Genomic DNA, 127,500 nt, shown 5'->3' on the forward strand with positions numbered 1-127,500 from the left:
CAGGTTCTGCACTGATAGTGCAGAGCCTGCTCGAGATTCTCTCTCTCTCCCTCTCTCTGCCCCCCCCCATTCACACCCTCTCCTTCTCAAAAATAAATAAACTTAAAAATATAATTACACACAATAACTAAGTAAGATTTATCCCATAAATTCAAGTGTGTTCAATATACAAAAATCAGTCAATGTAACATACCATATGAATAGAACAAAAAAAAATTCATGATCATCTCATTTGCAGAAAAGCTTTTGACAAAATTCAACATCCTTTTATTATAAAAACAATCAGAAAACTAAAAATAAAAGATATCATCCTCAATATGATAAAGAACATTTACCAAAATCATATTAATCATACAGCTAACATAATGAATGACTGAAAGCTCTCCAACTCAGTTCAGGAATTAACACAAGGGTGCTCATTTCTGCTACATTTATTCAACATTGTACTAGAATTTCTGGACAGAGCAATTAGGCAAGAAAATTTATAAAAGGTTTGCATAAATTGAGCATAGTTTCAGGGTACAAGATCAGCATACAAAACTGGTTGTATTTCTATAACAGTAGTCATAAACAATCTGAGAGGGAAATTAAGAAAAAATTCCATTTACAGTAGTATCTAAAAAAACAAAATACCTAGTAAGGAATATAATCAAGGAAATAAAAATCTTTTACTGGGAAATCAACAAACTTTGCTGAAATAAATTAAAGACCTGGAAATGTAAAGACATCCTGTGTTCATGCATTAAAACATTTGATATTATTAGATGGAAAGATATCTTCTGTTCATTTATTAGAACACTGAATACTTTTAAGATGGCAATAGTACACAAAGCAATGTACAGATTCAATGAAATCTCTAGCAAATTCCTGTAGCCAGTTTTTTTCAGAAATGTAAAAGCCTATTCTCAAATTCATACAGAATTACAAGAGACCCTGAATAGCTAAAACAACTTTGAAAAAAATAGAAGTGACAGGACTCACACTTCCTAGTGTCAAAATTTACTACAAAGTCACAGAAGTAAAAACAGTGTGGTACTGGCATAAGTCAGGCATTTAGACCCATGTAATAGAAGTGCAAGGAGAGGCCAGAAATAAGCCATACATCTGTGACCAATTGGTCTTGGATAAAGGTGCCAAGACCAGGCATTGGAATAGCCTTTTCAATAAATGGTGCTGTTAACAAAGTTGGACCAGTACATCACACCATATTTAAAAGTTAAATAAAAGTGAATCAAAAATATATTTGTAAAAGAAAAAAAATTTAAACATTTAGAAGAAATATAAGGGTAAATCTTCATGACCTTGTATTTGGATTCTTAGATATAATACCTAATCCATGAGCAACAGAAGAAAAAAAATAGATTATTTGGACTTCATCAAAATTACAAAGTTTTTGCATCAAAGAACATTATCAAGAAAGTAAAAGACAACCAATAGAATCTGAAAGAAATATTTGCAAATCCTGTATCTAAGGGTCTAACATGCAGAATATATAAGGAAGTTTTATAGCTCAGTAAGACAAATCACTTAAAACTTGGGCAAAGTACTTGATTAGACATTCCCCCAAAGAAGACATTCAAATGACCAAGAAGCACATGAAAAGATGCTCAACATCATTAGTCATTAGGAAAATGCAAATCAAAACCAGTATCAGGTACCTCTTCACATGCATTTAGGATGGCTATAATCTTAGAAATGGAAAATACAAAGTGTTGGAATGAATATGGAGAAATCAGAATCCTCATACATTGCTGGTGGGAATGTGAAATGGTTCAGCCACCATGGAATAGTTTGGAGGTTTTTAAAACCTAAATGGATAAAAATCAATTTTCAATGTTTATATATTTATGTGTATAAAAGTCTTACATGATAAATTCAGTCTAACATTCCAATCTTTACCAAGGCAGTTCTACCATTTCTACTTCATTTCTTGTAGGCCACCTTTTGGTACATGGTTCAGCCACCCAACCAATTTGTCAGAGCCCCTTCTAATCCCTCAAGTTAAAACAATGAATCCAGAATATCTGATGAGTGTGTCCATACAAACAGTTTAAGCCTGATAAAACTTTATGTTCATTACACCATTATTCAGCATCCTAAATATCCATCTCCAAACATATTACTCGGACTTTTGTCTGTAAAAATCAGAAAACCACACAGTTCTCTTGGTGTCTAGTATGCCTCTTCCTGGATCATACTTTATACTTTATTCTTTGGGGACTGGTGAGACCTGACTCTAGTTATAGGTTTAAAAGTTAAGAGAGGTGGTAGAGATAGGTCCTGAGAAGAATCAGAAGTGTCTTACCACACAGTTACCTAAGAGGAGGCCTGAGGATCTTCAGGAAACGCAGGATTACTGACTTAGATAAGGTTGGAAAGAATACATTTACTGGCAAGAAGATGCCACAGAATTTAGGGGTTTGATGTTCCCAGTATCATTGGGATTTTTCCCATATGTCTCCATCCCAAATTTCCTGTTTCAATTTCTTCCCAATTAATGTCTTCCCAATTTAAGATACCCTGCAAGACTGCATTGTTATTACAGGATGAAACTTTGGGATTAGTTTTCAGAAATCTCAGCCCTGTGTCTACAGTAGATGAAGATTGCTTTCAGTTATACACAGGTTTTCAGGTTATTTATGAAAAGTTTGACATGGGAATTTGAAGCCCTGAGCTCATCATGCTTTTTCCACTTACTCCAGTGCCATTAGAAGCAACAAGCCAAACTCACCACGCATATTACTTTGAAAGAAAATGTTTTTAACTATCAATGACACAGTGACTTAGAACCTCACTTTTTACTAGCATTTGATTAAGAGTTTCCCATGGTGATATTTTGCTTATCTCTATTGCCACATCATACCATGGATTTTAGTACCCTCTTTACCACTGAAATAGAGTCGTTTCCAGTAAACAAAAAACCAGTTTAGGAAATTCATCTTCAGTTCCTGATCATTTTCAGTACCAAAATATGTGTCAGGGTTTTGCCAGACAACTATAAGGGAAATAGGTAAATGATAGATGATAGATAGATAGATAGATAGATAGATAGATAGACTATATATATATATATATATCATATATATATATATATGATATATATATGATATATATATATATGATATATATATATGATATATCTATCTGTATATATAGTCTATATATATATCATATATATCTCATATATATGATATATCTATCATATATATATATATATGATATATCTATCTGTATATATAGTCTATATATATCATATATATATGATATATATGATATATATATGATATATATAGACTATATATACAGATAGATAGACTATATATATATATCATATATATATATGATAAAGAGATAGATATATATAGACAGAGACAAAGAAAGAGTCTGAGAAACACAATGAGAGAGATTATTGCAAAGAATTGGCTTATATGATTTTGGTGATAGGCAAGGCAAATCTGAAATCCATAAGACAGGTTGGCAGGCTGGAAATTCTCAAGCAAAAACTGGTACTGCAGTCCACAGAAGAGATTTTCTCACTAAGGAAACCTCACTTTTTATTCTTAAGACCTAATCTCAAAAGCCTAAAGACATACAAGACTTGTTCACTGAAATTTAAAAAAAAATAATGTTGAAATAAATTTTAAAAGACATAAATCAATGGAAAGAAATCCTGTATTCATGAATTAAAAGCTTTAATGTTGTTAAGATGTCAATATGACCCAAGGCAATCTACAGATTCAATGCAATTTCTAACAAAATTTCAACAGTATTTTTTAAACAAAAATGGAAATGCTAATTCTCAAGTTCATATGAAATGGCAAGGGGGAACAGCCATAACAATCTTGATAAAGAAGAAAGTTGAACTCTTATTTCCTTATTCCAAACTTACTGCAAGGCTACAAGCAATCAAAATAGTGTGGTACTGGCTTAAGCGTAGAAAAAATGTTCTGCCATTAGATAGTGGTGATGGTTGCACAACACTATGAATTCACTGAAGGCCACTGAATTGTACACTTTAAAATACTCAATTTTATGTTATGTGAACCTTATTTTGTGATGGTTAAATTTGTATTAATTTGGCCAGGCCATGGGTGCCCAGATATTTGGTCAAACATTATTCTGGGTGTGTCTGTGAGGGTGTTTTTAGATAAGATTAACATTTGAATAGTTAGACTGAGTAAAGATTGCCCTCCATAATGTGTAGCCCTCATCCAATCAGGATGAGGAATCCAATCCAATCCAAGAGGAAACTCCTGCCTGCCTACTGTTTTGAGCTGGGACATAGGTTTGTTTCTAACCTTTAGATTTGAACTCAAACATTGACTTTTCTTGGGTCTCAACCCTTTTGGCCTTTGGACTGAAACCTATATCATCAGTGCTCTTGGTTCTCCAGCTTGCTGACTATAGATATTGGGACTTCTCAGCCTCCATTATCTCATGAACCAATTCGTTATTAGAAACCCGACTAATATATATTTTGATACTGAGAGTGATTACAGAGGAACAGAATTTTAAGGATGAGTTTTCTGAATTCGTTCTGGGGTTTCTGGAATTGGGTCTCTGAGTCAATTATATTCTTAAGTGCTAATGACTCTATTCCAGTACTAAAGAGAACACTGGTAATCTTATGTTTTAGCAATATAGAGAGGAAAAACATACAATTTGGCATTAATAGACCATCTATCAGAAGGAGCTGGTTGACTGTGTATAAATTTTGAAAATTGTTGGCAAACTAATGAATATGGTGAGACTATCTAATTGCTGTTAATGTCACTGGACAAATTGGGGAAAGAAAATAATGAGCTCAGAAATCAGAATTCCCAACTTAAGTGCTACATAATGACATGAAAGTTTCTATATGTACCCTGAAATAGACCTTGAATTTCTATAACCACAGGGCTCAGATTACTGAAAATCAAACCTGGAATTTCATCTGGCTAAATTACAACACAAGTTGAACTCCCAACTTCATAGGATGTCTAATGTTAATATGAGGGCATTATTAGGAAGGAATGAGATCCTGAAAGTTGGAATGGAGATGTGTAGGCAGACCCTGATGAAACCAGGAACATTGAGCCCATAAATTCTGATAAGTATTCTTGGCAAGTGGAAGAGGCCACTTACCCCCAGTGGAAGCAGTTTCTTTACCTCTGGCTGAGGGGATAAACCTACACTGCCTGAGGAAACATTAATGACCTCCCCTGGGGATGTTTCTGTGCAAAACACTGCTGATTATTCTTAGGACCTACCCCCACCACTTCTCTTTGTTTCTAGACCTATAACTAGATCATGTCCCAGCAGGTTGCAAAGGGTGAAGTACAAAGTGTGACCCATAGGGAGGTTCACTACACTCCAAAAGAACTACTTGAGTTTCTAATCCACACAGACAGCAATCCAAGGAATATGTGTGGGAATGGATATTAAGTGTGTGGGATAATAGTGGAAGAAACATAAAGCTGGATGAGGCCAAACTTATTGATGTATGCTCCCTAAGTGGAGATACTACTTTTAATGTTGCAGGTCAGGAAGTTATAAAGGGCTCTTATAGGTTTTTTTTGTTGGTTGTCTGAAACACGGACCAAAAAGTGGACCAAAGTGTGAGTTTGTAATAGCAAACCTGCCTTGGTTTTAATGTAGAGGAAAGGATAAAAAGGTTTAGGGAGATTGAAATGTTAGAGTAGATTTGTCATTTGAAATCTACTCACCCACCCCTGTTTTTGTTTTGTTTTGTTTTTCTGAATTTCTTTATTTTAGTCTCTAGCATTCATTTCTTTCTATTTTAATTCCAGTATAGTTAACATACAGTATTATACTAGTTTTGGTATACAATACAGTGATTCAAAATTCTAGACATTACTCAGTGATGAGCAAGATAAGTGTAGTCTTAATCCCCTCATCTTTTTCACTGCCCCCCATCTCTCCTCTGATAACCATCTGTTTGTTCTCTATAGTTAAATGTGTGGAATTTTTTTGGTTTGCCTCTTTTTTTTTCTTTTTTAATTTGTTTCTTACATTCCACATATTAGTAAAATCATATGATATTTGTCTTTTTTGACTAGCTTATTTTGCTTAGCATTATACTCTCTAGCTCCATCCATGTCATTGCAAATGGCAAGATTTTATTCTTTTATATGACTGAATAATATTCCACTATACATACATACACACACAACACACACATACACACATGCATACATCTCACATCTTCTTCACTCATCTATCAATGGACACTTTGGCTGCTTCCATAACTTGGCTATTGTAAATAATGCTGTTATAAATATAGAGGTTATAAAAGGGGGAATGGGCAAAACAGATGAAGGAGATTAATGGATGGTATGATTAACTGTGACAACCAAGGAGAAATTGGACTACTACTCCACAATGGAGGTAAGGAAGAGGATATATAAAAGCAAAAGATCCCTTAGGGCATCTCTTAGTATTACCATGCCCTGTGATTAAAGGGGTGCAAGGTGGCAGAGTAGGAGGACCCTAAGCTCACCTCTCCTATGTTTACAACTAGACATCTTTCACATTCAAGTAAATAAACTGGAGAGCTATCTGACGACTAGCAGATCAAACTCCATAACTAAATGTAGAGAGGAAGCTGCATCAGAGAGTTTAGGAAGGGCAAAAATGGACGTCAGGAGCTGTGCACAGGAGGGAAGGAGCTGTGGTCATGGAGAGGGAAAACCACCAGGGAGTCCCAAAAGGGAAAATGAATCCTCGTAATATCTGGCTTCGAAAACCAGAGGGGCTGAATTCTCTGAGTATGTATAACCAGTGGACTTAGACCCTGGAGCATCAAAAGTCAGTTGACTCAGCAGTGGGCAAACCAGGAAGGCAAGGGAAAGTTGGGTCTCTGCCCTTAAAGAGACATCAGCCCACAGAAAGGTAATATAGAATTCATAGCTTGCACAACAGGAGGGAGATCTGTTTATACTTATTTCAGAGCATGTTAGGGGATTCTCTGGGAACAAAGGAGCTATCAGTTGCCATTTTCCTCCCCTGCGCCTCAGCATAAACACAGAGCCACCTATGGAAGGTGGCACTGCACAGATACTTAACCAGTTAGCAGTGTACCCTGACCATGAGTTCTCCTGAGGACTTGCCTACTCCAAGCCTGCTGGTCTCTGCCCTGGGCTCAACACAAATTTTGTTAATGCCATGAGCACCCAGCACAGCTGCTGCCTCTACACACCATGCCCCCATGGCCAATGTGCTTTGGGGGATCCCGCCTAGGGCTAGTGGCTCAGTGCAAGCTTTACTAGCTCCTCACATTCCACACCCAGACACCACACACACAGATGCCATGGTATGCCTAGCCCCCTTGCACACAGATGCCCTATGTTGTGCCCAGCCACCACATGCACACAAGCTGTAACCCAGGCTGCAGCTGCTGCTGTGTGCCAACTGCCACTGCACTTCAGGGAATCCAGCCTAAGACTAGCAGCTCAGTACAAATTTGATAATGCCCCTTGCATGCCCTGCCCTGCTGCCACCCACACAGATGTATCATTCTCTAGACCACCACCAACCCCACGACTGCCACCACACTCCATGAACTTGGCAGGCACCATGCTGTGGGGAATCCAGCCTAGGACTCACAGCTCAGTACAAATTTTCCTAACACTGACACCCTGCCTCAAGCCCTTCTGCTGTCGTGTCCCCTCAGACCCTGCCTGACTGGTCTCACTAACATCACAGAGAGCAAGCAAGGGGATAGAGTATGGAAAGCAGTCAGGGTGAACAGGGACAAAAAAAAAACCACTGCATAATAGAAAACTCAGTGATATCATCAAGCATAAAAACATTTGCATTATAGGGATCCCAGAAGAAGAGAGAAAGGGGGTAAAAAATGTATTTGAAGAAATAATAGCTGAAAACTTTTTGAATTGGGGAAGGAAATAGAGATCCAAACTCAGGAGGTACCAAGAATCCCACACAAATTCAACCCAAGGAGGTCCAACAAGACTCATAGTAATTAAAATGGTAAAAAAATAGTAATAAAGAATTTTAAAGGTTACAAAGGAAGACAGTTACATACAAAGAAATCCCATAAGTATATCAGCTGATTTTTCAGTGGAAATTTTGCAGACCAGAAGGGAGTGGCATGATGTATTCAAAGTGCTGAAAAAGGAATATCTTCAACCAAGAATACAGTATATCCACCAAGGCAATCATTCAGAATAGGAGAGATAAAGAGTTTCCCAGGGGCATCTGGGTGCCTCTGTTGGTTAAGTGGTTTAGCATCTGACTCTTAGTTTTGGCTCAGGTCATGATCTCATGGTTTGTGGGTGTGAGCCCCATGTCAGGCTCTGTGCTGGCAGTGCAGAGCCTGCTTGAGATTTTCTCTCTCCCTCTCTCTCTCTGCCCCTCCTCTGCTTGCTCTCTCTCTCTCTCTCTCAACATAAATAAAACTTTTTAAAAAAAGATTCCCAAACAAAAATGTTAAAAGATTTTATGACTACTAAAAGGGAGACATTGGGAATAGAAAATAAAAACAATAAATAAGTGTAAGAAAAATAGGGAGCACAAAAGCAAAAGAAAATAAAGTATATCTGTCAAAACTAGTCAAGAGAAGTACAAAGTAAAAGGATGTAAACCATGATATCAAATATCTGAAATGTGGAGAGAAGAGTAAAGAATGAGTTCAAAATTAAGTGAACTACAGCTTAACATAGACTGCTATATGCAGAAGATGCTATATATAAACTGAATTGTTGCCACAAATCAAACAATGTTAGTAGATATGCAAAAAATAAAGAAACTTCAAAAACAACTACCAGACAGTAACAAAATGGCAATAAATACATATCTATCAATAATTACTTTGAATGTACATGGACTAAATGCTCCAATCAAAAGACATAGAGTGAAACAGTGGATAAAAAGACAAGACCCACCTATCTGCTGCCTACAAGGAACTCATTTAAGAACTGAAGAAACCTGTAGAGTGAAAGTGAAGAAATGGAAAAACATTTATCATGCAAATGAATGTCAAAAGAAAGCCAGGAGAGCAATATTTATATTGGATAAAATAGACTTTAAAACAAAGTCCATGAAAGAGACAAAGAAGGACACTATATAATCATAAAGGGAATAATCACTCAAGAAAATATAACAATTGTACATATTTATGCACTCTGTATGGGAGAACCCAAGTACATAAAACAGTTAATAACAAACATAAGGGCACTAATTAATAATAATACAATAATAGTAGGGGACTTTAACACCCCACTTACATCAATGGACACATCATCTAAGCACAAGATCAACAAGAAAAGAATGGCTTTGAATAATACATTGGAACAGATGGATTTAACAGATGTATTTGGAACATTCCATCCTAAAATAAAAGAATACACATTCTTATCAAGAGTACATGGAACATTCTCCAGAATAGATCAAAATTAGGCCAAAATCAAGCCTCAATGAATTAAAATAGATGGAAGACTTAGATGCATCTTTTCTGACCATAGCACAATGAAATTAGACATCAACCACAAGAAAAAAACTGGAAAGACCAAAAACACATGAAGGTTAAATAACATGCTACTAAACAAAGATTGGGTCGATGAATAAATCACAGAAGAAATACAAAAATTCGTGGAAACAAATGAAAATGAAAACACAACAGTCCAAAACCTTTGGGATGCAGCAAAAGGGATTCTAAGAGGGAAGTTTACTACAATACAGGCTTACCTCAAGAAGCAAGAAAAATCTCAAACAACCTAACCTTACACATAAAGGAGTTAGAAAAAGAACAACAAACAAAACGCAAAAACAGGAAAAGAAAGGAAATAACAAAGATTAGAGCAGAAGTAAATAACATAGAAACTAAAAAGATAATAGAACAGATCAATGAAAGCAGGAGCTGGTTCCTTGAAAAGACAAAGAAAATTGATGATCCTTTAGTCAGACACATCAAAGGAGATAGAGAGAGAGAGAGTGAAAACAGAGAAAGGACTGAAACAAAATCACAAATGAAAGGAGAAATAACAACCAACATCACAGAAATACAAACAATTGTAAGAGAGTATTTTGAAAAATTATATGCTAAAAAATTGGACAAACTAGAAATGTATAAATTCCTAGAAAAAGATAACGTATCAAAACTGAGGTAGAAGAAATAGAAAATTTGAACAGACTGGTTACCAGTAAGATCATTGAATCAGTAATCAAAATACATCAAAAAAAAAAAAAAACGAAGGAAGATGGCGGCATAGGAGGACACTGGGCTCACCGCGCGTCCTGCTGATCACTTAGATTCCACCTGCACCTGCCTAAATAACCCAGAAAACCACCAGAAGACTAGCAGAACGGAGTCTCCAGAGCCAAGCACAGACAAGAGGCCCACGGAAGAGGGTAGAAGGGTGGCGAGGCAGTGCGTAATCCACGGACTGGCGGGAGGGAGCCGGGGTGGAGGGGCAGCCTACCGGCCAAGCAGAGCCCCTGAGTCTGGCTTGCAAAAGTGGAGGGGCCAGACGGAGTGTGTTCCGAGAGCAAGCAGGACTTACCATCTGGGAGGTCATAAGTTAACAACTCTGCTAGGAAAGCAGGAAGGCTGGAGGACAAAGGGAAGGAGAGTTGCTGAGCCCCGGGACCACAGAGCTCAGTTTGGCGGGGAATAAAGGCGTTCACCAGCTTCATCTCCCTCGCCCATCCCCCAGCCAAAATCCCAAAGGGAACCAGTTCCTGCCAGGGAACTTGCTTGCTCTGCGCGAACACCCAACGCTGTGCTTCTGCAGAGCCACCCCTCCGGGAGCAGGTCTGACTCCCTCCCACTGCCACAGGGCCCCTCCTGAAGTGGATCACCAAAGGAGAAGTGAGCTAAGCCTGCCCCTCCTGCCCCCATGTACCTTGCCTACCCACCCCAGCCAATATGCCAGATCCCCAGCACCAAGAGCCAGACAGTGTGCAAGTAGCCCAGATGGCCCACGCCACCCCACAGTGAATCCCACCCCTAGGAGAGGGGAAGAGAAGGCACACACCAGTCTGACTGTGTCCCCAGCGGTGGGCTGGGGGAAGACATCAGGTCTGACTGTGGCCCCGCCCACCAACTCCAGTTATACACCACAGCAGAGGGGAAGTGCCCTGCGGGTCCGCACCACTCCAGGGACTATCCAAAATGACCAAACGGAAGAATTCCCCTCAGAAGAATCTCCAGGAAATAACAACAGCTAATGAACTGACCAAAAAGGATTTAAATAATATAACAGAAAGTGAATTCAGAATAATAGCCATAAAATTAATCACTGGGCTTGAAAACATTATAGAGGACAGCAGAGAATCTCTTGCTACAGAGATTAAGGGACTAAGGAACAGCCAGGAGGAGCTGAAAAATGCTTTAACAAGATGCAAAATAAAATGGAAACGACCATGGCTCGGATTGAAGAGGCAGAGGAGAGAATAGGTGAACTAGAAGATAAAATTATGGAAAAAGAGGAAGCTGAGAAAAAGAGAGATAAAAAAAATCCAGGAGTATGAGGGGAAAATTAGAGAACTAAGTGATACACTAAAAAGAAATAATATACGCATAATTGGTATCCCAGAGGAGGAAGAGAGAGGGAAAGGTGCTGACGGTGTACTTGAAGAAATAATAGCTGAGAACTTCCCTGAACTGGGGAAGGAAAAAGGCATTGAATCCAAGAGGCACAGAGAACTCCCTTCAGACGTAACTTGAATCGATCTTCTGCACGACATATCATAGTGAAACTGGCAAAATACAAGGATAAAGAGAAAATTCTGAAAGCAGCAAGGGATAAACGTGCCCTAACATATAAAGGGAGACTTATAAGACTCGTGACGGATCTCTCTTGAAACTTGCCAGGCCAGAAAGGATTGGCAGGAGATCTTCAATGTGATGAACAGAAAAAATATGCAGCCGAGAATCCTTTATCCAGCAAGTCTGTCATTTAGAATAGAAGGAGAGATAAAGGTCTTCCCAAACAAACAAAAACTGAAGGAATTCATCACCACTAAACCAGCCCTACAATAGATCCTAGGGGGGATCCTGTGAGACAAAGTACCAGAGACATCACTACAAGCATAAAACATACAGACATCACAATGACTCTAAACCCATATCTTTCTATAATAACACTGAATGTAAATGGATTAAATGCGCCAACTAAAAGACATAGGGTATCAGAATGGATAAAAAAAAAACAATACCCATCTATTTACTGTCTACAAGAGATTCATTTTAGACCTAAGGACACCTTTAGTTTGAGAGTGAGGGGATGGAGAACTATTTATCATGCTACTGGAAGCCAAAAGAAAGCTGGAGTAGCCATACTTATATCAGACAAACTAGACTTTAATTTAAAGGCTGTAACAAGAGATGAAGACGGGCATTATATAATAATTACAGGGTCTATCCATCAGGAAGAGCTAACAGTTATAAACGTCTATGCGCCAAATACCGGAGCCCCCAAATATATAAAACAATTACTCATAAACATAAGCAACCTTATTGATAAGAATGTGGTAATTGCAGGGGACTTTAACACTCCACTTACAGAAATGGATAGATCATCTAGACACACGGTCAATAAAGAAACAAGGGCCCTGAATGATACATTGGATCAGATGGACCTGACAGATATATTTAGAACTCTGCATCCCAAAGCAACAGAATATACTTTCTTCTCGAGTGCACATGGAACATTCTCCAAGATAGATCATATACTGGGTCACAAAACAGCCCTTCATAAGTTTACAAGAATTGAAATTATACCATGCATACTTTCAGACCACAATGCGATGAAGCTTGAAATCAACCACAGGAAAAAGTCTGGAAAACTTCCAAAAGCATGGAGGTTAAAGAATACCCTACTAACGAATGAGTGGTTCAACCAGGCAATTAGAGAAGAAATTAAAAAATATATGCAAACAAATGAAAATGAAAATACAACAATCCAAACGCTTTGGGACGCAGCGAAGGCAGTCCTGAGAGGAAAATACATTGCAATCCAGGCCTATCTCAAGAAACAAGAAAAATCCCAAATACAAAATCTAACAGCACACCTAAAGGAAATAGAAGCAGAACAGCAAAGGCAGCTGAAACCCAGTAGAAGAAGAGAAATAATAAAGATCAGAGCAGAAATAAACAATATAGAATCTAAAAAAACGGTAGAGCAGATCAACGAAACCAAGAGTTGGTTTTTTGAAAAAATAAACAAAATTGACAAACCTCTAGCCAGGCTTCTCAAAAAGAAAAGGGAGATGACCCAAATAGATAAAATCATGAATGAAAATGGAATTATTACAACCAATCCCTCAGAGATACAAACAATTATCAGGGAATACTATGAAAAATTATATGCCAACAAACTGGACAACCTGGAAGAAATGGACAAATTCCTAAACACCCACACTCTTCCAAAACTCAATCAGGAGGAATTAGAAAGCTTGAACAGACCCATTACCAGCAAAGAAACTGAATCGGTTATCAAAAATCTCCCAACAAATAAGAGTCCAGGACCAGATGGCTTCCCAGGGAAGTTCTACCAGACGTTTAAAGCAGAGATAATACCTATCCTTCTCAAGCTATTCAAAAAAATAGAAAGGGAAGGAAAACTTCCAGACTCATTCTATGAAGCCAGTATTCCTTTGATTCCTAAACCAGACAGAGACCCAGTAAAAAAAGAGAACTACAGGCCAATATCCCTGATGAATATGGATGCAAAAATTCTCAATAAGATACTAGCAAATCGAATTCAACAGCATATAAAAAGAATTATTCACCATGATCAAGTGGGATTCATTCCTGGGATGCAGGGCTGGTTCAACATTCGCAAATCAATCAACGTGATACATCACATTAATAAAAGAAAAGATAAGAACCACATGATCCTGTCAATCGATGCAGAAAAGGCCTTTGACAAAATCCAGCACGCTTTCTTAATAAAAACCCTTGAGAAAGTCAGAATAGAAGGAACATACTTAAAGATCATAAAAGCCATTTATGAAAAGCCCACAGCTAACATCATCCTCAATGGGGAAGAACTGAGAGCTTTTTCCCTGAGATCAGGAACACGACAGGGATGCCCACTCTCACCGCTGTTGTTTAACATAGTGCTGGAAGTTCTAGCATCAGCAATAAGACAACAAAAGGAAATCAAAGGCATCAAAATTGGCAGAGATGAAGTCAAGCTTTCGCTTTTTGCAGAGGACATGATACTCTACATGGAAAATCCGATAGACTCCACCAAAAGTCTGCTAGAACTGATACATGAATTCAGCAAAGTTGCAGGATACAAAATCAATGTACAGAAATCAGTTGCATTCTTATACACTAACAATGAAGCAACAGAAAGACAAATAAAGAAACTGATCCCATTCACAATTGCACCAAGAAGCATAAAATACTTAGGAATAAATCTGACCAAAGATGTAAAAGATCTGTATGCTGAAAACTATAGAAAGCTTATGAAGGAAATTGAAGAAGATATAAAGAAATGGAAAGACATTCCCTGCTCATGGATTGGAAGAATAAATATTGTCAAAATGTCAATACTACCCAAAGCTATCTACACATTCGTTGCAATCCCAATCAAAATCGCACGAGCATTCTTCTCGAAACTAGAACAAGCAATCCTGAAATTCATATGGAACCACAAAAGGCCCCGAATAGCCAAAGTAATTTTGAAGAAGAAGACCAAAGCAGGAGGCATCACAATCCCAGACTTTAGCCTCTACTACAAAGCTGTCATCATCAAGACAGCATGGTATTGGCACAAAAACAGACACATAGACCAATGGAATAGAATAGAAACCCCAGAACTAGACCCACAAGCGTATGGCCAACTAATCTTTGACAAAGCAGGAAAGAACATCCAATGGAAAAAAGATAGTCTCTTTGACAAATGGTGCTGGGAGAACTGGACAGCAACATGCAGAAGGATGAAACTAGACACCTTTCTTACACCATTCACAAAAATAAACTCAAAATGGATAAAGGACCTGAATGTGAGACGGGAAACCATCAAAACCCTAGAGGAGAAAGCAGGAAAAGACCTCTCTGACCTCAGCCATAGCAATCTCTTACTCGACACATCCCCAAAGGCAAGGGAATTAAAAGCAAAAATGAATTACTGGGACCTTATAAAGATAAAAAGCTTCTGCACAGCAAAGGAAACAACCAACAAAACTAAAAGGCAACCAACGGAATGGGAAAAGATATTTGCAAATGACATATCGGACAAAGGGCTAGTATCCAAAATCTATAAAGAGCTCACCAAACTCCACACCCGAAAAACAAATAACCCAGTGAAGAAATGGGCAGAAAACATGAATAGACACTTCTCTAAAGAAGACATCTGGATGGCAAACAGGCACATGAAAAGATGCTCAATGTCACTCCTCATCAGGGAAATACAAATCAAAACCACACTCAGATATCACCTCATGCCAGTCAGAGTGGCCAAAATGAACAAATCAGGAGACTATAGATGCTGGCGAGGATGTGGAGAAACGGGAACCCTCTTGCACTGTTGGTGGGAATGCAAATTGGTGCAGCTGCTCTGGAAAGCAGTGTGGAGGGAGTACTGATGCATAGGGGCACTTGTACCCCAATGTTTATAGCAGCACTCTCAACAATAGCCAAATTATGGAAAGAGCCTAAATGTCCATCAACTGATGAATGGATAAAGAAATTGTGGTTTATATACACAATGGAGTACTACGTGGCAATGAGAAAGAACGAAATATGGCCCTTTGTAGCAACGTGGATGGAACTGGATAGTGTGATGCTAAGTGAAATAAGCCATACAGAGAAAGACAGATACCATATGTTTTCACTCTTATGTGGATCCTGAGAAACTTAACAGAAACCCATGGGGGAGGGGAAGAAAAAAAAAAAGAGGTTAGAGTGGGAGAGAGCCAAAGCATAAGAGACTGTTAAAAACTGAGAACAAACTGAGGGTTGATGGGGGGTGGGAGGGAGGGGAGGGTGGGTGATGGGTATTGAAGAGGGCACCTTTTGGGATGAGCACTGGGTGTTGTATGGAAACCAATTTGACAATAAATTTCATATATTGAAAAAAAAATAAAGGAATAGTTGATAAAAAAAAAAAACAACCAAAAACAACAAATTTGAGGACCAGATGGCTTCGCAGGGGAATTCTACAAAACATTTAAAGAAGAATTAATACCTATTCTTCTCAAACTATTTTACAAAATAGAGGAGGAAGTAAAACTTCCAGTTTCATTCTTTGAGCCAGAATTACCCTGATACCAAAACCAATAAAGACACTACACACACATAAAAGACAACTACAGGCCTATATCTGTGCTTAACATAGATTCAAAAATCCTCAAAATAATTCTAGGAACCAGTATTACCCAGCAATACATTAAAAAAATCATTCACCAAGATTAGGTAGGATTTATTACCATTATGCAACAGTGGTACGGTATTTGTAAATCAGTGTGATACATCACATCAATAAGAGTAATGATAAAAACTGTATGATCATTACAATGTATTAAAGAAAGCATTTGACAAAGTACAACATACATTCATGACAAAAATCCTCAACAAATAATATTAGAGGAAAGATACTTCAACATAGTAATGTCTTATATGAAATACCCAGAGCAAACATCATACTCTATGGGGGAAAACAGAGCTTTACCCCTAAGGTCAGGAACAAGACAAGGATGTCCACTCTCACCAATTTTATTCAAGATAGTACTGGAAGTTCTAGCCCCAGCTATAGACAACAAAAAGAAATAAAAGTCATGTAAATTGATAAGGAAGAATTAAAACTTTCACTATTTGTAGATGACATGATACGATATATATATAAAAAAAACCAAAAGATTCCACCAAAAAATATTAGTACTGATAAATGAATTCACTAAAGTTTCAGGATACAAAATCAATGTGCAGAGATGATTGCCTTTCAGTATACTAACAATGAAGCAGCAGATAGAGAAATTAATTCAGAAAACAATCCCATTTACAATGACACCAAAAATAATAAATTGACTAGGAATAAACCTAATTAAAGAGGTGAAAGACCAGTATTCTGAAAACTATAAAACATTTATGAAAGAAACTAATGACACAAAGAAATGGAAAGACATCCCATGCTCATGAAAGGGAAGAACAAATATTGTTAAAATATCTATACTACCCAAAGCAATCTTCACATTTAATGCAATCTTTATCAAACTACCAATAGCATTTTTCACAGAACTAGAACAGAGAATTATAAAATTTGTATGCAACCACAAAAAACAAAACAAACAAACAAAAAAAAAAACAAATAGCCAAAGCAACCTTGAAAAGGAATGCAAACTTGGAGGCATCACAATTCCAGACTTCAAGTTATATTACAAAGCTGTGGTGATTTAAAAAGTATTATGCCAGCACAAAAATAGATATATAGGTCTATGGAACACAATTGAAAACATAGAAATAAACCCACAATTATATGGTCAATTAATCTTCAACAAAGCACGAAAGAATATTGAATGGAAAAATACAGTCTCTTCAATAAATGGTGTTGGGAAATCTGGAGAGCAACATGCAAAAGAATGAAACTGGACCACTTTCTTACACCATACACAAAAATTAAATTCAAAATGGATTAAAGACCTATGTGTGAGGCAGGAAACCATCAAAATCCTGGAGGAGAACACAGGCAGTAACCTTTTGACATCAGCTGTAGCAACTTCTTACTAGATACGTCTCTGAAGTAAGGGAAACAAAAGCAAAAATAAACCATTGGAACTTCATCAAGATAAAAAGCTTCTGCACAGCAAAGGAAACAATCAACAAAATTAAAAGGCAACCTATCTACAGAATGGGAGAAGATATTTGCAAATGATGTATCTTATACAGGGTGAGTATCCAAAACATAAAAAGAATTTACCAATCTCAACACCCAAAGAACAAATAATCCAGTTAAGAAATGGGCAGAAGACATGAATAGACATTTTTCCAAAGAAGACATACAGATGACTAACAGACACATAAAAAGATGCTCAACATCACTCATCATCAGGGAAATACAAATGAAAACCACAATGAGATATCACCTCACACCTGTCAGAATGGCTAAAATAAAAAATACAAGGAACAACAAGTGTTTGCAAGGATGTTGAGGAAAAGCAACCCTCATGCACTCTTGTTGGGAATGAAGTTAGTGCAGCCATAGTGGAAAACAGTATAGAGGTTCATCAAAAAAATTAAAAATAGAACTACCCTACAACCCAGTAATTGCACTACTGGGTATTTACCTCAAAAAAAAAAAAAAACTAATTCAAAGGTACACATCCACCCATATGTTTATTACAGCATTATTATTTACAATAGCCAAGCTATGGAAACAGCCCAAGTGTCCACCAATAAATGAATGGATAAAGAAGGTGTGTGTGTGTGTGTGTGCGTGCGTGTGTGTGTGTATGTGTGTGTATACATACAATGGAATGTTATTCAGCCATTACAAAGAATGAAATCTTGCCATTTGCAATGACATGAATAGAGCTACAGAGTATATTGCTAAACAGGGGCACCTGGGTGGCTCAGTTGTTTAAGCATCCGACTTCGGCTCAGGTCATGAGATTGCACTTTGTGAGTTCGAGCCCTGCGTCAGGCTCTGTGCTGTCAGCTTGGAGGCTGGAGCCCACTTCGGATTCTGTGTCTCTCTCTCTCTCTGCCCTTTCCCTGCTAGTTCTCTGTCTGTCTGTCTCTCTCTTTCTCTCTCTCGAAAATAAATAAATATTTTAAAAAATTAAACAAAATAACAATGTCAGAGGAAGATAAATACCATATGGTCTCGCTCACATTTGGAATTTTAAATTCTTTTTAAGTTTATTTATTTATTTTGAGAGAGAGAGGGAGGAAAAAAATACGAGTCAGGGAGGGGCAGAGAGAGAGAGAGAGAGAAAGAAAGATAAACCCAAGCAGGATTCACACTGTCAGCATGAAGCCCCATGTGGGGATTGAACTCATGAATCGTGAGATCATGACCTCAGCTGAAACCAAGAGTTGGACACTCAACTAATTGAGGCACCAAGGCATCCATGGATTTTTTTTAAAACAAAACAAATAAGCAAGGGTAAAAGAAGAGAGAGGGACAAACCAAGAAACAGTGCTATTGCCTTGCTACATTTGGATCACTGTTATATGAATGATTGGATGAGACAGCCATACTGTAATTCATGTAGAAACATGTTTAAGAACATTTGTAATAAGATGTTTCAAACCAGAAAAGACCCTGAATAGCCAAAGAAATTCTGAAAAAGAAAACCAAAGCTGGAGGCATCACAATCCCAGACTTCAAGATGTAGTACAGGGGCGCCTGGGTGGCTCAGTCGGTTGGGCGTCCGACTTCGGCTCAGGTCATGATCTCGCAGTCCGTGAGTTTGAGCCCCACGTCGGGCTCTGTGCTGACAGCTCAGAGCCTGGAGCCTGTTTCAGATTCTGTGTCTCCCTCTCTCTCTGACCCTCCCCCGTTCATGCTCTGTCTCTCTCTGTCTCAAAAATAAATAAACGTTAAAAAAAATTAAAAAAAAGATGTAGTACAAAACTGTAATCATCAAAACACTATGGTACTGTCACAAAAACAGACACTCAGATCAATGGAACAGAATAAAGAACCCGGAAATGGACCCACAAACGTATGGCCAACTAACCTTTGACAAAACAAGAAAGAATATACAATGGAATAAAGACAGTCTCTTCAGCAAATGGTGCTAGGAAAACTGGACAGCAACTCGCAGGAACATGAACCTGGACCACTTTCTTACATCATATACAAAAATAAACAAAATGGATGGAAAACCTAAACATAAGACAGGATGCCATCAAAATCCTCTAGGACAAAGCAGGCAAAGCCCTCTTTGACCTTGGCCACAGCAACTTCTTACTCAACATGTCTCCAGAGGCAAGGGGAACAAAAGCAAAAATGAACTATTGGGACCTCATCAAGATAAAAATCTTCTGCACAGCAAAGGAAACAATCAGCAAAACTAAAATACAACCGATGGAATGGGAGAAGATATATGCAAATGACATATCAGATAAAGGGTTAGTATCCAAAATCTATCATGAACTTATCAAACTCAAAACCCAAAGAACAAATAATCCAGTGAAGAAATGGGCAAAAGACATGAATAGACACTTTTCCAAAGAAGACATCCAGATGGTTAACAGACACATGAAAAAATTCTCACCTCACACCTGTCAGAATGGCTAAAAGTAGCAACTCAGGCAACAACAGATGTTGGTGAGGATACTGAGAAAGAGGAACACTTTTGCAGTGCTGGTGGGAATGCAAACTGGTGCAACCACTCTGGAAAACAGTATGGAAGGTCCTCAAAAACTTAAAAATAGAACTACCCTATGACACAGCAATTTCACCACTAGGATTTTATCCAAAGCATACAAAAATGCTGATTCAAAGGGGCACATGCACCCCAATGTTTACAGCAGCACTATTGACAATAGCCAAAGTATGGAAAGAGCCCAAATGTCCATTGACTAATGAATGGATAAAGAAATATTGTTTGGCGATCAAAAAGAATGAAATCTTGCCATTTGCAACAATGTGGATGGAACTAAAGTGTATTATGCTAAGCGAAATAAGTCAGTCAGAGAAAGACAAATATCATATGATTTCACTCATATGTAGAATTTAAGAAACAAAACAGATGAACATAAGGGAAGGGAAGCAAAAATAATATAAATGAAATATTGAAATATTACTTGGCGATCAAAAAGAATGAAATCTTGCCATTTGCAACAATGTGGATGGAACTAAAGTGTATTATGCTAAGCCAAATAAGTCAGTCAGAGAAAGACAAATATCATATGATTTCACTCATATGTAGAATTTAAGAAAGAAAACAGATAAATATAAGGGAAGGGAAGCAAAAATAATATAAAAACAGAGAGGGAGGCAAACTATAAGAGAATCTTAAATACAGAGAACCAACTGAGGTTTGCTGGAGGGGAGGTAGGTGGGGGATGAGCTAAATGGGTTATGGGTACTAGGAAGAACACTTGTTGTGATGAGTACTGGGTGCTACATGTAAGTGATGAATCACTAAATTCTATTCCTGAAATCATTATTACACTGTATGTTAACTAACTTGGATTAAATTAAAAATAAATGTAAAGAATGTGCAAAGGCCCTGATAGACATTTTTTAAAAAAAGACATACAGATGACCAACAGACATATTAAAAGATGCTCAACATCACTAATCACCAGGGAAATGCAAATCAAAACCAGAATGACTTCACACCTTTTAGAATGGCTATAATCAAAATGACAAATGATAAGTTGGCGAGGACGTGGAGAAAAGGGAACTTTCATGCACTGTTGGTGGGAATGTGAATGCAACCACTGTGGAAACCAGTAAAGAGATTCCCAGAAAATTAAAAATAGAAATATCATATGATTGAGAAATTCCAATTCTGGGTATTTTTCCAAAGAAAACAAAAACACCAATCTAAAGAGATATATTCATATGTTCACTGAAGCATTATTTATAATAAATGAGATATGGAAGCAACCCAAGTAACCATCAAAAGATGAATGGATAAAAAAGATTTGGAATATATATATATATACACACACACACACACACACACACACACACACATACATACACACCAAATAGGGATACATATATAACATATATTACATATATATTTATTACATGTAGCAATATATGGAGTATTACTAAGCCATAAACAATAATGAAATCTTGCCATTTGCAATAACATGGATGGACCTAGAATGCATTATGCCAGGTGAAATGAGTCAGATAGGGAAAGAAAATACTGCACCATATGGTTTCACTTATGTGGGAGGAATCTCAAAAACAAAACAAATCAACAAACAAACAAAGCCTTAAATACAGAGAATAAATTGGTGGTTGCCAGAGGGGAAGTGGTTGGGTGATGGGCAAAATAGATGAAGGGGATTAAGGGTTACAAACTTCCAGCTATAAAATAAATAAGTCATGGAACTGAAAAGGATAGCATAGGGAATATCATCAATAATATTGTAATAACGTTGTATGATGAGAGATGGTGACTACATTTATAATGATGAGTAATATATAGAATTGTCAAATCAATATGTTATAGAATGGAAACTCATATGACATTGTATGTTAATAATACTTCAATAATAGGTTTAAAAACTTGGGAAGGATGGGTAAAATAGATAAAGGGGATTAAGAGTACACTTATCTTGGAGAAGATGGCAGCGTAGGAGGACGCTGGGATCACCTTGTCCTGCTGATCACTTAGATTCCACCCACATCTGCCTAAATAACCCAGAAAAATGCCAGAAGACTAGCAGAATGGCCACTCCAGAGCCAAGTGCAGACAAGAGGCCCATAGAAGAGGGTAGGAAGGGCGAGAGGCGGTGCATGCTACACAGACTGGTGGGAGGGAGCTGGGGCGGTAGAGGGACAGCCCGCCAGGCAAGGAAGAGCCCCCAAAGTCTGGCTTGCAAAAGCAGAGGGGCTGGACTCTGTGAGTTCTGACAGCCAGCGGGACTTAACATCTGGAATGTTACTGTGCTCTTGGAGAGCGGGGGTGGGGGGGGCGGTGAGAGGACACCGGGATGGAGAGTTGTTGACCCCCAGAAGACAGAGCTCAGCTCAGCAGGGGAACAAAGATGCTGGCAAGCACCATTTCCCTCCCCCATCCCCCAGCCAAAATTCCAAAGGGAACCTGTTCCCGCCACTGAACTTTCTTGCACCCTGCAAATGCCCAACACTGTGCTTCTGTGGATTCATCCCTCTGAAGGTCCTGCCTCCTTCCTGGTGCTACAGGGCCCCTCCCCCAGGGGACCACCATCAGGAAAGCAAGCTAAGCCTGCCCCTCCTGCCCCTGTGCACCTTACAGATCCACCCCGGCTAATATGCCCTTGGACAGATCCCATCAAAGCAGCACCACAAACCTGGCAGTGTGCAAGCAGCCCAGACAGGGGCCACACCACTCCACAGTGAGTCCTACCCCTGGGAGAGGGGAAGATAAGGTACACACCACACTGACTGTGGCCCCAGCAGTGGGCTGGGGGAAGACATCGGGTCTGACTGTGGCCCTGTCCACCAACACAAGTTACTCCGGCCAGCACAGGGGAATTGCCCTACAGTTTGGATCTACTGCAGGGACTACCCAAAATGACAAAATGGAAGAATTCTCCCCAAAAGAAACTCCAGGACGTAGCAACAGCTAATGAATTGATCAAAACCAATTTAAGCAATATAATGGAACAAGAATTTAGAATAATAGTCATAAAATTAATCGCTGGCTTGAAAAAAGCATAGAGGACAGCAGAGAATCTATTGCTACAGAGATCACGGGACTAAGAAATACTCATGAGGAGCTAAAAAAAAAAAAAAAGCTATAAATGAGGTGCAAAATAAAAAGGAGGTGGCCATAGCACAGATTGAAGAGGCAGAGGAGAGAATAGGTGAACTAGAAGATAAAATTATGGAAAAAGAGGAAGCTGAGAAAAAGAGAGATAAAAAAAATCCAGGAGTATGAGGGGAGAATTAAAGAACTAAGTGATGCAATCAAACGGAACAGTATCCGTATCATAGGAATTCCAGAAGAAGAAGAGAGGGAGAGAAAGGGGCTGAAGGTGTACTTGAAAAATCATAGCTGAGAACTTCCCTGATTTGGAGAAGGAAAAAGGCATTGAAATCCAAGAGGCACAGAGAACTCCCTTCAGACATAACTTGAATCGATCTTCTGCACAACATATCATAGTGAAACTGGCAAAATACAAGGATAAGGAGAAAATTCTGAAAGCAGCTAGAGATAAACAGGCTCCAACTTACACAGGGAGACCCATAAGAATAGTAGCAGACCTACCTACTGAAACTTGGCAGGCCAGAAAGGAATGGCAGGAAATCCTCAAAGTGAGGAACAGAAAAAAATATGCAGACAAGAATCCTCTATACAGCAAGCCTGTCATTCAGAATAGAAGGAGAGATTAGTTTTCCCAAAGAAACAAAAACTGAAGGAATTCATCACCACTAAACCAGCCCTACAAGAGATCCTAAGGGGGATTCCTTGAGTGAAATGTTGCAAGGACCACAAAGTACCAGAGACATCACTACAAGCATGAAACCTACAGACATCACAAGGACCCTAAACCCATATCTTTCTATAATAACACTGAATGTAAATGGACTAAATGAGCCAACCAAAAGACACAGGGTTTCAGAATGGGTAAAAAAACAACACCCATCTATTTGCTGTCTACAAGAGACTCATTTTAGACTTGAGGACACCTTCAGATTGAAAGTGAGCGGATGGAGAAGTATTTATCATGCTACTGGAAGTCAAAAGAAAGCTGGAGTAGCCATACTTATATCAGACAAACTAGACTTTAAATTAAAGGCTGGAACAAGAGATAAAGAAGGGCATTATATAATAATTACAGGGTCTATCCATCAAGAAGAACTAACAAATATAAATGTCTATGTGCCAAATAAGGGAGCCCCCAAATATATAAAACAATTACTCACAAACATAAGCAACCTTATTGACAAGAATGTGGTAATTGCAGGGTACTTTAATACCCCACTTACAACAATGGATAGATCATCTAGACACATGGTCAATAAAGAAACAAGGGCCCTGAATGATACATTGGATCAGATGGACTTGACAGATATATTTAGAACTCTGCATCCCAAAGCAACAGAATATACTTTCTTCTCGAGTGCACATGGAACATTCTCCAAGATAGATCGCATACTGGGTCACAAAACAGCCCTTCATAAGTATACAAGAATTGAGATCATACCATGTGCACTTTCAGAGCACAATGCTGTGAAGCTTGAAATCAACCACAGGAAAAAGTCTGGAAAACCTCCAAAAACATGGAGGTTAAAGAACACCATACGAAAGAATGAATGGGTCAACCAGGCAATTAGAGAAGAAATTTAAAAAATATACGGAAACAAACGAAAATGAAAATACAACAATCCAAACGCTTTGGGATGCAGCGAAGGCAGTCCTGAGAGGAAAATACATTGCAATCCAGGCCTATCTCAAGAAACAAGAAAAATCCCAAATACAAAATCTAACAGCACACCTAAAAGGAATAGAAGCAGAACAGCAAAGACAGCCTAAACCCAGCAGAAGAAGAGAAATAATAAAGATCAGAGCAGAAATAAACAATATAGAATCTAAAACAAACTGTAGAGCAGATCAGTGAAACCAAGAGTTGCTTTCTTGAAAAAATAAACAAAATTGATAAACCTCTAGCCAGGCTTCTCAAAAAGAAAAGGGAGTTGACCCAAATAGGTAAAATCATGAATGAAAATGGAATGATTACAACCAATCCCTCAGAAATACAAGCAATTATCAGGGAATACTATGAAAAATTACATGCCAACAAACTGGACAACCTGGAAGAAATGGACAAATTCCTAAACACCCACACTCTTCCAAAACTCAATCAGGAGGAAATAGAAAGTTTGAACAGACCCATAACCAGAGAAGAAATTGAATCAGTGATCAAAAATCTCCTAACAAATAAGAGTCCAGGACCAGATGGCTTCCCTGGGGAATTCTACCAGACATTTAAAGCAGAGATAATACCAATCCTTCTCAAGCTATTCAAAAAAATAGAAAGGGAAGGAAAACTTCCAGACTCATTCTATGAAGCCAGCATTACTTTGATTCCTAAACCAGACAGAGACCCAGTAAAAAAAGAGAACTACAGGCCAATATCCCTGATGAATATGGATGCAAAAATTCTCAATAAGATACTAGCAAATCGAATTCAACAGCATATAAAAAGAATTATTCACCATGATCAAGTGGGAATCATTCCCATGCTGCAGGGCTGGTTCAACATTCACAAATCAATCAACGTGATACATCACATTAATAAAAGAAAAGAAAGAACCATATGAACCTGTCAATCGATGCAGAAAAAGCATTTGACATAATTCAGCATCCTTTCTTAATAAAAACCCTCGACAAAGTCGGGATAGAAGGAACATACTTAAACATCATAAAAGCCATTTATGAAAAGCCTGCAGCTAATGTCACCCTCAATGGGGAAAAGCTGAGAGCTTTCCGCCTGAGATCAGGAACACGACAGGGATGTCGACTCTCACCACTGTTGTTTCACATAGTGTTGGAAGTGCTAGCATCAGCAATCAGACAACAAAAGGAAATCAAAGGCATCAAAATTGGCAAAGATGAAGTCAAGCTTTCACTTTTTGCAGATGACATGATATTATACATGGAAAACCCGATGGACTCCACCAAAAGTCTGCTAAAACTGATACATGAATTCAGCAAAGTTGCAGGATACAAAATCAATGTACAGAAATCAGTTGCATTCTTATACACTAATAATGAAGCAATAGAAAGACAAATAAAGAAACTCATCCCATTCACAATTGCACCAAGAAGCCTAAAATACCTAGGAATAAACCTAACCAAAGATGTACAAGATCTGTATGCTGAAAACTATAGAAAGCTTATGAAGGAAATTGAAGAAGCTATAAAGAAATGGAAAAACATTCTGTGCTCATGGGTTCGAAGAATAAATATTGTCAAAATGTCAATACTACCCAAAGTTATCTACACATTCAGGGCAATCCCAATCAGAATTGCACCAGCATTCTTCTCAAAGCTAAAACAAGCAATCCTAAAATTCATATGGAACCACAAAAGGCCCGAATAGCCAAAGTAATTTTGAAGAAGACCAAAGCAGGAGGCATCACAAACCCAAACTTTAGCCTCTACTACAAAGCTGTCATCATCAAGACAGCATGGTATTGGCACAAAAACAGACACATAGACCAATGGAATAGAATAGAAACCCCAGAACTAGACCTACAAACATATAGCCAACTAATCTTTGACAAAGCAGGAAAGAATATCCAATGGAAAAAAGATAGTCTCTTCAACAAATGGTGCCGGGATAACTGGACAGCAACATGTAGAACAATGAAACTAGACCACTTTCTTACACCATTCACAAAAATAAACTCAAAATGGATAAAGGACCTGAATGTGAGACAGGAAACCATCAAAACACTAGAGGAGAAAGCAGGAAACGACCTCTCTGACCTCAGCCGCAGCAATTTCTTACTTGATACATCCCCAAAGGCAAGGGAATTAAAAGCAAAAATGAACTATTGGGACCTCATGAAGATAAAAAGCTTCTGCACAGCAAAGGAAACAATCACCAAAACTAAAAGGCAATCAACGGAATGGGAAACGATATTTGCAAATGACATATGGGACAAAGGGCTAGTATCCAAAATCTATAAAGAGCTCACCGAACTCCACACCCAAAAAACAAATAACCCAGTGAAGAAATGGGAAGAAAACATGAATAGACACTTCTCTAAAGAAGACATCTGGATGGCCAACAGGCACATGAAAATATGCTCAACATCACTCCTCTTCAGGGAAATACAAATGAAAACCACACTCAGATATCACCTCACGCCAGTCAGAGTGGCCAAAATGAAGAAATCAGGAGACTATAGATGCTGGAGAGGATGTGGAGAAACGGGAACCCTCTTGCACTTTTGTGGGAATGCAAACTGGTGCAGCCACTCTGGAAAACAGTGTGGAGGTTCCTCAAAAAATTAAAAATAGACCTACCCTATGACCCAGCAATAGCACTGCTAGGAATTTACCCAAGGGATACAGGAGTACTGATGCATGGGGGCACTTGTTCCCCAATGTTTATAGCAGCACTCTCAACAATAGCCAAATTATGGAAAGAGCCTAAATGTCCATCAACTGATGAATAGAGAAAGAAATTGTGGTTTATATACACAATGGAGTACTACGTGGCAATGAGAAAGAATGAAATATGGCACTTTGTAGCAACCTGGATGGAATTGGAGAGTGTGATGCTAAGTGAAATAAACCATGCAGAGAAAGATAGATACCATATGTTTTTACTGTTATGTGGATCCTGAGAAACTTGACAGAAGACCATGGGGGAGAAGAAGTGGAAAAAAAAAGTTAGAGAGGGAGGGAGGCAAACCATAAAAGACTCTTAAAGACTGAGAATAAACTGAGGGTTGATGGGGCATGGGAGGCAGGGGAAAGTGGGTGATGGGCATTGAGGAGGGCACCTGTTGGGATGAGCACTGGGTGTTGTATGGAAACTAATTTGACAATAAATTTCATATTACAAAAAAGAGTACACTAATCTTACTGAGCACTGAGAAATGTATAAATTGTTGAATCATTATATTGTATACCTAAAATTAATATAACACTCCTGTTAATTATACTTGACTAAAAATTTTAAAAACATATATAGCATGCAAACTCTAACCAAAAGAGGGTGAAGGTGGCTATACCAATAACAAACAAAAGAAGCTGTAAGTCAAACATGGTTGCAAAAGACAAAAAGGAAATTATATATTGCCAGTAGTCAATTCGCTTAGATGTTATAATAATTAAAAACATATATATAGCAACTATCGAGGCTCAAAATATATAATGCAAACATTGACATAATTGAAAGAAAAAATAGACAGCCCTAAGTATAATAGTTGGAGCCTTTAATACACCACATTCAGAATGCATAGAATAATCAGACATTGTGTAAGTAAGGAGATAGAAGGCTTGAAGTGCACAGTAAATCTACTAGACCTGGCATATATATAACACTCCATGAAACAACAGCAGAACACACATTCTTCTCATGTGCACTTGGGACATTTCCCGAATAGATGTCTTCTAAGTGCACAAAACAGTATTAACAAATTTAAAAGGACTGCAATCATGAAAAGTATTTTTCTGGTCACAAAGGAATGATAATAGAATCGATAGCAAAAAAAAAAAACGTGAAAAATTTTCTAATATATGGAAATTAAATAACACTGAAATAACGGGCACAAAAAGACAACACAAGAAAACCTTTTAAAATATTTTGAGAGAATCAAAATAAAAGACATGATACAAAAGCTTAGAGGATGTAGTGAAAGCAGTATTCATTCACAGATTATGTAAATTTATATGTAGAAAATCCTAAGAATTTTACAGACACAGGCACAGATACATACAGACACAAAAAAACACATACATTGGAACTAGTAAATGTGCTCAGCAAGTAAGAGGCTACACATCAATATACAAAAACAAATTGTGTTCCCATAAAGTAACAATGTGCAATCCAATAATGAAATTAATTAAATAATTCCATTAACAATAGTATTAAAAATAAGAAAGACAGAGATAAATTTAACAAAAGAATTGCAAGATTTGTGCACTGAAAAGTATAAAACATTATTGAAGGAAATTTTTAAAGCTTTAAATAAATGGCGAAATATCCCATGTTCAGGATCAGAAGACTTAACATTGTTAAGTTAGCAATATTGCCAAATTTATCTACAGATTCAATGTGATTCCTATCAAAATTCCAGCTGGTTTTTCTAAGAGAAATTGATGATATGATCCTAAAATTTATGTAATAATGTGAAAGATTCAGGGAGGTCAAAATAGTAGTCAAAAGGAGCAAATTTGGTGGATTTACATATTCCAATTTAAAAACTTACTACAAAGCTATAGTATTCCTGATGGTGTGGTACTGACATGAAGATAGACCTAGAGATCAATTAAATAGAATTAAGAGTCCAGGAACAAACCCATAATTCTGGTTAATTGATTTTCAACAGAGGTATCAAGGCAATTCAATTCAGAAAAAAGACAGTCTTCAACAAATGGTGCTGGGACAATTCAACAGCCACATGCAAAAATGTGAATTTAGGCCCTTATACATACCATAAACAAAAACGAACTCAAAATGGATCACAGACCTAAAAAATTTGTAGAAGTAAGCATAAGAGCAAATCTTTTTGATATTGTGTTAGGCAAAAATTTCTTAGATACATCATTAAGGGCACAAGAAGGGGTGCCTGGGTGCCTCAACCAGTTAAGTGTTCAACTTCAGCTCAGGTCTTGTGGTCCATGGGTTTGGCCCCATGTCAGGCTCTGTGCTGACAGCTCAGAGCCTGGAGCCTGCTTTGGATTCTGTGTCTCCCTCTCTCTCTCTGCCCCTCCCCTGCTTGCTCATGCTCTATCTCTCAAAAATACATAAACATTCAAACAAAAGGCACAAGCAATAAAATTTGATGAATTGGATTTCATCAAAATTGAAAACTTTTTCAGTTCAAAAGACACCATGAACAACATAAAAAGGCAAGCCACAGACTGGGAGAAAATGTGTGTACACCATATATCTGATAAAAGACTTCTATCTAGAACATGTAAAAAGCACCTTGTAACTCAATAATTAGACAATCCAGTTTTTTTTTTAAGTAAAAAAGCTGTACACAAATGTTCATGGCCATTTTATTTATAAAAGCCAAAAATTAGGAAAAAACCCAGATGCCTGTCAGTGGGTGAATTGCTAAATAAACTGTTGTACATCTGTACTATGAATACTATATGGCAATAAAAAGGAATGAACCATGGATACACCCAGTAATGTAGATGATTCTCAGAAGTATGCTGGGTGAAAAAGGCCAACTCTCAAAGGTTACATACCATATAACACAATTTACATACTATTCGTGAAAGTGCAAAAATTATAGACCATAAACAGTTTAATGGTTGTCAGGGATGGAGGGAGAAATTGTTATAAAAAGATAACAGGAGGGGCACCTGGGTGGCTCACCTGGTTAAGCCTCCAACTCTTGATTTTGGCTCACATCATGATTTCACAACTGAGCCCTGCTTCACTTGGGATTCTCTCTCTCCCTCTCTCTCTTTCTGCCCCTCCCCCAATGGTTCCCCCCCCCTCTCAGAATAAATAAATATTTTTTTAAAAAGACAACAGGAGCAATCCTTGTGGTGATGTAACCGTTCTTTATCTTGTCTATAGTGGTAGACATATAAACCTACACCTGTGCTAAATTTGCATAGCACTAAATTCACACACACACAAATGAATACATGTATGACTACAGAACTCTGAGTAAGTTGGGTAGATTCTATCATGTCAGTTTTGTGGTTGTCATAATGTACTAGAGTTATGCAAGATTTTACCATTGAGGAACACTGAATAAAGAGTAAATAGGACATCCCTGTGTTATTTTCTATAATTATATATGAATCTTGAATCTATGTATAATTATCTTGAAAAAAAGCTTAAGTTAATAAATAAGACAAAAGATTTGAATAGACATTTCATCAAAGAAGGTATATAAGTGAAACAAGCACATGAAAAGATGCTCCACATCATTGGTCATTAGGGAAATGCAAAATAAACCTACAATGTGAGATATTTCATACCCAGAAGAATAGCTATAATAAAAATGAAAATAACAAACGTTGGAAAGAATGTGGAGAAAATGGAACTCTCATACATTGCTGGTGGGAATGTAAACCGATTGATCCACCTTGAAAAAGTTTGGCAGTTATCTTAAAATCAACAGTCTTACCATATGACCCAGTAATTCCACTCATAGATATCTACCCTTGAGAAATTAAAACATATGTTCACACAAGGACATGTATGTGAATTTTCATAGAAGCATTTTCATAATATCCAAACTGTGGAAGCAGCCCAAATATCATCAATTGGTAAATGGGTAAACAAAATGTGATATATCCTTACAATGGCATACTATTTATCAATTAAAAGTAATGAAGTACTCATACAAGACACAACATGGATAAACCTCAAAAATATTATGCTAAGCAAAAGAAATTAAACAAAAGACCCCATATTGTATGATCCACTTTATTTGAAATGTCCAGAAAAGAAATCTATAGAGACAGAAAGTAGATTAATTATTGCCTGGGGCTAGGGGTCAGAATGGGGAATGACTATGACTGAAAATGGGACAGTGATTTCTTTTGGGTGTGACAGAAATGTTCTAAAATTAGTTTGTGGTGATAGTTGAACAACTGTAGATTTACGAAAATCACTGAATTGCACACTTAGAAAAGGAAGAAAGGTGTCTTTTAAGCTACAGTCCCTTTCAGCTGTTCTAGATTGTAACCCCCTCAGATGGCTAAACCTGTGACCTCTGGCTTCAGATCCCCATTCAGACAGGGTAATTACACCCATGCCCTGCTTACTTCATCAGATGGAAGGTTATATGGCCTGCTTTCTTCTCCACCCACTGCTAGCTTTAGTATTCTTGATGCTTGCTAAAGTATTATTTAAAAAGCATGTTGTTCCTTGTGTTTACTGATAAAACGTGTTTTTCTTGGCTTCCCCGATTCCAAATTCTCCGTTTAGAAAAAAAAAATACTTCTGGAATTATATATGCATTTTCAGCACACTGTATATGCAAGAAAGCAGACAAGCAGATTTGACTAAACTTGTGAGTTTCTTGAAGCATAGCACTCCTTTGTTCTTTTGACATCTGACTAAATGTCAGAGACCTGTTTCCATTTTGACAGTGTAATTTCCCCCTCCCTATCCTTCTCTCCATCCCCCACACCCATCATTTCTTCATTTTTACCATAGTTCCAATATCTCACTTGCACTTATCACAAAGTCCACCCCTTATATTCCTTTCCCTTTCTCCCTTTCAAATATCCCTTCCTAGCCTAATCCTGACTGGTGAAAAAGAGAAAATACCATTTAAGTAGTAATCAGCAAAATACTTCTTTCTAGAAAGTAATTTAGTGGAACTTTATGGATAATATAGTATGTTTGGAAAATTTTTAGTATTTCCTATGGCTTTTTTTGCTGTTGTTTCAATGTTTACTTATTAATTTTTGAGAAAGAGAGAAAAAGAGAGCACACACACAAGCAGGGGAGGGGCAGAGAGAGACACACACAGAGTCTGAAGCAGACTCCAGGCTCCAAGCTGTCAGTGCAGAGCCTGACACAAGGTTTGAACCCACTAACTATGAGATCATGACTTGAGCTAAAGTTGGACACTTAGCCAACTGAGCTACCCAGGCACCCTGGCTTTTTTTGCTTTTTGAAAGGGAAGAACTGGTGTGAAATACTGATTTGATCTCAAGTCTAAGGTATTTCATTTCCATAAATGACATATGACATGTTTTTATTAATATCCAAGAAAACAGATATATTTTATCTGTCTTATCAGAAGGCAAAATTATTATAAAAATTTTTAGGCTAGCAGATTAAGTTCTCTATACTATGAAAACTAGATTTTATTGCTTATTGATAGTGTTTCAGCTTATTTTTAAGGTTTCTAAATAAACAAGGTATGGAATACAAAACATTTTCTTCACTTTAGTAACATAAACTTGTTGATAATGATCATGGTTTGATCGGCGCCTCTTCCAAACTCATTTCTTTGTCCTTCATACATCCTAAATGCTTTGTTTATATTGCTATACTGCTAATGTAATGCTTACCTTAAAGTGCAGTTATGTCTGTTTCCTCGGTCTCACCATCTGATGGGGATGGAGCTGTGGCATAGCAGTCAGGATTTGTTTTATTAATTAGCAGCTATGTGACTTTGCTGTCTTAATGATCCCTGAATTATGACATGGATTTCTGTGCTGCTGCTAAGTATTAAGTAGTTTGGGACATGGATTGCAAACTCAAATATGTGATCTCTGCAACGTTTTAGCAGTTGTGGAGAAGATAGGAAAAATATTTGAATGGAAACTTTTGGACAAAATGTTACCACAGACCTTAACAAATTACTTAAACTTCCTGAGACTCAGTTTTGCCATCTATAAAATGGATATGATAATGCTTACCTCGTAGGAGTGTTTAAGGGTTAACTGAGATATCGTCACGTGAAAGAGTCTAGCTCAGTGTCTGGAAGATGGATTATATTAATTAATGTTTCTTTAGGTTGGAATTTTCCCTGCACCTCCTCCATGCCCCTCTCACCTGTAAAACAAACAAACACCCTCCGAACTTCAAACATCTTTCAAGAAACATCCCAAATGTACCACACTACAAAGCCTTTGCAAACGACTTCAGGCAGGGTAGCCCTTTGTTTAAGAGCACTGAGCTTTTAAAATCAGAAGAGATTCCCAAGTTTAAAACCAGGTCTGCCAAATATTTAGTAACTCCGTGACCTTGGGCACGTTACTTATCCTCCCTGCTGCTAAGTCTCCCACCTGTCAGGCGAGATCATCCTGGTATGTAACCTCATGCAGTTGTGAAGTATTAAATGAGATATGCCCAAAGAGTGCTTAGCACAGTCCCAGACACTTAGTAAATCCTCTATTTAAAGTATTACATAGTAGGCATAGAAGTAGTAATAGAAAAATTTCCACTTCAGCGAAGTGTTTATAAAAATGCCTCCCAGGGTTGCAAAATTCTGATGCAAAAGTCTTTTAAACTCTAATGCTGAACAAAAGTAAGGGATTGGTATATACCTTGCGATATTTGAGGCAAAGTTCTAACCTCACGTTATGGAATATGCATTCCCTGTACGGGGTGTGGGGAGGGAAATGATAGCTACTACTAATTAATGGGAAATAAAACCAGAAAATACGTCCCAGGGCACAAGCAACAGAAGCCCAAAGAGCAGTATTAACCACTGCACCCGCAAACCGGGCCTCAATAATTCCCTGGAGTTCACCTCTAACGCCCCCCTTCCTTTGGAGCCGCGCAAGCGTACACAGATTTTGTTCCTTTCCCCCTCATGCCCCCGCCTCCAACCCTCATCGTCTGCCTCAACACGCAGGCGCATCTCTTCAAATCCTGTCCCTTCCCCCGTCCGCTTTCTCTTCATTTCGTTCCCCCTCCTCTTCCACCACGTCGGTAGGTTCAAACTCTTCTCCGTGAGGGTGGCGGCGATCGAGAGGTCACGTGATGAGCATCCTGCTGCCCAACATGGCGGAGTTCGACACCATCTCGGAACTAGAGGAGGAGGAAGAAGAAGCGGCAACGTCGTCGTCGTCGCCGTCGTCGTCGTCGTCGGTATCGGGACCTGACGACGACGAGGAAGATGAGGAGGGGGAGGAAGAAGAGGAGGAGGAGGAAGAAGAGGGGGAGGAAGAGGAGGAGACGCCGCCCCCACCGCGGGTAGTGAGTGAGGAACATCTGCGGAGATATTCCCCCGATCCTGTATTGGTGCGGGGAGCCGGCCACATCACTGTGTAAGCAAGAGGGGACCATAGGGTTTGAAAACGCTGAGATTTGTCGACAGAGTAATGAGAAGGTGATCGAGGGGCCTGTGGAGTGGGGGAGGGCCGACTGAGGCATACAGTTAGAAAAGGACACTTCGTCTAAATGGAGAAACCGAGGGTGGTAGGTGCAAAGGGAGTGAGGAGCATGCAAATGTGATGCACTGACATCAGGTAAAGAGTATATATAGGACGGGGAAGTTAGAGGTTTGAGAGCCAGAGGGATAGGAGTAAAGGTGAGTCTACTTCTTTCTGTGTTTGCTGGCAAGTAAATAGTCTTTAAACTGCAGGATGTACCAGAGGATTCTTTACTGCTAAGATTGGTGTGTAGTGCAACACAGTGACTGCTGTGACAAGTGACAAGACCTAGGCTTTCTTCAAAACAGAAACGTGATATGTTTTGTGAATAATATTATAGAATATCCACCTACCCATACATTCATTCATCCATTCTTCCTATCTAATCCGTATATGAATGAATACCATTATCCTTTTGATGTCTTGATAATTCCTCATTCTGACGTTCTGTAAATATCACAGAGGTTCATATTAAGAGGCAGTTGTGAAAAGTAAAAGAGCAATGGATTGAGAGTAGGGACTCTTGGATGTTAGTCCCAGCTTTGCCTCTTACTGGCCCTGTGACCTTGCTCAGATTACTTCCTATTTCTGGGCCTTAATTTCTCCATCTGTAAAATGAAGGGTCGGGGTAGGTGGCTTCCGAAGCCTTTCAGCTATGAGATAATTTAAGATACCTACAGGAGATTTTGTATGCCCAAATATTAAATATGCAGACATTAAATACTTATGGAAATGAGTCCCCCAGGAGCTGAAGTTGATTTTTTGAAAACTTATGCAGAGTGACTTTTTTAAAAAATTGAAATCTTGGATCATATTTAAGAAAATAAAAGGAGGAGCAATCTCATAGCATTGTGGTTGCAAAGCAAAAGAAAATTTTAATGGCTCTCTGGGCTTTGGAGAGTGCTTTTTCTTTTTTATGTGCTTGGGCTGTAAATACTTGGAAGTTTGAGTGTGTGTCATGTTCATCCTCTTAATTATGCTGTCTTTTACTGCATTTTCCTATCATTGCCTCTAATTTTGATAATGGTTCACCTGGTCCCTTTGTCTTTCAATTGAGTTCGTATCATCAGAAATCATATAATATGCAACACCTCCCCCCATCATGTTAGCTTTTAATTTTAACATGTCACTTGTTTTGATTATAATATACTTTTGTGATATTTGCATAAAATATGTTAAGAAATATTTTGAAATTGTGGAAGGGGAGATTTTTAGACCTCCTTTTTGGTAGGGAATTATTTTAACACAGTTTTTCTTGGTCCAAGAATTTTGCAGATAGCCTACAATGATCAGATGCCAGCTTACTGCACTGTTTTACTTTTATTCCTTTCATTACTAGGGAGACAATTCATTACTCAAACTAATTATAATTCTGGCACCAAACATTATTTTCATGCAGATTATTTCACATGACTGAACAGAAAAAGGGTTTTTATTCCAGTCTATAGTTTTATATTTCAACATTCCACCCCCTCTTTATTTTCTAACATTCAGAAAACAGAGGAGGGGCAAGAAAACAGAATTTAAGTTACCAGAAACTTATTTGTGGTTCCATTCTATTCTTCACACAATCATGGTGAAGCACTTATCAACCAACTTTCAATTAAAAGCAAAGCACTGACACTTGCCATATCCAAGCCCTTGTGATGGTGTAATGTCCCTCCCAGCTTAAAAATTCTGGAATTGGGAGTGTGAAGTAGTGGTGCTGGTAGTAACTATTGGTATTAATGGAAGCCAAAACCTGAAAAGCAGCAAACCAGTACTTGAATCACTAACCCATGTATATAGTTTGAAAAAATTGTTCAGTTGTATTCTATAAATTCTCTCAACTAAAAAGCACACTTAATGTTAAATGTCTGGGATTCGAAAAAAATTAAATGTTTAGGAGAAAGTTTTGCTGAATCTGAAGAACTGGCCTTTGTATAGTAGTAAACCTTTCCTTATATCAGGTAAATTAAGATCCTTATGAAATAGTTAATCTAATTCTGAAATGTCTAAAATAATCAGCTTCTGTTAAATTTTTTCTGGCATGAGAGAGTTGTCCTGTCTGAATGACACTACCCCACCCCCTTTTTTCCCTATTTTCTGTGCAGTCGTCTAATCTCTAGAGGACTTTGTTTCTTTTTCAAGGTTCAAATTTGAGAACCATTGCTTCAAACTCAATATATCTTAAGCCATAATTTTCCCTCCCCACATTGGCTGTGCATTCCACTTGCCCCTTTACCACCACTCTAATCTTTTGGGGTAGGTTTTCAAATCCTGGAGTCATTTTAACTCTTCCTTGTCCTTGACTTTTCCAGTGCTACTCTGTCCCAGAATTATGTCATATCTTTTAAAATGTCTATTAGATTTTTCATTTTCTCCATTTCTACCGGTACCACTCTAGTTTAGGTTGCCATCATCTCCACAGTCTTCCACCTCTCTTCAATTCATCCTGCATGCTTGTGCCAAACTAATTTTCTTAAAACACAGTTTGATCATGTCACTTTCCTGCTGAAAAACCTGCACTAGGTCTTAATTAGGTCTGAATTCTTATTCTGTCTTCTTCCAGCCTCAGAGGTCAAGGAGTTCCTTCACTTGTCCAAAGCTCACCACTCCACTTGTACCTTCTATACCCTTCTCTTCCAGCCTCCTCCCAAATCTTGCTCCATCAGATAGCCCCATCTCTCTAATATTACCTCTCTCTGCATCAGCCTATAGACATATTCAGAGTCTCTCTCATTCTTTAAAAACAAAATAAAACAAAGCCTTCCTAGACCTATGTTCCCTTTTAGCTACTGTCTTGTCTTTCTTCCTTCCCTCTCCAAATTTCTTAGGAATAGCCACATTCACTATATCTATTTACTTTTCACCCCTCTCTAACCTGGATTTTGCCATCATGACCACAGATGGGGGTAACTATCCTTGTTAAGATCACCACCATGACCCTCTGTTGCTACATTAGTGGGCTTTTCTCATTCCCTGTCTTTCTGGTCCTCTCTGCTATATATATGACACTTAAAATGACTCCCTCTTTTTTGGAGGCTTCTATTCCAGGGGCCACAAACACACAAGCCTTCAGAGGTAAGACAGGCCACAGAAAATGGTGCAGCATGAGTAATAATGGGGCTTTAGTTGAACTGGAAGATGGTATGTGTTTTGCCTAAAGGTATTCAAATTCTGATTTTGTAAAAACATTTTGCCAAACAAACCTAGGAATTCCTTGGCCACTTGATTCTCCTGGGCTCCCTGTATTTTTCTTGCTATTCTTTAACTCTCTCATTCACGGGCTTCTCTTATTCTGTTGACCCTTGAATACCAGTGGTCTCTGAGGTTTTGTTTTCACCTTACTATTCTTCTCATTCCTTACTGTGCTTAGATGATCTCATCTTGATTCTCATGGTTTCAATTATCTGACATCTCCCAAATATGTATCTCTGTGCCAGACTTTGCTCAGACTTTCACCTGGGCTTTCTCACCTGACAGCCCATCATCATCCTAAGTTCAACATATTCATAACAGAACTCATCCCCCCCCCCAACGCCTCCTTATACCTCCATCCCAACCCTTTAAAAAAATCCCTTCTATATCTGTTTTTTCCATCTCAGTTAAATGTACCTCCACCTATCCCGTTATTTATCCTTGGTTCCTCTTCCTCACATACACTTATCAGCAAGTAAAATAATATTTGACCTAAATTTTTTTTTCTTTTCCTCCCTACTGACACTTCCCTGATTCGGGCCCCTTTCACCACCCTAACTAATCAACTTGCCTTCATTGTCATCACTTCACATCCATTCCGCAGCCTGCTGCTAGATTAAGATACCACTTTACTGCTTAAAACTGTCCTGTGGTTTTCCCCTTACCTGCTGGATAGAATCCAAGTTCCATAACATGGCATATAGAACTGGACCTTGCCTATCTGTCAGCCTAATCTTCTGATATTTTCTCTGTGGCTTGTATTTTCCTCTTTTTAACGTGCTGTTTTTTTATTTTGAGAGAGATAGAGAGAGAGCAAGGGAGGGGCAGAAAGAAAGGGAGAGAGAGAATCCTAAGCAGGCTCCACACTGTCCACACAGAGCTCACCGCATGGCTCAATCTCACCAACTGCGAGATCACAACCCGAGCTGAAATCAAGAATCGGACTCTTAACCGACTGACTGAGCCATCCAGGCGCCCCTGTAGCATGCTGTTTCTTATCTCGTTGCCTCTACTCAATCTAGGACCTCCATCTAGAATTCCAGTACCCACCACCCTTACCTCAGCTCTCCATATGTCACCACCTCCTGCAAGTCTTCCCTGCCCCCACTAAATTGTAAGCTGCAATAGCAGGAACAAGTTTTAGTTCTCTCTGAATCTTCATTGCCTAGCACAATGCTTGCCCTGAAGTAGGCAATCAATAAAAGTGAGTTGAAGGAATATTGGTTTGCTTTAGTAACACTCAATATGCCTATCATAATGCATACTGTATTATAGGTCCTCAACAAATACTGGTTACTTGACTCACACTGTAGAGAGTACTTGTGATTCTGAGCAAAGATACATATGGCTACAGTAATGTCACCAGTCCCAGTGATGGGTGTTATGGCATGGCCTTACCTCTGAAATCTTTGTTAAGATGTCAGAATACCCCTGTCTATTTGTATCATCTTAACGTATTGGCTTTCTTATTACTTTAACAAGATACTAATTTTTTAACATGGAATTAATTATAATTTCTTAAGAAATAGAATGAGCTAACCACACTAATTGTAATTCCAATTCTCAGAGGATGATGATGATGAATGGATATTTGGGGATTTTTTTCCCAACTAAAAAATTATATAACAAAATTAACTGCACAGATTTGAGTTTATAGAAACTGACATAATGAAATATCTCTTAGAAATATTAAGCGTTTTAGAAATAATATACATCTGAGGAATATAACTTAGTATCTACCAATTTACTTCTTGATATTCTAGGATAAGTGTTTGGATCCAGTATTTTGAAATAATAAGGAAAATTCTATCCCATGAGATATTTTATTTTTAGGCATTATCACACTGTTTATATTACTTAAAACATAGAGATATTTACCTTTGATAATATATCTGTATAGAATTTAGTAGAGAGTTACCAATTCTCAGGGACTTATAAAATTGTCTCATAAAAGTTAATTTATTAAAGCTAGAGTTGTTGCATATAGAATTGAAAAAAGATGGCCACATTTGCCAAACAGTGCATTTCTGAAAAAAGTTAAACAGCACTACAATTATTGATACTTCTCAAATCAGTTAATGGAATGCTTTTTCATAAACAGCTGTCTTTGAGGAATTACAGTGATGCATTGTTAATACGTATTTGTATAAGGTAAATATTTTATAAGATTTTAGGCTTTCAGAATACAGAAATATGGTAACTTGCCATTTTACAGTGTGGCAAGACATGATTCTTTTCATATAAAAGATTAAAGAGATTTAACTATAATGTTTTTGAAAATATCTTTGAATTTTATGGCATAGACTTTTCTTTTTCATGGTATAGTAAATAAAGTTCAATGCACACACTTCAGAATTGTTACTATACATGCAAAGTTTTCTAGTGAAATCATGTTTCTTGTTGGCAGAATTTTACTAGCTTGATCTGTTTCCTTAAATAATCTGAACACATAAACTTTAATTTGTATAGGGTTTTCAAAGGTTGGTATGTAGCCATTTCCAAAAGGATTAAAAACAGTGAGGGTTCTAGAGAGGGAGAGAAGAGGGAAGAGCAACTAAGAGGACCCATCCTTCTTTGCCTCAGTTTCCTTTACTCCAAAGAATCATCCAAGAAATTAAAATTTTGAAGCATTGAAGATGCTTGACAAATAAAATATGATCATTAGAAACCATCAACTAGGACAGCTTCAAACACATAATAGGTTCTGTATTTAATGAGGCTGATAAAATGGAAAGTGTGAGAAGTTCCCAAGTGCCTATTTGTCTAATGCTGAAAACCCCACATCTTGACTAATGCCTATCAGTAATCAGTAATGGGTAGATGATCTTGTGGATTCACAGTTCTTAATAGTTTGTTTATGAAATAGAGCTGAGGTGTTTATTCAGCAGCAGCCATTTCAACATTTCCTAGTAGCTATCAAGTGAAATGTTGTGCCTAAGATTATTTGAGTTAAGTATTCTTTTTAAGTGCTGAGTCTCTTAATGAAGAAAGATAAAAGAAATTCCTGGTAGACAGGAATAGGGTTGCTACTGCCTTTTACCCAAAATTATGAGAGTATACCAGGCCTGGTTTGCCTGTCTTTACACATTTATATATATATATGTGCCATAAAGGAGTATTTTAAAAAGTAAAATTATATTTCCTTACCATTTTTAATATACTTTTTATATTTTAGAAAAGACAATCCCTTTATATATTAAAGAAGAAAATTAGTAATGAGAATATAGCAAGTATATATTGAGAACTTGAGCACTGGCCTAAGTACCACAAAAAAAAACACAGAAAATAAAAAAATAAAGTACAAGCCATGCTTTACAAAACTAATAGGAAAATTGCTTTTAAGATACTGATATAGAGCAGCAAAGAATAATGGAAAATATTTTATTAGCTGTTGAATTGTATAGTATGGATTTGAAGTGGCTGAGAGTATTCAGAGAAAGGGGGAATCCATGACAGTTTAAACATTCAAGGCATTACAGCAGGGGTTGGGACTTGACTTGAGCCCTGAAGGTTGACTAGGATTTAAACTAGGGAGGGGAAGCAAGGGAAACCACCTGAGCAAAGACAAGAGCCAATATGGCAGTTGCAATGGAAAGGAAGGAATCATTATGAGAATGATTTCAAAGGAACAAATAACAGGACTTGGAGCCACCTCAGAGCAAGCAAGGTGCAAAAAATAGGAGAAGGAAGGTGCAAAACCAATACCAAGGTCTAGGTTAAAGGGAATCAATGTGCCACTGATAGAGACGAGAAATTTGAAAAGGGGTCTAGTTTCCAATGAAAAGATAACATTTAATTTTAGGCATGGTTTACTTGAGGTGGTATTATTTTAGTAAGATATCCAGGTGGAAACTTTCAGTATGAAATTAGAAATGAGGGACCAAAGAATGTTGGAAAATATAGAACTAGAGATATAGATTTGATGGTCATCAGCATAGAAGTGATGTCAAAGCTATTAAATATAGAAAAATTGTTAAAGCTCCCTTAGAAAGACAAGCAGTTGACTAAAAGGTAAATTTTAAGAAAAGGCAAGAATGTTAGAGAGTGAAAGGATGGGAGAGTATAAAGCTGCAAAGTCAAGGGAAAATTTTCTAAGAAGAGGACATAAAATTGGCAATAAATAATACTTGATGAACTTGTCTTTCTGAATAAATTTACTCAGAGATTATTTTCAGTAAAGTGACAGCATCATAAGGCAAATTCTGAACGGTTAAGAAAGGGAATATTAAATAAAAACAGGAAAGGAAAATCCACTTGCCTGGTGACAAATGCAACAAGAATAGCAAAACTCAGAAGTTTTAAAATAATAAAAATATTCCATATATTTCAAAGGATACATCTGTCTATATCCTCTACTTATTTGCCAAGAATGGCAGCTTGGAAAAGCTATAATGGCAGCAATCTCTAATGAGGTATGAATGTGGTTTTTTTTTAATTGACATATAATTACCATACATTGTTATATTAGTTTCAGGCATACAATACAATGATTCAGTTCTGTACATTCTCAGTACTCATCAAGGTAAGTGTACTCTTAATCCCCTTTATTCATTTTACCCATTCCCCGCCCACCTCCCCTCTGATATCCACCAGGTTTTTTTCTGTGTTTAACAGTCTGTTTTGGTTTGTCTCTTTTTTTCCATGTTCACTTGTTACATTTCTTAAATTCCACATATGAGTGAAATCATACGGTATTCTATGACTTATTTCACTTAACATTATATCCTCTAGGTCTTTCCATGTTGTTGCAAATGGCAAGATTTCATTCTTTTTATGGCTGAGTAATATTCCTGAGAGAGAGAGAGAGAGTGTGAGTGTGAATGAGAGAGAGAGTGCTTCCTTAGCCATTCATCTATTGCTGGAAATGGGTGCTTCCATATCTTGGCTCTTGTAAATAATGCTACTATAAACATAGGGTGCATATATCTTTTCAAATTAGTGGTGGTTTTATTTTCTTTGGTCAAATACCTGCTAGTGGAATTACTAGATCATATGGTAATTCTATTTTTAATCTTGTGAGGAACCTCCACACTGTATTCCACAATGGGTGCACCAGTGTACATTCCCACCAACAGTGCATAAGGGTTCCTTTTTCTCCATATCCTTGCCAACACTTGTTATTTCTTCTCACTTTGATTTTAGCCACTCTGACAAGTGTAAAGTAATATTTCATTGTGGTTTTAATTTGTATTTCCCTGAAGATTGGTGATGTTAACCATCTTTTCATGTGTCTGTTGACCATCTAATGTCTATCCAGGTCCTCTGCCTATTTTTAATCTGATGATTTGTTTTCCTGGTGTTGAGTTGTAGAAGTTCTTTACATATTTTGGATATTAACCCCTCATTGGATATATCATTTGCAAATATCTTCTCCCATTCAGTAGGTTGATTTTTAGTTTTGTTGACAATTTCCTTCACTGTGTAAAAACTTGTTATTTTGGTATAGTCCCAAAAGTTTAATTTTTCTTTTGTTTCCCTTACCAGAAGAGACATATCTAAAAAACTGTTTCTATGACCAATGTCAAAGAAATTACTGCCAATGTTTTCTTCTAGGAATTTTAAGCTCTCACATTTAGTTCTTTAATCCATTTCGAGTTTATTTTTATGTATGGTAGAAGTAAGTGGTCTAGTTTCATTCTTTTGCATATAGCTGTCTAGTTTTCCCAGCACCATTTCTCAAAGAGTCTTTTTCCCATTTTATATTCTTGCCTCCTTTGTTGGAGATTAATTGACCATGCAAGCATGGGTTTATTTCTGGACTCTGGTTCTTTTCCATTGATCTATGTGTCTGTTTTTGTGCCAGTACCATACTGTTTTGATTACTACAGCTTTGTAGCATATCTTGAAATCTGGGTTTGTGATGACTCCAGTTTTGTTCTTGTTCAAGATTGCTTTGGCTACTCAGGGTCTTTTGTGGTTCCATACAAATTTTAAAATTATTTGTTCTACTTCTGTGAAAAATGTTATTGGTATTTTCATAGAGATTGCATTAAATCTGTAGATTGCTTTGGATACTACGGACATTTTAGCCATATTGGTTCTTCAAAGCTGAGCATGAAATATCTTACCATTTGTTTATGTCATCTTCAGATTTCTTTCATCAGTGTATCAGTTTTCTGAGTATAGGTCATTCACCTCCTGGGTTACATTTATTCCTAGCTATTTTATCCTTTTTTGTGTAATTATAAATGGCATTATTTTCTTGATTTCTCCTTCTGTTACTTTCATTACTAGTATACACATGCAACAGATTTCTGCTTATGAATTTTGTACCCAGTGACATTATTGAATTCATTGAGCAGTTCTAGTAGTTTTTGGTGAAGACTTTAGGGTTTCAGTATATATAGTAACGTATCATCTGCAAATAGGGAAAGTTTTAAGTCTTCCTTACCAATTTGGATGCCTTTTATTTCATATCTGATAGCTGTGTGTAGAACTTCTAGTACTATGTTGAATAAAAGTGATGAGAATGGACCTTCTTGTCTTTCTTGTTCCTGATCTTAGAGGAAAAGCTCTTAGCTTTTCACCATTGAGGATGATATTAGCTGTAGACCTTTCATATATGGCCTTTATTATGTTGAGGTATATTTCCTCTAAACCTACTTTGTTGAGAATTTTTATCATGAGGCATGTTCTCCTTTATCAAATGCTTTTTCTGCATTTATTGAGATAATCATATAGTTTTTATCTTTTATCTTGCTGATGTGATGGATCACCTTGAGTGATTTGCAAATATTGAACCACACTTACATCCCTGGAATAAATCCCAATTGATTGTGGTGATGATTTTTTTAAGGTATTGTTAGATTCAGTTTGCTAATAATTTTTTGAGGATTTTTTGCATAAATTTTCATCAAAGATACTGGTTTCTTTTTGTTTTGATTTGTTTTGTTTTTTGTAGTGTCATTATCTGTTTTGGTATCAGGGTAATATTTGCCTTGTAGGATAAATTTGGAAACTTTCCTTCCTCTTCTATCTTTTGTAATACTTTGAGAAGAATAGTATTAGCTCTTCTTTAAATTTTTGGTAGAATTCACCTGTGAATCCATCTGGTCCTAGACTGTAGTGTATTAGAGGTTTTTTGTTTTGTTTTTTTTTTTTTTGATTACTGATTCAGTTTCATTGCCCATAATTGGTCTGCCAAATTTTCGATTCCTTCCTGCTTAAGTTTTGTAGAGCTATGTGTTTCTAGGAATTTTTCCATTTCTTCTAGGTTGTCCAATTTGTTGGCAAATAATTTTTCATAATATTCTCTTATAATTCTTTGTATTTCTGTGGTTTCAGTTGTTATTTCTTCTCTTCATTTCTGCCTTTATTTAATTATACTCTCTCTCTTCCTTTTTCAATGAATGTGGCTAAAGGTTTATCAATTTTCTCGATATTTTCAAAGAACCAACGCTTGATTTCAATGATCACTTCCATTATTTTTTTAGACTCTATTTTTTTTTCACTTCTCTACTCTTTATTATTTCCTTCCTTCTACTGACTTTGGACTTTGTTCTTGTTTTTCCAGAATGTTTAGGTGTAAGATTATGTTGTTTATTTGAGATTTTCCTTATTTCTTGAAGCAGGCCTATAAGAGCTATAAACTTCCCTCTTAGAACAGCCTTTGCTGCATCCCGAAGATTTTGGACTATTACATTTTCATTTTCATTTCCTCAGTGTATGTTTTTATTTCCTCTTTGATTTCTTGGTTGAACCATTCAGTGTTTAGTAGCATGTTATTTAGCCTCCATGTATTTGTATTATTTCCAGATTTTTTTCTTGTGATTGATTTCTAGTTTCATAACCTGTGATTAGAAAAGTTGCATGATATGATTTTAATCTTTTTTAATTTACTGAGACTACTTTGTAGCCTGCCATGTAATCTATTCTGGAGAACGTTCCATGTGCACTTGAAAAGAATGTGTTTTCTACTGTTTTGGGATAGAATGTTTTGAATATCTGATAGGTCCATCTGGTCTGATGTGTCATTCAAAGCTATTGTTTCCTTATTGATTTTCTGTCTGGATGATCTATCCATTAATGTAAGGAAGGGGGTGTTATAGTCCCCCACTATTGTATTACTGTCAGTGTCTTCCTTTGTGTCTGTTGATTTTTGCTTCATGAATTTAGGTTCCTCCACATTGGGTGCACAAATATTTACAATTGTTATATTATCTTGTGGCATTCCCTTAATCATTATGTAGTTTCCTTTTTTGTTTCTTGTTACAGTCTGTTTTAACATCTATTTTGTTCAATGTAAGTATTACTACTCCACCTTTCTTTTCATTTCCATTTGCATGGTAAATGTTTTTCCATTCCTCCACATCCAATATTCATGTGTCTCTACGTCTAAAGCGAGTTTCTTGTAGGCAGCATATAGATGGGTCTTGATTTTTTATCCATTCAGACACCCTGTGTCTTTTGATTGGAGCAGTTAGTCTATTTATATCCAAAGTAATTATTGATAACTATGTACTATTTATATCCAAAGTAATTATTGATAAATGTGTACTTACTGCCATTTTATTACTTGTTTTATTGTAGTTTTTGTAGTTCTCTGTTTCTTTTCTTGCTTTCTTCCTTTGTGGTTTGGTGGCTATCTTTAGTGATATGCTTGGATTCTTTTCTTTTTGTTTTGTGTGTATCTATTATAGATGTTTGATTTGTGGTTACTGTTAGGTTCATATATAACATACACATAGCAATCTGTATTAAGTTAATGTTTGCTTAAGTTTGAAGCCATTTTATTTATTTTTTTTCAATATATGAAGTTTATTGTCAAATTGGTTTCCATACAATGGAAACCCAGTGCTCATCCCAAAAGGTGCCCTCCTCAATACCCATCACCCACCCTCCCCTCCCTCCCACCCCCCATCAGCCCTCAGTTTGTTCTCAGTTTTTAAGAGTCTCTTATGCTTTGGCTCTCTTCCACTCTAACCTCTTTTTTTTTTTTCCTTCTTCTCCCCCATGGGTTTCTGTTAAGTTTCTCAGGATCCACATAAGAGTGGAACTATATGGTATCTGTCTTTCTCTGTATGGCTTATTTCACTTAGCATAACATTCTACAGTTCCATCCATGTTGCTACAAAGGGCCATATTTCATTCTTTCTCATTGCCCTGTAGTACTCCATTGTGTATATAAACCACAATTTCTTTATCCATTTATCAGTTGATGGACATTTAGGCTCTTTCCATAATTTGGCTATTGTTGAGAGTGCTGCTATAAACATTGGGGTACAAGTGCCCCTATGCATCAGTACTCCTGTATCCCTTGGGTAAATTCCTAGCAGTGCTATTGCTGGGTCATAGGGTAGGTCTATTTTTAATTTTTTGAGGAACCTCCACACTGCTTTCCAGAGCAGCTGCACCAATTTGCATTCCCACCAACAGTGCAAGAGGGTTCCCGTTTCTCCACATCCTCTCCAGCATCTATAGTCTCCTGATTTCTTCATTTTGGCCACTCTGACTGGCGTGAGGTGATATCTGAGTGTGGTTTTGATTTGTATTTCCCTGATGAGGAGCAATGTTGAGCATCTTTTGAAGCCATTTTAATAGCAGTAAATTTGTACTCCTCCCCCCATGTTTTATGTATATGATGTCATATTTTACATCTTTTGATTTTGTGAATCCTTTGACTGATTTTTATTGATAATATTGATTTTACTGTTTTTGTCCTTCAACCTCCATAGTGGTTAAAATACTTTTATTATGTTTGTATTTACCTGTGAAATTTTTTCCATTCACAATTTTCTTACTCCTGATAATGGCCTTTCTTTCCATTCAAAGAATTCCCTTTAATGTTTCTTGTCAGGCTGGTTTCTTTGTAATGAATGAACATCTTTGAGTTTTGTTTGTCTAGGAAACTGTCTCCTTCTATTCTACATGATATCCTTGCTGGGTAAAGTATTCTTGGTTGCAGATTTTTTCCTTTCAGCACTTTGAATATATCATGCCACTCCCTTCTGGCCTGCAAAGTTTCGGCTGAAAAATCAGCTGATAGCTTTATGGGGTTCCTCTTGTATATAGCTCTTTTCTCTTTCTTTTAAAATTCTCTCTTTGTCACTAGTTTTTATCATTTTAATTATTATGTGTCTTGGTGTGCACCTCCTTTGGTTGATTTTGTTCGGGACTCTCTATGCCTCCTGGATCTGGATATCTGTTTCCTTCCCTAGATTAAGGAAGATTTTAGCTATTATTTCTTCAAAGAAGTTTTCTGCCCCCTTGTCTCTCTTTTCGCCTTCTGGAGTCCCTATAATGTAAATGTTATTATACTTGATGATGTCACTGAGTTCTCTTAACCTATTCTCATTGTTAATTTTTTTTTCTTTTTGCTGGGCACCTTGGTTGCTTTCCATTATTCTGTCTTCCAGGTTGCTGATAAATTCTTCTGTCTCTAATCTGCTATTGATTCCCTCTAGTGTATTTTTATTTCAGTTATTGAGTTTTTCATTTCTGATTAGTTCTTCTTTTGGTTCTGATTGGTTCATTTCTGATTGGTTCTATCTCTTTGTTGAAGGTCTCACTGAAATCCTCCACTCTTTTCTCAAGTCCAGTAGATATTTTTATGACCATTACTTTGAACTGTTTGTCAGGCTTATTGCTTATCTCCTTTCATTTAGCTCTTTTGTCCTGTTCTTTCATTTGGGACATATTCCTCTGTCTCCTCATTTTGTCTCTCTGTATTTATTTCTGTGCATTAGGAAAATTAGTTATGTCTCCTGATCTTGAAAGTAGTGGCCTTATGAAGAAGAGGTCCTGTTGTGCTTTGTAGCAATGTCCCCTGTTTACCAGAACCAGGTACTTCAGGGATCTCTCCTATGTGGACTGCGTGCAACCTACTGTTGTTTGTGGCTGGATGAGCAGCATTTGCCTTCAGTCCACTTGGCCACAGTGGCCCGCTTTGCCTGTTGTGGGCACACAGAGGGCAAGGTTTGGTCCCTATGCTGTTAAAGGACCAGTCTGGAGCTACCCTGGGCTTATAGTTGGTTGGTGTCACCAGTAAAACCAGAAATCTGCCCTCAGCTTGTTTGCTGGTATTGTGATCGCACCAAACTTCAGGATACTCTCCCTGTGTTATCCCTGGAGAGGCTTTTGTTGGTAGGAGGAGCCTGCATTCAAACCAAATGCCTGCTCCAGTCCATGTGTTGGGGCTGCAGTGACCACAAACTACAGGATTCTCTCTCTGTGCTGCCCCCTGACAGGTTTCTGTTGGTGAGCAGGGCCAGCAGTCAGATCAGATGCCTATTCCTGGTTCATCTGCTGGGGCTGCAGAGGCACTGATCAACAGAGCACTCTTTCTTTCCTGCCAGTTACAAGGTTTGGCTGCTGGGGCTACATTTGAACTGGTGTGTGGTTATCTTTCCCTCTCCTCAAGCAGGAGTCATTTTGGAGTGCAGGTGGTCCCTTCCAGGGCTGCTTACAGGATAAAATGTGGCAGGAGCTGCTTTGGAGAGTAGCCCACCTAGTGGGGCAGGTTGGATGGGGGTAGATCCACAGGAGAACACAGGGGCAGGGTGCGTGGTGTTAGTAAGGTAGGTGGAGGACGTTCTCACTGGTTCCCACAGGTGTCCTGCTATCTAGGCTGGGGATAGGGTGGGGGTGGGGATGGCACCCACCAGCTTTTTTGTTCTTGGAGAAGTCTCCTAAAGATCCCTGCCCCAGATTAGTAAATAAATCTCCTTCCTGTATATCGCAGGTGCTTTTCAAACTTCTGTTTCAATGCTTTATCTCAACAGGGTTTTTTGTTATGCTATGCTTGTCTCTTTAAGGGCAGGAAGTCAGTTTCCTATTGCCTTCTGGTTCCCTCAGAGCTAAGCCTGCTGATTTTTAAAGTACCCAGAATTAAGCCCCACTGTGTTTCAAAGCCAAATATTATGGGGGCTTGTTGTCTTACCAGTGTAGTTCCCTGTGTCTGAGGTGTTTAGTATGCGTTCTGCTCCTCTCCCTTCTCTGTGCTTGTGGTGTCCCTTCCATTTGTGGTTAGTTTCACTGGGAGTTTGGTTCCTGACCATGTGTCTGCCCTTCCTACCCTTTCCAAGTGTGACCTCTTCTCTACAGTTAACTGTGGAAAGTTTGTTGTGCCAATCTTCTGGTTGTTTTCTGTGTTCGTTGCACTGATATGGCTGTTATCTAGGTGTATCTGTGCGATGAGGAGGGCTTAGGATCCTCCTACTCCGCCATCCTCCCAGACTCTAAATCAGGAACATATTATTGACATTGCATTACATCTAAAAGTGTTCAGAGAAGATATGGAAATAGAGCTCTAGTTTAAAATGTATAATATCTCCTTTTAAAATGAAATGTGTCTATTTTTGTGTTAAACAGTAAGAATTTACTCTGTGGAATAATGAATTAAATTACATCTTTTTGACTAGTGATGAGGTTACTATTTAGCTAAATGTAACTTAAATGAAGTATGTTCCTTGGTCTATTATATATTTGTCATGTTATTGATTGGTGAGTTAGTAGATAGTTGCAAATATATATTTAATACTAGACTCAGTTTCTCAAACAGCACATGAAATTTGCCATAAAAATTCATGTACAGGGGTATAGCATCTTATTTTCAAGTTTGGCTATATTCTATGTCTATGTATAGATTTAAAGAAAATGTTATTATGAGAATATTATGTTCTCATTACATTATGTACTGATACCTGGAAAAGTAAGTATTTTTAATAAAATTAAGGCCTTTTTACAGTTGCTAATTAATTTTCTCAACTATTTTAACAATAGAATTTGTTTTAAAATACATTTTAAATACACAAAGTATATGTGCAGATGTATACCTTGCTACTAGCTGCCAAGCATAGAGAATCTTTGTGTTTAAGATGGGCTTGTGTCCCAGAAAAGGAGCTATTAGCATAAATGATACAAGGATTACATGGTATTCCCACATAGAGTTTTAATAGGACATTGGATTCCTGACATGTCTTTAATGTGACCATAAGACCAAAGTGCCATAAACCAGTTGAAACAGTGTAACAGCTTATTATTCACCAAACTTTCATTAAATACCTACTAGATTACATTATGCTACTAATAAGCAAAATGGAAGATAACAAAATAAATAAGCCATAGTTTCTGTTTTCAAAGAGCTTAATACAATACAGAAAGAACTTAGGGATCAGAATTTGAATTTTGGTCTTCCCCATCTTATTAGATACATGACTTGGGGCAAAGTCATTTAATTAGTTTTTGGAAAAAAAAGTTCTGAGTGTCAGCTTCTTTGTTTATAAGAGGGGGATGACAATACCATTCTTGCAGGGTTGTAAACTTTAGAAGTAATGTATTTATGTAGCACAGTGTCTATCTAGCCCATGGTAAGTGGATAGTTAATGGTAACTGTTACCATTATTAGCTACCTCACCAGGAGTTCCCAATAAATATTCCTGTTTTTTTCATTTTTGCTTACAACCCATCATCCACTAATATTCTGTTTCATTCCATTCCATACACTATACTCTACTATACTCTACTATACTATACTATACTATACTAAAAATTGTAGTCACCATGATATATCATCTAAGATGCAGAAAGTGACCTTTGTTATCCCTACTGAAATCAATCAGTAGGTGAATGATGGCTCATGAAATTCATCTTGACTTCTTAAAACAGACTTCAGTGGGCTTACTTGAAGAGAGAGCTTTCAAGACTGAGACCTGTTTTTTTGAAAATTAATTGAGCATTTGTTTACATGAAAACCATTCATAAAGATCAAACTTTGAGTATCTGAATACTAACTGATCATAAGTTTTCAAACTATAGTTCCAAAGGTTATTCACTTTTGTTAGGAAAATTCTCATATATACATAAAAGTAGAAAGAATAGTACAATCCATTCCTACATACTACCAATCAGCCAGTTCTAATAGTTATCGACTGAAATGGGGTTTAACAGAAACATTTTAATCAAAAATTTTGGTTCCATGGGGTGCCTGGGTGGCTCAGTTGGTTGAGCTTCCGACTTCGGCTCAGGTCATGATCTCACAGCTCATGAGTTCAAGCCCCGCATTGGGCTCTGTGCTGACAGCTTAGAGCCTAGAGCCTGCTTCAGATTCTGTGTCTCCCTCTCTCTCTGCCCCTAACCCACTTTTATTCTGTCTCTGTCTCTGTCTCTCTCAAAAACAAATAAACATTAAAAAAATTTTGGTTCCAGTTTGTGTTATTATTTAATCCCATAATGTGCATGGATCTAGTTAGAATCCTACTTTAAGATTTGCACCTTAAGTTTCTTTTACTATTAATTCAGATTAATAGTTAAACATTTATATTCTGTAAGTATCACAAAGTTATTTTTAGGACACATTTTTAAATCACAGCATCAAAATAGAAGTGCATGGCTTTGTAACTTAAAAAGGGAGGGGGTAAAAAGTTAAATATGCTGGGTAGAATATATTTTTTTCTTTGTTTTTAAGGTTTGGCTTGAGCAACAAGTTTGATACTGAATTTCCCTCCATTCTAACAGGGAAGGTAAGTGGGAGTTTGCTTTGAACTTTTCGATTCTAAAAGCATTGTTTTATAGCTTATTCAGTGTTATGATAAATGCTTTGGCTCACAGGTAATGAAGTCTAATAACGAGGCCAGAGTACCTGGAGACTGTGTCATTAGTGACTGAAAGCTGTCACCATGACTACTAGTCTATCTTGTTCATTGTCCATTAATGCCAGCCATTATTTATTTATTAATTTTTCCCAGTTTTGCCTTTATTCTCAGCACTAGTAGCTATAATTCTTCTCATTTATGTCAGTAATCCCAATGTTTTTAGAGTTAACTAAGTTATCATTGTTTAACTTTGTATCAATCTATTATTTTTAAAGTGTCCTGCAGTATGATTTGTTACTATCAAAAGAATCAGATGTTTCGTTAGACATTTTTCTGCCTTTTAGATAGTTTGAGTTTCTAAAATTGGACTCACTGCAATAAATTACTACCTTTCGGTTCCCTGGCTTTTCTACATTCAGTAGTATGTTCAAGCTTGAGGCTCAGTATTCAAAGACTTCCTAGGATTTAAAACTATGTTTAGAAAATCCTCTTACAATAGTAATGCTAACTTGCAGGTCCAAAGGAAAAGGCTCTAAGGCAAAAAGTTATTTTCACATTTGTTACTGGAGGGAATGTAGATGAAAGAGAAAGGCAATTATATTACAAAATACTCAATAATTTCCAAATGGTTAATAGCTGAATGCTTGATAGCTAAAATGATGATTTGGGGTTAAAAATAAACTAACTTTTTTGTATTTTGAAGCCTGTGATTTAATACTGTTCTGTTCAGTTTTAGTACTAGAACAATGCTGTTTGTCAGTGTAGATTTGGGTCAGATTTAAAATCATTCAATTCCCTAAAGGGCTTTTATTGTTAATTTGTATTTTTATTGTTAATTTTTCTCATATTGTTAACGAGAAGAGCAAGGTGCAAATCAGTGTCTACAGTGTGTGTAATAAAGGAGAGAAATAAGCACATTGATAATTGTATAAAGAAATTCTAGAAGGGTACACAAGGAACTAAATAAAAGTGGTTACTTTGAAAAAAAAAAGTGGTTACTTTGATGAGAGAAAGGGAATGAGATGGATGGAGGCAAGGGTAAGGATCAGACTATTTTTCGAGTATCTTTTAGTGTTGTTTTGATTTTTGAACTATGTTACTATATTACCTAGTCAAACCCTAACTTACTTTAATCTGTCCTCTCATTCTAAACTCTCTGAGAACAGGATACAATACATCTAATATTGGCTGCTTTTAATCATGATACGTTTTCCAGCTGCTTACTTTTCACTTTTGGCTGAATCCCAGTCTTCTCCCCAGCCTTATTAGAAGGTGGACGGGGAGAGAAAGACAGCAGACCTACTTCTTTCTTCAAGGGTTATCACTAAAATTATAAGAAATTCTATTTGATTTAACCCTGAAAGGTATTTTATACTTTATTTTCTTCCTTTACCTGCTGAAAAATGGGAGCTAGTGAGAGATGGTATAGACTGGTTATACTTTGACATCAGATCTGGGTTGGAATACAAGTCTGTCACTTTGTTGCCTTGGGCAAGCCACTTCTCTGAGCTTTAGTTCTTAATGTGAAAAATAGAGATGATGATAATAGTACCTCAGTTCTTGCCGTAAGGAGTAATTGAAAGAGCATATATAAAACTTCTAGTATGTCAGGTACTTATTAGCTTCCCAGTGTAAGTTTGTGGTTGTTGTTGACCAGTTTTTAGCAGTGTATCCCAATTTCAAACCTGATTATTTATTTCTCCATTTTTTTTCTTACCAACTGTCAATTTTTAACTGCTTTTGCTACTTTTACATTCTTTATTTGAATAATAGTTTATTCACTGGTCCCACTAATAATCTGACCTTTTAACTGTTGACTCTTTCTATTTCTCCTGAGGTATCAAAATTAAGCAGGTGGAAATAGTCCCTAGCCAAGTTAACAGAAATTATGTGTCCTTTTACCTTTTTAGGATAAAAGAGCCCTTTGGTTTGAGGTTTTGGCCTCACTCTATAGAATGTTCTACCTTCCTATCCTGATCATTTAGAATAATTTGCCAATTGAAGCAGCAGTTCAAACTTAGATTTGTTTTATATGAATTAATCATAAATGTTTTCTCTAAAAAATAGCTGTGGAAAAATCTCTTGAATAATAATATATTTGTGGAAAGATGACAAATTTAATATTAAAAAACTGTGAATTAAAACATCTCCAATGGAAAACTTGTTCTTTATATTTCTCTGGTGTTGCTGCATGTGTTGTCTGGGCAGTTACATCCAGTTTTATTACTGGTTTGGTTTTTAAAAGCTTGAATTACAAGTCAAAGGAATTATAGAAGATGAATAATCAAAAATATGTCAGAGAATGGAGTTCCCAGGCACAAAATTAATCCATCTTTGAAACTGGCCAGTTTTATGTGCTCAAGCAATCTTCTGAATATTTCTTCACACTTCATTTTTTTCCAAGCCTTCTAAAACTACAAACTCCGCCATCGCAAAAGATAGTCTAGTTTTTCTTCTTTACAACTAGAGTAAGAATGTTAAGCTGCTTTTAGTATTCATTTACAAAACCTAAATGATCTGGACATGAGCTGTTCTTAAAGATATCCTCTCTTTTCAGGTGACCGTTTTTGTAGCACATATCAATGATTGGATATTTATTCTAGTGTGCATTATTTAAAACATCCAAGATTTCTCATATATTAGATGAGGTATAAGTGATACTGTGATGTTTTTTTCTTGGTTTAGTTTTTGGTGATGAAAACAGTAAAAGAAATTCTGAAAGTCTGATTTTTAAAAGTCACAGGGTGATAACATTAGCTGTATTCATTTTCCCTTTAATGAGACCATTTTTGTCCCATAGGCACTATTGTATTTGTATAGGTTATTATGAATTATCAAAATGCTTTTCTGATAACTGGAGGAAGAGGCAAGAAGAATTATATGAACCAGAAAAAAAAAACTAAAAGGATTATCTGAATTTGAAACTTAGTAGTCTTTGTGTAAAATATTTAAAAATGAATAAATTGCGGTATCTAAAATAGAAAAATAAATCTACCTTTTACAAAATCAGTCTTTTGGGGTGAGTGGGATTCTAAGTAGCTTTTATGCCTAAACTAAGCAAAATTGCAGTTAATTCTGAAAACCTAAAGAGTCATTTTGACAAGCTTTGTGATTCAGTATTAATTTTGTACTTATGTGTTAATGCTTCTAATACAAATAAAAAGGTAACCTTATATTTTAAGTTCAGAAAAGATTGTTTCCCCTGTTTCATTTAAGATAAGTCTTCCTGTCATGATAGGACATACCAAACAGGTACATACACACAAGATTATGGTGACCAGAAAATGAAAGAACCACAGAACTTTAGAAAAGAAATAAAGCTTCCAGCCCTCAGCTTGAAACAATTAAATGGTATTATGGGGAGATTAGTGTGTGTGTTGGGGGAAACCTAAGCCATAAAATTGACCATTGCCATTGTGATCCAATATGACAAGTGAATGATAGAGTTGTGTTCCCCATGGTTGAAGGAGGCAAAACAGTCTTGCTGGGTTTTGCTTATATTGTCTTCTGTTTGCAGAGTCTCTTGCATCCTGTTATAAAATATTATGACCCTTTCCCCCAACTTTATGATGTGGTTTTCTTTTTTCTTTCCAAGAAAGTCAAAAGGAATCAAATATTTCTTTACAACCTGCCGTTCAGCTAGAAAGTAAATGGCTCCCATCTAACCTTCATTACTAAAGGTTCTCAATTATGTAGAAGTAAATGAGTAAAACTCTGATTCCACACAGTTAACTAAACCTTTTTTTCACAATGTTTAAAATTGAGTTAACCAATTCTCATTTCCTATGCCTTTATCATTTGTTTTATGACTTTTACTGTTATTCAAATACAGATTTTTTTTTTCAGAGAGAATCCTAGCATTCTTTTAAAGTCAAAATGCAGATTTTATTTTATTGTTTGAAATTCTGGTAAAAGTTTTCTTTTGAATATATTTATCTTTTGACCTCAAAAACTCTGAATTCTCATTTGTAGTAACTTCAATATTGTAGTTTTTAGTTTGCCCATGGTAACAGAGCACTAATGGATACTATTATGTGTTAAAGGTGGAAACTATTGGCAGGAAAGAAAGAAAATTACTGCATTTTTTAAAAAGTTTTGGTTAATTCGTTTACAGAAGCATGTAGTAAAAGAAAACTTATATAACAAATGTTATATACCTTGGCATATAATTTATTCACAATATTTTAAACAAAAAGCAAGTTTTACATTTTGGACTGATTCATTTCTGGCTTAGGCTTCATGCTTTACTTTTATTTTTTTATCTGTGCTTATACACTTCTAAATAAATATCTTAAGTAAAAATTTTACTTCATTTTTTAAATTTATTTTTTAATGTTTATTTATTTATTTTGAGAGAGAGAGAGCATGAGCAGAGGAGGGCAGAGAGAAAGAGACAGAGGACCCGAAGTGGGTTCCACATGCTCTTTCTCTCTCTATCTCTAAAATAAAACATTAAAAAAATAAAAATTTTTTAAATAAGGATTTAAAAAATTTGTGACTAGACAGATTTAATAATTTTGTGATTTACATGAGCTTATATCAAAATTTACCATATTTCAAAAATGTGTTTCTGGATATACAATTTAAAGAAAATTGATAGTAATGTTATATTAGACTAGAGCTAAGTATATAAATATATTTTCCTTATTTTAATTTCTGTTTGGTTGCTCAGTAATTCACTAGGAAAAAAGTTGAGTCTCACTGTTTGAGAGCTAAATCTTTTTTTTTTTTAATTTTTAATGTTTATTTATTTTTGAGAGAGAGGGAGACAGAGAGCACACATGTGAGTAGGGGAGGGGCAGAGAGAGTGAGACACAGAATCCAAAGCAGGCTCCAGGCTCTGAGCTGTCAGCACAGAACCCGACGCGGGGCTTGAACCCAGAAACAGTGAGATCGTGACCTGAGCCGAAGTTGGATGCTTAACCGACTGAGCCACCCAGGTGCCCCTGAGAGTTAAATATTAAGATAGCAACTTGGCACCTTGTACTTTAAAAGGACATCTCTTTTTCTTCCTCTAAAGAATTGAAGAACTAAAGAGCATTGAATTTGCATTCAAAATATAGCTAATTGACCATCGAGTGCCATACCTACCCATGGACCTCTCTGGATACCTTCCATTGCCCCTAAGTGCCCACAGGTGTCTTTGTGCACCACACTTAGTCATGTTCCCCTGGCAGCCCTTGCATGCTGTGCCCAACCATGCACCCTCAGCCACTGTTGCACACCATGCCCAGCGTTGTGCCCTTGGCCACCCCTGCAAACAGCCCCCAGCTGTTGCAGTGCTTCAGGGGATCCAGCACAGGACTAGTGGCCCAGACCAAATTTTGGTAACACCGCCCTTCTGCTCCTATCACTGCTTCCCCAGTGATGCCCTCCAACCAGAGCTGGCCTGCTAAGTCCCACTAGCACCACAGAAAGCAAGCACAGCCCACAACATGCCAAGACTCAGTGCAAATATCTGCACTGAAAGGAAAATTGAATCAGACAAAACAGCAGGGCATAACAACACCATAGGATACTCTCCTAAAGTACCAGGTTCTGGTGAACAGGGGACACCACTACATGGACTCCAGGACTTCTTCATAAAATCACTACTTTCAAGAACAGAAGAAAAAACTGACTTTCTTAACAAACAGAAAGAGACACAAGGAGGCAGGCAAAATGAGGAGACAAATGGAAGAACAGGACAAGGCCATAGCCAGAGATCTAAGCAAAACAGATGTAAGTAACATGCCTGATGGAGAATATAAGCCGTGATCATAAGGATACTCACTGGACTTGAGAAAAAAAGTGGAAAACGTGAGTGAGACCCTTAACACAGAGATGAGGAATAACATAGCAGAGATAAAGAGCACAATATAAATGAAATGAGAAACATGCTTGATGTAATGAACAGAGGATGGAAGAAGCAAAGAAATGAATTAGTAACCTAGTAGACAGAGTAATGGAAAGTAATCAAGCTGAACAAAAGAGGGAGAAAAGAATTATGCAAAAACAAGAATAGACTTAGGGAATTCAGCCACTACATAAAATAAATAGCATTCATATTATAGGAGTCCCAGAAAAAGAAGAAAGAGAAAGAGGGAAGAAAATTTGTTTGACGAAATAATAGCTGGAAACTTCCCTAATCCGGGGAAGGAAAGAGATTTCCAGATCCAGAAGGCACAGAGAGCCCCCAGTGGACTCAGCAAAAGCAGATGACACATAGACATATTGTAATTAAATTTGCAAAATATAGTGATAAAGAAAAAAATACTTTAAAAAGCAAGACAAAAGTAGTCATTAAATTACAAGGGAAAACCCATAAGGCTAACAGGAGATTTTTCAACAGAAACTTGTAAACCAGAAGGGATTAGCATGATATATTCAAAATGCTGAATAAGAAAGGTCTGCAGCCAAGAATATTCTACCCAGGGCAGCTCTTTCTGCCCACAGGTCCTGTTCCCATGCTTTAATAAAATCACCTTTTTTTCACCAAAAAAATATAATAATAATAATAATAATAATAATAATAATAATATCCAGCAAGGCTCATTCAAAATACAAGGAGAAATAAAGAGTTTCCCAGACAAGCAAAACTAGAGGCGTTCATGACCACTAAACCATCTCTACAAGAAATATTAAAAAGGACTCTTTGAGTGGAGAGACCAAAAGTGACAGTGTAGAGTAGAGGTAGGAAACACAAAAACAGTAAACAAAATTTTTTCTGTGAAAAGTAAAGGAACTCTCAAAAAAAAGGATATAAAATACAATAACATATACCTAAAATGTGGGGAGGAGAGGAGAAAAGAATGTGCCCAAACTTAAATAACCATCAACTTAATATAGATGGCTATATCCAGAAGAGGTTATATCCAAACCTAATGGTAACCATATGTCAAAAACCACTAATAAATATGCAAATAATAAAGAGAAAGATATCCAAATATATCATTAAGGAAGTCCAGCAAACCATGAAATAGAGAAAGACAAGGATCAGAGAAAATCTTCAGTAACAACCACAAAACAAGTAATAAAGTGGCAATAAATATCTATCAATAATTATGTTGAATGTAAATGACTAAATGCTGCAATCAAAAAACATAAGGTGACAGAATGGATTAAAAAAAAAAAAAAAGACGTGTTTATTTGCTTGCTATGTGCAAGAGACTCATTTTAGACCTGGGGATACCTGCAGGTTGAAAGTGAGATGAGGGAGAAACATTTATCATGCAAATGGATGTCAAAAGAAAGCCAGAGAGCAACATTTTTATCAGATAAAATAGACTTTAGAACAAAGACTGGAGGCACCTAGGTGGCTCAGTCAGTTAAGTGTCCAACTCTTGGTTTGGGTGTGAGCCCCACATCGGGCTCTGCACTGGCAATGTGGAGCCTGCTTGGGATTCTCTCTCACCCTCTCTCTCTGCCCCTTCCCCACTTACACTGTCTTTGTCTCTCTTAAAATAGACTTTTTTTAAAGTAAAATAAATTTTTAAAAAAAGACTGTAACAAGAGACAAAGCAGGATACTATATAATAATAAAGGGGATAATCCAACAAGAAGATATAACAATTGTAAATATTTATGCACCCAACATAGAAGCACCCAAATACATTAAACAATTATGGCCAAACATAAAGGAACTAATTGGTAATATAATAATGTAGTAGGGGACTTGAACACATCACCTACATCAATGGACAGATCATCTAAACAGAACATCAACAAGGAAGCAATGGCTTTGAATGACACTAGAACAGAGGGATTTAACACTTATATTCAGACATTTTATCCTGAAACAGAGTACATTCTTTTCAAATGCACATTCATGATAAAAACCCTCAACAAAATAGGTTTAGAGGGAACATACCTCATCATAATAAAGGCCATCTATGAAAAACCCACAGTTAACATCATCCTTAATGGGAAAGAAGTGAGAACAAGACAAGGATGTCTGCCCTCACCACTGGTATTCAACATAGTACTGGAAGTTGTAGCTGTAGCAATCAGACAACAGCAAAAACAACAAGAATAAAAGGCATCCAGATTGACAAGGAAAAAGTCAAAGTTTCACTATTTGCACATGACATGATAATATATATAGAAAATCCTAAAGGCTCCACTTTGCTAGAACTGATAAACATAAAGTCACAGGATACAAAATTAATATACAGAAATCTGTTGCATTTCTATATACAGATAATGAGGCAGCAGAAAGAGAAATTAAGAAAACAACCTCTTTTACAATTGCACCCAAAACTATAAGATCCCTAAGAATAAACCTAACTAAAGAGGTAAAAGACCTAGACTCTGAAAACCATAAAACACTGGTGAAAGAAATTCAAGACGGCACAAAGAAATGGAAAAACATTCCATGCTCATGGATTGGAAGAACAAATATTGTTAAAATGTCTTTACTATCTAAAGCAATCTACACATTTAATGCAATCCCTATCAAAATACCAACAGCATTTTTCACATAGCTAAAACTAACAATCCTAAAATTTGTCTGCAACCACAAAAGACCCTGAATAGCCAAAGCAATCTTGAGAAAGAAAAGCAAAGCTGGAGGCATCACACTTCCAGACTTCAAGTTATATTTCAAAGCTATAGTAAGCAAAACAGTATGGTAGTGGCATAAAAAGGATGTGGAGAAAAAGATAACACCCATGTACTATTGTTAGGAATGCAAACTGGTGCAGCCACTGTGGAACACAGTATGGAGGTTCCTCAAGTTAAAAATAGAACTACTATATGATCCAACAATCGCACTACTGGGTATTTACCCAAACTCTACAAAAACACTAATTCAAAGGGATACATGAACCCCGATGTTTGTTTATAGCAGCATTATTTATAATAGCCAAGGTTTGGAAACAGCCCAAGTGTCCATCAACTGATGAATGAATAAAGAAGATGTGATATATATCTGTATCTATAGGAATATCATTCAGGATATTGCCCTTTGTGATGACATGGATGGAGCTAGAGAGTATATATAATGCTAAGTGAAATAAGTCAGTTGGAGAAAGACAAATACCATAGGATTTCACTCATATGTGGAATTTTAGAAACAAAACAAGCAAAGGGGAAAAATGAGAGAGAAAAAGCAAGAAACAGACTCTATTATAGAGAACAATCTGGCGATTACCAGAGGGGGTGTGGGGGATGGGTTAAATAGGCGAAGGGGATTAAGGTGATGATCACTTGCCATGATGAGCACAGGGTGATGTATGGAACTGTTGAATTAACTCTATTGTACACATGAAACTAATACAACACTGTATGTTAATTTACTGGAATTAAAATTAAGAATTAAAAAAAAGTGTAGCTAATTATCCTTTTGTTTATAATAAAATGTGTAGCAAGTCTGTGGATTATTAATGGTTGCCAGATCAAACCCCTTGCCTTAAGGTGAGACTCCACGCAAACAAGAGCTTTGCTTTTCTTTCTCCAAATCTAGTCAAGAGATAGGATTCACTGGCTTCCCTTTTCAAAGGATTCTGGTCATGAGGTTCTTTTTAAGTTATGATTTCCATTTCCTGTGAGATATGTAAGACAAAGGGTTTTATTGTCATTTTACTAGGTGGGAAACTAAAACTCAGAAATTAAAATGAATTTTCCTAGGATTTTTCATAACTAATAAGTAATTAGAATCCAAATCTTGATTTATTGTCTAATATGCTTAGCCTGTTATCATGTTCTGTTTTTCAGTCATAAGGCATGGTTCTCTGAATTTATTTTCATATTTATCCCAAGAAGTTAGTCATTTAATTGGAATTCTTTTTACTCAGTGATTGTCTTTAGGTCATATTGCTGACAATTTAGGTGGAGAATAGATTAACTTATTTACCCTTTGTAAATACAGTTTTGAGCCTTGCAGTTTTACAGCTGTTGTTGGTTAACATATTAGGAGGAAAATCAAATTTATGGGTTAAGCAATTAATTTTATTGAGTGGCATGAACAATTCTAATAAAGCTAGTATAATTAATGTCTTAATCATAATGGTGCTGAATTCTTTGATCATGTATCTTTATAACATCTGCTAAGGGGTATATGTTTTGTAGTGTTGATTCTAAGACATGTTTATTAAAAGATAAAGTGTAATAAATTGATTCCTCTAGTACAATTTTTACTTGAAAGAGTTGTAAAACTATTTTTTATACCAAACATTCTAAAGGGGTTTTTATTTAATGGCAACTTATTTTTTCTAGTATTTTCATAATTTTTGCTTTTACAGCCAGATGCTGGAATTTTTCCCTATAGATTTTACAGTCTAACAGTTTTTTAAATGAAAGGGAATAATTTTTGTGATCCAGAAATGTGATTTCACTGAAAGCAAAATATTTTTAGTATGGCTTTGAATTGTATAACCTTCAAGCAGAATTTTTGGTATTAATCTTATGTCTGTCATGCTCTTTCCTTTGAACTGACTTTATCATTGTTTACAGAGAGGCACAAGCAGCCACTTCCAGGAATGGAGGTAGTGATTTAAAATATTAAATTTGTATATTTAAAGACCTTTCAAATCTGAAAATTTACAGCAGTTTTGAGTCCATTTTATGCTGAATATTAAGGCCTTTTTTTTTTAATATAATCACTCCTCACTGTCTTGTTACTGTAGCTTTTCCCTACAAACAATGGCAAGTGTTAAAATTGTTACATTGCAAATTTGCCAGGGAGAAAAAGTTTCAAGAGTTGCCTTTTTAAAAGTAATCCAGGAATATTGCCAAAGTCTCATTTTAATTCCATTTCCTCTTGTAGTATTTAGAATTTTATTGTTATATTATGCTTCTAGTCTTACTAGTCAGAATGATTAGAGACCGTAATATTGCCTGAATAATGAGAATATTTGGTAGGAAAACTGCTTGACAGGTATTCTTACCATCAATTTTGTTGTCATTTTATTGTTGGTAATTTCAGAAGATTATTTTTGAATATCAGAATAAATTCTATAAACACGAAATTATATTGTTTTGCTTTCTAATGTCATCCAGAGTATGTAATATGTATACAGAGGAAATATTTTTAGACATGTAATTCCTTAAAGCCTTTGTCATAATACAGACATTTCCTTTAAGTTTAAAGATAAATAGTGGAAAGCTTCCCACAAACTGTTAAATAAAGACTGTGCCCTTGTTGTAGGTGGCCCCAGAAGAATTTAAGACCAGCATTGGCCGAGTGAATGCATGTTTGAAAAAGGCTCTCCCAGTCAATGTGAAATGGCTGCTCTGTGGTTGTCTCTGCTGCTGTTGCACACTGGGTTGCAGCCTGTGGCCTGTTATTTGTCTCAACAAAAGAGTAAGTAACCATTTTATTGTGTAACCATTGGAGCTAACATTTATTGAACACTTGTATATGCTAAGTACTTTATATGATTTTTTAAATTCTCATAACAGTGCTATCCTGATTCAAGAGGCAGACTTGGGGACAGAGCTAAAGTCATTTGCCCAGCCTTTATTAACACTTTGTTAGTTAATATGAGTTCCCACTATTTTAAGTAAGTGAAATATAAATGGAGTACAGGAGTAAATACAAATGTAACTAGGCTACTTTCTCCTTTTACAAAACCCAAAGCTGTGATTTGAAGTATTTCTAAGCTACAAATAGGAGATCGTGTCTTCAGGTCTAAGAAAAAGCAAAAGTGAGAGTCACTGTACAGAGCTGGGAGGAGATCCTGCTTAGTTTTGAACATGTTGAAATAACATTATAACAAGACATTACTAGTTACATCATGGATTTAAGACTAATATCTTATTTCATCTTCTTTAGAACTTTATTTTTGTCTTCAGAATGTTTTTATTTTCAGTGGAAAGAAGGAAGCCACCCTGTACCACATTGATGACTTCATTTAAACTTTTAAATAATAATTAACCTACTGAACCATCTTCAAAATCACAGCACCTTGTACAGCTATAATTAATGAATGATACAGTTGTTTCATAAAGGCCAAAAATGTTACCAGTTATTTTTTTTTCTCCATTCTTTCTCCTGCCCTTCTTAATGTGTATTTCAAAAAGGAAAATAATGAAACACTGCCATCCCTATGACTTTTTGAATGGAAAAGTTAAACATTTTATTGATTCTTAAGTACCAGTAGGTCAGAGCTTAACTTTAAGTAAGGCTTAGTTTATTGTTTGTCAAAGCATGTACTGTATTTTCAAATGGCTTTCTAGAAGTTAAAAAAATTGACAACATAAATTTCTTTCCCTGTCATATCTTTTGACAATTACAAAATAGTGATTCCTGTCCATTCCCATTATTTTAAAGCCTCAGTGTGAATTAATTATGATTTAGATTTTCTATCACACAAATACAGCTAATTTTAATTACTTAAGAACAGATTTTTTTGGTTTTAATATTATCCAGGATCTGTCTTTTTTACTGATGACCTTACTCTTGGCCTGTTTATGGATACTTTCACCACAGGTCCTGAAATAGAAGCATTTTTTTCAGTCATGTGGCTTTACTTTGAGAACTTTTGATAGTTCAATGGAAAGTGAGATATTCAATGGAAAGTGAGATTAATACTGATGCTGTGATTTCACCCTAGCCCCCATTACTTTGGTTAATTAATTATTCATATTGAAGTTGAGGTGTCAGTGCACAGATCTTCTTCAACTTACAGTGGGGTTACATCCAGATAAATTCATCAGAAGAAAATATCATAAGTGGAAAATGCATTTAATACGCATAATACACATTTAATACACATAACCTACCAACCAACAATCTAGGCTAGATTAACCTAGCCTACTTAAATGTGTTCACAGCACTTACATTAGCCTGTAGTTGGGCAAAATCATCTAATACAAAACATATTTTATAATGAAGTGTTAAATAGCTTATATAATTTATTGAATACTGTACTGAAAGTGAAAACAGAATAGTTGCATGGGTACAGAATGGTGGTAAGGGTATCAGTTGTTTATCATTGTGATGACATGGCTGACTGGGAGCTGTGGTTTGTTTCCACTGTCCAGCATTACAAGAGAGTATAACATTGCGTATTACTAGCCCAGGAAAAGATCAAAATTCAAAATTTGAAGTATGGTTTCTACTGAATGTTTACAGTTTTCACACCTTCAGGAAGTTGAAACATAGTACGTATAACCATTGTTGGTCAGGGACCATCTGTATTCTTAGACCACTAATCTGTCAGTTTAAAAACATTTATTTAGTACAGATTTTCAAACTGTCATCCTGTGGGCCAAATCTGGACCATTCTGTTTTTTAAACATTTGAATCAGTTGCCAACATTTAAAAATTGGAATATTTAGGGTCACCTGGGTGGCTCAGTCAGTTGAGCATCCAACTTCAGCTCAGGTCATGACCTCACAGCTCATGGTTTCAAGCCCTGCATCGGGCTCTGTGCAGACAGTTAGAGCCTGAAGCCTGCTTTGGATTCTGTGTCTCCCCCTCTCTCTGCCCCTAACACACTTGCATTCTGTCTCTGTCTCTCTCAAAAATAAATAAACATTAAAAAAATGTTTTTAATTGGAATATTTAGGGGAACCTGGGTGGCTCAGTTGGTTAAGCATCTGACTTTGGCTCAGGTCATGATCTCACGGCTCATGAGTTTAAGCCCCCCGTCAGGCTCTCTGCTGTCAGCTCAGAGCCTGGAGCCTGCTTCGGATGTGTCTCTGTCTCTCTCTGCCCCTCCCCCGGTGGTGCACTGTCTCTCTCTCTCTCTTTCTCTCTCTCTCTCTTACCCTCTCTCTCTCTTTCAAAAATAAAAAAATAAACATTAAAAAAATTAAAATAAAATTTGAGATAGCCAGCCTCTTTTTTTAAGATCTAAAGATCTGACCAATTGGACCCACATGCCTATATTTCAGCAGTTGGCCCTAGCTGAGTGTTGGTTTCTGCCTTTAAATAGGGCATGAGGTCTCCAATTCACCACAGAACCACCTAGCATTTATATTATCTGCCTTGCTCTCTACAGTTTATAGTTACAGCCTTTGATTTTGTACATGCTGTGTTGTTAACACACTAGAAAAAACACTGCACATGTGTTGGTAACCTTGTGCAAGATACTGCCCTTTCTAGAGCCTCAGTTTCCTTACCTGCAAAATTGGGATAATATTACTTAATTTTAAGATAGTGTGATGATAAAGAAATTTAAGGTGCCCACTGCTTTTGTGTCCACAGGGAGAAATTTTTAAAAATAAAATACAATAATTTAAGAACTTTTATGCTTTCACTACTGATTCCTGATCTGTAAACTAAGTTGTATAGACTCTAATAGTTTAATTGTAAAGATGATTAGCATTCATTTGCCAAATCCCTTATTTTACAGGTGTGGAAGCAGATCCAGAGAGATGTAGTGACTTTCTCAGTGTCACATAGTAAATGGCACACCCAGAAAAATATTTTTTTCTGTTTGGTTTCTGTCTCTTGTAACACTGTATTTTCTTGACTACATCATGTTTCCTAGGTCATATTTCCTATTGCTGGGACAAGAAACATTAGGATAAGTGGTATAATAAATAGCCCACTGAGTTTTAATTCTTTAGCAGGGGTTGGCAAACATTTTCTTAAAGGACCAAATAGTAAATATTTTAGGCTTTGTGGGCCAGAAGTCTCTGTTGCAATTACCCAGCTCTCCAGTTTTCATATGAAAGCAGCTATAAGCAATATGTAAATGAGTGAGCATTGCTGTATTCCAGTAAAACTTTATTTACAAAAACTTGCAGCAGGCCAGATTTTGTGGGCTAGTTTGCCATCCTGCTCTAGCCAACTCTAATGGGGTATCTAGCTTTATGAAAGTCATGTCTGTGTTTATCCACAAAATAAAATGGAAATAATGTAGTTACATTGCCCTATGTCACAAGGTTGCTTTGTAAACTGATTGTAAAATGTTCCCAAGAAAAAGGCCACCTGGATGGCCCAGTCAGTTAAGCATCCAACTCTTGATTTCAACTCAGGTCATGATCTTACAGTTTTGTGAGTTTGAGCCCCACATCGGGCCCTGTGCTAATTGTGCAGAGTCTATTTGGGATTCTTCCTCTCTTTCTGTCCCTCCCCTGTTCGCACTCTTTGTCTCTCTCAAAATAAATAAATAAACTTAAAAAATGTTTCCAAGAAAAGAACTTTGTAAACTGTCTACCTTAATGAACATATTTTTTTCAGCCAGTATACTTCGTGGATATATTTTCTAGTAAATTAGATGAAAGAAAAGAAATACACATTAGGGTGTCCTGAGTTCTTCCTAGTCACTTTTGGCTCTGATAGGATACTATGACTGAATGGTATATGAACTGAAGGTTTTCATTTACCCATTCTTACATTTAGCACTGAAACAACTGTGATATTATAATCAATAGGCCTATTCATGCCACCATGTTTAAATTTGAAATTACTTTTTAAATGTTACCTTTTTTTGCTATAATATTTGCTAAGTTTAAAGGGTTGTTCAGATGAAAGGGACTGTTCTCTCAGTCTTGCAACATGAATATGATGTTGTTTTCCTTCTCTTACAATTTCATACTTTGTATGACTTTACTCTTTTTAAATTTATTGTGACTTGTTTAGTGGCATAATATATGGCCCATTCTGGAGAATACTCCATGTACACCTGAGAAGAATTTATATTATATTGTTGTGGAACAGAGTGTTCCATATATATCTGTTAGGTATAGTTGGTTGATAGTGTTGTACAAGCCTTGTATTTCTTTTGAAATTTATATGTTGAAGCTCTCCCGCCTAACCTGATGATATTTGGAGGTGGATGGTATATTGGTCTTTGAGAGGTAATTAGGTTTAGATGGAGTCGTGAGGGTGTGATTCTCATGGTGGAATTAGTGCCCTTATAAGAAAAAACCAGAGCTTGCAGCGCCTGGGTGGCTCAGTCGGTTAAGTGTCTGACTTCGGCTCAGGTCGTGATCTCACGGTTATTGAGTTCAAGCCCCATGTCGGGCTTTGTGCTGACAGCTCAGAGCCTTGAGCCCGTTTCAGATTCTGTGTCTCCCTCTCTCTGCCTGTCCCCCACTCATGCTCTCTCTCTCTCTCTCTCCCCTGCAAAAATAAATATTAAAAAAAAGAAAGAAAAAACCAGTGCTTGCACTTTCTCCACAGTGAAAGGTCACAGCAGTAAGGCAGCTGTCTGCAAGCCAGTGGCCAAGGAAACCAAGGAAGAAGGCTCTCCCCTGAACTCAACTGTGCTAGCCCTCTGATCTAAGATTTCCCATCCATTAGAATTGTGAGAAATAGATTTCTGCTGTTTAAGCCATTGAGTCTATGGTATTTTGTTATAGCAGCCTGAGCATAGTTAAACATATACGGTCCATCTTTTTTCTCTTGTAACACTTTTTTTTACTTAAAATCTATTTTGTCTGATATTATAGCCACCTCAGCTCTTTTTATTGTTGTTGTTTTTGTTACTGTTTACATGGAGTAGCTTTTTCTATCCTCTCACTTTCAAACTATTTTGGTCTTTGAATATAAATGGATTCTTATGTAGACAGGATATAGATGGATTATGTTTTTAAATTCATTCTGCAAATCTCTACCTTTTAATTGAGAGTTCAGTCTATTTACATTTAAAGTGATTAATGGTAATATTAGTTTGCTAGGACTACCTTAAAGTACCACAGACTAGGTGCCTTAGACAACAAATTTATTTTCTCACAGTTCTAGAGGCCGTAAATCTGAGATCAGCGTGTTGGGAGAGGTTGTTTTTGTTTTTTGTTTGTTTTTTTTTTCTAAAGTATCTCTCCTTCGTTTGTAGATGGCCATTTTCTGAGTCTTCATCTGGTCTTCCCTCTTAACATGTCTGTGTCCTTATCAGAAGTGATCAGTCATAGTGGATTACAGCTCACCTTGATTATCTCATTTCAACTTAATTACCTCTTCAAAAACCCTGTATCCAAATATACTCCCATTCTGAGGTACTGGCAGTTGTGACTTCAATGTATGAATTGGGGAAAATAGTTCAGTCCATAACAGATAAGGAAGGACTTCTGCCATTTTGCTATTTGTTTTCCATATATCATACATATTTTTACTCAGTTACTCCATTATTTCCTTATTTTATATTTAATTAATGTTTGTAATGTACCATGTACCTTCTCATTTTCTTTATATATATATATATATATATATATATATATATATATATATATATATATTAGTTATTTTCTTAGTTGTTACCTTGCAGATTATAATTAACATCATAAACTTATACTGGTTTGAATTACTGTTACCTTAGCTTTGGTAATACACAAATTCTGCTTCTATGCATATCCATACCTCCACATATGTTTTTTTTTTAAGTTTATTTATTTATTCTGAGAGAGAGAGAGAGAGAGAGCGTGCGCACAAGCAGGGGAGGGGCAGAAGGAGAGGGAGAGAGAAAGAATGCCAACCAGGCTCTGCATGGAGCCAGATACCGGGCTCAAACTCACAAACCATGAGATCATGACCTGAGCCAAAACAGTCGGGCACTTAACCAGCTGAGCCACCCAGGCCCTCCTCCCCATATGTTATTATCACAAATTATATCTTATATATTTGTGTGTCCATTAACATAGATTTATAATTATTATTTTATGCATTTTTTAAATCACATAGGAATAAAAGAGGAGTTCCAAAACAAAAACACAAAAATATTGTCTTTTACATTTATTTATGCAGTTACTTTTACTGGTGTTATGTCCTCATATGACTTGAGTTATTGTCTAAAGTTCTTTTATTTCAACCTGAAGGACTCTCCTTAGCATTTCTTACAGACAATTCTAGTAGGAATGAACTCCCTTAGGGCTTATTTATCTGGGAATGTCTTAATTTCTCCCTTTTTTTTTTTTTTGAAGGATAGTTTTGCCAAATCTAGAATTCTTGGATTACAGATTTTCTTCTAGCACTTTAAATACACCATCCCACTGCTTTGCGACCTCATGGTTTCTGATGTGAAAACAGCAGTTAATCTTAGTGGGGATCCCTTGAATATAGCAAGTCACTTCTCTCTTGCTGCTTTTAAGATTTCCCTCCTTGTTTTTGGCCTTCGAGTTTGATTATAATTTCTTTCAGAATGGATCTCTTTGAGTTTATTCTGCTCGGAATTCTTTGAGCTTCTTGGAATTTTCCTTTTTTATGTGTGTTATAGACTCAAATTAATATCTGGTGTCCCTTGATTTCAGCCTGAATAATTTCCCATAATATTTCTTGTACACTGGGTCTGCAGGGAACAAATGTTGTCTGTATTTATCTACAAATATCTATTTCATCTTCACTTTTTAATATATAATATTTTAATTAACTTACTATTTTTGAGCAATTTTAGGTTTACAGAAAAAATTTAAGACAAAGGTACAGAGTTCCCATATACCCTCCTCACCCAACCCCCAACTTACCCTATTAGTAACATCTTGCACTATTGAGGTACAATTGTTAAAACTGATGAGGCCAATATTGACACATTGTTATTAACTAAAATTCATGGTTTATATTAGAGTTCACTCTGTGTTGTACATTCTATGAATTTTGACAAATTTATAATGACCTGTATCCATTGTTACAGTATCACAGAATAATAATTTCACTGCTTGAAAAAGGTACCTATTCATTTCTCTCTCCCACCCCAAAATCCCAAGGAATCCCTGAACTTTAACCTGTTTCCATAATTTTGCCTTTTCCAGAATGTCATATAGTTTAAATCCTACAAGATGTAGTCTTTTCAGATTGGCTTCATTCACTTAGCATATGCATTTAAGGTTTCTCCATGTCTTTTTGTGGCTTGATAGGCCCTTTTTGTGCTAAATAATATTCTGTTGTTTTGTTGCACTACAGTTTACCCCTTCACCTATTGAAGGATGTCTTCATTGTATTCAAGGTTTGGCAATTATAAATTAGGCTGCTACAAACATTCCATGTACAGGTTTTGTGTCAGGAAACTTCAAGTAATTTAGGTAAAAAAAAAACAACAAGGAGTATAATTTCTGGATCATATAGTAAGATTATGTTTAATTTTATAAGAAACTGCCAAATTCTCTTCTAAAGTGGCTATACTATTTTATATTCCCCACCATCAGTGAATAAGACTTTGTGTTGCTCCATATTCCTGTCAACAGCTGGTGTTGTCAATATTTTGAATTTTGACCATTCTAAGAAGTGTGTAGTGGTATCACTGTTTTTTTTTAATTTGCAATTCTCTAAGGTTATATGATACTGAGCATCTTTCTATGTATTGATTTGTCATCTATACATCTTCTCTGGAGATTTTTCTGTTCATACATAGTCCCATTTCTTAATTGGGTTTTTGTATTATTGTGGAGTTTTAAGCACTATTTATATATTTTGGGTACCAGTCCTTTATCGGATATTTGTTTTGAAAATATTTTCTTCTAGGGGCGCCTGGGTGGCTCAGTTGGCTGAGCGACCAACATCAGCTCAGGTCATGATCTCATGGTTTGTGAGTTCGAGCCCCGTGTCGGGCTCTGTGCTGACAGCTCAGAGCCTGGAGCCTGCTTTTGATTCTATGTCTCCCTCTCTCTCTCTGCCCCTCCCCCACTCATGCTCTGTCTCTCTCTGCCTCAGAAATAAATAAACATTAAAACAATTTTTTTAAATAAAAAAATATTTTCTTCCAGTGTGTGTCTTAGCTTTTCATTTTCTTAATAACATCTTTTGCAGAGTAGAAGTTTTTAATTTTAATGGAATCCAGCTTATCAGGTTTTTTCTTTTATTCCTTGTGCTTTGGGTTGTATCTAAGAATCCATTACCAAAGCCAAGGTCACTTAGATTTTTCTCATATTATCTTCTAGGAGTTTTATAATTTTGGATTTTACATTTAGGTCTGTGATCCACATTGAGTAATTTTTGTGAAAAGCCTAAGTCTGTCTCTAGATTCATATTTTTGCATATAGGTGTCTAGTTCTAGCATAATTTATTTTTTCCTTTTTTATGAATATAATTTATTGTCGAATTGGCTTACATACAACACCCAGCGCTCATCCCAACAAATGTCCTCCTCAATGCCCATCACTCATTTTCCTTCTCCCCCACCCCCCATCCACCCTCTGTTTGTTCTCTGTATTTAAGAGTCTCTTGTGGTTTGCCTCCCTCCCTCTCTGTAAATATTTTTCCCCCTTCCCTTCCCCCATGGTCTTCCATTAAGTTTCTCAAGATCCATATATGAGTGAAAGCATATGATATCTGTCCTTCTCTGACTGATTTATTTCACTCAGCATACCTTCCAGTTCCATCCACATTGCTGCAAATGGCATGATTTCATTCTTCTCATTGCCAAGTAGTATTCCATTTTATATATAAACCACATCTTCTTTGTCAATTCATCAGTTGATGGACATTTAGGCTCTTTCCATAATTTGGCTATTGTTGAAAGCGCTGCTATAAACATTGGGGTACACGTAGCATGATTTGTTAAAAAGACTACTCTTTTCACATTAAATTGCTTTGATCATATGTCAAAGATCAGATGACTTTATTTGTGTGGGTCTATTTCTGTGCTCCCTATTCTGTTTTATATTCTTTGGCCAATTCAAAACTGTCTAGAATATTGCATCTTTACAGTAAGTCTTAAGATTGGGTGGTGTCAGTCCTCTGACTTTGTTCACCTTCAGTATTGTTTTGGCTATTCTGGGTCTTATGCATATCCATAAATATTTTAGAATTTGTCAGTATCCACAAAATAACTTGCTGGAACTTTGAATGGAATTGTTTTGTATCTGTAGATCAAGTTTGTAAACAATGACACCTTGACAACATTGAGTCTTTGTACCCAAATTCATGGATTATCTCAATCATTTAGGTATTCTTTGATTTCTTTTATCAGAGTTTTGTAGTTTTCTTCATATAGATTTTGACAATCTTATTAGATTTATGCCTGGGTATTTCAGCTTTCTGGACACTAAATGGTGTTATATTTTTCATCTCAAATTCCATTTGTTCTTTGCTCATATAAGAAAGCAAATTACTTTGGCATATTAACATCGTATCCTGCAACCTTGCCATAATCTCTTATTAGTTTCAGGGGTTTTGTTGTTTATTCTTTGGGATTTTCTACTTATGCAATCATGTCATCTATGAAGTAAGACAGTTTTATTTCTTCTTTCTCAGTGGATATACCTTTTATTTCCTTTTCTTGTCTTAGTACATTAGGTAGGACCTCATGATGTCAAAAAGCAATGGTGAGAAGAAAGAAATATCCTTGCCTTGCTCTTCTGATCTTAACAGGAAAGCTTTGAGTTTCTTACCATTAAGGATGATATTAGCTGTAGTTTTTTAGTAAGATGTTCTTCAGGAAGTTCCTCTGTTCCTAGTTTACAGGAAATGAATGGGTGTTGGATTTTGTCAAATGCTTTTTCTGCATCTATTGATATGACCATGTGATTTTTCTTTTTTTAGCCTGTTGATGTGATGAATTACGTTAATTGATTCTCAAATGTTGGACTAGTTTTGTATAAATCCCACTTATTGTGGTATATACATTGTTGTATTTGTTATGTCCTATTCAGGATTTTTGCATCTATGTTCATGAGGATATCCATATTAGTTTTATTTGATTAATAGTCCCAGTCTGATAATTTCAACATCTCTGCCATTTCTGAGTCTGGTTCTGATGTTTGCTATTTCTTGTAGTATGATTTCTACTTTTTGTTTGAAAGCTACACATAGATGAAAGAAACTGAGGTAAATAGGCCTTTAAATAAGATTTTATGTTGTCAGGCTAGGCATTTGGCTTTACTTACTATTTGCTATAGCTGTCAGTGTTGGAGGCTAAACTTTCCCCAGTGTCCTTGTTTTTGTCTGGCCTGTTTTTAGATTTCCCTAGAGATTTCTTTTTTGTTTTTTTAATCTAACATAATTTATTTAACAAATTGCCTGGTGTAGGGGACCATAAGTAAATTATCTTCATTTTTTTGCTTGTTTTTATTCTTTATTTTTTGAAGTATAGTTGGTGTACAGTATTATATTAATTTCAAGTGTACAGCATAGTGATTCAACAGTTCTCTACATTGCACAGTGCTTACCACAGTAAGTATAAAAGTATAATTACCATCTGTCATCATACACAATTATTACAATATTATTAACTATATTCCCTATGGTGTACTTTTATCCACATGATTTATTTATTTTGGATATTGTCTGACATGCAATTCTTTCAGTTGTATTCCCATATTGTAAGAAGCCTTATTGATGTAGTGGTAAGGTGTTGGAGGATGGGAAGTGTTCTGTAGTACTATGATTTGGCCTGAGTTCTTTAGCAACCCTGTGCCCTGAGCTGTGTCCTTCACAAGTGCTTCTCAATTTGTTTTGTTTTGTTTTGTTTTTCCTTTTAGGTGGGACAGGAAGGCTAGAGGGTGCTGGTGTTGTATATTTCCCTTCCCCGAGATTGGTTAGGCTCTAGCACAATAGTTTCTCTTAAGAGCAGGCTTTAAGAACAGAATGTTCTGGGCATATTTAAAAGTATCTGTTTTTTCCCTTTCCTTCCTAGAAGGATGAGAGGAGTTTTCTCCAATCACTGTGAGAACCTGATAGGGCTCCTTGTAATAAAACTCAAAAGTGTGAGTTTTCCCTGGGACTGGAGCCCTTTGGAATTTTTAACTCTCAAACTTGTCCCCACTGAGCTTCCAGAAATTCGTCAAGTTCAGGTCCTGCTACCCTAGTCCTGGTTCCCAGAGTTTTCCCCTCCTGGGTTTCTACTCCGGTAAATTGTGCTTATATGTATTCATTTGTATCTCTGCCCAGTCTTGGAGGCACTAATATGTCTTATGACCTCACTTCTATGATGAATCTGTAAGGAGTTGGTTTTCAGGTTGTTCTGGGTCTTTTTTTCTTCTTCATATGTGGGCAGGAGAGACAACTTCCAAGCTCTTTACATGCCTAAATGGATTACCTTCATTTTTTTAAGTTAATTTTGATGCATATGAGATTCTTGGTTAACAGTCTTTTTTTTCTTTCATCACTTTTGATTTGTTATCCTACTGACTTCTACCCTACATTGTTTCTAATCAGAAGTCAGCTATTTATCTTATTGTAGTTTCCTTGAAGTAATCAGTCAATAAGTACTCTCAGTGAGAGCAATCAATCAGTCTCACTGCTTTCATGATTGTCTATTTTTCTGTGGCTTTCAACATTATACTGTTATGTATCTGCTATGGATCTCCTTGTGGTTTTTTTCCTGGTTGGACTTCTTGAGCTTCCTAGGTGTGTAGATAAACATTTTTCATTGAATTTAGAGGTTTTCACCATTATTTCATTTATTTCTTCTGTTTTGCTCTTGTCTTTTTCTGGTACTCCCAGTGTATGTATGTTGGTGCCCTTAATGATGTCTAACATTTCTCTGAGGCTGTTTTCATTTTCCTTTATTCTGGTTTTTTTTTTTGTTTTTTGTTTTGTTTTTTTTTTGCTTTTGAGATTGCATATTACCTTTTGATCTTTCTTCGGGTTCACTGATTATTCTAGCTCACATCTACTTTGTGTTCTTTTACTGAATTGTTCATTTCAGTTTTGTACTCCCCAACTCCAGCATTCCATTTGATTCTTTTTAATAATTTATATCTCCTTGTAGTCTTCACTTAATGAGCCATTGACATAATTTCAGTTTTTTAATTTATGGTCATAGCATGGCATATTTTATTCCTTTATGTGAGAATCTTTATTCCATTTTTGGTCCATATATCCTCCTTGCTGCACACATATAAAGTTACTTCAGGGTCACCTGGGTGGCTCAGTTCATTAAGAATCCAACTCTTAATGTTGGCTCAAGTCATGATCTTACCATTTGTGAGATCGAGCCCTACATCAGGCTCTGCACTGACAGCATGGAGACTGTTTGGGATTCTGTCTCTCCCTCTCTCTATGCCCCTCTCCTATATGTGCACGCTCTCTCTCTCTCTTTCTCTCTCTCAAAATAAATAAATGAAAACATTTAAAAAATAAAGTTACTTTGGGTCATCTGAGTAACTCAGTCAGTTAAGCCTCCAACTTCAGCTCGGGTCATGATCTCACAGCTTGTGAGTTCGAGCCCCACATCGGGCTTTGCTGACAGCTCAGAGCCTGGCACCTGCTTTGGATTCTGTGTCTCCCTCTCTCTCTACCCCTCTCCTGTTTGCACTCTGTCTCACTCTCAAAAATAACTAATAAACATTTAAAAATAAATAAATAAATAAATAAATAAATAAATAAATAAAGTAAGTTACTTCAAATTCATCTCTGCTTCTTTTTCAGGCTCCTACACCTTCTTAACAAGATGTCTGCAGTCTATAATTTTTTAAAGTTCTGTTTTTTCATTTGAGGGTAGGGTCATCTATCATAAAGAAATTCCTTATATTTTGGTCAGCTAATGACATCCTTTCTTGGTTTCTAATGTGTTCGCTGGATTTTTCTGAAAAATTTTTATAGTAGTAAAATACATATAACATAAAATTTACCATTTTAAGCATTTGGGGAGGGAGTAGGGGGGAGGGGGAGATGGAGATAGAGAATCTTAAGTAGGCTTCACACCCAACACAGATCCCAATGCAAGGCTCAATCTCACGACTGTGAGTTCATAACCTGAACCAAAATCAAGAGTCAGATGCTTAACTGACTGAGCCACCCAGGTGCCTCCATTTTAAGTGTTTTTAACCATTCAGTAACATTAATTACATTCAGAGTGTTATATAACCATTACCATTACCTATATTCAAATCTTTTTCATTACTCTTTCAGAAACTCTGTAACCATTAGATAATAATTCCTCATTCGCCTTCCCTGTAGACCCTGGTAACCTCTAATCTATTTTCTGTGTCTACACATTTGCCTAGCCTAGATACCCCATATAAATAAAATGATTCCATATTTGTTCTGGTATTATTTCACTTAGTTTATTTCACTTAGCATAATGTCTTCAAGGTTCACCCATGTCATAGAATGTTTAAGAACTTCATTCCTTTGGGGCACCTGGGTGGCTGAGTCGGTTGAGTGTCTGACTCTTGATCCCATGCAGGTTATGATCTCATGGTTCATGAGATGGAGCCCTGTGTCAGACAACATGGAGCCTGCTTGGGACTGACTCTCTCCCTCACTCTCTGCCCTTCTGCCACTTGCATGTGAGCTCTTTCAAAATAAACTTTTTTTAAAAAAGAACTTCATTCCTTTTTATGGATGAATAACAGTATATTATTATATATATTCCACATTGTTACTCCACTCATCATTTGATGGATGCCTGAATTCTTTTCACCTTTGTCTATTGTAAATAGTACTGCATTTTCGACATTGCCATACAAATATCTGTTCAAGTCCATGCTTTCAATTCTTTTGGAAGTATACCTAGGAGTAGAATTGCTGATAATTGTTTAGCTTTTTGAGAAACTGCCAAAATTTTCCATTGGAGCTACACCATTTTACATTCCCATCAGTAATGCACAAGGATTCCAATTTCTGCAGGTCCTCACCAACATTTGCTACTTTCTATTTTATTGCTAATAGCCACTCTAATATGCATGAAGTAGTGTCTTACTGTGGTTTTGATTTGTATTTCTATAATGGCTAGTTTTGAGCATTTTTACATTTGCTATTGGCCATTTCTAATATTAAGTACTTTGCTCATTTTGCAACTTAAGTTGTTTATTGTTGAGTTGTGGGAGTTTTTATATATTCTGCTTATTAATCCCTTATCAGATGTGTGATTTGGAAATATGTTCTCCCATTCTGTACATTATCTTTTCACTCTCTTGATAGTGTCATTTGATGCATAAAAGATGAAAATTTTGATGAAGTCCAGTTAAACTATTTCCTTTTTGCCTGTCCTTTCAGTGTCATATCCAAGAAAATATTGCAAAATCCAATGTCATGAAAATGGTCTCCTATGTTTTCTTCACAGACTTTTATAGTTTTTACTCTTATGTTTGGTTCTTTGATTCATTTTGAGTTAATTTTTATATATTGTGTAAGTTTAGAGTCAAACTTAATACTTTTGCATGTGGATATATAGTTTTCCTTGTAGCATTTATTGAAGACTATTCTTTTTCCCCATTGAATAGTTAGCACTCTTGTAAAAAAATAGTTGACCATATATGTTCGGAGATTTATTTCTGGGCTCCATTGGTCTCTATATCTGTCTTTATTCCAGTACCATATTTTTTTTTTGGTTGCCATTACTTTGTAATAAATTATGAAATCAGGAAATGTGAGTCCTTCATATTTGTTCTTCATTTTTAATTGTTGCCTAATAATGGTCTCTTGATTCCATATGAATTTTAGGATGGGTTTTTCTATATCTACAAAAAAGTCACTGGGATTCTGATAAGGATTACATTGAATCTGTAGATCATTTTGGATAATATTGTCATCTTGGCAATACTAAGTTTCGTAATCCATGGACACAGAATGTCTTTACATTTACTTAGGTCTTTAAATTCTTTTAACAATGTTTTGTAGTTTTCTGTGTACAAGTCTTTCACTTCTTTGCTTAAGTCTATTGTTTATTAAGTATTTTACTCTTTTTGGTGCTATTGTAAACATAATTATTTTCTTAATTTCTTTTTTGAATTATTTACTATTGTATAGAATGCAACTGAATTTTGAATCCTGAAATGTTGCTGAATTTGTTAGCTCTAACAGATTTTGTATACATTCTTTTGGGTTTTTTACATATAAGATAATATCACCTGCAAACAGAGATAATTTTACTTCTTCCTTTCCAATTTAGATGCCTTTTACTGTTTTTCTTGTATAATTGACCTGTCTAGAATTTCTAGTAGTATACTGAATAGACATGGCAAATGTAGGCATCGTTGTCTTTTTCCTGTCTTAGAGGAAAAGCTTTCAGTCTTTGGTATAATTTTATGATTTATGATTTCGTATTATTTGGTATGATGTTAGCTGTGGATTTTTTTTTTTTTTTTTTTTTTTGCCCAGAGCCAGGAAAGGTGACGTCTGGTAATATTCACCATCTATCAAATCTACCCAGAATATTTCTGCCCTAGGAAGCTGGGAAGATGGGAACTGCTACTCAGTTGTCAAGCCAAGTATGTCAGCTTTCCCACAATTCAGATATGTGCCAGAAAGGGGAATTGAACTTTTTACCAGTTGTTTTGCCTATTTTGCAGAAGTTGGGGGTAGAGAAGTGGGTGGTGCCCTGCTACCACAACCCACATGATGCAGACTTTCTGTAACACAGAGTTGTGGAAAAATGGGATTTGCCTATTTTCACCATGCCAAACTTACCCAGGAAAACAGTTCCACTCCAGGTGTTGGAGAAGTAAATAAAGTACACCAAAGATGGCTGATGGGGCTAAAAACAGACTCGGGTCTCTAGCTTAGAGACCCCTCCTCCGGGTTCTTCTTCCTTTGCTGCGCGCGCGAAAAACCCCCACAGATATGGAAGCTGACAACTATAAATTACCCTCCCCACTTGCATTCGGCGCTCAGATCTTTGGAGAAACGGTCTCCTCTGAGCCCGCCGATGTTAAATAAGTCTCCGATCCACCAAGATCTCTGAGTGCTGCTTGGTTTTTCCACCAGCCTTCCAGCCTGGATCTGTAACATACCTGGTTCCCTGACCAGGAAACCCAACCACGCTGGCCCATTGTTGCCACCGTCTTGGCAGAACGGCGAGGCGGTGACGGAGCAAGAGATCGCAAGGGAGAAGGCATGCGCCCTGCCTAAATTTTGGCAGTCTCCTTCTCGGTTGCCTCGGGCCGGCCCCGCTCCGTTGTTCCCGCTAGACTCAAAGAGACCTGGTAGGTGAGGACCTGGACCCGACGTCGGAACCTGTAAGGCCAGGGCCCCAAAGAAGTTAGGCCCACCCAAAAGGGTGGAAGGAGGACCTGATCAATCCCCGGAGGCCTTAATAGGTCTCACAGGTAGAAAATCTTCCGGGAGGGAATGTAATAGACTCTGGTGTGTGTGTGTGTGTGTGTGTGTGTGTGTGTGTGTTTGTGTGTGTGAATGTGTGGCTCGGCCAGGCTTGCCAGTTGAGTTGGAGTTTGTGGCTCCACAGACGGGTATCCTTAAGGTCCCCAAAAGTCTATGAAGTCTGGGCTCTCCTGTGTCATGGTGAGAGTGTAAGGTCTAGAGTAGTATCGGATCAGATTCCGATCACAAGTCACAAAGCTGAGTCTGCTACGGCCAAACCTCACCTAAAGTTTCCCTTGGGAACGTGACCAGAGGAATATCTGATTGTCCTCTCATCCAAGGGGATACCCTCTCTTTGTCTGTCTTTGCGATACCGAACACGAGAAAGAAATGAATAGTGGGATCAAAACAGAGTAAGCCTATGATTTTAGAGGTCATGCTCAAAAATTTTAAAAAGGGATTTTCAGGTGATTGCGGGGTGAAAATGATGCCCAGGAAGTTAAGGACCTCTTGTGAACTAGAATGGCCCATAGTCAATGTAAGATGGCCCCCAGAAGGGACATTAGATGCTCAAATAGTGCAGTGGGTTTGGCTCATAGTCACTGGGAATCCAGGTCACCCTGATCAATTTCCATACATCTACTCCTGGCTTGAAATTGCCCGAAATACCCTGCCTTGGGTGTGATTCATCGTTACCAAACAGAGCCAGGCAAAGGTTTTAGTCACTTTATCCGGAGGCTCACCCAGGGAGCCAAAGAAGCGACCCACAGCTCCTCTAATATTGACAGGAGACACGGAGAAGATTTTGTCTTTCTGCCTTCTTATGACTCGCCAACCTCCTCCCCGCTCCCCCTGAGCTTGAAACTCCTCCCCCATCTGTCTCTCCTCTGGCGGCCGCGGCAGCCACAGTCGCCACTGCCACTGCCGCTGGGCGCTGCCCATATCCCCGCCCCTCTCGGCCCAGAGAACCCTCCCCAACAGGGGCCAGCCACCAGACTGCGCCCCAGACCCAGACCTAATGCTCTACAAATGTCTGTAAGGGAGACGAAGGAGCCTGAAAGGCAGAATGAGGATGGAACAGTCCAGCCCAGCCATTCCATGATGTATTATCAACCTTTCTCTACAACCAACCTCCTCAATTGAAAACACAACACTCTATCATACTCTGAAAAGCCACAAGCAATGGTCGACTTGATGGAGTCCCTCTTCCAGACCCACCGACCCACTTGGGAAGATTGTCAACAGTTACTCCCTACTCTGTTTAATACAGAAGAAAGAAGAGGAATGAGAGAAACATGACAGTACCTAGAAGATCACACACCTCCAGGGATCAATGGCCCTGCTGTCTGGGCTCAAGCTGCTGCACCTGTAGAATTCCCAACATGGGATTTCACCACAGAAGAAAGACAGGCCCACATCCAATGATACCAGGAAGCCCTCCTTCAGGGTGTCTGAGCTGGAGCCAAAAAGCCCATGGACGTGACTAAAATACTGTCAGTCACTCCGCACCCTGGGGAGTCTCCCGGAGACTACTATGAAAAATTATGTGAAGCATACCGAGTATACACCCAGTTTGACCCCGAGGCACCAGAAAGTCAACAGATGGTAAACACCTCTTTTGTGGCACAGGCTAGATATCAGAAGAAAACTCCAGAAGTTGGAGGGCTTTGCCGGGATGAATATCACTCAGCTGATAGAGGTCGCCAATAAAGTTTTCATGAACAGAGAAGTCGCAGCCAAAAGAGAGGCAGAGAGAAGACTGAGAAAGAAGACCACCCTTCTCACAGCAGCACTAAAAGAAACAGACGCCGAGAAGACGGGAAGACTCCAACCACCAAAACGGGGGAAGCCCAGAGCCCCCTTAGCAAGGGACCAATGTCTATACTGCAAAGAGTAGGAACACTGGAAAAATGAATGTCCGAATTGGAAGGGGCCCTCAAAACCCAGCCGAAATCGGGAGGAACCTCCAGGCGAGAACCTCGTTGGTCTGGCCGGGGTACAATCGGACTGAGGGGGACCAGGCCCTTTCTCTCTTGGCCCCCATGAGCCCACAGTCGAAATGAAGGTAGGGAGCTGAGCAATAACTTTCATGGTTGACACTGGGGCTGAATACTCCGTTGTTACTTCCCCAGTGGCGCCCTTAAGCCAGAAGACAGCAACCATACTTGGGGCTACTGGGACATGGGCGGTGCAGCAGCCCTTCTGTCCAGCTCAACAATGTGAACTTGGGGGTCACAAGGACTGCCATGAGTTCCTCTACTTACCTGACTGGCCAATTCCTCTCCTGGGCCGGGATCTGCTCTCCAAACTTGGGGCCCAGATAACTTTTGAACCCACTGGACACACTAGCCTCCAATTAAACCCAAGGCAGAAGGAAACCCTGGTCTTGGTGATTACCCTGCCAAGGGAAGAAGAATGGAGACTATTCTGTGCCCAGGCCTTACCCTATAGCCCCTCAGAATCCAGGCTTACATTCCCCTCCGTGTGGGCTGAAGATAACCCACCTGGACTAGCTTGGAGTTGGGCCCCCATCGTTGTTGACCTGATCCCTGAAGCCCAACCTCAGAGACAAAGGCAGTACCCCCTTCCACTTGAGGCTAGAATGGGTATACAAGAGCACCTGACCAAGCTCAGAGAAGCAGGTATTCTAATTGAGTACCAATCGGCTTGGAATACCCCACTCTTGCCAGTCAAGAAGCCAGGAGGAGGATACCAACCAGTACAGGATTTGAGGGCCATTAACAAAGTGACTGTTTCCTTACACCCAGTGGTTCCAAACCTGTATACTCTCCTCAGCCAAATTCCAGGGTCAGCCAGATGGTTTACATGCCTTGACCTAAAGGACGCTTTCTTCTGCCTCCACCTGGCTCCTCAAAGTCAACCATTGTTTGCCTTTGAATGGACTGAGCCTGTTACAGGGCACTAGATGCAGCTGACCTGGACACGACTTCCCCAAGGTTTCAAGAACTCACCCACTCTTTTTGGGGAAACACTAGCTGCAGACCTCGCTGACATTACGAGGGAAACCACAGGGTGTGCCCTCCAATATGTAGATGACCTCATCCTTGCCAGTGACACCCAAGAAGACTATATGAAAGGTACCAAGGCCCTCCTGCAGCTCCTATCCTACTCGGGGTACAGGGCCTCTTGGAAAAAGCCACAGATTTGTCAGCAGCAGGTCCGATACTTAGGCTTCCTCCTCACAAAAGGAAAAAGAGAACTAGGACTGGAAAGGAAGAAAGTTATCACCACACTGCCACAGCCCCAAACAAAACAAGGCTTCCGTGAATTTTTAGGGGCTGCAGGGTTCTGTCCCATTTGGATTCCCGGATTTTCAGCCATAGCGAGGCCCTCTATGACCTGTTGGGAGGGCCAGACCGGGAACCCCTTGCATAGACTGAGGAGGCAGGGGCCACTTTCACAGAAATAAATCTGGCTCTGGGATGAGCCCCAGCCCTGGGTTTGCCAGACATAGAAAGGCCCTTTAACCTCTTTGTACATGAAAAGGACAAAATAGCCCTTGGAGTGCTCACTCAGAGTATGGGGCCTTGGCAATAGCCAGTGTCCCACCTGTCAAAAAAACTTGATCCTGTGGCTACAGGATGGCCACTGTGCCTCAGAACGCTGGCAGCCACAGTCTGCTCATCAAGGAGGCAGACAAACTCACATTGGGACAAACACTTAAATGTTAAGGTCCCACACGCGGTCATGTCCCTCATGAGCACCCAAGGATATTGTTTCCTCTCCAATTCTCTGCTGACACAATACCAAGGCCTTCTCTGTGAAAATCCAGTGGTCATTCTCGAAACAGTAAGAACACTAAACCCGGCCACCTTCCTTCCCATGGAGGAGGGAGAACCTGACCATGACCATTCCGAAGTAGTGGATGAAGTCTACGCCAGCCGCCCAGACCTCTAAAACCAGGCTATTAAGCCTGGAGATCACCCTGTTCAGCGATGGGAGCAGCTATTTACAAGAGGGCAACTGAAGAGCAGGATATGTGGTAACCACAACCACCAAAGTTCTGGAAGCCAAGGCCTTGCCAGAAGGATGGTCGGCACAATGAGCCCTCATCCTTAGCAAAGGTAAACGAGTTAACATCTACACTGATTCCTGGTATGCCTTCGCTACTGTGTATATACACGGGGCCATTTATAAAGAAAGAGGTCTCCTTACTGCTGTAGGGAAAACTATCAAAACCAAGGAAGAAATACTAAAGCTTCTTGAGGCCGTATGGCTGCCAGACAAGGTAGCTATGCTACACTGTAAGGGACATCAGAAAGGAGATGACCCCATAACTCAAGGAAATTGCCTGGCCAACAAAACAGCCAGAGCGGCCACCTGTGGTGAGCTAGGTGAAGTTCCTACCTACACTATGACTCTTGCACCCCAGAGGGAAGCCTCCCTGCCCCTGTACACAAAGGAAGAAAGAAGTTGGGCCTCGACAGAAGGGGGCACACTAAGCAAAGAGGTATGGTGGGTCATGCCAAATGAACACATCTTTGTCACATCATCTATGAGAAAACATCTAGTGAAGGAATATCACCAACTCATGCACCTAGAAAAAACTGCACTAGAGGCCCTCTTCAAAAAGAACTACTGTATCAGCCAGTTGCCCACATTATGCCGAGCTGTCAGTGAACAATGTGTAACGTGTAAAAAACAATGCTTGGTCTGCCTCACGGCCCCCAGCCAGCACACATAGGATGGGGCTGCACCTTTTGAAGACTTAGAGGTGAACTTTACCAACATACAACCAAATAAAGGGTTTAGGTACCTTCTTGTAATAATCTGCACATATTCGGGATGGGTCGAAGCATTCCCGACCAGAACGGAAAGAAGTTGCAAGGTGGCCAAAGCTCTTCTACGGGAGATTGTGCCTCGGTTTGGTCTACCCTTAACCATACACAGTGATAATGGACCTACATTTGTGGCAGACATTATACAAACCCTGACAAAGTCCCTCAACATTACCTGGAAACTGCACTCTGCTTACCGACCACAGAGCTTAGGGAAAGTAGAGCAGATGAATTTCACCCTCAAGGAAACCCTGGCTAAGTTCCACCAAGAGACTAATCTCCCATGGCCAGATTTACTACCGCTGGCCCTCCTGCATGCCCAATGCATGCCTGGGGCACTAGGATTCTCCCCTTTTGAGTTATTATATGGGCGACCCCCACCCCCATGTTTAGGAAAACTCCCAGGAGACCTACACCAGATTGGAGACAAGGGAATAAGAGAACAGCTCCAGACCTTGGGGGCTGAAGTCCTAATAAGTTATAGAGATACACCATAGAGAGGGCCCCAATTTCCTTAGGGACCCCCGTTCACCCCTTTCAGCCAGGAGACTCTGTGTGAGTCAAAGATTGGAAGAGGGAACCTCTTAGACCACGGTGGACTGGGCCTCATACTGCTATTCTAACAACTCCTACAGCCCTTAAAGTTTCAGGTTATCACCCCATGGGTCCATCACTCCAGAGTTAAGAAGGCCAACTCAGAAGAGCCCACAACCTGGCAAAGTGATCCAGATCCAGTCAACCTGCTTAAACTGACCCTCAAAAGGGAAACTGGCCCCTGAGACCTCCAGCCCTGCTCCAGCCACACCCCAGAAGCTGGCTGGCCTGTCCACGGCAGAAGCTTAAGGAATCAACGCGTGAACATAGCCCAGAGGTTTGGATGCAACTCTGCCAGCCCTTGCCCCTTACTGGTATCTGCCAGCCCATACTGTTGGGCTGATAGAGACTGCACCAACAAGCTGGAGATGGGACAAAAGATGCATGCTGGGCCTCATATACCTCCTCTGGATGAGAGGATTATTATGTATTGCCTGTATATTATGATAACCTCTCTCACCCTCTCAACTGCCACTACCCACTTTGCCCCCAGGATTGTTATATGACAATAAGAGGGTCAAGGGCATTCAGCGCCTTCACCTCCCTCCACAAAGATTGCCTCAAGGTAAAAACACCCACTCTCTGTCAGTCACCCGGTGCCCCAAGGACCGGGTATTGTTACAGTATTGGACTGTAGAGATAACCCAAAATGTCAGGAACCCATGTCACAACAAGGGCCTCCAGAGTGGGGAGTGAGTTTGCTACACTTAACTTCCTCAATGGGGGATCTCGGACAGGGGAGGGGTGCAAGACAGGGCCCTTCAAAAAGTTATAAAGGATACCCAAGATAGGGTAATACAAGCCATAAAGGTGACCACTACCCCGGCAGCCTACCAAGGTTTGAACCTTTGAGCCCTCAATCAGATGCTTACCAATTTCCCACTCCAGTGTTGGGCCAACACTACTCTACAAGTCCTCCATAAAATAGTTAATCACACCCAAACCTGCTGGATGTGCTTGCCCCTCAGCTGGAGGGCTTACTTAGCCACTCCCATCCCTTTGACCTGGGAAGCTCCTGAAAATCTGAAAACCAACACCTGTCTTAATTGGACCCCTGGCCACTGGGGTCCATCTCACAAATGCCAACAATCTAATCTGTACAGTCCCTGAAGGTATGAACGGTACCTCTCTATGCAGAAGAAATATAACCTTAAAGAGGAATACAACCCTATGTTCAACCCCTGGGGTGTTCTATCTGTGTTCTAATTTGGCCTACTGATGCTTAGAGGCCAACTGGACTCAGATATCAGATATGTTATTCCATCTTCCTAACCCCAGAGATATCCGAATACCCTGAAGATCAGCTCCTAACAGCCTTTAGCCCCAAGTCCCGGGCTAAACAAGCAATCCTGCTACCTGTTCTGATAGGAGCAGGAATTGCGACAGGAATAGGAACTGGAATAGGGGGCATAGGTTCATCCATAGGACTATACCATAGACTATCTCAAGAGATAAATGAAGACTTGGAACGGGTGGAAGATTCTCTGGTAACCTTACAAAACCAAATAAACTCTCTGGTGGCAGTGACCCTCCAAAATTGGCAAGCCCTTCACCTCCTCACTTCAAAAAAAGGAGGGACATGCATCTTTCTGGGGGAGCAATGTTGCTATTTCGTAAACCAGTCAGGAATAGTTACAACTAAGGTTAAGGAACCCATCTGCTCACAGATTGGGCATCCTGGCTTCCTGCCCTGGTGGGGCCCCTCCTCTTCATAATTTTACTTGTATCCATTAGCCCCGGTATACTGAATGCCATGGTATGTTTTATTGAAAACACTGTTACTCATCAAATTACGGCACGTGTCTTAGCCTTCCTATAGTACCAGCCTGTAAAACTGAAATGTGATGCCTACTAAAAGTTTTTTTAAAAGGCGTCAAAAGGGGGAATGTTGGAGAAGTGAATAAAATATGCCAAAGATGGCCGATGGGGCTAAAACAGACTCTAGTCTCCAGCTTAGCGACCCCTCCTCTGGGTTCTTCTTCCTTTGTTTGCTGCGCACGTGAAAACCCCCACAGATATGGAAGCTGACGACTATAAATTACCCTCCCCACTTGCATTTGGCACTCAGATCTTTGGAGAAATGGTCTCCTCTGAGCCCACCAGTGTTAAATAAATCTCCGATCCACCAAGATCTCCAAGTGTCGTTTGGTTTTTCCACCAGCGTTCCAGCCTGGGTCCGTAACACAGGGAGCTGGGAGATATGGAGAACTGCCTGTCACTCAGCTCCCAAGCTTGCTAAAATAGTTCCTCCACAAAGCAGAGCAGTGGAGATATGACTAATACTGCCTAGCTTCATTACCAAGGCTTCCCAGTGTTCTTACCTATTGTCCATAAATGCTGTTGAATAAATACTTCTCAATCTGTTGTAATCCTTTGTTCAATCTCTGGAACATTTGACTGATTATCCTTGCTAATACTGATCAGGTTAATAGTTCTCTCTCTACAAGGAAAAGATTTCCATAAGGTCCTTACTTGGCCACTCTCACTTTCATGATGGTATCTTTGATGCACAAATTTTTTTTAATTTTGATTAGGTCATATTTATCACATTTAAATTTTTCTTGCTTGTACTTTTTGCATCATATATAAGAGGACTTGGCCTAACTCAAGATCACAAAGATTTATCTCTATGTTTTCTTATAGTTGTTTTAAAGTTCCACCATTTATGGTCAGAACTTTGATCTATTTTGAATTAATTTTTGTGCATGGTGTGAGACAGGTGTTTGAGTTCATATTTTTTTCTCTTGGATATCCAATTGTCCCAGCCCCATTGTTGTAAATGCTATCACATGAGTCTTCTGATTCATGAACATAGAATATCTCTCCATTTATTTACCTCTTCTTTAATTTAACAGTGTTTTTAGTTTTCAATTTACAAGTCTTATATTTCTTTTGTTGAATTTATTTCTACATATTTTGTTCTTAATTCTACTGTAAATGGTCTGTTACTCTCATTTTCAGATTGTTCATCGCTAGTAAATACAATTGATTTTTATATGTAGATCCTCATACTACTTTTCTGTCTAGTGTAACAAATTTCCACAAAATTAATGGATTAAAACAACACCTTTTATTATCTCAGTGAAAAGTCCGAGCGTACGTAGCTCAATTGGGTTCTCCTATTAGGGTCTAACAAGGCCAAAATCAAGGTGCTGGCAGAACTACATTCCTTTCTAGAGATTCTGGGAAAGAATTTTCTTCCAAACTCATTCAGATTTTGGCAAAAATTGTTTCCTTCTTAGACTTTCTCTGTGTTCCTTTCTGTCTGAAAGCTAGCAATGATTGTTTGAGTTCTTGTGCTTCAAACCCCTCCGGATGTCCTTCCATCTGCCAGAAAATGTCCTCTACTTTTAAGGGCCCTTGAGATTACATTGGGTCCACCAAAATAACCCAGGGTGATCTCCCTATTTTAAAGCCACATAATTAGTAACTTTAATTATATCTGCATCATCCATTTTGCAATGTAATGTAACATGGTCACCAGTGTAACTCCAGGAGGTAAAGATCTTGGAGGCCAGAATTCTACCTACCAAAATCTCATTTCCTGCAAACTTGCTGCACTTACTTATTCTAGTAATGTTTTAATAGATTTGTAATCTAACAACTAACTAACATGAATTCTCCCCTTGGTGAGTTACAGATAGAGACTACACCAGGTGGAGCTGTCACACAAAGAAAACTTTACTTCAGCAAATGAGATCACCAAGGGGAATAACTTCCAAAGCCATGACTCCTAAGTGGGGGTAAATGGGTTTCTTTTATTTAGTGTTAGAGTGAATATTCAGAAAGGGAGGTTTTGTCATTACATGTAGAGGTATAACATCACCTGCATATATTTAGGAAACTTGCCTATACATGCATCATATGTTGTTAATGAGGTTTGTACTCCTCCTTGGCAGAGATTATAATGAGGTAGAAGTTACTGTCAGACACTCCATGGTCTATCTGCGCAGATGTGAGCTTTGGTCAAGCTCAAACTGGTCTAAGCCTACCCGAGCTCTTTTGTTGTTTGCCTCTAAAAGATAAGGTTAACATTCTTGTGAAGAAGAGTGGAGTCAGTGAGGGTCTTGCTGGTGGCAGTTTTGACTTCATTGACTCTGTGGGGCACGTTTTCAGATTCCTTAGGGTTTTCTCTATACAAGATCATGTCTGCAAATGAAGATGGTTTCACTTTTTCTATTCCAATCTGGATACCTTTTCTTATTTTTGTCTATTCTTGTATACTTATGAAGGGCTGTTTTGTGACCCAATATGTGATCTATCTTGGAGAATGTTCCATGTGCACTCGAGAAGAAAGTATATTCTGTTGCTTTGGGATGCAGAGTTCTAAATATATCTGTCAAGTCCATCTGATCCAATGTATCATTCAGGGCCCTTGTTTCTTTATTGACCGTGTGTCTAGACGATCTATCCATTTCTGTAAGTGGGGTGTTAAAGTCCCCTGCAATTACCACATTCTTATCAATAAGGTTGCTTATGTTTATGAGTAATTGTTTTATATATTTGGGGGCTCCAGTATTCGGCGCATAGACATTTATAATTGTTAGCTCTTCCTGATGCATAGACCCTGTAATTATTATATAATGCCCTTCTTCATCTCTTGTTACAGCCTTTAATTTAAAGTCAAGTTTGTCTGACATAAGTATGGCTGCTCCAGCTTTCTTTTGACTTCCAGTAGCATGATAGATAGTTCTCCATCCCCTCACTTTCAATCTGAAGGTGTCCTCAGGTCTAAAATGAGTCTCTTGTAGACAGCAAATAGATGGGTCTTGTTTTTTTATCCATTCTGATACCCTATGTCTTTTGGTTGGCGCATTTAGTCCATTTACATTCAGTGTTATTATAGAAAGATGAGTTTAGAGTCATTGTGATGTCTGTAGGTTTCATGCTTGTAGTGATGTCTCTGGTACTTTGTCTCACAGGATCCCCCTTAGGATCTCTTGTAGGGCTGGTTTAGTGGTGATGAATTCCTTCAGTTTTTGTTTGTTTGGGAAGACCTTTATCTCTCCTTCTATTCTAAATGACAGACTTGCTGGATAAAGGATTCTCGGCTGCATATTTTTTTCTGTTCATCACACTGAAGATCTCCTGCCAATCCTTTCTGGCCTGGCAAGTTTCAAGAGAGATCCGTCACGAGTCTTATAGGTCTCCCTTTATATGTTAGGGCACGTTTATCCCTTGCTGCTTTCAGAATTTTCTCTTTATCCTTGTAATTTGCCAGTTTCACTGATATGTCGTGCAGAAGATCAATTCAAGTTACGTCTGAAGGGAGTTCTCTGTGCCTCTTGGATTTCAATGCCTTTTTCCTTCCCCAGATCAGGAAGTTCTCAGCTATTATTTCTTCAAGTACACCTTCAGCACCTTTCCTTCTCTCTTCCTCCTCTGGAATACCAATTATGCATAGATTATTTCTCTTTAGTGCATCACTTAGTTCTCTAATTTTCCCCTCATACTCCTGGATTTTTTTTATCTCTCTTTTCTCAGCTTCCTCTTTTTCCATAATTTTATCTTCCAGTTCACCTATTCTCTCCTCTGCCTCTTTAATCTGAGCTGTGGTTGTCTCCATTTTATTTTGCAGCTGATTTATAGCATTTTTTAGCTCCTCCTGGCTGTTCCTTAGTCCCTTGATCTCTGTAGCAATAGATTCTCTGCTGTCCTTTATAGTGTTTTCAAGCCCAGCGATTAATTTTATGACTATTATTCTAAATTCACTTTCTGTTATATTGTTTAAATCCTTTTTGATCAGCTCATTAGCTGTCGTTATTTCCTGGAGATTCTTTTGAGGAGAATTCTTCTGCTTCGTCCTTTTGGGTAGTCCCTGGAGTGGTGAGGAACTGCAGGGCACTTCCCCTGTGCTGTCTTGAATAACTTGCGTTGGTGGGCGGGGCCACAGCCAGACTTGATGTCTGCCCCCAGCCCACCACTGGGGCCACAATCAGACTGGTGTGTACCTTCTCTTCCCCTCTCCTAGGGGCGGGATTCACTGTGGGGTGGTGTGGCCCATCTGGGCTACTTGCACACTGCCAGGCTTATGGTGCTGGGGATCTGGTGTATTAGCTATGGTGGATCAGCAAGGTGCACAGGGGTGGGAGGGGCAGGCTCAGCTCACTTTTCCTTTGGTGATCTGCTTCAGGAGGGGCCCTGTGGCACCGGGAGTGAGTCAGACCTGCTGCTGGAGGGATGGATCCGCAGAAGCACAGCGTTGGGTGTTTGCACGGAGCAAGCAATTTCCCTGGCAGGAACTGGTTCCCTTTGGGATTTTGGCTGGGGGATGGGCGAGGGAGATGGCACTGGCGAGCGCCTTTGTTCCCCACCAAACTGAGCTCTGTCGTCCGGGGACTCAGCAACTCTCCCTCCCGTTGTCCTCCAGCCTTCCCGCTTTCCGAGCAGAGCTGTTAACTTATGACCTCCCAGATGCTAAGTCGCGCTTGCTGTCGGAACACACTCCGTCTGGCCCCTCCGCTTTTGCCAGCCAGACTCAGGGCTCTGCTTGGCCGGCGGGCTGCCCCTCCGCCCCGGCTCCCTCCCGCCAGTCCGTGTAGCGCGCACCTCCTCTCCGCCCTTCTTACCCTCTTCCATGGGCCTCTTGTCTACACTTGGCTCCGGAGAATCCGTTCTGCTAGTCTTCTGGTGGTTTTCTGGGTTATTTAGACAGGTGTGGGTGGAATCTAAGTGATCAGCAGGACACGGTGAGCCCAGCGTCATCCTAAGCCACCATCTTTCCACCACCACCTCTTATTTTTGTCTATACCTTCTAGTACAACGTTGAATAAAACTAGTGGGAGGAGACAGTCTTGTCTTTTTCTGATCTTAAGAGAAAAAGAGTCTCTCTCCATTAAGTATATTAACTGTAGTTTTTTGTAGGTGCTCTTTATCAGGTTGAGGAAGTTCACATTAATTCCTAGGGTTTTTTAGGATTTTTATTATGAATGAATATTGGATTTTGTCCAATGCTTTTTCTAAATCTATGAAGATGATGATGTCATTTTTGTCCTTTATTCTACTAATACAATGTATTGCACCAATTTATTTTTATGTTCCTGAAATAAATTCCACTTGGTTATGATGTATAATCTTTTTCATATGTTGTTAGATTCAGTTTGCTAGTATTTTGTTGAGAATTTTGCGTTTATGTTCATGGTATTATTTCCTCTATGACTATTTGGTAGAATTCATCATTAAAACCATCTGGGCCTGGATTTTTCTTTGTGGAAAGATTTATAATTACTAATTCAATCTCTTTATTTGTTACCCATCTGATTTTGTTTACAGAGATTCTATCAAGTATAGTAGTTCCAAGGTATACTCTAGCTGGCATTGTTGCTGATCTGACCCACTGTGAATTAGCTGAATACAATTGCCATTGATTGTTAACCTACATAGTTGAATGAATAGAAGTTTCTTATGTGTTGGTGCTTTGGAAATCATTTCAGATACTGGTTTGTAAATCATTTAATTTTAGGAAGTAATTTTAAATTTTAACAGTGCCTTTTATCAGAAACCTACTAAAAGTCTTCCAATTAAGAGTTGAAAATGTGGGGGTGCCTCAGTGGCTCAGTTGGTTAAGCATCCAACTTTGGCTCGGTTCATGATCTCATGGTTTGTGGGTTCAAGCCCTGCGTCAGGATCTGTGCTGACAGCTCAGACATCTGGAGCCTGCTTCAGATTCTGTGTCTCCCCCCTCTCTGCCCCTCCCATGCTCATGCTCTGTCTCTCTCTGTCTCTCAATAATAAATAAAAGTTAAAAAAATAATAAAAATAATAGAGTTGAAATGTGTAATATTGTTCTATTTTAATTATCTTGAAGGTTTTATAAACTTTTCTTCCTCTCTACAAAATACATACAACTCCAAATAGAGAAATTCAGCCTCTGTCCCCTTGTTTAGGACAATGCTACTTCTCATTCATATTTTTTCCTCTAAGTACAAGTTTTCTGACTGGCTCTTTGTTGTTTTATTTTTTTAATTAATTAATTAATTAATTAATTAATTTTGAGAGAGATAGAGCATGAGCAGGGGAGGGGCAGAGAAAGAGGGAGAGAGGGAGAATCCCAAGCAGGCTCTGCACCATCAGCATGGAGCTTAACACAGGGCTTGAACCCATGAACCATGAGATCATGACCTGAGCTGAAACCAAGAGTCAGATGCTTAACCAACTGAGCCACCCAGGCAACCCCTGACTGGCTGTTTTTAATATGTTCTTTTCAATGGAAATTCTGATATATGTTGACTTGCTTTATTCAACTTGTAGACCTCTAGTGACTAATGTATCCCAGGCATTGTGCTAGGAGCTCTGATAGGAAAACTCTGTAAAGACTCAGATTAGCTTGGTATATTACATGTATATTGAAAAAGTAACCCTATAAAAAGGTATATGAAAGTCAAGATTAGGTCCATAAATGGACTGCTAGCAACATTGGTAATGATTTCACAATAGTCCAGTGAATGGACTCACCACACAGAACAATTTGTACATATTTCATTTTGAAAAGCATATATTAAAAATCCATATACACGGATGTGGGTGTGTGAAGAGGTGGGGAAAGAAAGAGACCTCATAATAACAGTATAATAATTGCTCAAAATATTACTCCTCTTTTGGAAGTTTCTGTTACTTTGTTTTTTTTTCTGATTCCAATAGAAAAACAAAAGGAGAAAATAATGGGATTTTACAAACAAGCAGAAAAATACAGATACACATAGTTTACAAAGTTCTTCAGTTCATCTTGTAACAAAGTCTTCATTCTTTCTCTTAGACCAGAAGATCAATTCAGAAGTTATTAGAATGGGAAAATAACAGATTATATCACAAGGTAAGAAAGTTTAAACAAATAAGTGCCCCATTTATATATTTGCATTATTAAGTTGAAAAAAATGAGATTTTTTTCAGGCCACAAAAGAATGAATTAGAGAATTGATATTCAATTTTAATATATATTCTTTACAAGTTATTTTTAAATGCTATGTTATACATCTTATGCTTATACCTGGATGGTTTTCAGTGATTTATTCAAATGTTATAGGTAATATAAATTGATATAGAAATTCTTAACAAACTGTACTTTCTTAGCTTGCTTTGCACTGGAAGTTGACTAAAAGGAAATGCGAAACTAGCAATATGATGGAGTATGTAAGTATGCAGTTGTTTTTAGTTACTTTCTTTTGGATTCCATTCTAAATTTTTTTAATGTCTTTATTTATTTTTGAGAGATAGAGTGTGCGCATGAGCCAGGGAGGGGCAGAATGAGAGGGAGACAGAATCCAAAGTAGGTTCCAGGCTCTGAGCTGTCAGCACAGACCTGGATTCAAGGCTCGAGTTCACGAACCTTGAGATCATGACCTGAGCCAAACAAAGTCAGACGCTTAACCAACTGAGTCACCCAGGCGCCCCTGGATTCCATTCTAAATGTTACATTTCACTATGCTTATCATTTGTCAGTTCTTCTTTCTACCTTTTTCTCCTCAGCCTGAACTTTTGTCAGTTGAAACATGGAGGTTTCCTTCCATCTTCTTTAGATCTGTAGGCAACATAAAATATCTTGAAACCTAGGAATTACTTAGATCTTAGAAAAATTTCAGTTTGTATGCTCCAGTGAAAACATTGCACAGCCTTAATCTTCTTTTAATATAAGTGCAGACCATTACATGATGATGGACACAGCTGCTGTTGAACAAAATATTTCTAAATGTTATCTTGTCAAAACTTGCATAAAATAGGAATTGACTTCTGAATTCTGGATTCATGTTCCTGGCTTTTTTTCTAAGCTGACATTTAATTTTTAACAAAGAAATTATAGGTTCTGTTTTTTTTAATGAAAGCTATGCAGTCTTAATCACAAAACACAAATTCACACATAGCCAAAGTGACAACTACAACATCATTAACACTCAAAAGAATATGAAATTTATCTAAGCTTCAAGTTGCTGACATGTAGTCTGTATTTAATACATAAACGTTCCATTTCCGTTTCATAAATAACGATTATTACATTATCTTTCTCCACTTTGAATAGCTTAGGGAAAAAAATGTGCAAATGACTGACCACAAATCTCAAATCCACTATAGGCAAAAACCTTATATAAAATATTACAAATTTATACATTAAATTTATAAGTAAAATATTAAATATAAATTTAACATATACATTTATACAAGTTTATAAATATCTTAGGTTTTTATTACTGTGTTTTCAACCTTTAATTAAAATATTTTAATCAATCCATTTGGATATTTCATTATTTTTTATAAACAACTTATAAAAGATAGTAAGAACCAATAGCAGTTGCTTTAATTGAAAATATGTACATGTAATATATAGAAAAGGTATTTTTTCCAATCTATATAAGTTTTAACCTCTTCTACTTTGTTAAAAAAAAAGAGGGTAGGAGGTGAAGAAGGACATAATAATGTAAGAGGGTTTGCTTTTCTGCAGTTAAACAAATAATTATTGTAAAGTAAGTCATAGAAACTGTTAGCTACAATAAGTAGTTATGTTTGCCAGTTTAATTTAATTGCCACTGTAATGATAACTTGTAGTAAATCCTTTTTATAACTGTTTTATATATTTAACTTACTTTATACTAGAGGACCAAAACACAGTCCTGTGAAAAATGATTATAGACTTTCTGGGTTATATATGTTATAGTAAATGCAAATTATTTTATCAATATATTCTTGTTTGTTTTTATTTTACAGGTTATACTAATAGAATTCCTACCAAAATATCCCATATTCCGACCTGACTGAGGAATTTTATTCAGTCACTTCTGTGTTACTTGTCATTTCCTACCCTTAGTGCCTTGTAGATGATTTTGGAATGAAGATGGTCTCCTTTGCTCTGTTCAACTTATTCTTTATTTCTTATTCTTATTCTTGAGAATATTCTCCTTACTCTTTTATTTATGTTGGTTTTAGAAGAAAATTTGCACATCTTTTTTTGTTGTTAAATGAGGCTTGTGTTTTGCACTTTCAATTTTTAAATAAATACACAGAGACTTATATGTATATATATAGTTGCCACTAAAGATAAAAAACATCAGTGCCGGTGTTTCAAAAAAACAAAAATTTGTTCTGAGCATGCTGCCTTATAATTTTCATACTCACTGTTTCTTAAATATGCATCATTTTTCTAGGCTATTTAATGCTCTGTAATCCCTTACTGGACATAAGTAAATAAGCTTTTGGTAGCTTTTAGAAATGGTTTTACTCTTACTTGCTTTTAAAGGACATGCGATTAATAGCACTGGTTTTGTCCTGCACTTTGCTAAATTATCACTTATGTTAGTGGATAAAATATTTAAACTCTTAAAAGACTTGTAAATATTGTCTCTTTGCATAACAAAATGTAATATGCCATGGTTTACAGAATGTAATATTACTCTTACTGTATTGCCAACAAATCTGCATAGATTTTAATATGAATGAAGTTTGCAAGCATCCTTTTGAATGTATAGACTGTTAACATGTTTTATGGCAGAGCCGTGAGTTTGTTAAAATTTCAGGTGTAGGGCAGGATTGCCCTTTCTAATGAGTAGATTAAAATTGAAGTTGTTGTCTGAGATATTCTGCATTGCACCTGAAACCAAGAACCTTACTTTTTCCATTTAATTTAATAATATCCATTTTGTCCTCCACTCCCACCCCCCAAAAAATTCATTTGATATCCAACACATTTCACAGCCTCACTGTACTTATTTCCTGTTATGTATCCTTTCCCCCTTTTGAAAATACACACAGTTATCTTTAAGGAGTATTTCAAGATTTCAGATATCTTGGGAGGTGTCTAGATCTTCATGAAAGCCACTGCTAATCCCTTTTTGGAGTTCTGATATTCTGCTTTGGGAAAGAGGGAGAGGTAATTGAGAAGCTGTACCTAAAGAATACATAGTGGCTGATTCATAATTGATAAAATATTCTTTATATTTTTGATGATCTTTTTTAAACATTTAGATATTATTAATGAGGAAAGACAAGTACTTATACAAAAAGTATTTTAGTTTATAAATTCACCACACATGTAGCCTTTTCACTGACATGTACATATTTCTCTTTCTCCTCCCAAGTAAGATGAGTGAGAACACCACACTTAATTTGAATTTTTAACACAATTAAAGCTTTATATTGTGTTAATTCAACTGCAAATGTATGCCTGTATATAGGCATTATTTGTAATTCCTATTGCTAAAAAGAAATTAAAAGTATCTGAGACTGAATAATATCCTATTTGTCATCTTACTAGTTTTAGTAAAACTTTTTAGACAAACGTTTATCCCAGTGAAGAGAACAGTCATTTCTTCATAAAAGGTCAAGTCTTTAAAGCCATTTTTAAAATTTATGCCTAATTTGAAATCCACGGTCCTGGACCAATAAAAGAAGAGGGGAAAAAGCAACACTGTTTGATCTATGACTGTAATTGTTTGCACACTTTTCCACCTCCCTCTGTAGAACCCCATTACCCCCATGCCACCAAGCCATCCAGAATCTTTAACTTTTAATATGTGTGCCTGTAAATATCATTTGTCTGTCTGCTGCAAAATTAAATATGTATTTTTATAGACAAGGTGGAAACCTCTAAAAATGCATACCAAATGTCTTGTTTTATAGCTAAGTTCAGGGAAAAATTGTATCTGTGGTTTATGCTCCAGCTAATATTATCAGGTTTATGCTTCAAACTGTGATTGTGTAATACCAAATTGATTTCCAGAATACAACATTTCTAATTACCAATGATAGAATAATTTTAAGTGTCAATCCTTAAAAATTTATTTTTTTCTGTATACTTAGAATCTGGCCATGTGATGGTCATAGTGACTTTTCTGCCATGTATAAATCACACTTTGTTTTGCTCAAAGAACAGCACAAAGTGGTGAACTGTTTCCATGAAACAAATATTGAGACAGAAATTGAGTGCATCTGGAGGTGACAGAATATAACTTGAGTTACAGTAACATTTGTCATAAAAAATCATTTCCCAGCATTTGTAAACTTTTTTTTTAATACCTCCTCTAGTTGCTTTTAAATGTATTATTTTATTGTTCATTATGCTGGTTGACTCATCTTATTTTCTTGAACTACTCAGAAAATACACAATTTTCTTTCTTCTTTCTTATATGACTGCTTTTTCAAACTATTTTCCTATGAAGCAGGCTGATTAGCAGTTGGGGATTTTGGAGTGCTTTGGTGGAGGGTGTTTTCTTTTCAATGAAATTGGCAGCAGTGAATGATGAAATGGCAAAGCACAACATGTGGTCATTAATTACTCCCCCATTGACCTTTTTTTTTCTTTTATCCTCAGGATAGAGCATACTTGGATATTTCTGTCAAGTTAGCAGAATATTTTTGTGAAAGCTTTTTTTAGGTTGAATAAAGTAATTGGGAATTTCTTTGTTACATGATATTCTTTTATGAAACCTGCTGTGGTAGTTTCCAGAGAAAATAACATCTAGTTGCCAAAGTATATAAATCTCACAAAGCTTTGAAGTTGTAAGCTAAAACCATTGCTTCTTTGACTTCTGTTATGCATCTCCATCCCAATGCCCCTTTAAACAACTAAATTATGTAGAAAATGAAATTAAGCCCTAACCTTCTTCAGCTACTCTCTGTTCCCTCCTACCCACTCTATTAATTTAGGAAAGACACCATTGTAGTTGAACATTAGAAGTAGATGGAGAAGTGCCTTGTCTTTTTTGAACAAAGATAACATTTTATGTTGAAGGAACCAGAATGAATGAATTGGTAGATCATTAGATTTAAAACCATCCTTTTCAAGTATTAGAATATTTCACTAGCATATTATATTTCTTCTATTTATTATTTAAAGCATGTTTCTTTGTTTTCCCCTAATCATATTATGTTAGTGTTAAAATATTACAGGACTATCAATCACTTACAAAACTGGTATAATTCTAATGTTAGTAAATATGTAATTCAACATGGTTCTGAAAAAACAATGGTCTTTGAAGCCCTACAAAAACCCCCTTAAGTATTCAATATACATGCTATTTATATTATGATCTATAAACACTAATGTCTGATCAGTTAATCTGTGTTAGCATTTGGCACTCTGCCATTTTTAATGAAATTCTTATTTTTTCATAATTTGACTGACATTACATAACATTTGTAAGGCATAGAACAAATAAGGTTTTTCCAAGTGTATGAGAGCTTTTAAAAATTATTAGCATTTTAATTTTGTTTACAAATAAACTACCACTTAAAAAAATCAAACCTCACTACTTGAACATAATGCCCCAAACAATATTTCATTAAAATGAACTATGTTGACCTAGGGGGATGTAGAAATTATATACACTCATTTAACTGGAGTAGTTTCACATATGGAAATACTTTTTGCTAATTGGATTATAAGATGCCCAAATTCATTGAAGCTAAGTCCTCTTATGCCTATAAAATTCTGCTTTAAAAAAATTCATTTTGCAACAATTGTCAAATTGTTCAGGCCCCTTTAAATGATGAACTATTGGGAAATTTTCCACAGAAAAGGAATATATTTTGTTAATAATACTTGTTCATGTAATATGGAGACTGAAAAAAGGGATATGTATATCCTTATCTTGCCCCAAATTTCTCTTTTGTGATTCTGAGCCAGGCTTTTCATTTTGATGATGGCAACATGAGAATATATTCCATTATATGTGGACTTCATCAGATTCATACTATATGAGGAAATTATCTATTATGGGCTTTGGACAAGTCACTTAAATTACGTGTCAGTCTCTTTATCTATAAAGTCATGGGGTTGAACTTAGAGCTGGACAGAAAATTAGAGATGACCTAACATTCTGTGATTCTAGGAATCCTTAGGAAAATTTTATTCTACAGAATCTCAGAATGATTTTTCTCAAAACTACTACCCTTGGTGGAAATTCTCACAGTGCCTTGCACACAATAAATGTTTGATTTGCCAACTGGCTCCCAGCTCATATGTGTTCATGTCACACAGACTCAAAGAACTGATGCCTGCTAGACCTCAGCCCCTCTATGGTGATAAAAATAAGTGTAGTTTCCCTAGGAACCGAGGACTAAGGTCTGTGAGCTTTGCATATGTGGAATCTGATTATGCATTTGGTATCCAGGCAAGAATTATAACTGTGACAATAATGGAGATATGGGAGGACCTATTTTGACAATGATGTGAAAAGTTTCATATCATATCCAATATTTGCTTCAGTGTCTTAACCAATTTCCACATCCTCAAAAAGATTTATTGGAACAAATTGACGTTAGATGGAAAGAAAAGTAGTATGGAATTCAAACCCAAATCACTTCTGGTTTAATTCTTAGCTCTGCTGCTTAATTCCTCTGTACCTCATGTCCTCATTGTGGAAGTGGGGACAATAATCTGGACCTACCTCACAGGGGAATTGAGGACTTTTCTCATATATTAATGTGCTTTTGAAGTTGACTGAAAGATATACTGAATATCATAATTTTGTAATTTCTAAACACATTCCTTTAAATCTATGTTGTTATGTTTTCTTTCTCAGTCAAACCCTACAGAACGAGTGTTGCAGTTAATCTATTTTATCAGTAGTAAATTTTGTTATTAATCCCCTATATGTTAACACGAGTAATTGTGTTATGTTAATTAACACTTGACTTAGGGAGGAAAAGCAGGTGGATGTAAACCAATGGTTCCCAACTTGGGAAAGATAAAGATAGCAGTGAGGACATCCTTGAACCTTTTTTATATTTCAAAAAGTATACCAGGAATCATACATTTATCCATAATATTTCTGCTGCACAAGCCAACTGAGTCATTGAATTTCCATGCATTTTGTTTATATTTTTTCAATCCTGCCTAACATACTACTGGTTATCCCACACTAATCAGAAGTTGTGAATGACAATTCTTTTGATTAGTAAAAGAATGAAAAAGTCTATTATTACATGCAGTTTAGTAAATAAAATACTTGAAAGCATGGGGAAGGAATAATAAAGGGATCCCTATGGTAAAAATATTGGAAGCCACTTTTATAAAGGAACTAAGATTATTTGGCCCTCTCCACCAGGTTACTACCCAGTCCCTAAATAATGAAATGCTAGACGTGTGTGTGTGTGTGTGTGTGTGTGTGTGTTGGCTAGATTGAGCTACATAATTTCAAGTTAGAATCTGCCTTCTGTTTTCTTCTGTTTCAGGATGATAACTGAGCTAATTTATTTGGATTGCAAATGTGGAAAGTGTTATAATATGTTCTAGCATTGGAGTAAATATCAACTTCTGAGTCTCAAAGTAGTTCTGTATATAAACTCAACATTATGAGTCTAGGCAATAATTTCTCAAATGTCCCTTTTATTCCTGCTTATTTGTTTGCTTTTATCTTGGCTTAATTTTCTTAATTTTCCATTTTTCTAGTAAGCAAATAGTGTAAAATTGTTTTAATGCCTGAACTTCGAACAAATTACAGATGTTTGAAATTATATAATCTACAAGCTAGTTCACCCTTCTTGGAATAACCACATACAAATATGAATCTCAGCTACAAAAACAGGAAATTCTGATAGCTGGAAGGTGGGCATCGATCCAAAACATCTATTTGAAAAGCCTAAGATTTCTTTTTGGCAGAGGATTCCTATGGAGACAGCTTTATCAGAAAAGAATACAAGTGGATATGTCCATTCAAACCAAGAACATTTGTGCATCTTGTATTGTTACATAGCCTGTGGAATGAATTTATTTTTCTTCCAAGTTTGAGAGTGACTCCCCTGAAAGAACTCAACCTGTATACATACAGCTGTGCCAAAATGAAGGACACCTGCCTCTCTGAAACTTTCACTGCTGCTTCTGTTGTTCACTTGTCAGATATAAAATTTTATTATCTCAGGATGCAAAATTACAATAAAGCGCAAATCTATGTTAATGAATTGTGTGTTCTTTGGTGCATCCTTCCTTTCTTCCTACTCTTCCCTGTTTTCACCATTCTAAGGCTTCTTTTTCAAAGCCTTACTTAAGGCTTCCTTTTAAAAATTGTATTTTGCATATTGCCTCTTCCTGCATTTGCTAGTATTATGTCTGACCCTGTAAGTACTTCATGCTATCTATTGGCTTTGGGGGCCTTTATTGTGTCCAGTGCTTGGTATTTAGGTAAGTAGGAATTCATTTCTAAACTACTTTGCATGCCTAGCTGTGAACTACAAAATTAAAAGTAAAGTGAAGTGGTATTCCACCTTAGCATAATTTTTAGTGTAAGAAATGTTGACATGTGTCGGTACTTGGCAAAAATTTTGACTCCTTTTGTCATCAGATTGTTATACAAAATTCAAGTGTTAACATCTTCTACTTGAGTTACTACTCAAGCTATCATGCAACATTAGATTTTTTTAAACTATCCCAAACTTTTGCAAATTCAGCAAAGCACCAAAATGTAACATAACAAGAAAAACTTAATGTTTCCCATCATCTTTGATAATTAGACTGAATATTTTTTAAAAGACTTTAAATTTTAATATGTTAAAGTAGAGATGACACACTTAAACCTACAGGGAAGTTTCATGTTTTGTTTTAAAGTTCTTTTTTGGGGGGGGGCGCCTGGGTGGCTCAGGTTGGAGCCCCGCATCGGGCTTTATGCTGGCAACGTGGAGCCTGCTTGGGATTCTGTCTTTCCCTCTCTCTGCTCTTCCCCTGCTCACTCGCTCACTCTCTAAATAAATAAATATACTTAAAATTCTTTTCTCAAACTTTATGAATGGAGCAAAAATCTATACTTATTCATAACTTCTTGGGTGTGGTGTAGGATGCACTCTATGGGAAATACTTTCACATTACATTTTCTATTATTGAAGACAGAAGCCACACATGTCATTAAATAATATTTAACACGTGGGATATTTACCTACCTAAATGTAGGAAATTCTTTGGGGGATACTAGAATTCTCCAGTTGCAATTACCATAAATCGGAGTTGTGATCCCTTTTCTGTCATCTGAGTGACCTCTAGCAGAAATCAGGACACTCAGTGAGTTTGATTTTATCCATCATCCCCAAGGTCGGTTGTTAGATCAAGGTTGCAAACTAAAATGTAGTCAGTCCTCTGACAGATATGTTTTTTTGACTTGCAGAATTTTTTCACACATTTTGAATTAGTTGCCAGCACTTAAAATTAAGAGACTTCACATAGAAATCCAGATTTCTGACTTCTTTGAGAAATTTCATGTGTGAACAATTAGCTAGCACTGAGTAGCAGCAACCTGCCTTTTTGGAAGGAGCACTTTTTGTTTTACCATGGTCATTACTGTTTTCTCTTGTCTCCCCGAAACTCAGGTTGTGTTCTTCTTATGGTATAGTTAAAAAGAAAGCAAAATATTCCATGTCTCTTTCAAAATTGAGGAAAAAATACTGACCATGATAGCTACATATATTCTTTCTAAAAATTGGTAGGGAGGGGATGGAGAGTAGGGTTATTTTTTTTTTTTGTTTTGTTTTGTGTTTTTTTGGTGGAGGGGAGCTGTTTTCTTACAAATGACCAGCTGATTTCATGATTCCTGAGCTAGACAATCTCTAAAGCCTCATTTAATTCTGACATTGCAAGTTTCCATGAGATGATTTTATAACAATGATGTATTTCAAATTATTATGCCTTTGAAGATCAGTGTATGATAAATGGATAGTGGTTATAAATCTAGTCAGGCTTCCAAATGGAATAGGGGCATCAAAGACCCCCTAGTGAAACACAGCCACAAGCAGGGAGGACACACACATTATTTTATTTTATTTTTTTGAATAAGTTTTTTTTAATATAATTGATTGTCAGATTGGTTTCCATACAGCACCCAGTACTCATCCCAACAAGTGCCCTCAACACACATTATTTCAGAACTAATTTTTGCTCAAAAGCTTTTCAATGAAGGTTTGGTCAAGCACCCAAAGCAGTGCCTACCTTATTTCCCAAAGGTGATACTGCCCAAGGTGACACTACCATGATAAAACCTCTAGGTAGGAATCCATAAAACCTATCCTATGTTTTGTTATTTAGATAGGACTACTGATTGTTTCTCTTTTTTATGCTATGTTGAACCAAGATGATATTAATCTAAAAGAAAATTTAGACTTATTTAAAAATTAGGCTATTGTTTTTTCCCTTCTGTAAAAAAATACTCAAAAAATAGATTATTATTTCACTCCTATGTGGAATCTAAAAACAAATGAATAAACAAAAAGAATCAGAACTATAAATACAGAGAACAAACTGATGGTTGCCAGAGGGAAGGGGTTTAGGGAATTGGGAAAAATGGGTGAAGGGGAATGTGAGATATAGGCTTCCAGTAATGGAATGAACAAGTCACTAGAATAAAAGGCACAACATGGGGAAGATAGTCAATATTGTAATAGTATTGTATGATGACAGATGGTAGGTACACTTTTGCTAAGCACAGTATAACATATAAAAAAGTTGAATCGGTATGTTGTACACCTGAAACTAATGTAACATTTTGTGCTAACTATACTAAAATAAAACATTTTAGAAAAATAGGTTAGAGACTCAATATGTTTAGATTCTGCAACCAGAACTAACTCAGGTTTTGCTTTAATGGGACCTGTATTATGGTCTGATGGATGAAAAATATGGCCATTAAGATATTTTTTCTTTATTATAAAAATATTGTCTTCCACTAGAAAGTAAAAGAAGCATGAAGAAGAGAATAAAAGTTTCCCATAACCCCATCATCCACAACTTTTTAACATGTTTTAAATATTACTACATAACATTTTTATGTGTATGTGTAGTGGATTTTTAAAAAGAAAAATTTTAATTACATTGTATGCCGTGTGCTGCTTTTACAGTTTCATATTTTCCCATATCAATACATAATCTTTGAAACTAAATCATGTTTATATAAACGTACGATGGTTGCATATGCCATAACTTCCCATTGTTTGTATTTAGTTTGTTTTCAGTGTTTTGCTATTATAAATAATGACTTCATGAGCATTTTTATACATAAATCTTCACTTGAATCTGGTAATTTCCTTCAGAAAGATTCCTATAAATAATTAGGTGAAAGCATATGAAGTCTTTATAGCTCTTGATGTATATTGCAAAATTGCTTTAAGAGAGGCATGGGAGATGTGACACCCATAAACAGTATTTCTGTCTTCCTCTGAATAGATGGGGGAAATTAAGAGCAAGAATTAATATAGACACAATACTTAGAGGTGCTGAGGTGCAGTACTGCGAAAATTGGAAGGATCAAACTGGCATCCCCAGCAGCTAAGAGTAGAACAGAGGGTCCTTGCTCTTCCACTTAAGGGCATGTGGGACACCATCCTCAGCCCTGCAGATCTGTCCCTACAAGTCAGTGCTAAAGGCCTGATCCCTTGAAAACCCCTGGCTCTCATATTCTATAATTTATAGAGCTCTGATAGCTCAGTAAAAAAACACCAGCAAATATGATTTGTGGCTGTCTGTAATTATACCCATCTTCCTATATTTCAGCAATCAGATTTACTACTTCCCTTGATGGCTTTTTAAATTTGACTTTATGAAAGAGACCCTTCCTCACATATTATTTGCCATATTCTGTGTTCCTACATGGTTATTTTTCACTCTCCTAAAATGGCTGCCTCTTACCTGATTTACCAATTCTGTAAAGGCAGTCATAATTCAGGGAAAGAAGCTCTGGATTTATATTACATTTATTGTAAACCTGGCTTTATACTTTCCTGCCTTCTATTTTTCTGTAGACAATCTTGAGAAAGTAGCTTAACTCTTTTAGCCTTTGTTTCTTTGGTAAAACAAATAATTACACCTAACAGAATTGTTACGATTAAGTAAGGTAATGTGAAAGGGCTGGGAAGCTATCAAATCACAGTATTTTTGTTCTAGGGAAGAATAATTTCATAATCTATGCCTTCTGGGAGGGAAATAAATTAATCACATTCTTTCACCAGGATTGTCTACTACTGCTTATGTTAAAAATATTGATCATTCAAAACTCTGCCAAGGTAGAAGTAGTGGGTCCTTTCTCAGTTCTTTTTACTTAGGGTCACGCCTCAAGTTCTTTTGGCAATCTTTGTACACCCATTGTGTGTGGCCCCTGCCACTTCTCATTTCTCTTATCTGAGAAAACATTCTGGAATACAGTTGACCCTTGAACAACACAGGGGTTAGGGGCACCAATCCCCCATGCAGTCAAAAATCCATGTATAAATTTGACTCCCTAAAAGCTTTACTAGTAACCTACTGTTGACTGAAAGCCCTACTGATAGCATAGTCAGTTATTGCACTTATTTTGTAGGTTACATGCATTATATTCCGTATTCTTACAATAAGGTAAACTAGAGATGTTATAAAAATCATAAGGAAAATACATTTATAGTACTGTACTTAAAAAAATCTATGTAGGGACACCTGGGTGGCTCAGTCGGTTAAGCGTCCGACTTTGGCTCAGGTCATGATTTCACGGTCCATGAGATCGAGCTCCGTGTCGGGTTCTGTGCTGACAGCACAGAGCCTGGAGCCTGTTTCAGATTCTGTGTCTCCCTCTTTCTCTCTCCTCCCCTGTTCATGCTCTGTATCTCCTCAAAAATAAATAAACGTTAAAAAATATTTTTAAAATCTATGTATAAATAGACCCATGCAGTTCAAACCCATGTTGTTCAAGGATCAACTGTACTTAGAGTTTGATGAGGGGTTTCACAGATGAAAAGTAGGCAACAATGCAGATATTCAGACTGGCATAGATGATCAGAATGAAAGGTAGAGGAAGATCAAAGGAGACCTCCAAATGCTTTCAAGAGAGAAATTTCCCATGATTAGTGATTTTTCAATGAGCTCAGATAGGATATACATAAAGGGGCCAAAGAGCAAGCATGATGAATCACAAACAAGGACTTGATACTTTTGGATGTTGAAGAAAAATTCTGGGACACTTTTTCCTCCATCTGATTATTTCAGGTGACTAAAGAAGGGGAAAATTCAAATAAACAAACTTTTCAACTGGATGCTCTTAACATCCATATTGAAGGGAAACACATCTGCCCTCTGAACCCTGTTTTCCATGATATCTGTAATGTCAGTCTTCTACTCTATAAGAGCTTAATGAGTAATCAATTATAGTATTGTGTTATACAATCCTTAATTTTATTTGTCTTTCTGTTTGGCTTTTATCTCTATCTCAGCTTTGGCTTTTATTCATCTCTGTCTCAAACTTTTGTTTGTTCAAAGTGATGGAAGCAGTCAACAAATAAATCTGTGCTTGAAAATGACAATGGGAACTCTACTGGCCACCCCACTGAGTTCATCTGAGTCATGTTAGTGTTGGCTTGGCCTCTAGGCATATTTCAGGCACCAAGTCAGAGTTAAGTCTCAGTTGGGAAGAATGAGTACCTGGTTAAAAGATACCAGAATGCCATACCATAAGATTAAGAAAAATGGTTTGATCACTCAGAACAGGACTATACTGGCTCCAGAAGTTGAATGAAGAGAGAAATGGGGTCAAGACCTACCATAAAGAACAGAGCAATGGGAGGGATGTGTGCTGTTGGATCCAAATAAGTCTGACACTGTCATCCAAAGACTATGTTCCACTTTCTCCTCAACTCAGTAATAATCAGCTGACAGAGACAATTTATGCTTATATTGTCAAGATGTTTAAAAGAAAAGATAGGTAATGGGACATGGCTTGTAAAGAGGTTTTGAGATGTTCTCTCTTGGAAAAAAATGATTTATAACTTGTGAAAATGAATAGTTCCTCAAGACATGTGAGCAACTAAGTCTATAACACACTCACAGTCTACTTTAAAATTTCTGTTTTCTAGGTGTGCAATGGGTCTTTTCCACTTTCTAGTCTGTTGAGCCACAACAGAATGGAAAGCAAAACTAAAGACAAAGATTAAAAGAGACCATGGACCAATGGGTAGAAAAAGAAAGATTAGGTGGCTTTTGGAGACTGCTGTGAGGCCTCACACCTGAAGTAGAGGAAAAGCGATTTTGTGGAAAGAGCACTGAACTTGGAATCAGATTATTTGGATTCAAATGCTGGCTCTCCTTTTTTCTAGCTTTGAGATCACTTAAAGTCTTTGGTATACTTATGAAATGGGGAGAATATAACAATCCTTGCCTCATAGGGCTATTGTGAGGATCAAAAGAGATCATGGATGTGGAAGAGCTTTCTAAACTGCAAGTGAAGGAGAGAATTGCTGTTGTCCAGGACATCTCCACACATACTGGCTACCAGAGCACAGATGAAAAAGAAAGGAACTCCCCCTTAGGGGAGATGTGGCCAGTGAACTCCTACAGCTGTCAGCTGTATTCCCTTCAGATATTCAAAGTTTGTGTGAAAACTTAGTGGCATATAGTACTAAAGATTACTAATCTATTTGCTTTTCTCTTCAAACATAGTCTCTTAAAGATGCTTTGCTTTCTTTTTATCTTTTCAACTGACTTCCAACACACTAACATAATGGTTTTAAGCAGATCATGCACTGTTTTCTCCAAGTTCAGGTTAACATTACCTTAGTACTTTTTATACTAGTTTTGAGAATGTAGCACACATACTCTTGTTCAGGCCTCTCCATAATCAGTAGCACATATTTGTGAGACTACTGGCTAGGGTTGAGGAGGTAATCTGTGACAATAGAACAAGGGGATCTAAATTTATTGGCTTAGCCTCAAGAGCATGATGTTTTCAACCCAGATTTGCATTTAAATTTTAAGCTTCCAGAAAACACAGAATGATAAAGTGTTAGATGTGAAAAAGATCTCTGAGGGGATCTACTCCAATAAAAATGAGAAATCAAAGTTTTAAATTGGGGACAGAGAATTGTTTTTAGTGACAGTGCTGGAACTGAAGCTAAGGTTGCTTGATTCCCTTTGCAGTATTATTTATTCTGTTTTCTTTGGATTCTCTTTGCATTGCTAACAACAGGAGCACTTGCTTTCTCTCCTCCCATCTCTAGATAAATGATCTCTGAATTAGGCAAATGCATGATGCAAGCAGCATGATGCAAACTTCAATAATTTAGAGATATCAGACGGCTGTCAAGGATTGGGTCTAAAAATTTGACTTTTCACTGGCTTTTTTCTTAAACTATTCGTTACATTTTCATGCGAAGCTATGACTACAATATTTTATTTATATATTTTCCTATATTTTATGGTGTTTATCATGCTTGATGGTGGTAAAATATCATTCCAGTTGATACCAGAGTTTACTTGAGTTCAATTGCTTTATATGAAAATTAAGGTGGGGTGACAAAGAAATGGCATTTGAATAAAATGACCTCAAATATTCTAGTTTTAGCATTCTACGATTATGAAATTTAAACATTTCCCCACTGGGGACTTTTGAACAATTCCTCAATTTTCCACTAATAGAAATATCAATGGTATTACACAAATTTCTTTTAACTTATTCTTAAGTATTTCCCTAGGATACATCCCAGAAGTGGAATTGCTAGTTTAAAGGGCAGGCTAACTTTGCAACTTTTGATGCATAATGCCAGATTGCTCGCTATAAAGATTTAAACTGACAAAGTATATCACTATCAGCAATGTGTAAATGCAGCCTCTTTATCATTGAGATCTTTTATTATTATTATTAACTTAAGGGGAGTAAAATGTATCTAATAATTCAGTTTGCACCTATTTCTAGTGAGGCTGAGTATTCTTCAAAGTATGGCTTACTATTTTTATACAGAGGAGCATAATTATAAAGACAATGAGCTTCAGTGCTAGAAAGAACTCAATTAAACTACCTTGTAGCTCTTTGACTTAGAACAAATTAACCTCTCAAAGCCTCAATTTCCTCATTAATATCACCATATTAATAGTACCAGATTCTTAGTGTTCTTGTGCAGATTCAGTAAGACAGTGCATATAAAGTACTTAACCCAGAGTCTGGCATAAAGCAAAAATTCAATAAATGTAAGACATTCTTATATGATTTGTGGGTGACAACATAGTATGATGGAGAGAACACTGGACCACGTTTTTTTGTTTTGTTTTGTTTTTTTAAAGCCAAGATTCTAGTCTTGCCTTTGCCATTCACTAACTATGAGATCTTAGGCAATCTGGGCTTCAATGTCTCTGCTGTCAAATAAGAGACTTCAAGGATCTATCATGGTTATTCCAGTTCTAAAATCTTATCCCAATATTGTTTTATCATGCATACATTGTAGGACCACCCCATACATCTTTGTAAGTTCTTTATGTGAAACTTTCATTTGTTATTTATCAAATAAATTCACTATTCTATGAGATAGAAAAATCTCTTGGCTTTCTCTTGATTGAACTTAGCATCTTGAACCACTTATTGTGCAGTTGTCAGTTGCATAGAAAAAAAAAACTGATCTCTGTAAACACAGAGAATTCCTTGGAGAAACAATCAGGAACAAAACTGAGAAATGAAGTTTATCTGACCTTAGTAAGCTACTATCTGTCAGGATCTGGCATTTTGATTCATCTATACACTTTGCAGATATTGTTAAGTTAATGTATTTCCATACAAGTTGAGATATTTCTGGCATTTCCATATCCCCTTCATTAGTTGGAGGTTTGCTTTCATTCCATTTGATACCTACCTCTGATGAAGACCCAAAGGGTAATTTGCTGCTCAGGGTAAAATGGAGTCAGATTACAACTTTGAGTTAAGTGGACTTTGGTTTGTTACTTAGGTCACACCAGAAATTTTTTTTTTTAGTTGTGATAACAACAGCTGCCCAGTACTGAATTCTCTCCAATATGAAAAGTTTTGCTATTCTGACAATCATCATGTTCATGTTTAGAATGCCTTTTCCCTCCTTTCATAAGCTTATACATCTTGCCTCTTCAGTGAAGGTTTTCTTGACCACCTCATATCAAAGAAATCTTCCTTTTGGCATACTGTCTCTGTCACTCCTTTAACACTTAACTAGCAATTGTATATAGTATATGTTATTTCTGCATGTATGTGTATTTCCTATTATAACCAAACATCCTGATCCCTTTAGTGCAGTACAGATTTTAAAAAGTTGTTCCAATATCTCCATAAGAACATGTGTACTTACACCATAAATCTAAATTTTTGATATGGAACATAGGAATAGAGTATCTTGCCCCAAAAGTTAAGATATGGTGTCATCAAGGGAAGAAGATACATTTCAGAATTTTAAATTCTTCTATCTTGCTGAAGGTCCCTAGTACAGAATTAGAAACAAAGTAGGCATTAAGTAAGAGAGGTTGATCAAGAGTTGGGTCAGTATGAGCCAATTGAACATATACAATTCCTGCAAGTAAGCAGACTTCCAGATGTGGAGTATGCTAAAGTTCCATGAATCCAAGAATGCTCCTCAACAGATGACTTGTATATAGTGTGTAAACAGTACATACATAATTCACTGCAAAAATGCTTTGTAATCCCTTTTCCTTTCATTCCTTTCCCTTCACTAAACTGATCTAACCAGTTTTTATATATCTAACCACCACTTTCATATATACAGGACTTTTAACACTTTGAAAGATTTTTCACTTCTGTCAATTCTCACAAAAAAAATATGCTAGATAAGTCAATCAGACATTATTGTCTCCAGTTTAAAGATAAGAAAATCAGGAGAGGGAGGATGGCAGCTGAGTAGGAGGATCCTAGGCCCATCTCATTCCATGAACACAACTAGATAATATTAAATAATCTTAAATACCCCAGAAATCTACCTGAAGACTGACAGAATAAAGTCCACAACTAAAGGGAGAGAAGAGGCCACATTGAGGAAGGTAGGAAGTGCAGAAGTGAAAAGATGTGGTACAAGGGAGAAACAGATCACAGGTGCTGTGGAAGGGAGGAATCCCTGGTTGCAGAGAGGAGCAAAAGAGAAAGGAGGACACAAGAAGGTTTCCACAAAGCCATTGGCTTGGAAAATAGGGGCTGTTTTTTGTGACTTCTTGCAACCAACAAAACTTAAAGCCTGGAGTTTTAAAGGTCAGCAGACTTAGCTGGGATAGAGCCTGGAGGACACTGCTCTGTTCCTGGACAGAAGGGGAGGAAACAGCCTAGGGGAAGACAACATGGAAATAGCCTTCCGAAGAATGCCTCAGACACACAGAGAAGAGATTATTTGCTCTTCTCAGAGTGTATCCTTGAGAGGCAGTATTCCCAAAGACACTTCTCTGGGAACAAAGAAGGTGGTTGGTGTCATTTTCCTCCTCTACCCCTCAACATAAGCACAGAGGAACCTGCAGGAAGCAGCAGACTGCTGAAACTGGCTGCCTAACATGCTTACACCAGGACTCACCCCTCTGCCCTCTGGCAAACCTGCCCATCTCAAGTTTGCCTCAGTCCCACCATGGCAGTCCCCTTCCCCAAGAGACAAGCACACTAGCTGACACCATGTTTACCAACCAGAGTTCTGCAGGAAAGTGCTGTCAGGTCTAATTTCACAAGCAGACCAGAACACAACCAGTTACAACTTGTCACATTCAGGCCAGGGACCAAACACTGCTCACTGCAGGCAAAAGGAGCCTCTGCAGACAAGTGGGATGAAGGATAGGGCAGCTAAAACACAACACCAGAGCACATGCAGCACACAATGGAGACACTCCCTGAAGTGCCAGGCAATGGGCACTACATAATCACTTCTTCATAACGCCATTATTTTCAGAAGTAGTAGACATAACTGGCATTTCTGACATCCAGAAAAAAAATCAAAGACTTGAACAAAATGCCAAGATGGAGGAATTAATCCCAAATGAAAGAACAAGATAAGGCCATGGCCAGAGATCTAAGGGAAACAGATATAGCTAACATGCCTGATGGAGTATTTAAAGCAACAATCATAAGGATACTCACTGGACTTCAGAAAAAAATAGAAGACATCAAAAAAGAATAGAAGACATCAGTGAGACCCTTACAGAGATAAAAGAGCTAAAAAAGAATCAGAGATAAAGAACGCAAAAAAAAGAGATTGGAAACAGGCTTGATGCAATGAATAGCAGTCTGGAAGAAGTAAATGAATGTATTAGTGACATAGAAGACAAAATACTGGAAAACAATGAAGTTGAACAAAAGAGAAAAAGAATAATTATGCAACATAAGAATAGATTTAGGAAACTCAGTGAGTCCAAAAAACGTAATAACATTCATATTAGAGTCCCAGAAGAAGAAGAGAGAAAACGGGGCAGAGAATATATTTGAGGAACATAGCTGAAAACTTCCTAATCTGGGGGAAAAAATAGATCCAGATCCAGGAAGTACAGAGAATTCCTATCAAAATGAACAAAAACAGGGGGCACCTGGGTGGCCCACTCTGTTAAGTGTCTGACTTCGGCTCACGTCATGATCTCACAGCTTGTGAGTTCAAGCCTCACGTTGGGCTCTGTGCTAACAGCCCGGAGCCTGGAGTCTGCTTCGGATTCTGTGTTTCCCTCTCTCTCTGCCCCCCACCCCCGCTCACACTCTGTCTCTCTCAAAAATAAATAAACATTAAAAACAATTTTAAAAAGAACAAAAACAGGCCGATACCAAGACATATCATAATCAAATTTGCAAACTATACTGGTAAAGAACAAGTCTTAAGGTCAGAAAGAAAAAAAGAAGTTCTTAATGTACAAGCGAAGACCCATAAGGCTAGCTAGGGATTTCTCAACAGAAACATGGCAAGCCAGAAGGTACTAGCGTGATATATACAATATGCTGAATAGACAAGTCTGCAACCAAGAATACTCTATACAGCAAGGCTATCATTCAGAATAGAAAAAGAGATAGTTTCCCAGACAAACAGAAACTAAAGGAGATTGTGACTACTAAACCGGCCCTGCAAGAAATATGAAAAGGGACCCTTTGAGTGCAAAGAAGAGACCAAAAGGGACAAAGAAAGGAAAGCAATTGTGAAAATATCCAGAAACAATGGCAAGTAATAACATGGCACTAAATACATAGCTATCAGTAATTACTTTGAAAGTAAATGCACTAACGGTCCAACCAAACCACAGAGGGTGTCAGAATGGATAAAGAAACAAGACTCATACAGTCTACAATAGACTGATGTTAGACCTAAAGACACCTGCAGATTGAAAATGAGAAGATAGAGGACATGCTCGGAAGGTGTTAAGATGATGGAGTAGTATGGGGACCCTGAGCTTGTCTCATCCCTGAAAGGCAGCTAGATCGGCATCAAACCACTTTGAACACCTAGGAAACCGATCTGAGGATTAATGCAACAACCTGCATAATTTGAGCCACAGACTTGGCAGGTATGTGGTGTGGAGAGGTGAATTGGGGGAGAGAAAAGCTGCGGAGCCACGAAGGGTAGGGAGCTATTTATGCAGAGAGAGGACAGAGAGAGAAAGAGAAAGGGGGAGAGTGCAACACTTCAGGACTGCACAAGAAAGCACACTCCCCAAAAGTACTTGGAAAGAAAGAGAGAGAGAAAGAGTAAAAACACTCACAGGGGACTAGACAAGAAATCTGTTCCTAAAAATCATTGATGGGGAGAAAGGACAGGGTTTCAATACTATCAGAATTCTATAAACAGTGGAGGGCAGAGTCTGAAGGTTCAGAGTTTAGTGCCTGGTAGTGTTCTGGTGAGAAAATAGGGCAAATCCCCAGAAGCAGGCAGTGTGGTCTTAGGGGTCCAAGGGCCATACAGGGAGAAGTGGTTCCCATGCTTGGAGGGCATTTGGCAGAAGCCATACAGCCTTCCCACAGACAAAAGTCCCAGTGGACCTTGGAGAGTGGCCATGTTTGCTGGTATTGGGAAAAAATGCCAGAGTGTGGTAAAACTTGTTGCTGGCTATGTGTTATAATTTGCCATAATCTCTGAACCTCTACCACTGCATGATCACACGAAGGTTCTCTGGAGCAAGCTGGTATCCAGCCGTTGCTCAGTGAGACCCTCCCCCAGAGAGTCAGCACAGGCCTAAGCCAAGGCGGCTCTGAAGTGTGGGATTTTGAAACAGAGCCCCATATGAGATAAACCTCTGGAGGGAGGTGCCGCCTGGCAGGTGGACAGCTTGGACACAGACAGGGTAGAGGCTGGGAATGGACAGAGGCCTGAGGGGGGCAAAGTAGGGGTGCTTGATCACTGGTTGGTGAAAGCACAAAGTTCCTGTGCCAGAGACTAGGGAGATGGGTGAAGCCTTTTACACCTCTCCCACACACTCACATAGGCGCACACATGCTGATCCACCCCGATAAGCTAATCACTGCCACTTAATGGAGAATGGAGGCTTTATACCCAGACCCACCCAACTGCATCCTACAAGCACATATTCCAGAAGACCAGCACAAGTCAGTCCACCTGCATAGTGTAGGGACTATAGAGTACTTCATAGTTTCAGTTGTGGTGTAAACTGAATATAACTGCATATGGGTTTCATTCTGTTTGCTGGTTCATTTATTTGTTCATTTTCTTTGCTTCTGTTTTTGCTTAAATTGTTTTCTTTTTTCTTTTTCTTTCTCTTTGAATACAGAAAGAGAAATTTTTATTTTTTTACATTATTTTTATTTTTAAAATGTTATTCTATTTCATTTTATTTATTTCATTTTATTCTATGTTATAACTTACTTAAGTTTTTAAAAATTTTTACTGTTTTTTTTTATTCCTTACCCTTTTATTCTCCATTGTATCAAGCTTCTTTCAACAAACAGATGGGAACACACCTAGGATCTAGCTTACTTTATTTGATTTTTTGTGTTGTTTTTAATTTTTTAATTTTTATTTTTGTTTTATTATTATTTTTCTTCTTCCAAAATGAAAAAATGAAGGAACTGACCCCAAAAGGAAAAACAGGTAGACATGACAGCCAGAGACTTAACACAGATACAAGTAAGATGTCTGAGCTACAATTTAGAACCACAATAATAAGAATATTAGCTGAGGTTGAAAAAAGCATAGAGGACACCAAAGAATCCCTTTCTGTGGAGATAAGAAGTAAAATCTAGTCAGGCCAAAATTAAAAATTCTATACATGAGATGCAATCTTGAATAGATGCCACAATGGCAAGGATGGACAAAGCACAGCAGCAAATCAGCAATAAAGAAGATAAAACTATGGAGAATGATGAAGCAGGAAAAAAAAGATGGAAATAAAGGCAAACAAATGCATACAAGACTTAGAGAACTCAGTGACATAAAAAAAGAATAACATCTGAACCATAGGAGTCCCAGAAGATAAAGAGAGAGAAAAGGGGGTAGAAGGTTTATGTGAGCAAATTAGAGCAGAAAACATTCCTAATCTGGGGAAAGACACAGACATCAAAATCCAAGAAACCCAGAGAATTCCCATCAGATTCAACAAAAACCAACCATCACCAAGGCATATAATAGTCAAATTCACAAAATACACAGACAAGGAAAGAATTATGAAAGCAACAAGGGAATAAAAGTCCTTAACCTACAAGGGAAGACAGATCAGGTTCACAACAGACTTATCCACATAAACTTGGCAGACCAAAAAGGAGTGGCAGGATATATTCAACATGCTGAATCAGAAAAATATGCAGCCAGGAATTCTTTATCAAGGCTGTCATTCAAAACAGGAGAGATAGTTTCCCAGACAAACAAAAACTAAAGGAGTTTGTAACCACTAAACCAGCCCTGTAAGAAATCTTAAGGGGGACTTTTTGAGTGGAGAAAAGTCAAAAAAAAAAAAAAAAAAAAAACCAACAAAGACTAGAAAGGACCAGACAACATCACCAAAACCACCAATACTATAGTCAACACAAAGGCAGTAAATTCATATCTTTCAGTACTCACTCTAAATGTTAATGGACTAAATGCTCCAATAAAAAGACATAGGGTATCAGAATTGATAAGAAAACAAGACCCATCTATATTCTGCTTGTAAGAGACTCATTTTAGACCTAAAGATCCCTGCAGTTTGAAAGTAAGGGGATGGAGAACTATCTATCATGCTAATGATCATCAAAAGAAAGTTTGAGTAGCCATACTTACATCGGACAAACTAGCTTTTAAAATAAAGACTGTAGCAAGAGATGAAGAAGGGCATGATATCATAATCAAGGGGTCTATTCACGAAGAAGATCTAACAATTGTAAATATTTACACTCCCAACATACAGCACCCAAATATATAAATCAATTAATCACAAACATAAAGAAACTCAATGATAATAATACCGTGATAGTAAGGGACTTCAACACCCACTTACAACAATGAACAGATCATGTAAGGAGAAAATAAACAAGGAAAAGGGGGTTTGAATGGCATACTGGACCAGAAGAACTTAACAGATGTATTTAGACATTTCACCCTAAAACAGACTACTCATTTTAGTCAAGTGCACATGGAACATTCTCCAGAATAGATCACATAGTGGGTCACAAAACAGCCCACAACAAGGACAAAAAGATCAAGTTCATACCATACATATCTTCATATCACAACACTGTGAAACTTGAAGCCAATCACAAGAAAAAGTTTGGAAATCCTCAAATACATGGAAATTAAAGAGCATCCTCCTAATGAATGAATGGGCTAACCAAGAAATTAAAGAGAAAATTTTAAAGTACATGAAAGTCAAGGAAAATAGAAACACGACAGCCCAAAACCTCTGGGATGCAGCAAAGGTGGTCATAAGAGGGAAGTGGATAGCAATCCAGGACTTCCTTAAGAAGGAAGAAAGTTATCAAATACACAACCTAACATGACATTAAAGGAGCTGTAAAAGAACAGCAAATAAAGCCCAAAACCAGCAGGAGAAGGAAATAATAAATATTAGAGCAGAAATCAATGATGGATTAAGAAAAAAAAAAACAGGGGCACTTGGGTGGCTCAGTGGGTAAACCTCTGACTTTGGCTCAGGTCATGATCTCACAGTTCATGAGTTCAAGCCCCACGTCTGGCTCTGTGCTGACATCTCAGAGCCTAGAGCCTACTTCAGATTCTGTGTGTGTGTCTCTCTCTCTGCCCCTCCCCCAACTCACACTCTGTCTCTCTCGCTCTCAAAAATAAACATTTTTAAAAACACAGTAAAACAGATCAATGAAACCAGGAGCTAGTTCCTTAAAGAAATTAACAAAATGGATAAACCCCTGGCCATTTTGATCAAAATGAAAAAGGACCCAAATAAATACAGTCACAAATGTAAGACAAGACATCACAATCAACACCACAGAAATACAAACAATAATAAGAGAATATTATGAGCAATTACATGCCAACAAATTGGGCAATCTGGAAGAAATGGACAAATTCCAAGAAACATATAAACTACCAAAACTGAAATAGGAAGAAATAGAAAATTTGAACAAACCCATAGCCAGTAAAGAAATCTCATCAGTCATCAAAAATCTCCCAAAAAACAAAAATGCAGGGCCAGATGACTTTCTGGGGGAATTCTAACAAACATTTAAAGAAGAGTTAACACCTCTTCTTTTGAAGCTGTTCCAAAAAATAGAAATGGAAGGAAAACTTCCAAACTCATTCTACGAGGCCAGCATTACCTTAATTCCAAAACCAGGCAACGACCCCACTAAAAAGGAGAATTAAAGACCAATAATCCTGATGAACATGGATGCAAAAATCCTCAACAAGATACTATCAAACCATATCCAACAACACATTAAAAGAATAGTTCACCATGATCATGTGGGATTTATACCTGGGATGCAGGGCTGGTTCAATACCCACAAATCAGTCAAGGTGATACATCACATTAATAAAAGAAAGGATAAGAAACACACTATCCTCTTAATGGATGCAGAAAAAGCATTTGAAAAAATACACCATCCTTCTTAACAAAACCCTCAAAATAGTGAGGAAAGAAGGAATATACTTCAATATCATAAAGGCCATATATGAAAGACCCACAGCTAATATCATCCTCAATAAGGAAAAGCTGAAAGCTTTCCCCCTAACATCTGGAACATGACAGGGATGTCCACTCTCACCACTGTTGTTCAACATAGTGTTGGAAGTCCTAGCCTCAGCAATCAGACAACAAAAAGAAATAAAAGGCATCCAAATCAGCAAAGAAGAAGTCAAACTTTCACTCTTTGCAAATGACATGATACTCTATGTGGAAAACCTAAAAGACTCCACCAAAAAAAAAACCGCTAGAACTGATAAAATCAACATACAGAAATCAGTTGCATTTCTATACACCTCTATAGAAGTTGGTTGCATTTCTATCATGAAGCAGCAGAAAGAGAAATCAAGGAATTGATGCCATTTACAATTGTACTGAATACCATAAAATGCCTAGGAATAAGCCTAATCAAAGGGGTAAAAGATTTGTATGCTTAAAACTATAGAAAACTAACGAAAGAGGATGGTGGAACAGCATGGAAGTTTTTTGTGTGTCTCGTATCCATGAAATACATCCAGACCAACACTAAACCATCCTGCACACCTAGAAAACTGATCTGAGGATTAACACAACAATCTGCACAGCCTGAATCACAGAATTCAACAGGTATGTGGTGTGGAGAGGTAAACTTGGGGAGAGAGAAGCCACAGAGTCTGCAACTCCGCAGCTTGATAACTGGCAGTGCTCTGGTGGGAAGGGAGAATCCCCAGGAGCAGAGTGGGGTCCGGGAGGTTCTTGGGCCACACGGGGAAAACAGTTCCACTGCTGGAAGGATATTTGTTAGAGACTGTTGAGGCCACCTGGTCCCAGCAGACCCCAGAGATCTCTGGTGCTGGAACAAGGTCGTTAAGGGTGAAGCCTGGTGCCAGATGTGTGTTGTGCTTTTTTCCATAATCCCTGAAACGCTGTTGCTACACTATCTCACAAACATTTTCTGGGGCAGGCCTGCAACTGGCCACAGTCTCTGGGCACCAGCAGCAGCACGGTCTCGCAAACTTTCCTGGGTGCAGCCACCATTCGGCCATTACTCAGTGAGACCCTCCACAGAGGGGCAAAACGGGTCAAAGTCGCAGTCCCTCAGAAGTAAGGGGCCAGGGAAAACAGCCACATCTGAGACAAAACTAGGGAGAGAGGTACTGTCTGGGGCTTGGTCATGGACAGTAAAAAACCAGGCAGTGGACAAAAGCTGAAAACAGAGGATGGGTGTACAATTGCTGACCAGTGAGAGCAGAGTTCTGATACTAGACACTGGGTAGCTGGGGGACGCCATTTTCACCACTCCTGCACATGTGCATACACACCTATGAGCTACAAAACAATCCACCCCAGTAGGCTAGCAGTGCCATCTAGTGAAGAATGGAGCCATTACACTAAGTCCTGCACAACTGGGCCGACCTTGCTCTTCAAGAACATAAGACTAACTGCCTGCTTGGTTGATGGACTATAAAGTGCTTCATAGCTTGATTTCTACGGGGAAACGTACTAATTTCAGTCATATTTCAATCTCTTAGCAGGTCCATCTATTCAATTTTCTTTCTTTTTGCCCCTCTTTTTCACTTCTTTTCTTTTTCTTGACTACAGAAAGAGAAAAAATTCATTTTTATTTTCAATTTTTATTAAAAATATTTTTCTTTAATTTTTTTTCTATATTTATTACTTTTGTGTAAATTTTACATTCTATTTTACTTCCATCATTTTATTTTAGTCTACTTCAGTGTATTCACTGTTTCAAATTTTCAAAAAATTTCCTTTTTTTTCTTTTTTTTCTTTTTCATTTCTTTTCTTTATCTTGAATACAAAAAGAGAAAAATCCATTTTCATTTTTAATTTTTATTAAAAATATTTTTCTTCAATTTTTTCTACTATATTCTTTACTTCTGTGTAATTTTTTTCAAATTCTATTTTACTTCCATAATTTCATTTTAGTCTACTTCAGTGTATTCATTTTTTTCAAATTTTCAAATGATTTTCTTTTTTTTCTTTCCCCCTTTTTTCTCTAATCTAAACCACTTTCAACACCCAACCAAAACACACTTAGGATCTAGCATCATTTATTCAATTTTTGTGCATGAGTTTTTAATTTTTAATTTTAATATATTTTTAATTTTAATTTTTTTCTACTGCTTTAATTCCTTTTCTCCATTCAAAATGATGAAATGAAGGAATTCACCCCAAAAGAAAGAGCACAAAGAAACGACAGCCAGGGATTTAACCAACACAGACACAAGCAAGATGTCTGAACCAAAATTTAGAGTCACGATAATAAAAATACCAGCTGGAGTCGAAAAAAAATTAGAATCCCTTTCTGCAGAGATAAAAGAAGTAAAAACTAGTCAGAATGAAATTAAAAATTCTATAACTGAGCTGCAATCACAGATGGATGCTGCAACAGCAAGGATGGATGAGGCAGAACAGAGAATCAGTGATATAGGGGACAAACTTATGGAGAATAATGAAGCAGAAAAGAGGGAGATTAAGGCAAAAGAGCATGATTTAAGAATTAGAGAAATCAGTGACTCATTAAAAAGAAACAACATCAGAACATAGAGGTCTGAGAAAAGGAAGAGAGAGAGATAGGGGTAGAAGAGTTATGTGAGCAAATCATAGCAGAAAACTTTCTTAACCTGGGGAAAGACAAAGACATCCAAATCCAGGAAGCACAGAGGACTCCCATTACATTCAACAAAAACCAACCATCAACAAGGCATATCATAGTCAAATTCACAAACTATTCAGGCAAGGAGAGAATCATGAAAGCAGCAAGGGAAAAAAAGTTCTTAACCTACAAGGGAAGACAGATCAGGTTTGCAGAAGACCTATCCACAGAAACTTGACAGGCCAGAAAGGATTGGCAGGATATATTCAATGTGCTGAATCAGAAAAATATGCAGCCACAAATTCTTTATCCAGCAAATCTGTCATTCAAAATAGAAGGAGAGATAAAAATTTTCCCAAACAAAAATAAAATAGTTTGTGACCACTAAACCAGTCCTGCAAGAAATTTTAAGGGGGACATTCTGAGGAGAGAAAATATGAAAATTTAAATAAATAAATAAATAAATAAATACCAAAACCAACAAAGATTAGAAAGGGCCAGAGAACACCACTAGAAACTCCAACTCTACAAGCAACATAATGGCAATAAATTCATATCTTTCACTACTTACTCTAAACGTCAATGGACTCAATGCTCCAATCAAAAGACATAGGATAACAGAATGGATAAGAAAACAAGATCCATCTATATGCTGTTTACAAGAGACCCACCTTAGACCTAAAGACACCTTCAGATTGAAAGTAAGGGGATGGAGAACCATTTATCATGCTAATGGTCAACAAAAGAAAGCCAGAGTAGCTATACTTAGAATATCTAGACTTTAAAATAAAAACTGTATCAAGAGATGCAGAAGGGCATTAAATCATAATCAAGGGGTCTATCCACCAAGAAGACCTAACAATTGTAAACATTTATGCGCCAAATGTGGCAGCACCTAAATATATATATATATATGTATATATATATATACATATATATATATATCAATTAATCACAAACATAAAATCATTGATAGTAAAACCATAATAGTAGGATACTTCAACATCCCACTCACAGCAATGGACAGATCATCTAATCAAATAATCAACAAGGAAACAAGGGCTTTGAATGACACCCTGGATCAGATGGACTTAACAGATATATTCAGAACATTTCATCCTAAAGAAGCAGAATATACATTCTTCAGTGCACATGGAACGTTCTCCAGAATAGACCACATATTGGGACACAAATCAGCCCTCAGCAAGTACAAAAAGATCGAGATCATACTGTGCATATTTTCAGACCACCATGCTATGAAACTCGAAATCAACCACAAGAAAAAATTTGGAAAGGTAACAAATACTTGGAGACTGAAGAACATCCTACTAAAAAATGAATGAGCTAACCAAACAGTTAAAGAGGAAATTAAAAAGTATATGGAAGCCAATGAAAATGATAACACAACAACCCAAAACCTCTGGGACGCAGCAAAGGCAGTCATCAGAGGAAAGCATATAGCAATCCAGGCCTTCCTAAAGAAGGAAGAAAGATCTCAGATACAAAACCTAACCTTATGCCTTAAAGAGCTGGAAAAATAACAGGAAATAAAACTGAAAAACAGCAGAATACAGGAAATAATAAAGATTAGAGTAGAAATTAATGCTATTGAAACCAAAAAAAACAGTAGAACAGATCAATGAAACCACAAGCTGGTTCTTTGAAAGAATTAACAAAATTAATAAACCATTAGCCAGTATTATCAAAAAGAAAAAGGAAAGGACCCAAATAAATAAAATCAAGAATGAAAGAGGAGAGATCACAACCAACACAGCAGAAAAAAAAATAATAAGAGAATATTATGAGCGATTATATGCCAATAAAATGGGCAATCTGGAAGAAATGGACAAATTCCTAGAAACATATACACTACCAAAACTGAAACAGGAATAAATAGAAAATGTGAACAGACCCATAAACAGTAAAGAAATCAAATTAGTAATCAGTAATCTCCCAAAACACAAGAGTCCAGGGCCAGATGGCTTTCCAGGGGAATTCTAAGAAACATTTAAGGAAGAGTTAACACCTATTCTCTTGAAGCTGTTCCAAAATATAGAAATTGAAGGAAAACTTTCAAACTCATTCTATGAAGCCAGCATTACCTTGATTCCAAAACCAGACAGAGACCCACTACAAAGGAGAACTATAGACCAATTTCCCTGATGAACATGGATGCAAAAATCCTCAACAAGATGTTAGCCAACCAGCTCCAACAATACATTAAAAAATTATTTACCATGACCAAGTGGGAATTACACCTGGGATGAAGGGCTGGTTCAATATCCACAAAACAATTAAAGTGATTCATTACATCAATAAAAGAAAGGACAAGAACCATATGATCCTCTCAGTAGATGCACAGAAAGCATTTGAAAAAATACAGCATCCTTTCTTGATAAAAACCCTCAATAAAGTAGGGATAGAAGGAGCATACCTCAAGATCATGAAAGCCATATATGAACGATCCCATGCTAATATCATCCTCAATGGGGAAAAACTGACAGTTTTCCCCCTAAGGTCAGGAACAAGAGAGGGATATTCACTGTTGCCACTGTTATTCAAAATAGTATTGGAAGTCTTAGCCCCTGCAATCAGACAACACAAAGAAATAAAAGGCAAAAGAAAAAATCAGCCAGCAGGAGGTCAAACTTTCACTCTTCACAGATGACATGATACTCTATATGGAAAACCCTAATGATTCCACCAAAAAAACTGCTAGAACTGATTCATGAATTCAGCAAAGTTGCAGGATATAAAATAAATGCACAAAAAATGGTTCCATTCCTATACACCAACAATGAAGTGACAGAGAAATCAAGGAATCGATACCATTTACAATTGCACCAAAAACCATAAAATACCTAGGAATAAATTTAATCAAAGAGGTGAAAAATCTATACACTGAAAACTATAGAAAGCTCATGAATGAAATTGAAGAAGACACAAAAAAATGGAAAAAGATTCCATGCTCTGGGATAGGAAGAACAAATATTGTTAAAATGTCAATACTACCCAAAGCAATCTACACATTCAATGCAATCTCTATCAAAATAGCATCTGCTTTCTTCACAGAGCTAGAACAAATAATCTTAAAATTTGTATGGAACCAGAAAAGACCCCGAATAGCCAAAGCAATCTTAAAAAAGGAAACCAAAGCAGGACATCACAACCCTGTCTTCAAGCTATACTACAAAGCTGTAATCATCAAGACAGTATGGTACTGGCATAAGAACAGACACTCAGATCAATGGAATAGAATAGAGAACCCAGAAATGGGCCCACAAACCTATGGCCAACTAATCTTTCACAAAGCAGGAAAGAATATCCAACAGAATAAAGACAGTCTCTTCAGCAAGTGGTGCTGGAAAAACCAGACAGCAACATGCAGAAGAATGAACCTGGCCCACTTTCTTACACCATACACAAAAATAAACTCAAAATGGATGAAAGACCTAAATGTAAGACAAGAAGCCATCAAAATCCTAGAGGAGAAAGCAGGCAAAAACCTCTTTGATCTTGGTCACAGCAACTTCTTACTCAACACGTTTCTGGAGGCAAGGGAAACAAAAGCAAAAATGAACTACTGGGACCTCATCAAGATAAAAGCTTCTGCACAGCAAAAGAAACAATCAGAAAAACTAAAAGGCAACCAATAGAATAGGAGAAGATATTTGTAAATGACATATCAGATAAAGGGTTAGTATCCAAAATCTATAAAGAACTTAGCAAACTCAACACCCAAAAACCAAATAATCCACTGAAGAAATGGGCAAAAGACATGAATAAACACTTCTCCAAAGAAGATATCCAGATGGCCAACCGATACATGAAAAAATGCTCAACTTCACTCATCATCAGGGAAACACAAATCAAACCCAAAATGAGATACCACCTTACACCTGTCAGAATGGCTAACATTAACAACTCAGGCAACAAGAGATGTTGGTGAGGATGTGGAGAAAGAGGATCTCTTGTGCATTGTTGGTAGAAATGCAAGCTGGCACAGCCACTGTGGAAAACAGTATGGAGGTTCCTCAAAAAACTAAAAATAGTACTACCCTACTACCGAGCAATTGCACTACTAGCTATTTATCCAAGGGATGCAGGTATGCTGTTTTGAAGGGACACATGAATCCTGATGTTTATAACCGCACTATCAACAGTAGCCAAAGTATGGAAAAAGCCCAAATGTCCATCGGTGGATGAATGGATAAAGATGTGGTATATATATACAATGGAGTATTACTCGGCAATCAAAAAGAATGAAATCTTGCCATTTGCAACTACGTGGGTGGAACTGGAGGGTATTATGCTAAGTGAAATTAGTCAGTCAGAGAAAGACAAAAATCATATGACTTCACTCATATGAGGACTTTAAGAGACAAAACAGATGAACAAAAGGGAAGGGAAACAAAAATAATATGAAAACAGGGAGGGGGACAAAACAAAAGAGACTCATAAATATGGAGAAAAAACTGAGGGTTGTTGGAGGGGTTGTGGGAGGGGGGACGGGCTAAATGGGTAAGGGGCACTAAGGAATCTACTCCTGAAATCACTGTTGCACTATATGTTAACTAATTTGGATGTAAATTTTTTAAAAAATAATAAAAATAAAATTTTTAAAAAAATTAAAGAAATGAAAACTTATGAAAGAAATTGAAGATGACACAAAAAATGGAAAAACATTCCATGCTCATGGATTACAAGAACAAATATTTTTAAAATGTTGATACTACCCAAAACAATCTCATATCCCATGCAATACCTATCAAAAACAATACCAGCATTACTAGAATTCTTCACAGATCTAGAACAAACAATTCTAAAATTTGTATGGAACCAGAAAAAGACTCCATATAACCAAAGTAATTTTGAAAAAGAAGAATAAAGCTGGAAGCATCACAATTCTGGACTCCAAGCTGTATTCCAAAGTTGTAATTATCAAGACAGTATGTACCTGGCACAAAAACAGACACATAAATCAATGGAACAAAATAGAAAATCCCTAAATGGATCCACAATTATATGGTCAACTAATCTTCAACAAAGCAGGAAAGAGTATCCAATGGAAAAAAGACAGTCTCTTCAGCAAATGGTGTTGGGAAAAC

At 37.4% G+C, this 127,500-nt stretch overlaps 1 protein-coding gene across 1 annotated transcript; it reads left to right on the forward strand.

The window, feature by feature from the left end:
• Positions 1-34,706: 34,706 nt before the first annotated feature.
• CHIC1 (cysteine rich hydrophobic domain 1) lies at positions 34,707-96,941 on the forward strand. Its single transcript, XM_015540693.2, has 6 exons — positions 34,707-35,040; positions 52,730-52,784; positions 63,982-64,137; positions 94,792-94,848; positions 95,106-95,165; positions 96,732-96,941. The coding sequence occupies exons 1-6, from the start codon at positions 34,754-34,756 to the stop codon at positions 96,780-96,782; spliced, it is 666 nt and encodes a 221-aa protein (XP_015396179.2). The 5' UTR covers positions 34,707-34,753; the 3' UTR covers positions 96,783-96,941.
• Positions 96,942-127,500: the final 30,559 nt, after the last annotated feature.

Source organism: Panthera tigris, chromosome X (assembly GCF_018350195.1).
Source record: "Panthera tigris isolate Pti1 chromosome X, P.tigris_Pti1_mat1.1, whole genome shotgun sequence".
NCBI classification, from domain to species: domain Eukaryota; kingdom Metazoa; phylum Chordata; class Mammalia; order Carnivora; family Felidae; genus Panthera; species Panthera tigris.

Coding starts and splice junctions, on each gene's coding strand:
- CHIC1 (XM_015540693.2), top strand. CDS start 34,754: ATGAGCATCCTGCTGCCCAACATGGCGGAGTTCGACACCATCTCGGAA. Junction 52,785..63,981: donor CCTCCATTCTAACAGGGAAG/GTAAGTGGGAGT, acceptor CCCTTGTTGTAG/GTGGCCCCAGAAGAATTTAA. Junction 94,849..95,105: donor ATAACAGATTATATCACAAG/GTAAGAAAGTTT, acceptor GTACTTTCTTAG/CTTGCTTTGCACTGGAAGTT.